We start from the raw sequence: 141075 nt of genomic DNA, 5'->3' as shown, positions 1-141075 counted from the left end.
TCACTGAAGTTAATTGGGTTAAACTGCACATTTAAAGATCAGTTTTCACCCCTTAGCACTTTATTAAGCCCACACTTATGAATATCCAGGATTTGGGAAGACAAACAGAATGGGAAAATTTTATCTGGGTGCAAGCAGTGAGTCTGACTTCTGATGGATCCCAGGCCATACGGGAGGGGTTAAGAGGCACTAAAACCCATTTTCCCCAGAAATACGTAGTCACAGCTGGCCCTGCACTCAGCATCAGTTCAAGCCCATGGAGTGTCATCCTTCAGGACTTGAACGTGGCTCAGTGTGGGTAAAGATGACAAGCAGAGATACAGAGAACTTCACTGAAGTTTTCTGATCATGAGAAAATGTCCTGGAAAAGGCCAGTGATTCCCTGGCACTGCATGCCCTCAGACTTGCTGAGATGGGGGGGTTAAAAAAATTTAATTGCCAAAATACAATGCTGTTGGTTAGGAGCATCCACAGGACAGGAGAGCACGGCAAGTGCAAGAGTCCTCTGGCTGGAAAAAGCAGGTGGAAAGTCTGACTTTTTATTCTGGATCTGGGACAACGAGGACTGCAGCACCTCTATCAGATGCTGGAAACGGTGTGATTAATCATGAGAAGTGCACATTTCATGGGCCAGAACGTGGCTGGCAATGCCTGCGTGGTCAGGAGAGGTGATGCAGAAAGATGCAGCTCGCTGCTTCTTGGGGGTCTTGTGGCTTGAGGTCATCAGTGTCCACCTTCATTTGTGTTGAGATTTCAGAAGGAAAATCTGGGCAAATGGATCTTCCAGCTGCCAGAGATGTGTCAGACGGGGAGGAAGACCCATCAGCATGGGGACTGCTCAGACATCAGGCTTGTGGGTCCTGCTGCACCCCAGTGCCCAGGTCCCTGCTCGCCAGCCCCAGCTGGATGCAGACCCCAGGGGGATGCCGGAGCCCTGGGTGCACACCGAGGTCCAGGGGAGGGCACCGCTGGGCTGCTTGGTTTGGGGAAAGTCCCGACCCCAGAGCACTCAGCCTCCCAAATCTCGCATTGCGTTACAGCACAGTGCCGGGATGTGTTAGAGGTAGCTGGCTGCTGAGCAGACCTTGCGATGGAGCGGGATGATTTTATATAACCCAGGTGTTTGGTATTCATCTGCATAACTTTCTGTGCTCGCCTGTGCACTGGCTGAAAAATATAATGAATGCCTTACATGTTAATCATGAGAGAGACAGAGCCGTCGGAGTGTGCTAGGTGATGAATTATGCATTTGCCCCACCTGGGAGTTAATATTTACCATATCTTGCTGAAATCCATTACGGAGAACAAACATTGTATTTATACGACAAGCTGCAAAGCCGTCCGCTCGCTGTGCTGCGAGCCGGCAGAAGGCAGGACGGGCTCGCTGGAAAACCAGAGGGCAGGGGCTCCCCATCGCCACCCCGCAGTGGGGACCAGACCCTCCTGCAGCCCCCAGCACACCCACACTTCTCTGTGTGCAGGGAGACGCCTGTTGGGAGGCTCTGGAGCCTGTAGGAGCACTTAAACAAACCTCTCCCTCTTTTCTTCCTATTTAAATGAATAAGAAAACAGAAAGAGGTGTCCTTTCCTTGATAACGTTTGTAAAGCAAACGCATTATTTTCTGCTAAGGGCAAGCTCCTGCAGCCCTCGGCATCCCCTCCTGCCCCCTGGGCTGCCCATCCTCACCCTTGGTGCTGCGCCCACGCGGGTTTCATCCCCTTTGGCATGAGTGCTTTGAAATCAAAATATTCATAAGGCAAACCCGCTAAGGAAAGTGGATGCAACTTCATGTCTGAGTCTTTAGGACTCCTGACGCTGCTATTTATCAATTTTTGCATGCATGCAAGTATAGCATCAGTGGGTAAAGGGGATGTGATGGCCTTTAATGGGGTCACCCCTGAGACAACAACTGCCCCGAGGGCTTGAGGAGAAGGAGGTGGTGCCCAGGCCCCGCACGGCAGCCCTAAATGGGGACATGTGCAAGGACACCACTGCTCTCCAACCCTTTATTTTCACACCTTCATTGCTCTGTGGGCCACGGAGCTTGTCTGCACCCTGAAAATATTTACAAAAAAGTGTCCGCAGTGGAAAAAACTTTGGCAACAAACAGCCCCAAAGCACCCAACAGCACCTCAGACTGCTGCCGTTTGGCAAAGGGAGCTGAAATCTCACGGGGATGCAGTGTGCATGTGTGGTGCCTGGCACAACAGCCGATGCCTTTTTCCTATAGACACAGACACCAATTTTCTGCCGGCACAGGCTGAAGCCCTGCAGTGTGGGACCTGCACCCCAGGGCCCACGGGACGGCACGGAGCTGCTCAGCGGCACGGCGCAGGCGGTGCACGTGGATTTAATTCAGTCCCGATTGATCCCGTAATTACAAAATTTGTTTAAAGCTGTTATATTATCTTCTTATTTGACACAATATGGCACAATTTTGTTATAGTATTGAAAACCAAATAAGACAACGGCAGTTGGTAGCATTTCAAAGCAACATTCCCTTTAAGATGAAATCAATCCTGTTTCAAGTTTATTCCCTTGCTTTATGATCGAGGCTCTAGGGGTGTATTTTGCTGAAAAATGTCTTTTTGATTTTTCAGAAATTCTTTAGATTAATATGCAGCTGTCATTGCAAGGCAAATCCAGCCCCGCTTTCATGTGCCTCCTCTCTCCCCAGGCTGCGCCGGGGCTGCCTCTGCCGGGGAGCAGCCGGGGCGGCTCCGTGCGAGCCAGGATGGGGCTCTGCCACCCCAAAACCCTCCGTGGCCAGCTCAGCCTCACTTGGCCCTCGCCACCATTTTTAAAGCAGGCATAAAATGTGCCTCAACATATATACCCGGCAGTATAAAGAGAGTTTGGCTCTTTTGTACCTTCCTCCGAGTGCCTTTTGAGAAGTTGTTTGGCTTGCAGATCATGTCGAGTAAACTTTCCAGGGGGATATTTTCGAGTAAATAGGCGCTGAAGGCCGTAAGCGAGGTTTAAGTATTTATATAAATATTTCAGCACTTCTGCCTTCCTCGGTGTCAATCAGCGCGGGGCTGAGGGGCTGCGGCACGGCAGGGACCAGACCCGGGGGCTGCACCCGATGGGGGTTGGACTGGGTGGGCTCCGGGGGTCCCTCCCAGCCCCTGTGCTTCTGTGCTTCTGGCCTCTCGCAGGCCTTGTCCAGCTGCTGCTGCCCTGCCTGCTCAGTGAGCGGCTGCCCAGCGGTGCCATGCCAGCTCCTGGTACTTAATTACTAATTAACGAGGTCATCAGGCAGAGGAGGCACCGAGCACCCCTTGCACCCATGCTCAGGGGCTGCACAGGGCAGTGGCAGCTCCTGGGAGGAGAGCAGAGAGAGGGGCCAAGCATCCCTGCGAGGGTTTCCGTGTGACTTCCCCAGAAATTCATAAAACCTATCACTCTGAAGACCTTTGCATATTTTATTTTCTTATCTAAATGGAGTCCTGCAAACCTGGCATTTCTCTTGTTTCAAAGAATGAAAAACGCTGTTAGGGAATAATACATTAAGAGCTGGAATGCTGCAAGCAGTTGTTTTACTAAGGCTGCTTCTGTGCTGGTTGAATAATTCTGTTGATTCCTCCACTTTAACATAAAATTTGTATTTGAGCTGCTTTCTCAGAAGCTTTCTGACGCAGCTGGAGATATCTGATGAGTCAAAATAAGAATATATGAATGCAGAGAACACAGCAGCTGGAGTTTCATGTGCTGAAGTGCTCATCTCTCCCAAAAATTTGGCTCTTTGTTTCTTTGTTCTCTGTTTGTTTTCCCTTTTTCCATATTTCTTTCATATTTCCATTTTCCTTCGGGGCAACTGGAAAGAGATGAGCTGGGACAGGGTTTTTATCATGTGTCGGGCGTCCAAGTTTAGTGCGGATGGGAAGCGCAGAACCATTTGGCTGTTTCTGAAAACAAACATCAGCAGCCTGCATAACAAAGTGCCGAGGCGTTTTGTAAAAAATGCTATCAACAAAATATCTGGACAAGCCTGAGCCCCCAGGCTCAGAAATATCCCTCCTCGTGCTGCAAACCCTGCAGCAGGCGGGGATGGGGGCTGCACGCCTGCCCCGGGTACCTTTGGTGTCCTGCAGGGACACCCGTGGAGCTGCTGGGGACGGGACGCATCCAGGAGCCCAGAGCTCCAGAGCTCTTTCGTCTCCGGGACAATGCTACAGAAAATTTCTCAGCAGAAGGTGCTGCGATGGCGTGGGGATGTGTAGGTTCACAGCCTGTGTCATTGCTCAGCTGCTCGCCAGCGCTCTGAGCCTTTCGGAGGGCGATGTTTCTGCGAGGAGCTGGAGCCTCTCCAAAGGAATTTCCCAAACTCCTCCCCTCCGTGTGTTTTATTAACTGTGGTTATTATTTGAAATGATTTATGGGGAATTTTGGCTGCTGCTCCTCTCTCGGTAACCCTTTCTCAAGATTTGATAATTATCCCCAAGCAAACCCTCAGTTTTGGCCATAATTTGTGCTGTGAAGTGCAGCAGACAGATGGGGCAGGGTGCTGCAGCCCTAACAAGCCTGGTTTGCTTTCCAGTAGCTCATTTGGGGGATGTGTATCAGTGGGGACCTGACACTAATCCTGGGCACTTCCATCGGCATCAGCACTGCTTTTATTTGCCATTTTGGGCTTGGGAGTGTGGGTGATTTCCACACATTTCGGATGAAGGGTAGTCGCGTGCATCTCGTGCTCGCAGCATCTCACACTGCTCGAGATTGTGCATCTGTCATGCAAGTTATTAAACCGCTGTGGATTACATCGCATTGCTGCTTAACGGGGAGATGTGTTACAGGGCCCGGGAATGGCTTGCCTGTTCCAGCACAGGACATTGTTTTCCCATATTTCTCTAGAAAGATCGTGCATTACAATCACTGCATAGAGCATTCCATGTAAAACGATCCCCATATATTTCGTACAATAGGTACTGTGTCATTTAATTAATTTAGCCTAAAGAGGAATGATCAGCATTCCCTAACAACTTTTCCTCCGGGACCGTGCATGAAAAACCCTCATTCTGTACAGCAGCCAGTGCAGGGAGGGGCTGCTGGAGATAAGGTTTGAGCAGAGGGGAAACGTGCCCCTACTCCCATATTTTCCCCCCAAATATTTAATGAATTCACAGAAATGACCTGAAGCAGCTGGTGGCAGTGCAACCCACAGCCCCATGCACAGAACCGGCCACAGGAGCAATGCCAGGGCAGAGGCAGTCGGGGAGAGGAGCGTGCACCACGGCCGATATTTGGGGCTTGGTGCCGGAGGATGGAGAGAGGAGAAGGCCAGCCCGAGGCACCACCGTCGCTGCTGGCTGTTCCTCACACTCCCACTTCTTTATTTTATTTCCTTCAAGGAGGTGTTACGGGGAAGTGTTGTGACTGGGGATGTTTGTGGTGTGTGCAGCCACACGCCGGTGACCGCCCGGAGCCGTAGCGCTGCGCGTTAGCATTCCTGTCCCCGCAGAACCCATTTTTATATTATGGAAATTTCTGCAGACCTTAGGCCATGAGTATTGAACAGTGCTCACCTCTCGCAGCTTCTCATTGACCCACGGTACAATACAGGCTTCTTTGAACATAAAAGCATCATTGACAACTGCTCTATTACGCCAGGAGATTGTTTACCCATGTGATGGAGGAGGCTTTAAACTTGCCGCTAATTAGCGGCGTGCGTCTGAGGACAGCCTTCAGTGCCGGAGCTACCACCGGGTTTGTTCATCGTGCCCGTTGCAGGTGAACCCTCACCCAGGTGTTTGCTGGTTTTGGCCAGCTCTGGGGCTGTTCTTGTTCTCCTTTCTGTTTTTTCCCATCCCTGCCCCGAGCAAGGGGCTGGGGCAGCTGGGAAGCTCCGTGCTTGGCAGGCACCGAGCCCGCGGTGCAAACCTTTGCCATATTTCATACCTCACCCTTCTTTTTTCCCCACAAATTTATAGCTCCCTGCATTTACTGTAAGCGCTATTTTCAGCATACATTAAGCGGGTTATTTTAATCACGAGTAGCAGAGCTTCTCCCCCCAAAACAATTTTTCTTCTCGGGAGAGCTAATGCGCACTGGAGGCACAGGTTAGCCCCGCGATGCTCCTCGGTGAATTAGCTGTGGAGAAGACTTTCACTGCAGCCTTCAGCAGTCGGAGTATTTAAATATAACCACACAGCTTTCATTTGATATAATAAAAGATTCTCATCTGTATTGCTGGGTTCGATATAAGTGGTTTGCCTCTCAGATGTATTATAGTTCATTTCATATTTAGTGATACGGTAATAGCTCAAATCGTGCACTGAGGTCAAGGACAGGCATTGATCTGTTTAAACAAACACCGCTATTAATTAGAGGTGGGGTTGCTCTGAAATACCCAGCCAGTTTGTGTCCCGTCAAACACCCCAAAGCCCCGGTGCTGTCAGGTTTTGTCCCGGTGGCTGTGCTGAAGAGGAGCCGACCGCCTCGGGGCAGCCCCAGGGACAACCCCAGGATGACACCTTCTGGGTGTCGGAGCCTTCGCCCCATTATCGGAGCCTTTGCTCCAGTACCTGTCGATCCTCTTCCCACGTCTTTTTCTTCTTTCCTTTCTGGAGTTGCTGCCTAGCCAATTCTTTCAAAGAGAGGAAGTTTTTACAAAGTCTCATGAGCCATGTCCCATGCCTATAACGGTTTTATTATTCGGGCAATACGGCCAAAGCTCTCACTTGTCCCCTCTCCAAGACTTCAAACACAAAAAAACCAACTCTCCTCCACCCTCACTCACACACACACACACATTTACATCCCAGCTTTCACCAGGTCATCTTCATGGGAACCACTGAACCAGAAACCCGTGAGTTTATACAAGTGCTGCTAAGCTGTCGAGAAAAGCCTTTCTGTATCACAGCAGTGGTTTTATTAAAACCTTTCAACCAAAACAAGAGAGCTTCGACGTATCGAGGAGAAGACAGTCACAGAGAAGAGGCGATGGAAAGCCCCATGGTGTTGGTCCCAGCGGCTGCAGAGGCGAGAGGCACAGCGGGTGCGTGCCTTGGGGCAGAGGCTCCTGCAAGGTTGCAGAGGCTGCTCACGGCCTCTCTTGCTCTGCTGCATACCCAGAGTTGGTCGGGAACAACTATTTTTGCCCAAAACCCACTTGTGGGTGCCTTCCTGCCTGCCAGGGCACAGGATACGGCCCCCAGGGGCTGGGGCTGCTCGCGGGGAGGGAGCGCAGCAGAGCCGGCGTTCAGAGGCTGAGCGTAGCCCCGAGTGAAAAACCTGCCACAAACACAAAGAGCAGGCAGGATAAACAAATCCCGCTATTGCGAAGTTGCGGGGCTATCCATCACTGTCAGCGCTCTCCTGACGGTACCAGCCGTCATCGCAATTCAGAGCACCGGCAGCCAGAGCTGTCCCTGTATCTTAAGGGTATCCTTTGCAGAAGACATCAATAACAGGGGAAAAAAAAAAAGAGAGAGAGAGAGAGAGAGAGAAACGCTCCTTTTCAAGGGTCTCATCGCACTGAAAACTTGCTTGGATTTGTGACAGCACTTTTACATAAAAATAAAAGAATTCACAGTTTCCCCGTGATGTGGTACCAAAAATCACATTAGCAGATAGTTGAGCAAGAAGATCAGCATTTAATACGTCCTCATCATACACCCATTTTTTAACTATGAAATGAAATACTGAATTTCAGGGGTTTAACATAAAACCCGTCTCTGGAGCTGTGCTTGGGGCACCTCCGTGTGGTGGGGTAGCCGCAGGGACCGGCTGCATTCGCTGCCCATCGGGCTCCAAAACACGGCCGAGGTCATTTATCTGGTGCAGGTGGGAAGACTGAACTGATCTGACCTGATCCATGGTGGCATGGGGAAGATTCAGAGGGAAGAGATGCTCTAAAGCTTAATGCATCTGGAATATAGATGGGAATCTATTCCGAGCTAAATGCTGTGTGTGCAGCAGTTGGCGTTGGCACCAAAGACCTGGGGTCCCCTTCCAAGCCCCTCTCACCCAAAGCAGCTCTCCAGTAGCCCGGACACGGGGCACAGCCGTAGCTTTTGGGGTTGTTTTGGGGGTCCTGGCATGCTCTGTAGCAGCAGCAGCTCAAAACCTGAGCATCTCATTGCAAACCTTTTGCAGATGTGGGGCTGCTGGCACAAGCCCTGGCTCCTGCCCCGCCGCCAGCCAGCTCAGCTGCCCCCAGTCACACTTTGCAGGAGTTATTGCAGTTTTATAGGCAGACCTGGGCAAAAGAAGGTGGCTTCCTGAGGCTTTGCCCCATTGAATCCCTCCAGCCCCCAACGCTGCTGCTCCCCCTGGTCCCCGCGGCCCCACCAGGAGAAGCGCGGAGGAAATGATCAGTCAGGGGAGAGGGAGAAGCATCCACATCTGTGCGGGGAGAGAAGGCAATAAATAACAAATGAGATTTGATTATATAACATAATATTACTTTCAATGTAAAAATGAATTACGCTGCACGCGGTAATAAATCATAACTTTACAATCCACCAGCACGGAGCCAGTTCTGAGCCACAACATCTGGAGCTCAGCCTGAGCTTCCCAGCTTTTGGGGACACCTTGACCCGAGCCTCATCTCCGGCAGACCAGATGAAGAACCTGAGCCTGATTATCACGGAAGGACCTACGTGGGGATGGAGGCACCGTCAGTCCGTGGCACGATGCAAAGCTTGCAAGGAAGCCAGATGGATTAGGAACTTTTTTTTTTTTAAAGCTACAGCAAAACAAAGCTGTAAGGTTGGCTGTCTGAACAGGTTGCCTGCTGTGCGATGGTGGCAGGAGATACACCTGGAGCCACGGCCAGGTCAGCTCTCACTAAACCTTGCACAGTTCTTGGTTTAAAACTTGGTTTAAAATGCACAACCTGCATTTTGGCTGCAGCAAGCAAGAAGAGCCCTGCTCGTCCCACGCTAAGCAGCATCCCCGGTCGCTTTATGGGAAGAAGCAGAGAGATGCTGGAAGGCCAGGGGAAGAAATACTCGCTTTATTGCTAAGCTTGGCACATCTGTATCTCAGTGAATTGGCTTAACTACAGCTCACAGTCCTCATTTTAAAATATGGGCATTTCTCTGCTGGAGATGCTGTCCTCTAATATTTCCTTGGGCTGAAAGCTGCGAGGGTCAATACATCAGCACTGAAGTCTGCTGAGTGTCTGGAAATAAGGCGGTATCATTTCCAAAAGTAAGTGACCACCAGGCTGCCGTTAGCTCTGACATTGCAGAGGAGGAGATGGCTTTTTGCAACGTTGATTTACTGACAATTGTTGGAAAAGAAGCAAGCAAGAAATGAAAACCCAATATTTCCATTACCGTTTGCTTAATAAAAAAATATTGTAGGAAAGTCAGGCATCATAAAACGCCCATCTCCTCTCTGCGTTTCCAGGATCGCACAATACCTTGAGCCAGGGCAGCGATCAATTAAAGCCCGGAGCGAGCCCGGGGGCTGCTCTCCCCCCAGCAGCACCCCCTGGCCCATTCCAGCTGGGGCTGGGGCATGGCACCGACCGATGGTAGCCCCACGACAGCTCTGGAGCATGCTGTGGCACGGTTCTTCCAAGAAACCATCTTGCACACTGAGCAGTTTCTCCTCCAAGGGGCCCAAGATCATCCTCATCATTTTGCTCCCTTGCACAAAATCTCTGCTGGTGCAGTGGGAGCGGCGCTGCTGGGACATCGGAGCCCGCCGGCTCCCTTATTCCTCAGCCAGTAGCTTAATCTATTCTAATGATCATCAGTCCCGATGTGTAGTATAATCACCTTGTCTGATACAATTGCTGGAATCTGAAAGTCAGCTAGATTTTAACGGTTTATCATTAGGAGCATTATTTAGCTGGATTAAGCTGGTCTTAATTCCTCTGCAGCCATCATCTCAAAGCTGCTGGGAGCCCATTAGGGCAACCCCTTGCCCCGCTATGAATCAGTGCCCTGGCTGCACGCTGGATGTTTTTATATTGCATTTAGCAAGCAGTGACACGGATGGACACTGAAGTACCACAGGCAATTCATACTCATGAACTGTCCCTGCCTCCATTCCTAGAGCCTTAGCAAGTGCAGCGGCAGTGGATGGATGTTCCTCTCCAGGTAGCACAGCAGACCCAGTTTGAAGACCTGGCTGGAAATGCTCATGAACTGGAGGCTGGAGAAGCCAGAGCAGCCCTTCCTGCAGGGTCCTGGGGCTGCAGGATGCCAGGGCACATCCCAGCACCCAGCACAAGGGCTCAGGCTCCAGAAAGAGCCACAGAGAGCAGCGAAATAAAGCAGGGACCTTGTACAGCTCTTGTCTGAGTGCTGACATGAGACGGAGACAGGCTCTGCTTTTTGTACCTGCAAAGAAGGTTGTTTTTCTTCTGTGTTCTTGTGTTTCTGGTGCAGCTGCAACCAAGCCCCTGCAAGGCATCGTACTAAGACCTCCAGGGACCATTTGCTGCTGCCACGAGATGCTGCAGAGCTTAAGAGCTGGTGAGGCAGAAGAGGAGGCAAGGAGATTGTGGAACAGCCAAACCATGTTTCCTTTACACTAATACAACATTTTTTTAATCAGCAGGAATACAAATGGGCATTTAGAAAAAATGCTGGCAAACTTACTTTTTCAAGAGCTAGTCAAAAGTGGTGAATTAAGCACATTTTTATCTAAACAAGCAATCAAGATCAGCGTGTAACGACCAGGAATAACTCTTCTGTGGACTGAAGAACCGTATTAGGTAAATTATTTGATTAATTTGTATAAAAATAAAGGACGAGGCATTTTAGATGTTTCCTTTAGTTAATGAGATTTCCATGATAGTTAAAAAATATCATTAGAAAACAATGCCATTAATCCTGGATTACACGCAACACAGTCAGAAGACTTAGTGGCATCAAGCAGGAAGATTAAGACACTTTGCTCTTCAACAAAATAGCAGTGGTAGAGGCTACGCACCGTGTTCTCCTGCCTGAGGTTAACAAAGAGGGAATCAGGAGCTGTCTTTTCGTCCCTAACTTGGTGCATTGGCACAGCTCAAACTTCTCCTTTTGACGTGGCAGAGCCTGCTTCTGAGAAAAAACAAATAGGGGCTGAGCAACGTGACGACAAAGAAACCTGGCATCAGGAAACAGCAATGAGAATTGTGTGATGTCAGGTTACCCGAGCAGGCACTGCTCATGTAAGCTGCTGCTGGAACAGAAGCTGCAATTAGCTCACATTTTCAGGTCCAACAGCAGGGACAACTATCCCCTGCCCCTCCAAATCACTCAACAGCAAATTCGTTGTTTTTTTTTCCCCCTCAAATATCCAGTTAACCCATATATGAAATATATGATAAATGAAGTATCAATAAATAAACTATCGTTGCTTTGCATTCAGAAAGTTATTTTCCCCTGAAATTCTTAAGTTAAATGCCAGTAACTTTATACACCCCCTATTCAGCTGTTTTAACAAACAGCAGTATGAAACAGGGATAAAAAGGCAACCCAAAATAGGATTACTTATAGCAATAAAAAGGGAAATAATCTTTGAAGAAATAATGCAAGACCGAATTCTAACTGCATTAAAAAGTAACAAGTCATGGTTCCAATCAGCAGCCAGGCAAGCGCCTGATAATCTCGTGTGTACAGCATATAAATCTGCAAGTGAGACAAATTGCATTTTAATTTATGTACTGAAAAGGTTAACTTCTAATACCCTCTGCTAGCTTAAGAAACCAGGAAAAGCATGTTCACTCAGAGTACACAATAAAGGCACCCTGCACGTGGGGAGCTCACCAGGAGCCCAGCCGTGCAGGGCTGTAACACATCTCAGGAGCGCACAGCTTTCCACGATACTGTTTGGAAATGAATTCGTAAAAGGGATTTGGCAAGATCACAGAATTTGGTCACTCATATATGTAAGTGACTATTGGGACACCGGGTGAGATCCGTTCACATTTCCCTATCCAACAGCAGGGATGATATCACCCCCCAAAACACCCAAGCCCTATTTTGCGGGGGGTTATTTTATTGTTGTTGTTTTAATCTGGAGTGCAGGACGTTCTAGAACATCCAGAGAGAAAAATGCTTCACTTTTAGCGTGCACTTTTGGCAGAGATTTAGATATGATCAATTGCACGCAGTTTATTTTTGTTATTATTAATCTCTTCTGATGTCCCTTCAACAAAGTTATCTGAAATCAGAGGGGATGAGTTCCATGATAAGCCCACAAATGCACTGACTCATACCAACTTAAAAAAAACAGCCCTTTTGTTCGCAAAGTTATTTATTGAAGTGAATCATTATACACATACATAATGAAATATTCACTGGAATTTTATTCTGAGATCTTATTAAAGTTTTCTTCAAACAGAACAGTTTTGAATAAAAATACCTAACACACCATAGACAAGGTACAATCTTGGCATTCCCCCCTCCGGTACTTACCTAGACCAGCAGCTTGGTGAGAAATGCAAGTCATAAAAAAACCCCTTCCATGCAGTGTATGATGGCACACAGTAAATATATCCCATGGAACACACAGGTATTGATGAATAAATGTTTTAATTAACTGAACAATATAAAGCACAATAATACTTTACAACGAGCTGTACATGAGGATCCCCCCAGCTTACAAGAGTGATGTAAAAGCGCAACAATGGATCCTGCATTTTTTTTTTAAACAGCCTTATCTAGATGTAGATTTTCATCTAAAAATAAGTCACCTCGTGATATGAATTGTATCACGACATCAAATAAATACTTCTAAAGCAGTCACTGCTGTGATTCCCTATCATGATAGGGAGAAACAGCCTAAAATGTAGGGGAGGGGAAAAAATGAGGAGAAAAGACTTGATATCATACTGAAATACAGTATTAAATGTTTATTTTCATATCCTTTTCAAATAAGTAATGACAAATCAATGACAAAATAAATAAAGTAACAAATGTGGTCCCTCAGCACATCCAATCTCAACTGTTTGTTGAAGTCAGCCAAGAGCAAAGTGCACGGGAGGCAGGAGCCGACCCCGACCCCGCACTAGGCAGTCTCCTCGCCCAGGAGCAGCGGTTCCACTTCCAGCGCCACCACGCTGGGCTGCCCTTCCTCGTGCTGACGATACAGAAGGAACTGCACAGTCACCTGTTATTTTGGGGTAAGGAAGTAATTAACTGGGACACGGAGGCAGCACTTGCAGTGCTGGCTTTCAGTGAACGGCAGAAAGCCGCACAGAATAAAAGCAGCCACCCATTTAGCTCTGGCTCGGGCTCTGAGCACCACAGTCCACAGAGGAAAACTTAAAACTTGTTTAATCTAATTCACACACTGAGGGGTATTATCCATTTTATTCAATCCTAACTGTGGAATTCTCTACATTATCATACAAGCTCTTCCAAACCTTACTTAATACTCATTTTCAGTATTTTTTTATGACAAGATGTTTAATCGCTTTATTTGCAATACTAAAAAAGAGAAGATACAGGAAAAAAATAACTTAAAACCTAGGCTTTATGGCTCAAATACAAACAAGAATATCCTTTGCTATCTCTTGCCTGCAAGGGTTGTAAGCATGAAATTCATCAGACACACAAGAGGAGCATCGTTCACCTGGGGAGCCCACGTGGGGCTGCTGGTAAGGAGGGGAGTTGGTAAAAACTTCTTCGAGGTGGATCAACTGGGCCTGATCAGGAAACAAAATTCTGATTTCCTGCAAAATTCTCCCTCATTTGGTACTGGAAGGCAATGACAGGCCAACAGCTCTGTGACTCACTATTTAATACTGTTTTCAACACAGAATTGTGCAATTAGACATAACTGCTTATTTCTATTGTAAACTAGACCACTGGAAATACTGCTAATCTAAAAAGAATTAGCAAGTATGTACTTGTCCTTTTTCTTGATGATTCCAGCTCTCAAACAAAATTACTGACTTTGAGCATATTTAGCTTTTAAAAAAATGGGGATGTGCACTTAGAAAGGATAAGAGGTGCCTTACTCCTCAGAACTTCTGATTGTTGAGTTTTATACTTGGAAGCAGGCTTAAAAGTACAGGGTGTGGAAACAAGAAGCCATCCGTACACCTGGGTACCCCTCTGCAAAGGGCAGTGGATGCTCATCTACGTTCAGCTTTGAGACTTGTTACCACTACTACTACACGTAAAACCCCACTTTAAACTGAAACTGCATTTCTCTGGGAGGAAATCTGGCATATAAAATTTTGCCAGGAACGCTTCAGCCCACTTAAAATAACTTGGCTGGTAGACAACGTTTTGAGAAGTCTGAGGCTAATGTACATGCTTATTTATAAAAATAAGAATTAAAAATAAAAAGCTTTCTGGGAGGCCTGGATAGAAGCAGAGGAAATTCTCTACAAATTTCTTAGGCAGCACCCCAAGAGTTGTCCCACGTTCCCAAAGCTCTCCTGCATCCCACCTCTAAGGCCTCCCAGCTGAAGACTAGACAGGATTTCCTTCAGAGACAGCAGATCAGCACTCATTTCAAGTCCTTCTGCAGTATTATGCAGGAAACTTTAAGAAGAAAGTTTAGCAAATTAGTGTTACAGCATATGTAGCTACCGCTTAAATTTCCTGCCTGTTTCTTTTTTCAAATAGGCCTTGTTGGACTTGCAGCCAAACACCTCCCCAGGCCTTAAAAGCTGCACTGGTAGAAAATGCTGCTGTGGGTTGGGGATCAAACCAGCTGAAATCACACCGTGGGCTGGGGACGGGACTGTGCTGCATTACCACTTAGCCACCAAGCTGGCAGCAGCAACAGAGCTCTTAATTTCTGTAACTTACCATCCTTCTGTGGAATTCACTGAAAAGTATTTCCAGAATGTTGGTGTGTTGATTTTTTTCTTTCTTTTTTTTAAGCGTATGTGCTCATCTGGTTGTATTTTTAAAATAAATGCTAGACTGCCAAGACTACTTAATATAGAAACACGCTTGCTGCTCAAGTCTGTGACTTTCTGGGGGAAACTCCAAGGCCTCTGTACGCAGAGAGCCCAGAGTGGAGGTGAGAACCAAGCTGAGTATTCAACACTGGTGTTTATGACAGCCAGTGAACACGTTCATCAAATCTGTTCCATTAAACCTATAAAGAATTTAATGACAAATCAAATAATGCAGGACTTTTGAGACAATTGCAGGTAGTTACAGGAGCACAGAAAAGTTTGGCTGGGAAAGTCTTGCTGCCTTGTCAGGTCAGACTTACATTCTCTGCACCGTGTAATTAAATTACAAAGCATGATGTTTTGTAGAAGTATATAATGGATTCCAAGTGGCTGCCCTGCAACTCACAAAAGGTGCAAGATAAAGAGTCCGTGTACAGCAGCTTGGCTCTTGCTGAATATCCTTTGGCTATTTAGTTATAACCTGGCTACACTTAATGAAAAGAAGTACCTGCAGAGGATTTGAACATCCCTCTCTGACAATAGGGTGATGTCAAACAAACAAACAAACAAAAAAGGCAAAAATCTTAGTAAAGGGCCTTACCTGAATCTAAATACAAAGCAGAGTTGTTTGCTTTTGCTGGGGGCAAGGAGGGGAAAGAAGCCAGGGTGAAAGAGGACACAGAGAAAAGGACAAAGTTTTCCAGGAAAGTTGTGCTAAAGTCAGTCTCTCAGACTTTTAGCAGCAGCCAACACTACGTTTGCAAGGGCAGAAGTGGCCAAAACCTCATTATTTTAATACTACATATTTTAAATCCTCGTGTACAAGCAAGCCATTAAATAATCACACACATAGAGCTCTAGTGAGGAGCACTGTGGAACCCTAAGATAGGCAAATACGGACTTAAGCATCTCTCCCAGATAAGGCACCCCACCCGGCACGTTTAAACCTTGTCTTTCACAGGCTCTTAGAATCAGAGTGGTTTGGGTCAAAAGGGACATTAAAGACCATTTAATCCCAAACCCTCTGCCCTATAGGCAGCGGCACTTTTCCCTAAAAACCCTTGGGAACCTCCAACCACCTTCCTCTGCAAAGCAGCAGTTGGAAGGAAACAATTACTGGAAGAGACAATCACGTCCAATTTATAATGAAAATGTGCAAAGTTATGAAACTCCTTAAAATGAAAAAGAGGACAACGCATACTTTAGAAACAACTGCACACTTCCATTATTTATCACAATAACTAGCTTATTGTGTGCTCAAATAACTAGCTTTAGACACCGAGGAAACAAGATGACCATGTTATCCCGTTAAAGCAAGCTGAAATGGGTCCGGTGTAATCCTGCACTACCTAACACTGGAGCTGCAGTTCCAGCTACGATCGGGAGTCCATTTGGTTCTAAAAATAGTCAACGCCAGCCACGGCAGGCGGAAGCACAAGAAAGAAAACTGCAGCAGACACAGAGTAAGTGAACCCTTAATCCTTCCTTGGACCTTGAGGAATGAGGGCTTATCTTCCACCTAATGAAACTCTGCACACTCTGAGGAATAAACCACGCTGGAATTAGACAATTTCTACAACTACTTCTCAAACCACAGACTGCTGCACAAATGCTTAATTACGAGACACCTCTCTTGTAGAAATTACAACGTTTTCATTTAAGTCCTCTGTTTTTCAAAACCTGAGTGGTCCTGTTCTGGTCTAGGTCTAACATGACATATCGGTTTGTTAGAATTTTGATTTTTCTTGCTTGGCAAGAGACAGTAATGAAGCTCTCTTTAAAAAAAAAATAGCGTTTACTTCCATACCTTCAGGGCTTCTCAAAGCTGGAGGTCTGCTTTTGTTTTCTCTTGATTACAAATACTTCATACATTTTCAACTAACACTATATACTTGACTAGATTTCTATAAGCTCCCCAACCTGATTTGGGAGCATCTGCTTCCAATATAATTTGAACTGGAAGACTATTAGCAAGATTGGATTCAGACTCCAATCAAGAGGGAGCAGAGAAATGAATGTCATGTGCACACTGGCACTGCAATTCTGGGGCTGGGCTCGCAGAGGGGAGAGGTTTGTGGCCAACGTAGAAGTTTTTGAGTACATCACAGAGAGACATCTGCTAATATGCACATAATGTACTGTAAGGGTCATCAAGATCAAATTCTAGGGTTTTTTTTTGGTAAATAAATACTGGCAGTTTTATGTTTCCAGCTGTGGAGAGGAAAAGAAAGTCACTACTTCATTTGTGGAACAAAAGGCCTGAGCACTCACACCAGCCACATGGGCTAGCAACCCTGAAGCCCTGCAGTCTGCTCAGGCAAAAGAAACTACATTGTCTCAAAAGATAAAAATTAAATTTAAAAATGCAAGAAGCACGGACACTATTCTGAGGGACAGTACCATTTAACAGCCCATCCAAGGCGAGGGTCAGCTGTCCTATCATCAGGCTAATTGGAGGGGCTTATGAAATTACTTTAATTAGAAAGACAAGACTGGTGCCTGGGAATCACAACTTCTTCGACTGTTCCAGGTAAATCTGGTAAAGAACTTTCTTCTAATATGGAACAGATTAATGCTTTTTTAGCATGCTCTTGAAATCCCTCTCTACTCTATTCCATTTCATACTTGGAGTTAATGGAGCTAAGTACCAAGATGTTTTAAGAAACAAAACTAAAATTCTTACTCCAGGAAAGATCTGAAAATCTCCAGTTTATGCTATTTTAAATGAAACTGCAAGCAAAAGTGTCCAGGCAGGTGGCTATAAACACACAATGAACAGAAGAACAGCAAATACCACATTATCATTCACTAGACTTTTAAAGAAAAAAGTAAAATATTTATGGTAATATTGTACTTTTAATTTCTTGATCACAGAATGCTAATGCTCAATCTAGAAACAGCATGACTAGCAATAACTAAAACACTGCAAACATCTTACTTATGTCCCCTGAATTAAGAATAAAAAAAATTAGTGTTTAAGTTTACTCAGGGCTTCAAGAAACAGACATACTAACCTATGTAACTGTGTAGTAGTAGGGCAGCTCTTAGCACGACTCAGTGAGCGTAGCTGATGGTTTGCAGAGGCACTCAGTGTTTCAATGCATCTGATTTTGCCCCAAATTATACAGTTAAGGGTAGCTGCAGCATTTTCTTTTTACATGCTATTTTCTTGAAACAAAGTTGGCCAAAATCTCACAGCCTGTCTCTCAAGTGAATGCACTCTTCCAATAGCATTTGCGAGTCAGCCAAATTCTCAAAGCTATAATTCTATATTTTCATTTAAAAACAAGCAGTTTTGGAGGTGTTTTTTGTTTTTACATTTATCAGACATCACACAGAACAGCACACTGCAAAATTCCACTTCCCAACTTTTAGTATACTATATATTGACTACAACATAGAAATTAACCTGTGCAATGTAGCTTCAATGTAGTTATTTTCTATAATGTTATAGAAACGTTGTTACAGAAAACATATCAATTATTGTTCTGAAAGAAGATTTTTTTTAATTAGTTTTAAATTCCACTTAATTTCTGATCTACTTATTAACAAGCCCATCCTGAAAAACTCCAGCTGTAACAGCAAAAGGATACAAAAATGTCTAGAAACAAAACTCCAAAGCTCCCAATGAGCCACGGAAGATGGTGTAAAAAGTAGAGAGCTTGGAAGGATGTGGTAGCAGGCATCTTTAAAACAAGGCTCAGTCCATACGTACAGTTTCCCAGCATGGCTAATGCAAACAGCAGGTAAGAGGTGCCTTCTGTTGATCTTCTCCGAAACTAAATACAAAGAATTTTTACAGAAAAAAAATGTTAAAACATTCACCGCAGTAGATTACATGTTGTAGTATTTTGGCTGGGATGGAAAAGGTAAGGGGGGAACAGGAATAAGCTTGGAAATGAATTAACCATTTACACACTCTGCTAGAATACCTGTATGCATTTGATTATGTACAACCCTGCGCAGTTTTTCCTCCCACAGACTCTTCACTATTGGTATATTAAAAAGTCAGTAATAGCATCTTCATGGAAAATAGCCTAAAGCTTTAAACTAATTTTCCTCTAATTTTAAATTTTGATCATGTAGTTGTTTACTTAAGGTAGAATAGTTTGGAGAAAGAAGAGGGGAGATACCACTTGCTCATGCAACCAATCATACAAAGCATGCTTCTGCTCATGCATCTGATTGAACTGTGTTAAAAAAAAAAAACAAAAAAAAACTTTCCTCTTTCTGGCAAATCAGTCCTCTTCTATCAATTAAAGACCATCATTTTTCTAATATTCTCACCACCCTCTTCCCTTTTGAATGGAAAAATAAAGCCCTTCTTTTTCTTTACAGAGTCACAAAAGCCCTGCAGGCTTTTGATGTTGATGGCTCACTGCTAGGAAGAATCCAAAATGTCAAGCAACAGAGAGTATTTTGTAAACTATACAAGTATACTTAGCCAAAAAACTACTTACATTTTTATAAAGCTGAGGAAATCTACTTCCCAAGTAAAACACACAAGATATATAGCCACAAATGAAGCCTGACATTTCAATCATATCAAGGGAAGTCTGAAAAATAAAGGTACATATGTTTTGGCAATAATGTTTTCAAGCATTTCAGAGGCTTAGAGAGGCCACAGGCTATCATTCTGGACAGAACTCCCTTCAAAGCGGTTCAGGACAGCTCTTCAAATGACCAAAAAGGGCTAGAAAAGGTTTAATCTTTATCTCACAACAATGCACAGTGCTGCGTCATAGCCATGACTAAGATCAAAACCAGTGCCAGGCTTTAGGCTGTAACACTAATGCCAATCCAATCCTTCTGCTCAAGATGCTTGGACACAATAATTCAAGCCAAAACTAAAAACTGTAGCTAGGGCTACTAAGGAAAAAAAAAATCATCCTGTCTGGAAAAAGCAAAATACTCATTTTTCAGTTTAAGAGAATTGTTAGTTTTCTCACCCTAGCTGTATTTTGAAAATAAGCTGCCTCCCTGCTGAGCAATGTTGCTGGATTACAATTATTTTACTGGCATTAGTACGAAGGCTGCAAAATTGCTAGAATAGCCTGTGAACTTTCCTGGTGAAGTGACAGCAGCAGCAGCAGGCACAATTGTAATTTTCCACTTTTATTGATTTCACTTTTCACTGCATAGTCTCTACATGGATGTCCATGTTATCTAACACAGGCAGAAAGACAACACGTGTACATGTTGTTTCACAAAGCAGCACATCCTAATAACCCATGGGACAGAATAAGCCCAAAACAGAGGAAGCTGCTAAAAGAAGCTCTTTTGTAACTTCTTTATTTTGGGATGTATGGTACATACTTAAAACGTCCAAATAGCGCCACATTTATGATTTCTAAGGCATTGTTAAAAACAGCATCCAAATTTCTTTAAACCTCAGAGCACATAATCCTTTCAAGACACTTACACTGTTTTTTTTTGCTTGTTTGTTTTGGAATGGAAGCAGGTTAAGAACTTACATTACTTCTTTCCAGTACTGAACTCTGGTCTTGGTTTCTTACTAGCAGCTGGCAGAGCAGAACGATGCACAGGGCTATACACACCAAGATCCAGGTTACACAGAAATTCTTCAGGTTTTTGCTGCCTAGAATGACATAGAAACAAATTAGCTGAAAAAGAAAAGGTAACTTTAAATTAACAGCAGATGTTATCTGCAACATAAAAATGCAAATCTAAAGGTACAATTCCAAGTTATCTTCTTCTCAGCAACAATTCGAGGCTAAGGAGTCCTCCTCTTCTCCCGGGCCATGTTTCCAGCCCTGCTCACTGTGCACTGTGTCTTAATGCACCACCTGAGGGCAGCAGTGCAGGAGCAGGAGGGAGCTCCTCACACAGGCATTGCTACTGAGACAATTTTCACACTCAGTTCATCTCTTAGATAGTTTCATTTCCTAGTGATTTACTTTTATGTAACAGCTGATAAACAGAAAGCAGCTAAGAATAGAATACAACAGTTTCTTTCAATACATTGCAATTTAAAAACACGAAAGCAACAATATTTGAAATTTAGATTACTTATTTATCTGAAAGATATTTTTGAATTCAAGTCTTCTGCTGGACCAGTGTCTATGTCCATGGTTAGCTAGATATGAAACCTTATCTTTACATGCAGAGGCTCACATATACAAAGATAAAGACTCCATCTAATAAGTTTCCATAAATATCTACGGGACAACCTGAAAATGATAAACAATCCTACTGATCTCTCGAGCTATGCTATCTTCTGTATTTAAAAGGTAGTGGTAAGCTCCTACAGTCACTGTTACCTGCGGAACAAATTTCTGTATAGCATCAGAAGGCCTGCCCTAAAGACCTGCAACCTATACAACAGGCACAGGAAGCAATACTGCTGTTTCAGAGGCTTGAAGATGCAAAATTGACCAACCTGCCTGCAGTAACAGCTCTAGAACTGGCTATTGAAAAGCTTTTATTCCTTTATTCCCCAAACCATTTCTTCCTCTCCAGCTATGCACAGAATTGAGCTGAAGCAGGCATGGACAGTTATAATGCACAAGAGCCTGCATTTGTTTTCAACAGCAGGCAGCAGGAAGGAAATATCTTCAGCACTGACCTATCTCCAGGCTTATTATCAGTTCCATATTGAATGAATCTGCTTTATCCCTATTTAGTTTGCTGGGCAGGCGTCTGTTTTGCTTCAGCTTTTTGTTACCTCCACTGCACCGTGGGTTTTAGGTTTTGTGTTTTTTTAGGTTGATGAAATAATGCTTTTAATTTGATACACAGTGAACATAGCTTTCTGTCTTCCATTGCTCTCAGAACAGTAGTACGTTTGGTAGGCTGAATGCTACAACTACTGTCAGGATTTTATGAAGCAACTCAAGCAATTTCATTCCCATTAATACTTCTTAATTGTGGGTATTGAAACAGAACGCATGAAGACGTCAAGGTATTTTATGCTATAAGCAAATAAAGTCCTGTTTTAATCAACATGAAGGAAATTGAGCCACAGAAAGCAATAATAAAAGCTTACTCTCAACTTACACATACAGTTAGATGGCTGAAAGTAGATAATAAAACCATGGAGCAAGTTAAAATATGGAACCAGATTCCACAAAACTATATTTTTATGTCTATATAAACTGAAAGCACTATATAGGAGATAGGTACAGGTATTTTGTGGGTAAAAGGAGGGCAGAAAGGCAGAGCAGAGAAAGAACAGGACTTTCACAAGACTGAGAAAACTGGAAGAAATACACCTAACAACTCCAGTTGGAATTTGTGCACCCTATTTTTAGGTAGCTTTTCTTTAAATGCTATAGGAAACATCACAGTGAAGAATGTGCTACTTAACGGATAATATTAAGTGCTTAAAAATCTTACATTTCGTCATCTTCTGATTCTTGAGCTTATAGTATACATATTGTGAAATCATGATTATATCCATATTAACATAAGAGATGGCAGTGATGGTCTGAAAGAGAAAAATACATTTGCATGTTCAGTACACAAAAAGTTAAAAATGTTCCCATCTTAACTGTGCTTCATAATAATAATGTGAACAACAACTACCACGTTAGACAGCAGCAGATGAATGCGATGTAAAGCTTGTGCAATGGTGACATGCTGACACCATCACAACAGTTTGTCATTTTCCACGATGTATGGCACAAATTCCTGCCTGGGCAGACTGAAAAATCCTTTCCTGCCCAGAAGCTTAAGCCCACTCTACCCAGCTGCCCAGCACTTTGGAATCTATCAGTCTTGCTTAGTGCCTCCTGCCTCAAGAAGACAGAGCTGACATTCTCTCTTCTCCCTTTTACAATGGGGGAGATGAAACTGTTAGACAACATTAAGTTGTAAACTAGATGACAACTCTATCCACTCTTGGGTCCATCTCCAGCTTGGGAAAACTTCCGTGACTGACAGATACATCTTTCTTTCATTACGAATTGAAAATAGAAACAGCAGACAACAAAGTTCCAGACACAATTAACAGATCACTAACAACTAAGGCTGGAACTGTATTTTCAAATTTTAACAGATTAACAAGAAAGGTCTAATTCAAAGAAGCTGTTAAAAGACAATTCTCAAAATATATATCATATATATGTGCAATATTAAGTTATCCTAGAGGTTAAAAAGACAGTCAAAAAGTATATAACAAAAAACAGAAGTATCAACAGATTACCTGAATTGGTAGTTGATTTGTTAAATAGCAGCCTATAAAATTTGTAAGATCTCCAGCTATCCAACACAGCAGAAAGCCCAGAGACAGCGCTTGATCCACTTTTCCATTCTGACAGGCAACGTAAATTTGACTGGCACAAATTCCAGAAGTAATTATAAAATATTGTAAGCCAAAAACGTTTGACAAGCTTGAAAATACATTTTTCAAAATCTGAATAAAGAAAAATTAAAACTCTTAACTACAAGAGACCCATCACAGCAATACCCCACTTACAGTCTGAATGAGAATTCAGATTCACTACAGCTCACCATTTCTTACTCTAATATAACAGAAGCTGAAATCACAACCCCATTACAGCTTGCGTTGAGTTTGTTTTTTTAAATGTGTGTGTCCTGCACTGAAGTATTATTTTCTGGACACCAGAACTATGCCAGCATCATTTCATATTCCTCTGCTGTTAAGTACTAGCCTTTAAGATACTGAAAGAAGAAAAACACTTAACATAGAAGTGCTAAGAATGAACAAAGCTCCTGTAAGAGCGGACAGCTACACTCACGCTTCCAAATTGGAGAGCTGTTACTCAGATTCATAACAGGGGCTATGAAGCAATCCCAAATTTAAGTCCATTAGACATGTCTTGATGAATTCCATACCCACTAACACAACACTTTTAATGTAAAGTTCCTTTTCAACTAATATTTCTGAAGCTCAACAGCTTGCTAAGAGTGTTCTTATTTTGCTTGATTTCCATCACATTTTTATTAGTTCAGTAAATTATATTTCCCTTATAGGGACAGACTTTGGAGTCAATCCCATTTTGTTTCAGGCATTCTCATCTACTAGCAGCATTTCTGCTTTTCTTTTGCCATCTCCTACCTACGTTTGAAACCTGAACCCAGCACCAGTCCACCAAACAGCAACTGATTTAGCACCACCAAAGTGCTAACTCATGTGCTGTTTCTGACCTTTTCTGAGTCCAAACTTCATTGGCAGGAGCCAGCACAAGAGTACTGGTGACATGGCATGTGGTTTAAATAAACACCCAGCCAGTTTTTGCAGCAAGTGTGCTGCGTGTGCACACATCTCAGGGTGGAGAAGATAAGAGAGAAGAGGTGATTTATTCTCATTTGCTCTAAGTGGCAGAGATTAGTGTCAAGTCAGTACAACAGAACAGTACATCAAGCTCATTTGTCAACCACCAAATATTGTTCTAAACACGAACAACATGCTTCTCTGGCATATTATATCTGTATTATGCAGATAGAGAAACATATCCAAGATAAACTAAAAAAAGGCAGCTTGTGAAAAAGGCTTCAGGCAAGATTACTCATGTCTCAATCTGAGGACTGCCTAAGACTTTAAACTTACGGTAGTGCAGCAAACAGAAAACAGACAATGGAAATCAGTCCTATGACAACGCTACAGTACTCCCACGCATTCTCAACACATTCTTCCAGAAGATGCCAAATCCATGGTGTTCCATTTATACACAGTCTCCTAGTCTCTATTGGGGAGATATTGAAAGCATGTGTATACAGCTGGGAAGCCATCATTTCTGGACTGAGATTCAATTTCAGAAGTTTATTTCTGCCTCCATTTTTACCCCATGCAAATCCGCAAATCCGTTTACCAATGCCGAATATCTGCTGTGAAAAGACCTCTGCATCCAGACGGATGCTTGATACCGCAGTTATTTCCAATCTCATAAATGAACCTGCCAAATTCAAAGAAATAAATATAGCCAGTGTGAATAAGACATTAACCATAAGATGCTTGATCATGTTTATTGCTTACAGAAAAGAAGTTAAGACTTCCAAGAAATAGAAATACTTTGGAGCCCATCGCATTCATTAACCCTTGCAACACTCCAGATGTTTATCACTGTAGCATTTTAGCCTGAGCCTGTGTTAGACAGAGAGGTGCCAGAAATCTGCTACAGGGTAAAGTAAACACAGCCATTTATTCACACTTAACACCAAAACTCTGATTTTCACATTCAGCATTACTGCAATGAAGCAACAGTGCCTTCTTTAACAGTATCCATCCTGCAAGCTCTATTTACACTTCAGGAGCATAAATTTAGTAATCATTTCTGTGCAATTAATTCCCAGCTAATATTATGAAAGAAGTTATTTCTTACACAGATTGCAGACAAGCTCTAAGGTCTACTTGAATATATGTAGCACAATCAGCCTAATTAGTGATTCAATACAGTGTCAGACAGTTTGTATTATTTAATACTTCAGAGGAAAGAGGGAAAGCATGAGAAATCTCGTAAGGTAGATGTAGGGTATTTCCACTCCCAAACCACACAGAATGAAGCACATGAAGTAAAACATAGCTTAAGTTTTGAAGCACAAGATCTTTTTGACCTTAAAAAATATCTTGTCATAGCTAATTATAATGATTCTGGATATTTATTGTTCTTCCTATTGAAATATTCATACTATTGGACATCATATTTTTTTTTTCCTAAAAGGCTAACCACTATAAAATTGAAGATTATTTTTTTAAAGCAAAAATACGGAATTATCTGTGACTATTCCTTGAGATTTACTGCTGACAAAAAAAAAAAAAGCTGCTTTCCCATTCACTGTGATGATACTTAGGTTCTCTAAGGGTTAATAATTTCCCATGCAGAGGAGTCTCAAATCTATGAAAAAAAGCCACAGCATATTTTAAGAAATTATTTTTAAAAATATCTATGTATTGTATTAATAGGTTTGCCTGTTTAGTACTTAAAGACAGATGTCAAATCAGTGACAAGACAGCGAGAATTTTTAAGACCATTTGGGAACAACTCAGAAGCACAGCAAGTTCAGAAACCAGGAAGAAGTAACCCTGAGGCATGAGGGCATCCTCCTGTAAGTGACTACCTATCTTGAGGACAAGAGTCCCCAAAGGCCTCATGTTTGTGGCAGGGATTTTGATGTTCGTAATACCCTGTGCCTGGGATGGGACAGGGCTTGGAAGGGCTCAACTTTCTACCCTTCCTACAACACGTGTTGGAGCCACTCTCATTATGCAAACTACATTCAAGCCTTAATGAAGGTTCACAGTATTTGTTTTCATAGAGCATCATTCACTGTGATGTTAGGACTCACTTTGCTAATCATCAGGAAATCTTTTTTCTTTCCAGACTTCAAGTATCTGCGGTGCTGAAACAAGTTTTCTGCGGAAACTGGCTGCCTCTCAAGAGAGCTGTCATCATGGGACCTAAACCACACAAACAATAAAAAAGAACATGTTTTCATACGCTGAGAATTCATCTTTGTCTATTAGATATATTTAGCTTATACTGGAGAAGTTATTAGACTTTGTAGTCATCTTTGAAAATATTTTTTTAAAGTTAAAAAATATATCTATGAGTAATGTTTAAACTAAGCTGCCCGTTCTGGTACTCTGCAGCTGAACAGGGTCTCACCATCCACTAAAAAGGAGAAACAAAGTACACATGCTACTTTAGGCCACAAACTTTCAACTATCTATAAACACTGTAACAATAAACACGCAAATCTTATTAGCTTTCAGAAAACACTGCACCTCAACTTCATCCCAAAATGCCCTTTTTGATATATGCAAAATATTAGACATTTTAAACCAAAGTTGACTATGGTATTTAAAACTCTGCCTGAACGTCATGACTGCAGTTTGACTCATGCATTAAGAGTTCTCTTAAAAAAAATAATCACAGACTACAGGGTGAAAAGTCTAAATGAGGCAATTCAGACTCAACCACCTGATCTCAGGCTATACCCTGCTCCAAAACCCCGCAGCTGCTACAGAAACCCAAACAGTTTAAGAAGTGGTGGGAGTCAGGCCACTTACGCTCCCCAGATGACTGCAGCCTTGTGCGCTGGCCTCCTGCCACGCGCTGCACTTAACACATTTAAAGCACGTGGATATTCTCGGGTTGCTGTTCCTTAACGTTTATACAGCAGGGTAACTTCTGTGCTGCCGGCCCTTGAGACTATGCTTTTAGTCTTAAAATAACTGTGTGCTTTTTTTGTTTTATAATCCCCAGCAAGATACCGTGCCCCTATACCAAAAGCAATTTGACTCGTGGGTAGAACAACTGGATGCTTTTAACTAAACATATCTGCCACAAAACCCTTCTTACTTCTCTTCTGTTGCATGAAATGCTTTGCACCTGAAAAGAGGATGAGATTGTCGTCACATTTCTTTTCTTCCTGTAATATTAGAATTGATGTGGAAATAAAAGGTGAGTTATGTCCCTATAGAAATTTCACACCTACAGACTCATTCTGATTACTGCCCAAACAGTATTTTCTAGCATTTGAAAAAGTTGCAGTAGAGCTATTATTTATTATTTTCAATGAAGTGTTAGCCTGGAAGCTTGACATCACATCTTTCTGAAAGGGCTTAGTGTTTGCCTAGCTGGAAGTAAAACCACTGTGGTTTCGGATATTTAGTTATAAGGAATCAGTAGCTTGAGACTTTGCTTTGGACAACTTTCTTACTTTAATCCCCTACTACGGAATAGAGATGCCCGAACAGAAATAAATAGTATTTTAAGAGTGAAGTCCTCTATGTTAAGAACAGCTCCACGGTGCGGAGGCAAAGCACGCTTCTCCTGTAAGTCTGGTAACAGCCTGAAACCCAAAGGGATGCTCAGTTGTACAGTGTTTGTAATTTATTACTGGGGGTAAAAGAGAAAATTAAAAAAAAAAAAAGAGTTAAGGAGTAACTCGGAGCTTCTTCACACGCTCCCAGCATGAACCCGTTCACCCTACCCCTGGCTCTTCCCTGAGAGCATCGTCCCCCAGCTGTGAACGCTGCCTCCTCAGCGCTGCTGATAAAGCACGGCCACATCGAGCCTACAAACCGCGTCCCGTTCCCCCAGAAAGCCCCCAGCTTATCAAAACGAGCAGAAAAACGAGAGATAAAGAAGCGCCGTCCCAAAGAAGCGCCCAGCCCCACACCGCCAGCCCCGGGTGCCGGCGCCCCCCACCCCGCGTAATGGCGGCCCCGCGGGGCGGCCGGGGCCGGGGCCATGAGGGAGGCGCTGCAAGGACGCGATGGGGGCGGACACCGACCTGGCCACGGCGGCTGCTGCTCCGCGGATCCAGCTCGGGCTCGGCCGGCCCAGCACCGAGGGTCCCGGCAGGCAGCGGAGGGAGGCAGGGAGGCGGCCGGGCGGCCCTGGCGGGGTGACGGGAGGGGAGGCAGGCGGCCCGCCCGCCCCGCACCGCCCCTCGCCGCCATCGGCAGCCGCGGGGCCCGGGCGCCCTCTGCGGGCGGCTGCCGGGGCTGCGGAGCTGCCTGAGGGGGGCAAAACTGCAAACCTCAGGGGGATTGGGGAAAATTGGGAGTTTTTGAAGGCCCGGGTGGTTGTTGTGAGGGTGCACCGCTCTCTTACACAGCACCACGGCTTTCAGGTCTGCCTCCGTGTTGTTGACCAGGGCAGTCGCTGTGAGGGCAAAGCAGAAATCTGTCGGGTGGTCCAAGCAGTCCATAATTCCATATTGCTCCATAATTCTATATTGCTCCATAATTTCATACTGCTCCATGGCTTGCCTTCAGCTGGAGCAGAGGTTCATCCACGAGGGTGCCCCCCCGACTCTTGACAAGCACAAGCTGAGGTGCCTGGAAGCAGAAGTTAAATCTTGGCAAGATTCACTTCACGTGTAAATGCTCTACGTGCACCTTGGTTTTCTGGAGGCTCCTCTTTCCCCCAGAGGCTCCAAAGTACAGACCCAGGCTGTCCCCGCAGAGCCAGCCATCTCCAAGGAGCTCCTGTGTGGGCTCCAGTCAGTTTTTGGGTCTCCCTCTGAAAACTGAGAAATCGGCGTCTCATCCCCAGTGCCTAAAAACCAGGTTCAGCCCAGAATGAAGAGCAACAAACGTTCATTTACTGCAGGGCTGAGCCCAAATTGCCCTTTGCAGGCCTGGCCTCGGTCTGGGATGCAGCCACAAGCTTTCTGCTGCCTCCAAACCTGCCCTTTTCACTGCTGAGTTAGTGCCCCTTGGACCTGCCGGCGGCTCTCAGGCGCTGCCTTTTAGTTTAATTGGTAATGGCAGGTAGTGATCCAAGAGACAAAGGAGCCTAATGAACAATCCTGGGATCTTCACAGGACGTGCACTTTTAAGCATGAATATTTTAAAATATTTTGATAGGAAGGAATATTGTATAATTTACTGAATTTTTAATAGAATTTTGCTTTTATTCTCATATAGGCTCATCATTTCTGTAGTTACTGCAGCCTAGCTAATTAACACAGGGTTGGGAGACTGATTAAAGGAAGGGTTTGGGTATCTGTATTGTTCTGGTTTAATTGCTGCTCAGGCGATGATTCAGTGTTGTGTTTGGCAGCTGAGCAGCAGTTGTCTGGCACTGTGAAATTCCCCGCTTATGTCCACGAGGCTCATCTGTTGCTGACTGGCAAAGGCATGCAGATTTATATACTTTTATAATGTTAATTGTACGGGAAAATGAGAAAACTAGCAATTTAGGTGTGGAAGAGCACTGTAGTGATACCTCTAAAATGCTTCTAGAGGCTAGAAAATGTTTCCAGAAAGAGAGCGTGAAATTCATAGGTTTATCCAGGCCAGTTGCTGCTTCTGTTTCTAGAACGTGTGTATCTTGTATGTCATGAGCTGCATCTCATGACACCCACTTTAAAAAGTGAATAAAGAGAGGGTAATGTGCTGAAAGACAGCCAATTATTTCATAAATGTAAACTACACTAAAAAGTGATGTACGGCATTATATATTTATGGACACAATTTTGTTCTACGGTCACATAACAAAATGAATAATACATTAGTCCAAGAACTTGTCATTAAGTGAACTTCTTTGTTGCCTTGCCATTAAAATAAAGTCCTTGGTCTGTGTATATGCATGACATTAACCCTTTTCTGGGAGTACAGTGTAATGTGAGTGAAGGTACTATGAGATTGTAAATTTGAAGTTGATTTTATAATTTTTAAGGTGAAAGGATTCTAATAAGATTCATCTAAGATTTGAAGACATTCAGGATGGTTCTACAGCTCTGTTAGTGAGATGTGATAAATTGAATCGGTACTGAATATTATTTAGACAATAAAATGCTGTTCTTTTTGACAGTCTCTGTTTTCTGAACATTTTTATAGTAACCAATTGGAAAGAGAGAGATCCTTTGCAAGAAATAATGAGAAGGTGGAATCAGGGAAGACTTATTTAAACATTAGAAAACTTCCAGGTAAGACTAAAAATTCTGCTTGATCACATTTAACTCTAGTATATCAAGCTATTGTGTATTTTAAGTCAAATTAAGTATTTTTTTTTTCCAATAAGACAGAGGAACATCTCTTTACGGTCTGATGAGGAAGACTAAAGGGGTAAACAGTCTTGGCGATTAGGAGAAAATTACCTTTATGTTTAAACGTGGTTGGACTGGATATGGGAATTTCAGGCCCCAGCTTAAATTCTTGTCTTGCCCCATGAGCCCAGCTGAGGGGCAGGGGTGGAGAAAACCCATATACAGTTTGGTAGTGTAGCTGTCATAATGTTGAGCCTCCCAGGTATTCTGCAGAATCCTCCATATAGATGTATATGATGAGTTTGCACCTTTCAAAAGTAAGATTAAACTTAGCTGAAATACCATTTATCTCAGGATGTGTTAATCTGATTTTTTTTTTTCCTATTTTCTTCTTTTTCCCCATAACATGGTTGACAGAAAAATTGGATCAGTTTACTACCGAGTTGGACGTGAAAGGTGAACACTGAATTTTCTATTACTTCATTTTAATGCAATGTGTACACCTCACTATTTGATAAATTCAGACCTTCTGGGGAAAAACTGAGAATCATATTTTGGACACAAAGGATCAGATGTTGACTTACATTGCAGAGACTATTGGTTTAATTTTCTAGTTTGAGGGGAAAAAATTGTTTCTCTGCAATATTTTGAAGTTTCAGGGAGTTGTTTTCATACTGGAACCCCTGTTGTTAGCTGTGTGCCACATCTGTGGGTAGGAGGTTCTTGGGCGAGTGGGGATGCTTAAAGAAAAGGACAACACGTATAGCAGTATAGAGGGAAAAAACAAAAAATAAAAAATAAAAAAACCTGAGGAATTTTTTGAGGTCATGAAAGCTTTGTGAAGCAAGTTTTGCTTAGGTCCTACCCTAAGGTTAAATTAACTTAACAGGACATGGAAAAGCACTGAGCAAAACATGAGGAATTGCCAAATGAGACAGATAATGGTGGAGAAGCTGACAGTGGTTACGTATATGAGGGAGGTGCTGCCAAGCTACAGCACAGTGATGAGTCAATAGCATGATGCTGTGGAGAAAAGCAGCTGTAGCTCTGAAATGTGCTCATTGGGAGATGGCTGCAAAACATGGGAGGCTGTAATCCTGTAATTACACTTGAAAAGGCCTGGGGTAGGCTGTGGTGTTCTGTTTTCAGTGCATCTCTTCCAGAAAAGAGAGACCAGAGATACAAGGGTGGGGTAGAAATTGACAAGAGGATGTGAAAGAGGCGAGAAACTGAATGAGATGTTTGCTCCACAAGAGGCATTTGAGAGAGCAATGAATCATTGAGAAAGTGAGGCCCTGTAACAAAACAGCGATCTGTTATTGACTGTTCCTAATGAAATTGGGAGAAGTGCTTGGCTACTGGGTAAATTCTTAATTGGGAAGTGTTGAAACATTTACCTCTGGGAAGCAGTAACAGCAGAAAAACATCAGGTGTGTCTATACCTGACAACTCTTGCCTCAGCACAAGGATGTAGGTTAGATCACATCTTGAGGATTTTCCAATCCTACGTTTCTATGGTTCCACACTCACTTTATACAGAGACTTTCTTCTGCAAACGTAGCAAACAAAATTAGGTCTAGGAAAGCAGTTTTCCTAGGCATACATACTACTGCTGATATTAATTCATTTAAATAATTTCTCCCATGTGGTGTTGTCTATTTATTTATTTTTTTTCCTGTTGCCTGGTTTCCTTAAGCCATGAAATAAGTGCTGCTGCTCAGCTCTGCCATTGTTGACTTTAGAGTTCCTGGTGGAAGCACTGTTCCTTATGTTTGTATCTTTCAAAGCATTGTGCTCATCTGTGAGCTATAGAATTAATGATGGTAAGCTTTTGAAGTATTATATCCTGAACAGATGTTTCAGTAGTTTTTAAATACTGACTCTTACTTTGGCATCTCTCCATAGCCAAGAGGAGAACCTGTTCACAGGAAAGGCATGAGCTCATTGTACCACTGTGCGCTGCGTTTCTTTCTCAAAAGGTAGCAGAAATGCTTGTATTAATTTTAAATGCGGAGCTATGGAACGGATTATCTGGTATCATTAGTAGCTTCAGAGGATAGGTGTTTAATATTAATAATCACTGTTAGCCTATAGCTTAATTAGGGTGAGAAGCGTCTGGATGCTGTGCAGCACCGGTCTTGGTTCTAGATGCTGTTCCTGTCTGCAGCAGGCACGTCCTGGCTGCTGAGCTTTTGTCTCCAGGCAGCTGAGAACAGCATGTCCTCACTGCTGCTTATCGATACTGCTTCTCCTCCCTGGTTCTGGGACTCTTTAAAAGGTTTCTGGCTCTTAACCAGAAATGAAGAGCGTGAGTGCCTATTGAAACAGTCCCTTGCAGTCAGGCAGTTTTTTCTTCTGTGTGGGAGTAGCTGCCTTTGCTCTCCTAAGGTAAGTTTTCTTGACTTCTGCTCTCAGGGACAGAATACAAGGGTTACTTGGGCTGTCAGCAGCAGTTTAATTCATTTGCCTGACTACCCTTAAAAAGACTTTGCTTAAGCCAAGTGCAGATTTCTGCCCATTCAGGGTTGAAAGGGTAGGAAAGTAGGAAAAACATACAGAAATTTAGCAGTGAAAAATACAACGGAATTGTTGAAGTGCTCCTCAACTTGCAGAGCTTGTAACTGCGGAGGTGCAAATCCACACTCAATATGCTGCTTGGTACAGTATATAAACACTCTGCAGTGGGGTTATGCAGCTCAATTACCACAGTTCATAAACTATGCAGCTCAATTAAGAAGGCCCTTTATGTGGGAAACAATGTGAATGGAAATAGATGCCTGAAGTAAAAAATGCAGCTCAGTTGGAAAATGATTCAGGTAGGTAATGAAAATATGCCATCTGATATGCAAAATGTGAATGTGAGAGGGTGTGTGTGTGCGTGTGAGTGTGTAAAAATAAGTTGGGTGTGTCTACAGTTTGTCCATCACAGCAAGGAAGGATGCTGAGCAGCTGAAGAACCGTCAGGTGGGCCTGAAGTGACATTTGTTTGTTGCCTATGAGTGTTTTGGAACTTCCTCCAAAACAGCACTGGCTATCAAGAAATAAGTATTCAAACTTTTCTGTTTCTGATATAGTTTATCAATGAGATGGCACTTGGATGCACAGCAGATGTTGTCTTTTGTGATGCAGATGAGCCTTTTGGAGCAGTGCAGCTGATAATGAGCTCTGTGTATTGTTACAAGATAGGGCTGCCAGGCAATAGCCACCTACGAACCCAACTAACGAACAGCTACAGTGCTGAGGCAGAGTCTGGTTCCTCTGAGACAACGGGTCAAATCCTATGGTTTTTAGTCTTCATTCAGGGAAAACCTATTTTAATTTCAACAGCAGCTTTGACTTTGGAACCACAGGGTTTGGCCTTTAGAAATAAACAGCTATTCTAAAAGTGTCAAACCAGATTGCTTTGTCAGTAATTGGAGTATAAACAATCCTTACTGTACAAATAATAAGTAGAATAGTTTAAAAAAATAGTGTTAATATCGAATTTGATGGAAATATTAGGTTGATAACTAACAGTTTGTTTGGCAGGAGAGTTTACTATCCTAAATACTCCAGTGTAGGAAATTATGCAAGTACATGAATTATTGGACTGCTGCCAGTCAAGTGCATGGCCCAGAAATACTTCTTGTAAACTGGTCCATATAGAAACCAAAGATTACTTCATAAATGTCTGTGTCATTATTCACTTCTTTATCTGGGGCAGCAAATAGGCATAAGGAAACTTGTGGAAATACCTACTGGGAGAACAAAAGTTGAAAACAGAACTTCTGAGAGTTGCTCAGTTGACTTCAGTGAGCTTTGGAGAGGTTCCTCAGAGGAATGGACACACCAGAATATGTTATCTGAAAGAAAAAAAAAAAAAAATCAAATTATATTTATCTCATTTTGGTAGAGGAAGCATTGAATCTGTTTCTAAAATTATTGGACAAAATTGCTAATATCTGTGTAAAAGGTGCAGCTGTGAACTAGTTAACTATGTGGCAAAGAATTTACTTACAAAGGAAATGTTTCCACGTTCCTCAAGGTATTTGTGTCCTCGCTGATTCCATCAGAATCAGAGGAATTTTGCCAGGTTTTAAAAATCTGAGTGGATTAAGCGAACAGTCACCAATGTCTTGCCTAGCAAGATTTTGAGGCATCAGTGCACAGACTTAAAGGACAGCAGTAGGCACTGCGCCATCTGGGCTAAATCTGCCTAATGCTACCAGGGGTGGCTGACCACCAGGCCCTACAACACAGAGCTAAACTTTGTTATCTGAGCTTGCTGATCATCTGAACACAGACTTTAGACTAATAATTGCCTGATTTTGAATTTAATGTAAACTATTTGGAGGCATGATCCATAACTTCTGTACTATTCTCATTGGTTTCTGTGGCAGATTTTGGGCATACAACAGATTTCTGGCATCTAGATGTATGCAGGGACATAAACCTGATTTTTTTTTTCCTATTAGCTTTTTACATTAGTAGGTTGTGGGTGTTTGTGGATTTTTATGAACACTCTAAATTAAAGAGGCTTCAGCTTGACTGTGAAATTAATAGAGCTATCAAAAAGCCCACTGTCATTCTACAACAATTGTTAATTATTTACAAGCAAACTTCTGCAAGAACAGTATTGTAGCTGTCAGCATTGTTGTTATTAAAATTAAACTGCTTTGTCTGAGTAGAAGATAACACGACTCATTTAGGCTAAATGCAATGAATACAGAATATTCTGTTTCTCTCCACCAATTAGTCAGAGAGAACAATAGCATCTTTCTTTCCTAACTAGATGTTTATTTAAACAAGTCTAACAAAATACATTATTTTCAGGACTTTAAGAAGGGCACAAATTCATTGCAGCTATTATGAAGGTTAAAACCAAGTTTTTTCTAGGGTGGGAAGCCTCTTCATAAAGCCAATTCTCCTCTTCCAGATAGTGAAATACAGACGTAAGTCTTTTTGCCTTATTGCAATACATTGTTTGTTGTGGGCATTATATGCTTCAGAGTCATGAGTTGCACAAGTGCTATTTATTGTCTTTAATTTCATTTGTCTTTCCAAGCATATCCTGGTCCAGTGGTATTCGGTGTTCTTTGTGTAGCTGATTACATTTTTTATAAACAGTAAGAGGGAAGCTGAAGAACATTCAAGAGGACTGCAGCGGGTGGCTTGACTCAGGCTTCCCATGACATTCTTTAATGTCCAATCCTGCATTAACTAACATTTCATTGTCTTAGTGACATCAGTGGTGTATAACAATGAATCCATCAACGAAAAAACAAACTAATTAAGCTATGAATATGTCAGGGTTGTAAAGGGTGATGCTAGCATGACAAAGCCCTGCAGCGAGTGTACAGCTTGGAAAAAGATTGGAAGGGACTGAAGCCCTAGCCAGGAAAGTGCCATGTTGCTGTGTCTTTCTTCAAGGTAATGCCATCAGTCTTCTTTTCTAAGCTTGTTTGGGTCTCTTGCGCCTGATCTTTGCTTTGCCTTACACTCCTTAGTCAGCTGTCTCTGTTGGTTTTCTCCCTGACTATACAGATGATTCTGGGAGCAGAGAACATTGACTGCAGGGTAAGATATATTCTGTGCAGGACCCCCTGCTGCTGTCCACCTCATGGTATTAAGGGAATGGGTTGTCTGAGAAGGCAGTCAACGTTCATCTTCTCCTTTTTTGTGTAGCTATCAGAAGAGCTTTTCCACGTAAATCTTCTCAGGATTGTGATTAGCTCTGACTGGAGCTGTGTTTGAGTAAGCACAAAACCAGCTTGTGGTTCTGCTTTTCCTTCTGTATAAAAAATTGAAAAGATTGTCAGACACCGAGGGGAAATGTTATTTCTGTTGCTTGCAGTGAGTGAAGGAATCAACCTGTTAATTCCCACTGTGCAGTAACCTAAATCAGATGCAGAAGTAGAATCCAAGATCCTCTTTATGCTCTCCTAAGACAATAGTTAGACCATGCTGCTTTTTAAAATGCTTTCTAACATCTCATGTTTAGAAAACAATTTTTAGAGTGAAGGTTTGTGTTCTGCTAACAACCTGTAAGTCTTGCTTAGCCTCACAGAGGAAGGAGGGAAGCAAACTGTGTGTTTCAATGCATGCTAAGTTAAAAGGAAGATACAGTGAACACAATCATAAAAAAAAAAAGTCTCTTAGCTTCATTAAAGTATGTGTTCACCCACTGTTAATTCTGTATTTGGTTGTAGAGGCCATGCTGCAATGATCTGGAGCCACAAAGCTATTCTGAGTGCTTACTGTTAAAATCAAGGACTCGTAACTTAATTGTATACTCTGTGGAGCAGATTTTTTTAAACCAGAACTTATGAACCCTTACTGTGTTGCAAAAAGGCAAAAGACTTAACAAAAATGGTACAAACGTGCCTCCTCATTATCTTTGGGCAAACAGTTTTTCTTTTCTTCTGGATAAGGAGCTGGCTGAGAGTGCTCGACGTTCCCCCTTGCTGTTCTGCGAGGCGGCCAAAGCCATATCCAAATAACCATTATTAGAAAAATGCCAGTGCTGGGACACTCACAGTGTGGGTTTGCTCCTATGCTCAGCAAGGAGAGGAAAATATAGCCCAATATAAATTCTGTCAAGCTCCCCGTGGGCCTGTGTGTAGGGTAGGGTTTAGTTACGGTTAATGCTTTGGAAATGTGGAATTTACTTATCAAAGGAAAGCTAAAGGGAGAAGTATACAGACATGCTTAATGTGGAAGGCAAGCACGTTCAGCTGGCATGAGAAATCTGCCAGGCAGATTTAGAAATGATTTCTCCACTGCAGCTGCCAAGCTTTGGAGGTGTTGAGGTAGGTCCTGAGCACAGGTTTCAGCCGGGTGGCAGCACTTTGTGAGGGCTGCCTGAAATTCTGTGGGTTGGCGAGACAGGACAGGGGTCACCTGAAAGGATGCACGTCCTGCCTGGCATCCTGCGCCTTCCCCAATTTTCCTTGGGCTGGTGTTCCTCCAAAGACACAGAGTCCAGCCTTCTCGCCGCCTTCTGACAAGAGGCCCCGTATTATATTATATTAACTGCTGCAATTTCCTCGTTGCTCTTAAGCAAGTTATTAATTAACTGAATGTAACCACTGGCTGTTGATAAATCCTTTTAACTAATTCAAATTCCATATCGAGCTCGGAGCATTTCCACTCCAGCTGCTGCCGACTTTAAGCTTTGGGAAGAATTAGTTCTGAGCTGTTTTTGAGTTCTGGAGTTGGGGAAAATGGAGAGAAGATATTTGTTTGCTTGATTCCACATGACAACTCCAGGGTAACTGAATAGACTGTACGGTTGGTTTGACAAGGCTGTGCACCGAGCCAGCAGCCTCACATACCAGAGACAGGGGGATGGAAGGGGAACTGACAGTTGTAATGGATTTTATCAGAATTTCTCTAAAGACCAACAATTTGCCTTCAATTATTAATGTTTTTCAGAGGTTTCTCTCCTGAGAGGTATGAATAACTAACTTAAATAAATATGCATTCATGTAACACTTTCAATAATGAATAAATTACTGCATGGAAAGAAGTTGAGTAGCACATCCAAATATTAAATAATGGAAGAGGTTTTTGAGAGCGTATAAAATGTTGTCTTTAATACTGGTTAAGTGACTGTTTTTTTTTTTCTGTGAACGCAGGAACTGTGGCTGTTACATGTATAAATGCATTACAATAATGTTTGTTAAAAACCTGTTGTAAATTAGCTCGTAGTTGACTAGAGAGAAAAAGCAGTGCCTGTGCATCAGGGTGTGTTACAGCACGGGCGTTAATCCTGCAGTGTTCTTGATTCATCCTGGGGCTCAAATGCATTTTGCTTTCCTCCCCGCTCTCTGAAGGTGCTCTGCACCCCGTGCTGTGGGATTATTGCCTTACGTTAGGGGAACTTGGAAAATACGGACTAGAGAAGGTGTTTGTACTAAAATCTGTACTGAAGAGAGGCTGGAGTGGATTGCCACATACCTGGGAGGAACCTTAGGATATTCAGGGATTGTTTGGTGACTGACGGTTCAGGAGGCATTGAGGGACAGGGACTTGATTTATTATTACTTTTTAATCTCTCTAGTCCCATTTTTACTTCCAGAGTGAAATTCTCGAAGACTTTATCCTGCTGTCATCTCCTGACGGTCTGTTCTGTTTAGTCTCTCGTGCTCTTTAGAGAGAAATGCACGTTTTAACACGTTTTAACACTGAGTAAAACTTTCTAACACGTCCTTTTCCTGTAATGTCACTATAGCGTTGAAAACCCGTCATGTATATGGATCCTCATTAAGAAATACTTGAAAATGGTGAACTTCTGACAGCATCACCATGACAATAAGTGCATTGGTATTTGTTACATGAAGCAATTTCGGATACGTAAGCAATGTTATTCTAGCATAATATTTTAACAAAGCTACTTACAAATTGACTTCTTGCACATCTGTCTTACTAATTTTTAAAAATGTTTTTTTGCTGTGTTACTTATGGCATTAGCGTGTTCTGAAACAACAGCCAAATGTAAGCCTTTGAGTTTAATATTTATATACTGAAAATTGTAGAAAACTCTCTTAATAGTACACAGGTTATCAAGCAGATATGTTAAATGATTATTTTTTTTTTTTTGGTCAAGTTACAAACCTTTCACAAGAGGCACACCTAACAGGTTTACAGGTACATTCTTTCCACTCCCTATCAGCTTTGTTCTGCATGGATTTTTTGCAGCCCAAATTGCAACAGATCTGTGAGATCTGGCTCACTTAAAGCATCATCTGAGCTGTAAAACCTACCAATTAAGCCAGCTAATCACAGGGGAGAATATTTACGTGGTGGTTTGCATGTCAAGGAGGAGTGCTGACCTTAAATTGGGAAAAGAGCTCCCTAAAAGCCCTGCAACCTGTTAGAAGAGATGGATCTTAAGAGGCTGTACGTTTCCTCTGATTGTTTTACAGTTGCTTCCAGTAAGAATACAATTTATTTTTGTATAAGGACCGGGCATTAGTCAGTTTGCAGCTCCCAGGACTGCAGCAAGGTGTTTTGTTAGCCCCCCCCCCCAAAAAAAATAATAAATCCTAATTAGTAGACTTAATGTTTCATTGTTTGATCATGTGGTCCAGCTCAGCATCCATGGGATCTCTAGACGACATGAAGTGTGGAAACCTGTCATGACAGAAAAAAAACAGAGGCTTGTAGCAAACAATGGTTGTTTTGTGGGAAGAGTTTAAATATATGCAGCTGATCCCATGGGAACTGCTGTAGTCTATTCACCCTGTGTGAAAATGATGCTCTTTCAAAATAATCTTTAATCCTTTTCTTTCACTGAAAAATGTGAGAACTTTATTTAAAAGTTTCGAAAGAGCGCTCTATTTTAGTAAGTAAATGTGTTTCAAATACAAAAATAAATCAAATTATTATTGTAACACGGAGGGGGGGCGGTTGTCCAAAATATCTTGCAATATTCTCTCCATAAATTACGTTTGTGAATGTTCTTGGGAAAGTTTCAGGCCCAAAATAATCAGGAAATGTATCCGTGCTTTCTTTTTTTCCTGCATGGATGCATGTGGGGAAGGAAGTATCCAACAGTCTTGGAGACATTAGGAACTGTTGTGACTGGGACATCCTTTTCCTAATTCCACAGAACAGATTTTTCCTGTGAGGTGGGGGTGAAGGATTTCAAGAGAAGGGAATCCTGCTGTATACACAGAGTGAAAGTTTACTTTGAAGGTGATTGTAATCTTCCTCCTATTCATAGAAAAGTAAAATAAAACTAAATGTGCAGTTATTGGAAATATTTGTCCCCACCCCCAGAGAGAATGGGAATCCAAACCTCTCTTTGTTCAATCCTTGCCTGTGTGAATAACATCAAACTCCCACAGGGGTTTGTAGAGCTGCTGTCCTATTTGTTTTCCTGTGGTTTTTTGTTTTTAATAGGACCATGTCCTAAATATTAAACCCAGTTCAGTGAAATACACAGTCTTCCTCCTGGTGGTATCATGCAGTATATGTTTTATAGTCTGCACACCCAGTGCTGAAAAGGCAGAGTTACTAACACAGTTGTGCTTTTGCTTTCCTATAGCATCTTTCATCCAAGGCATCCAAAGCACTTCATACAATCCAGTGTATTAAGCATGGCAACATGTCTGTGAGGTAAGGAAATTTATGTATTTATTTATTTATTCCTTTTTCTTGATAGAATAGTCAAAGTATTGGGCTGGGATTGCATGGGATTGCCATGGTACAGCAAGACCTCTGGCCTCCCAGTCCTTTAACACGACTCTCTTCACTTAAGGAGAATTCTCTCTTGTGTAATTTGCTTGACAATTACATCTAAAATAATTTTTGCACTGGGTGTTCAGTTTATACTGAAAAGGAAATTTGCCTTTTCTTTATCAAAGAGTTCTGGCTCTTAGGGCTGCTTGATCCATCAGTAAAAAATCAGAAACATCAGCTGGCAAGGCTCTAGTTTGAAGCTGTGCTGTGGTGTTTGAGGAGAACCATGCTCAGTGCCTGTGGCAAAATGGGTGTCATGGAAGAGAATGGGGTTTGGGAAGTGCTGAATGGATTAAGAATTTGGAGCCCTCGCTGTGCACTACCTTAGGAGTAGAGCCTGTCCTTGGTGGGGCTCCAGCAAGGTTCGTGCTCACAGCCTCAGAGTCAGAGGCTTTGAGAGTTTATCCCTCATGGCTGTGGGGTATGGATTTTACTGCAGAGATGAGTTAGCTCAGGACTCAGTAATGTTTAACTTTGTTCTGAAATGCAGTGTGATGTAAATTCCCTTCTAATTTGCTTGAGCAGTGCAGTAAGAGGTTAGGTGCCTCTTGCTTTCTAGTGAGAAAACTGGAAGATGCTGTAAGGTTCACTTAACGTTAACTGCAGGTAGCCTGTGTTTCCAAAAATTTCTTAAGTATAGTGAAGGGTTTTTCATATTTATGTTGTTTAGTGTACAGCTAGATTAACAACATTGCACAGTTCTTCAAAGGTTGCCCTTTTTCTTTTTTCTTTTAGTGGGATAGCACCATCTGGTAAAACTGAGCAACCATACTTTCATCCCAAGTCCTTTGCGAGTTATGGAAATGACTCTAACTTCTTGCAGCCTTTGCCCCACTAAAAATTCAACATATCTTATTCCTTTCCCTTCCTCTCTGATTCCAAAAATACTTTTTTTTTTTTTTTTTTGTCCTTCTAATGTCTTTCTGCAGAATCTGAGTTCCTGATAAAACTATGACTCTTTTTTTAGCTGAGTTCAATTGGCTCTTGGATGCCTTTAGGTCTGACCGCCCTTTTACGTGAATTTTTTATTGTTAATCTTCTTTCATTGGGGGAATTATTTTGCAAACAGACCAATTCAATTGCTTCAAGCTCTGAAACCTGTCAGGCTAGCTTTTGTTCTGATTGCTTCTGATAAGGAGCTTTGGTAAGAATGTTGTGCCTCCAGCAAGTTAAGAGACTCACCTTGGAGGGGAGCTGCTTCAAGGTCCCAGGGAACACGTGGCTCTTTAAGTTTGTCATGAAAAAGGAATCTAGGTGTAGCAAAAAAAAACAGAATAAAAAATTTGAATTAAATGTGGGAGAGCACCATGAACCTGTGGAAATGGGCTGTGGTATAAGCTGTCTCTTTTTATGCATAATGAAGGTGTAGATCCCAGCTGTTTGCCCCCATGGACACAGCACTGACAGGGAGGGAGAAACTTTGGCAAGTCCTTTTGCCTGTTTTCCATTAACTGTGTACGTGGGGCACAAATGTAAGTCTGATCCGTCTCAGATGCTGATCAGACAGTGATGTCTGTCCTGTTGAACAAGAAGATTCTGATGATGTGGAATTGAGCTGATGAGGCATCTCAGGAACCACACTCTGAAGCAATTTAATTGTCCAACCAGGTTCTGTTTTTTAAGAATAAATGACATTTATTATGTTTTATCTTTTCTTCAGTGGCAGCTACCTACAAGCAGTAAACTAAAATCTTGTAGTGAGTAAGGAGATGCTCAAAGAACAATTTTCTCCGTGTAAGACCTATGCAAGAAGAGTCTTTTGGGCACTTGTACATAATTTAAGTATTAAGATGACAATACAATTCCATTTCAAAGAGCTTATGGTTAAGTAAATGTTTTTCAATATTGTCTTTATTGTCTATAAACCACGTACAAATGGAACCATTCCATCAGAGAGAACAGGACCTTTCTGAGAAACTCTTCTGCAGAAGCTCATTGAGTAGAAGGAATCTCATTTGCAAAAGGCCAAGAAAAGGTAGCTGTGTTTCAGGGCATCTGATCAAAGGCAGGACTCAAATGGATCTTCATACCTGAAGCATTTTTCTGAATTCTCTGTCCAGATTTTGTTGTGCTACTTCTAAAAGTAATGTTGAAAGCCAAAAAACTTCAGACCCTCTTTTGTATTCATGTGAAGTGTTACAGAATGATAGCATTTATTCCTTTGGACAGAAAAATCTCCTCTATTGCAAGAACAAGAACAAGTGAACAAAACAGTGTGAGCTTACTGAGTTTTTCTTTTTACCCTTCTTCCCAGGAAAGGATAGCTTTCCACTAACACAGAGACTTCTGTTTTCTCTATTAAAAACAACCGCAGTCAAGTGGAATAGGCTTTGTATTTTGTCCTAGAAACAGAGCGTTTCATTCAAAGATAAGGCCTCTCTGCGTTTAGGTTCATTTAGTCACCTGACGGAGAGATTGGTAACTTTTAGGCTGCTTTAGTCTGCATTCCTGAAATGCTTTACTCCTGGCACTGCAATTAACAGCTTCGGGTTCACTGCTTACCACCAGATTCCCCAGCTTTCCACTCGTGCCCTTGGATGTTGCCTGTGGGAGCTGGAGAGCAGAGTAAACAGGCTTTGTTTCAAAGAGCACAAACTTTACACCCGTAAACATCATTGGGGATGTCACTGGGAAATCGTGAACAGGTAAAAAAAAAAAAGAAAAATCAGTTTGTCTACGGCTTTCTGAAGTTTTATTTGTAAATTTGAGAATTGCTGAATTGCTGTGTAGGAGTACGATGGGCCTGGTCTCCTCTGTTGGAGACAGAGCAGCATCACTTTACTTGGTGACTGCTGGTTTAGGGCTTCGAGCTTGTCAGGAGAATTGAGCCCCTTGGGCCTTGGGGTTTAGCATTTCATTAGCTTTTTTTCTGCTTTTGTCTTGCTGCAAATAAAAAAAACCCACCGTGTAATGATATTGATAGATTTTTTTAATTATCTATTAAATTAACTATTTAAATAATTTTAAATATTTAAATAGTTTAAATTATAAAACAGGCTTATGGGAGATCAAAGTCAGGGTTTTGTCTGTTCTGTTAAAATAGAGATTGTTTCAATGAACTATTTCTGGAAAGTTCTCAGTGTTTTGCATTGGTTTTGCCCTTACTTGATGTTTTGCATTTTTTTTCTGAAAAATAGTGTAAAATAGAGCACGGGAATTAAGGATACTCTATATATTTCAGTTAATAATTACATGATGAACTATGTTCATCAGCTCAGGAGAGGAGTTTGCCCGTGAATGCACCACGTGGGCAATCTGGAAGCGCGCTTGGTAGATCTCTTGCTATCCTCCAAATCAGTAAATATTTTTTATGATATGAATAAGTGAAGACAGAGGGAATTTTTTCCCCTGTGACGTAATGTTTGTGTTCTCAGGTTTCAGGCTGGGTAGGTGCATAGCCAGGGCTGCCTGCAGCCCGCGGTGCCAGCTGCTGTGCTCCTGCTGCAGCACCTGAGCTCTCGGCACGGCGTTGGGGCACGTGTGGCTGTGCACGCCTTCAGCTGACCCAAACCTGCATGAAAGCGAGGTGGTGCTTGATTCCCACACTTGTCATGCTCATCCAGCTCCTTCGTCACACTGTCCAGGTTATGAATTGCCTACTTGCCATAAGATTCCCTTTTCTTCTGTATTTTACTTCTGCTAATAAATGTCAAATCTCAGACTTTGTTACCGCTCTACGTAATATAGAGAAATTTTTCTCATTGGAAACACAGACCATGCTATTTCTGCAGTATGCATAGAAGCTCTATGAAGCTTGAATCCAGCTCTACCAACTGCTTTTCCAGTGCATAACACTTGAAACCAACTCAAATCCGTGCATTAAATGAGGACCATATCTAGCAGGTGTCTAATGTCATACCTTTAAGTTGACCACCTTTGACTCACAGTCGTGTTTCTTGCGCTCTGCAAAGCCAGCCATGAGTGGCAAAGCTGAAACTTTCTTGTTCAACTTCAACCTACAGTTCATGGTAGGTGTTTAAGGACACCCCTAGATCAGGAATTCTGCATACTGCTTACATGCACCATTTAAAACTCTTTGCTAAACTGGTTGATAGTGAATGCATTTGCTAATTTTTCCTTCTTTTTTTTTATTTTTTATTTTTTATTTTCCTTTTAGGTTCTGGCCAAAGAAGTCTTGAAATGTGCCACAGATTTATTCTTCATATTACAGTGATGGCCAGTCTGCAGGGTTGTTCCCATTCTGTCCTCATCTAACTCCTTCGTGCATATGCTGCATGCGGAGGCCTGGCTGAGTGGCAGCAAACACAGCCATGCATCATCTCTTCGGGCTGGTTTTGGCACAGAAGGACCTTTCACGTGCGGGGGATCTCTTCTCCTTAGATGATGCTGAAATTGAAGGAAGCCTCTCAGAAGCTCTTGAACAGATAAGAATAATTAGTTCATCTCCTGTAAGTGAAACAGTATCCTCTAATAATTTTTCATGTGATTAAATATATCATAGAAACAAAGCATTAAAAGTGGTGACATACACAATTCAAGGTTTTAAACTAAAGAACGCCATACAAAATATAAGATAAGTGTCCTCCTTTTGCTCCTGCATTTATTCATGGACAGCTCCAGGCTTGGGGCTTGTTGCAGTGAGCTGGTTACACAAACACTGCTGGCTCCTTTGAGGTGAAGTGTGTGTGGCTACAAAATGCTCAGTGAGCTTCTGAAAGGAGGCAGGATGATGCTGCCAGCACCAGAGTCCAGCCCCATGTCTCCTCAGACTACCTTTGTCACCTCTTTGTCCCCGTGTTTTGCCTTTAACTTGCCTGGTTACAGAGCAAGTTGTGCACAGTTTAATGATCAGCTCGTCCATTCCTTAATTATGTTTCACAGCAGACTTGAGCCGGAGCCTCAGAACCCCTCAAATGCATTTCTGGCTGGAGTGTGTGCCAGAAGGGAAGGGCAAGCTCTTAGGAGCTCTAGGATACTCAAGTAGCAACACAAATACCTGTTCCAACAGCTGTGCTTTCCTGGCGTGTTACTTCATGTGATTTCTAAAATCAGTTTTGGCAATGTGCAAACCTTACAAGACCCGACTCCATGATTCTCCCCAGCAGCCTTTTATGTTATCGCACAGTGCTGCTGCTTCATTGCCACGTGGCTTGTGTGTCAGTAATTACGGGGGATTACAGGGCTTTGCAATAAAGCCTGTTTAATTAATTTTTATTCGTGTTATGTTAATACTAATTGAAACTAACCGTGCTTACATCAGGGACCTGACATGATGGGAAATATTTGGGACCCTGCATTTGGCTGTATGTAGGTAACAATTTCAGTGTGAGTTTTGGGAGAAGAAGCCCACACGAGTGTTTATAAGGCATGCAGCTGCAGTCTGTGGTCAAGAAGGCCATGCTTTGAGACAGTCTGCTAAAAATCGTGTGATAACATAACCTGTATCTTAACAGTAATGAGAATTCAGACTAGGAACAGCGAGCGTATCATCTATGATGTGGCTGATTTGTTTTTACTCATGCTAAACACTAATTCTGAAGGTGGAAGTGAGCAAACAATAGGCAGCTACAAAAACCTCAAGCCTTCTGGTTAGTTTTATGGGGTCTGATAAAGGACGTGCATTCACTGGCTGATGTCTTTATTTGATCCAGGACTACCAAACCAACGACAACGACCAGGCTGTGGTGGAAATCTGCATCACTCGTATCACCACTGCCATCAGGGAGACCGAGTCCATCGAGAAGCACGGGAAAGCCCTCGTGGCTCTCTGGGAGTCGTGCCTGGAGCACAACCTGAAGCCTTCCGGAAAAGATGAGGACACGCCACACGCCAAAATAGCATCTGATATCATGAGCTGTATCTTGCAGGTAAGAATGAGCTGGAAAAAGCAAGGGACTGTCCTGCATTCCTCAGCTATCCAGCTTTATCTCTGAAAAAGCTGTTGTGCCTCATGTTTTCTAAGGGTGCATGAGAGTAGTTGCATTTGTTTAAAACCAAGAATATGACCCCAAATGTTAATGTACATTATCGCATATATGTGGTAATATTCTGACGAATCAAACGTTTTGGCAGATTACTTATCTTTAGAAATATTGTGACTATTTAGTGCCAGATTTTGTTATCTTAATGCTTGTCAATTCCAAGTATTTGCATTAATGTAAGAAAGTGGGAGACACAGGGCTACCATTTTCTGTGGTTACAGAAAGTTTCATTGGAAAGCACTTAAATTGGGAAAGAGGTTATTCTTTGGAACTGTTCTGGAAGGCAGAAAAATACTGAAGACATTTTAATAACATGGCATTTAGGTCACTGGATATCCTGTCAGCAAGGAGACTCTCCCTCTAAATTTGGATTGCAAAAGCTGAGTCCAGATACAATGCAGAAAAATGCCTTCTGACCTAAAACCTGATTGCTACTGCTCTAAGCAGAGGACTAGAAAGAGGTTATGCCCTGGTCAAGAGTGTTGAAATAATTTCTTAGAATATTTTACTAAATGCTGGAGGCAGCAACAATAATATGGAAAAAGTATTTAGGTCCCAAAAATGTTTGCTCGAAGAACAGCTGAAAATAGGTCCTGTTTGAACCCTGTTCAAGGGTAACAAGACTAAAAATAAGACCTCAAAGTATACAGCAGCCTTTTAGGGTAGGAGTAGGCTGCTCCAAGGCTTTCTAAGAAGGTAATCTGAGGGTGAAAAGCCATTTTTAAATCTTTAGATGGGGAGGAGGAAAAAAATCCTCCTAAGACCCAAGCTGATTTAATATGGGATTTATATATATATATATATATATATATATATAACTATATTATAAAATTAAAATATATTATATTAAATATAATATATAAATATATATATATATACAGAGACTCTTCTATGGGTACAATGTATGGGTCAGGCACAGCAGTTGTTTCTCCAAATGCCATGAGTGTGTTTTTGTGTGGACTGCTTTGGGGTGGTGTTTGCAGCATGTCTGCTGTCTCATAATTCCTTTCTGTACCTCTTAAAATCAGATGTGGATTTTCTAGTGCTTTCACTGTAAGAATTGCAGTGGTACTGGCACAAGTACGTCACTGTCCCATGAAAGCTGCTGCTTAGCCCCTTGTAGGATTGCTCAATAAACTTCCTGAGATTCCTCATCTAGTTTTGCTGAAGGTATTGAAAATCCAAAAGAAACCAGAAGTTTCAGGAAAAAAAAAAGTGGAATTAAAAATGAATTTTCTTCAATTAAATTTTAGTTTACAATGATTTGTGGTCAGTTGTTTATTCTCAGTCCATCACTCTGACGACACACAAAGAAGCATTACAACAAAATATTAAAAAAAAGGATGAAACTTCCTTGCCTGAAGCCAGCTTGTTGCCGATATTGGTTTGGGAAGAGAAGGAGTTTACTTTAGCCAAACATGAGGTCAAGTCTGTGGATGAGATTTAGCTGGATTTCTTCTGTGCTGCGCTGGCAGCTGGGAGCTGCGATTCGTAAGCTGCAGGAGCAGGGCCTGGTAAAGCATCCTTTGAAGGTCAGTGGTGTGCTGGGGGGGTCACATTGTGTCTGCCCTGCTCTGTGAACGGCTGGCTTTGCCAAGGGCCGTGCCCCCGATACGCAGGGCGTTCCCGGGGGTGTTGCTCGCTTCCCTTTCTGTCTCGAGTCCCTGGGGGTGAGGCAGGGACTGGATTTGGATGCTGGCAGCAGCACCACTTCAACTTTCCAGACCAAAGGCTGTAGACTGTAAAATCATATCGTACTTGATAGGAATGCCACAGTGCTCCACGGCTCGTCCAAGCCTTCAGTCTGCGCTGTTGGCAACTGCGTGCCGAAATCAAGCGAGCTCTTATCCAAATGTTTTCGGGATTGCACTGTGTTACAGATTGCTTTGGGAGAGGAGTTCACTGAAATGGGAATTATAAAAACACGTAAAAGCAGCTCTGAAACAGAGCTGCTTTGAGCAAGTTTCTTCGCATAAAAGAAGAATGAAAGGCATAAACTGGGTTTTTATGCAATATGCGAGGGTTAGTTGAAGTAGTAATGAATATCTGACAGCTGGGTTGAATCTCACAGCGTGTTTCTGTTGATATTAGCAGCAGGGAGGTCCCCTAGGTTTGCAAACAGCACTATATCATATTATTGAAATCTGGTTTTCATTGTCACCTACACATAAGTGTGCTGTCATGCCCTGATATTATTTATAAAGGTGCAAATGGAACCTTTCTCCTTCCATCTGAATTAAAACCGTTTCTTAACTATTTCACCTTTATCATAGGTCAAAAAAAAATAAAAATCCTATTCTTTGAATTTTCTTAGATCTTTTTAATACTAGTCAGAGGGCCAAGTCTTATCTTCCCCTTCTTTCTCCATGGAGCCCTGGAGTATAAAATGGAGGCAGAATTTGGCTCCCACTCAGTAGTGCCTCTCCTCCAAACGTAAGGAGGCATTATGTTGATTTAAATGTGCTGCTGCCTGAAGGTCTATTCACTTTAAGGGCTTTTGGGAAAATGCAGTATTTGGTCATGTGGCAGTTGCCCCAGTGAGCTGTGGCAGTGCCTAGGTGTTGCTGCAGCCCTCAGGGGCTGGTGCAAAGGGGCCATCCCAGAGCTGCAGCAGCACTCACTGCTTGGCAGGTCTCTGTTGCAGGCATGAGTCCTCACAGCCGGTTAACTTGGCTTTTTTGCATTGGTTGAGCAGCAAACTGCAGCCTTAATTAGGGTCAGCCCTGCTCTCCGTGAGGCTAATGGCCAAGGCAGTTACTACTCACAGAGGCAGAGCTGGCCTAGCAGGCAACGTAACTGGGTATATGGAACAATAGATTTGTGTTTTTTTCCTGTGTTTAAATTTATTTTTTTCAGTGTTGCTCCAGAATGAGCATGTGTTAAGTCTGGCCTGCCTTCCCTTGCACTACTTTGTTGCTTTCAGGAACATCTGGGTCCCAGTGGTTGCCTGTGATTTCAGATGCTAATTAAATCTAATCATATTGCAGGACTATTTTCAAAAACAACGACATACTCTGGTTTCAAAGAGATATTCAAAACTGAGTGAAGATGAGAGAAAAGCACTGATTAAGGAGGTTTCAGAGAGAATGTAGAGCCTCAATTGCACGTAAACAAATATGTCCTGCTCGTTTCAAGAGCAGTGAGGTAACTTACCTCGGGAACATAACAGGTAATAGATGTTTATAATCTGTGCACGCAATTTTGCACACACAAATAGTTGCAGAAAATCCTTACCCGAATCTCAAAACCTAAGGATGTGTGCAGGTAACCCTAAGATCACTGAAGCTCGATGCCATTTTGAGGACAGAAATCAGCTGTCTAGTCCCAAGTGTAGGAAAAAAATCATTTGACCCTGGTGCTCATAGGAATTGACTGGAATTTAAGAAAGGAAATCTTAATTATCAGAGGAAAATTGTTGGTTACCCTGTGAACAAGCCTTCCAGAACACGTCCTCACGTGTACTCTTTTCCTCGTTTGACAGGTGTGCCTTTGATTTCAGAGTTAATTACATCTACCCCCTGTCCTTCAAAAAGGGCTTCTTTGTTTTCACTTACTTGGAGCTGCAATTTGAAAAGAGCTCTCAATATTCCGTGAATTGTGCTGGAAGGTTTTGAGTTACAGCTTTGGGCTGTCATCACACATGGCTGCCATATTCATGCCTTGCTGTAAATTCCGAGGAACACAACTAAACAAACGAGGAACTCGGACAGAAACATCATAGTTATGCCAAATACAAGGGAGACCCTGTGCTGCAGAACCGTGTGGTTCTAGGGTTTTCTTCCTCATGTTTGTGCTGTGCTCTGATGCCGTTTCTGGCCTCTGGGGAGGGTAGGTGTTGCAGGGCAGGGGCAGCAGGGCACTGGAAGATGCAGGGCAGGGGAAGGAAGCAAACCTCACAGCAGCAGCAGCAGCAAAATGCTGCCTGGATGCTGTGCCCGCAGGTAGGGCTGCCCTGCTGGGGCGAAAGGCAGCGATGGATCTGCTAGGGTGGTGAGCAATATTTACTGGTCAACAGCAGGAGTGATGCTCTGAAGTATTTCCTGTGCTTTGGGGTGAAAATTACCTATTCTGTCTGGATAATGGATGCGGCTTCTGCTGTGTTCTCTGGTGGCACAAAACAGAATGTTAGATAGTTAGTAATAGTTAGAAATGTTACAGCGGTTAACGTTTAAGTAGTGCACTCAGTGTTGTGTTTTCTCCTCCTCTTGCAAAATACAAAAATGGATGTATTGTCATCATCTCCTGCTGCAGCAGTTTTAAGTTTCCTTATGCGCTCTTTCTTTGAAGTCTGTTTTCAGTGGAGTTACCAAAACATAACCTTTTTTGACCTGTTTTTTTCTTCCTCCAATTCTGATCAGCAGGAGACTTCATTTTAATAATTTTTTTCAGCTGCTTATTTTTCAGTGTTTCTTCATGTTGTTCCAGAACTACAATCGACCTCCAGTAATGGCCTTGGCTGTCCCAGTGGCGGTGAAATTTCTCCAGAGGGGCAATAAGGAGCTGTGCAGAAACATGTCGAGTTACCTATCCTTGGCCGCAATAGCCAAAGCGGACCTGCTGGCTGATCACACAGATGCCATTGTCAAAAGTGTCCTTCAAGGTATGAACACACTGAGATTCTGGGTTTAGTCCTGCAGTGTGCCCATAATTATTAATTAGTCTATAGTAGGTGTATATACAAACATACAAATAAACGTTTTATGCATAAAAACACTTACGAGACATGTATGTATAAAACATGCACGCAAGCATTCATAAGCATTTGATGAAATATATCAGATGCAATCTAAAATAACAGAGTGCATCAAGGAACACCTTCTAAGACTATGTGAATTTAATGAACCTTGTTGACTGTGGAAGATTCATTGCAGATTGGATGACCCGTGGGGCAGGAAATATATCTGTAGTTGTTATTGCACTGTACTAATGGACTTCAAATAATAAGCTGTGCTAGGAGACACTAGTTACGGGGCTCTTATCCTTTCTATTAGTGTCATTGGCAATCCTCCAAAATATAAATGAGGATGAAATGAATCCCGTTCTGTGGCAAAGTAGGCAGATGTAAGATATAAAAGCTTTATGGTGATGCTTTAGTCTTGCCTACATCAGTAGTTTTAGACAGTTTTGTTGCTAAACTCCGTAAATTTTGTGGTTTAAAAAGAAACCAAAAATATTCATACCTCTGCAAAAGTAAGTCCGTTTTGTCTGAGGTAGTAAAGTTCACAGTATTCGTTGCAATATAGTGCTACTGCAGCAGTAAAGTCACTGTTTTCTCAAGCACAGGTAATAGCAATGAGTACCAATAGCTGTCTAATTATGCCGTGAACGTTATGAAAATATTAAGCCCTTGAACTAAATTTGTGCATTATTTTAAAAATAAAAAATGGTGCTAGTTATTTTTTGGTATTATGTGGAGGGATACCCTGAGCTAGAAGGTAACTTGGCCCTTAAAACACTATACTAAGAGTTTGCTTATTTCTGTCTAACTTGTTTAAGGATAAATGTGATAAATGATAAAAAGAGAGAAGTATGTATGAGCTGTGTGATCATACTAAGACAGTAGATTATACTAATAGAGTAGTCCGAGAATAGGATTTTTTTAACAACTTACAAAGCCACGTGGATAATTCATTTAAGACTTGAGACATGGGTATGTATGTGCTTGCTGTATGTTGCTGGGGAAGCAGGGCGCTATGAACAGCAAGATGAAGTGACACAAGTTTTGGGGCACACTCATAAGTTTAGGAAAAGAGTGACAAACGCCCACAACTGAAGGATTTGACTGTGCCTGCTGGTTTTCATGCATTTATATTATTCCACCAGCAGATGTTGCTGTGGACATCAGAGATGGAAATTGCAGATTGGAGGAGAGTGCTCTGCATAGGCACAGTGCTCTGCTCCGCATACCGGCTGCACGGCACCGTACACAGTTTGTGGTTCAGGCATAAAAAGGTTGGCTAAGAACCACGGGTAGAAGCTGTTTGAGAAGGGAAGCAAGAGGGTGTTAAAGATGGCTTAACAAAGCAGTGCAGAGACAAAGGGCCTTGTTCTGGTGCTGCACAGACTGGGCGCAGCCTAGTGGCACCAGCGAGACTGATAGCAGGCTTTGGTCTGCTGCCTGCGAGTGTTTGAGAGCTGACTGGGTTTTTGGCTACTTGGGGCAACTGCTTGGCTGCACAATCAGTTTCTTATCGTCCTAGTTAAGAGAGCTCTTTAGAGTGAGCGTGTAACTACTCTGTTCTGTTCAGTGTGAACTCAGCCTCTAAGCACGTGTGTGTCTGTGCCGTGCGCGTGATGCTGACAGGCCGCGTGCTGGCACCTTCCATCAGGATAAGGGACCAGGCAGCCTTATTCCTGCTTCCAGGGGACGGCAGCAGAACCAGCGTATGGTTATCTGAGGGTCCCACTGCTGCTCTGTCTTCTGGGGGAGCTGGGGCAGCGTGCACGTGCTGCTGTGCTGGGCAGAGGCTGGCTACAGAGCAGGTCTAAACTCAGCACCACATGCCAGGTTATGGGACTCACTCTTTGAGTTTGTTCTCAGTGCAGGAGCAGGATCGCAGTGGCTCTTCTGTATTTGGAGACCAAACTCCCCCCAGATACCTCTTACTCCGTGTCTTTGAAACAGGCCAAGGAACTGTTAACAAAGAAAAATGTAGTTCAGCGCCGAAGGGAAGAGAAGCATGGTGGTGGAGGTGCCTCGTACCGGGCGGGAGGGGACTGGCCGTGGGAAAGCTCTGCTTGCTTGTGGAGGTTAGAAAGGGAAAGAAAAGCGGTTGGAAAGAGGAGGGTGTTCCAGCTGAGCCGATGAGAAGGCGAGGACTGGCTTTGCGTTTGGGAATCTGCCAGACCAGTGCGGAGATAGCAAAAGGATACTTGCAAGACAAAGCATTTCAGGTATGAGGAACAGTAAAGAAAAGCAGCCAGGAATGACTTTCGGTAATCTTTTTGAGGATTTCGCTTGTTCTGCTATATTTCACGGACATTTGTTTTCATTTAATGGATGGCAGTGTATGGAAAGAGGATTTGAGAGTATTTTTGCGCTTGCACAATGTTGGGAAGTAGAGTGCTTTTCTTAACTCTGAAGATGTGTTTTCTGGCTGACATCAGATGAACAGAGGTAACCTTTCGTTGTTCTGTACTTCAGGTTATTTGCAGTTATTATTTAGTAAGGGCTTTTTACATTTTTATTGCAAGTGGTAGGAGAAATTCCAGCCTTCTGAGAAGTTAGTTTTGCCTTAAATACACAGCGTTGCCAAAATGTTGAAGCAGATTGTGTAACTTCAGCTTCAATGCGCTACCTTGAATGTCAAACCCTTGAATGGCGTAGTCAAGTGGAAATTACCTTGTCATAGCTTTTTTCTTACTACTTCTGGTGTTGCGGAAGGAAGGATTTGGTAGCTGCGTTGTGTTTGGGAATGAACATAGCAGCAACTTTTCAGAGCGTGTCTGTAAGACATCTGTAGAGTGAGAAAGAAATGTGAGTAGAGCAGAAAGGTGTGCTGTTTCCAGTGGAAGCGAGAATTGCTTTGAATAAGACATTTGCCAAAATAACTTGTTCAGAGGCTTCAGCAAACAGTGAGGAATCCCCTCAGGTTGCTGTGCATTTATCAGTGTCAGCGTCCCTCCTGTACGAGCAGCCCTGGCCACGATGGAGAGCTGCTGGAGCAGCAGATCCCTCCACGTGCCAGTGTCCACGGGGGGCTTGTTACCATGACAGACCAGTAAAGCTGTCTTGGCCAAGTGCTTGGAGGTCATTCCTCTGAGGGGAAGGTCTCTCCATTTGTGTGAGATGTTAATATTTGTGTTTCTCTCTATTAGCAACTAAAACGGAGTGGTTACCAACATGGAAAAAATCCCATTTTCTATTTATTTCAAGAGATTCTCTATTTATTTCAAGAGTTCCAGTTGATGGAATGCCATGGAAAATCTTAGTTTAGTAAAGTATCTTTATTTACAGAACAACTTTACAAAAATAATTTCAATAAAATTATTACAAAGTCAATTTACAGTATAATACAGCTGCGTTTTCTCAAAATGTAACATCGGATTATGATGGTGAATATTACTTTTATACGTTAGGTCAATCCGTGGCATTAAATAAAGCTTTAAACAAGAAGCTAGTTTTATTGTAGTCTACAAATTACTAACAACACTTAATAAACAACACGCTTCTTGGCTTTTGTGGTTCCTCTGCACAATTGACATGAGCACTCTGCAAACCAACGACTGGAGAAGCCTGGAAGATGTGTGGCTTTGCATCTGTTCTGCGGAGACGTGCAGGAGCTTAGCAGGAACTGCAGGAGTCCGGTTCTGCTCAGGCCACAGTGGCACTCATTTTTATACGTAAGCTAGAGAGACAGCGGTCGTCTGACCTCATGAATAGCTTTTCCAATGTCAAGCCTTGATGTATTATTTTCAGTGTTTTGCCAAAACAGCAGGCAGAGATCAAATCCCATCTCCACAGTACCTCATTCTGTAAACTTGCAGTGCTAATCTTCCTTGGGAGGTTGGGAGGTGCAGGCTCTTTCAGCTCTGTGTATTGTATGCATTGGCATTCTGCTCTTAATGGAATACGTTCTCTGCTTCAGAAACTGCTTTACAAGAGTTTAAGAAACATACTGAGCTCCCCCGTATGGCAGCACTTCTGTGACTCCCCACCCGATGATGTTGCCCCTGATACTGCACGCATCTTCCCCACTCTGCGCTGCTATCTCTTCGGTGCTGAGCACTCTGTCCCACAGGTTAAAGCCTGTTAATTTTCCTGAGAAGGCTAAAGCTTCATCAAATCCACCTCCAACACAGCAGCCATTCTTCTCCTGACCGATCTGCAGAATTCCTCCGTCTGGAACAGTGTGAGCGTCAGCAACGCCCGCGGCAGTGCCCGCGAGCTCTCCGTTCACCCACAGGGACACAGTCCCGTTGTCTGAGCTCCAGGCGCCACAGAGATGGATCCACTTCCCAGGAACAATTACATTTTTGACCACTAACTTGTGCTGGTCACTACCTACAGCAAGCACTGCAGACTCACGGCTGAGATAAAGCTGAATTTCATACGGATTTTTCTTGGTTCCGTAGGAGAAGACAATAGTTTTGTCCAAAACCTCAGTCACTTTGATCCAGATGCAAGCAGTGAAGGAGCGGAGGGTCATCTCAGCGGTTGGATGAACGCTCCCAAAGATCTTTTTTGAACGCATTGGGAATAGAATTGCTGTTTCGCAGCCTGAAAAAGTAAATTAGAAAGATTATGTAAGTAAAGGTTTGTATGGGCACGGTTAGGACCCTTGGCGTATGCTCACCCCTGAACTTTTCAGAGGGAGCTGTGGGTTTTGCTCATCCTGTGGGATGTAGGGACCCGCTTACGGGGTGCTTTGAGGAAGGTAGCAGCTCTGATGAATGAATTTGCTTAGCCCTTGGTATGGCAATGAGCCATATTGAGGGGCTAATCGTGCTGCTTTAACAAGACCCAACCTTCCCTTCTCTGTAAAAGCACGTTGCTGGCCTGTAGCACACAAAATATCATTTAGTTTTAACACAACCTGCCTGTCCTGGCCATGTTACGGTAAAGGGATGGGTTTGCCAATCTACCAGCCTGGAAGTTTTACGTCCTGTGACTTTCCTGGGATAGCAGTGTGAAATGCTGCCGGGGCTGGTGGCACAGAGCCACCGGAGAGCTGCGTCACCAGCAGCTGCAGCGTGTCCTGCTGGGCTGGATACCTGATGACGGCCTTCCGAGTACCAGCAGGGCTCGGTATGTCCGTCCTGTGCAACGCAATACGCTGGAACAGTGCCCACCAGGAGCTGAGCATGGCCCTGGGGAAGCCCTGTCACTGCAGCCCTGCATCCAAACTGGGGCACCTCAGGCCCAGGGGACGAACGGATGCGCTGACGCGTTGCCTGTCGGATTTCTGATGGTGTTTCAGTGCCTATATTTAGGCTCACTTCAGAAGGCAAGGCTTGATCTCGTATGTCCTGTTGCTGGCTCAGGAAATGTCATCAGTTATCGGGGCTGTGATGTGACCCCAGGAGCCCTGCCAGCTCGCTGCGCTCGGAGCAGCACGGGCTGTTTGTTGGTGTTGCTGCCCCATAACAGCACCAGTTAAAAATGTGCCTTCCTGAGCCAGCCTGAACCCAGGGCTGCACAACTAGCACCTGGGGGGATTCATGCCGGATTAACTACAAATAGGATCTTGCACTAAGTAAGTTACTTGAGAGCAGTCTCAGATCCCGGCTGGTTCCCCTGTCCCTTGCCAACGCGTGCCTCTGTCCCCGCGATTTCCTGCAACTGGTCTCAGGCAGCATCCTCCAGCAGCCCAGTGGGACGGGCAGCTGGAAAGCACGAGCAGGGAGTGTCGGCAGAAGCATGCTGAGATGTATTTTTGAAATTTTTATCAATACCTTTTCTGACCCTCTCTTTAGAGCTGTTGGTAACTCATGCACTGGTTCGGTGTTTCTCATGTTCCCACTAGTTAGTATTTTTAAAGCAGTTCCCCTCCCCTCTCCAATTTATCAATACGTTGCAATAGAAACTAGGTTATTAAAGCTATTAACAGGAATTCGTGGCAATTAGAGAAGTATCTGACGATTACTAAACACAAGACATTCTTGGCATTCTAACGTGCTGTTCCCTGGTCCTTAGGTACAACTCAGTACTCCAAGCCAGAGGGGGAAAAGCAGCCCCCTTCTATAATTAAGCTGCTTCGTTTCCTGTTTAAACAAGCTAGAGGATCTAAAACGTCTAAAATGTGTGTGGAAACTTCAGCTTCAGTGCATGAAGGACTCTTTGTGTCCTTCTGGATAGTGCTGCTGTGTTATTTCATAGACTGCTTCCTTTAAACTTTGGGCGGATTTTACATTTCTTCGTGGGTTTTTTTTTGAGAGAGTTGAGGGGCAGCAAGCAACTGTTGGGGATGCTCCTTAAAATGCTACTTGTGAATGCTATTGTGAAATGGCTTTTAATGAGCAAGCTTTCTGGCTTTATTGTCAAGGAGTAAACAAAATTAAAAACAGCCTCGCTGAAGAACAAAAAGTGTGATTTGAAAATCCCTCAAGAGTGTCTGGCAGTAATTCAAGATGGGAGAAATTAAAGTCAGTTGCTAAAAATTCCCTTGAAAAAAAAAAATATCCAGGGAGGGAGACCCTGGAAGTACTTAAAATGTGTCTTTTAAATTAAGAAAGGAAAAAAAAATACAAAACGCTCTCTATAAAATCATGCAGGAACTAGTGGAAGTACTTTGAATTTCCAGTGCTGAGTCTGGGATCTTTAAAGCTGAGCGAGTTTTTTTTACTCTCACCCAGCGCACAGTAACTGACTGCAAGGCTGGCGGTGTTACAGGGAGATAAAGGGTGAGCTCATGCTTTTTGGAAGGCGAGATTCGTGTGTTGGGGGAGGGCGGGGAGGAGGAATATGCTGTAAGAGCTACTACCAGGACGTGCAGATTACCAAAATATTACAGTAAAGAAGTAAAAGCAAGTTACTTACAAAGCTGAATTAATGTTCTCCGATAAAGGATAGATTTGTTGGATTGCAAAATGCTTTGTTATAAAGCATTGCTATGTTGTGTTTGCAGCGTAATAGGCTCGTGTAAATTGGTGGTGGTTTTTGCAGCTGCCAGAAGCACACTTTGCTCACACCCTTTGCTCACACCCTTTGCTCACACCCTTTGCTCACCTGTGTAAGAGCTCACACTGGTGGCATTGCTCGGGGCTCCCTGCCAAGGCTGGTGAACCACCCAGCTCCCTATTCACACGTGTGGGATTCTGTGAGTGTAGGTTGCTTTGTGTTTTGGGTTCTCTATGCTACCATAATACTTTTGTTTGGAAAATGTGATCATTAAAGACATGCCAGCATTTAGAAAACGTGCAGCACCAGTTATCGAGTAGTTACATCCAACGTGGTTGTGCTGTGCATGCAGCAACTTTGCACCCACACCCTTTAGGTAAGGGTTTGCTCTGCTGTACCCAAGGTGCTCGAGCTGCTTCTGCTGGGTGACACGTTACAGTGCACAGAAAAACTGCAATGAGTTTTGAGATACGAACTCATCTTTCTATGGCTACCCCACTTGCACACCAATACCAACGTTTTAGAAAGAAAAACTCAGTGTGTCAGTCGTGCTGTGTTACCTGCAGGCTCTCGTGCTTGGGGAAGGCATTCAGTGCTGCCAGCTGGGTGCAGTGAACGTGCCCTCCCTGCTGCAGGAAGCCTGCGTGGCTGGGGCTGGTTGTCCCCAGCAGCACGTCCTCTGCCCTGGCTCTGCTCTTGGGCATCAGGGTTGGCGAGGAGGAGGCAGCGCTTAGCGCAGGAGGAAGGAGGAGTTGGGTACATGCAGCAGGACAGGAGCATTAGTGACTAGCGAGGATATGTGGGAGTTACCAGCTGGGAAGGTAAAAGGTAAGAGAATATATTCTGTGTATTTAAAATATGTTTGCTCTACGGCAGCTGCTTTGATCTAGGAGAGCCTCCAGGAGGTGGGATCCTAGCTGGGTGGCTGCTTTGCCCTGTGCAAGGACTTTGATTAAACCCTGCTTTGATCCCTCCTTTGAAAAGCTCAACGCCTCTTTTTTTCAAGAGCCCTTACTGGGTTTCCTCCCTCTATCTGCAGACTGCCCAGAGCTTCTGGGCTACCCATAAGATTGCTTTGGGGTCCTGTGTGGAGGTCAGTGTTTATAGCATGTCCGCGTTGACAGCCCAACCAAAGAGCTCGCCAGGAAAGAATAACGTGTGTGGACTTACCCGCTGGCAGCAAGTGCCGAGCTGCCCATTTCTGCGATGCCTTCAGTTCGGCTCTCATCTGCTGTAGCTCTTTCCACAGAGAGGTCAAAATGAGGTTGTCTTCTCTGGTGGGACTGAGTTTGTCCTGCTGAAAAGCTGTTTCTTGCGCCTCCGCCTCAGACCTTCTCAGGCAAGCGCTCTCCAGGCGGCTGAGCCTGTTGGACACGTTGTGGCTCAGGAGCAGAACGTGCTCAAGGACCTTTCCTTGCTGGGACTCGTGAAGCCCCTTGGCTTCTTCACCGTGGTCACTGCTCCTCACAAGCGCCTGCTCTACCTGGGAGATGACGTGGGACGTGACTTTCTCGACCGCAGCGCTGAAGGTGCCAGCGAGGCTGGCAGCGAGCTGGCTCAGCTCTGCTCTGAGCGTCTGCAGGTCCACCTTCAGGATGTCGTCCATGGTCTGCAGCATCATGTTCTCCTTCATCTGCGAGTTCTCGAGCATGATGAAGAGCTTGTCCCACTCGGTGTGCTCTCGCTGGCAGTCACACGAAGCTGGAATGCAAGATGCAGATGCACTTAGGGTTTTAAACAGAAGGGGTATTTAACAAAACCTGGCTCTGTACGGGGCTTTATGAGCTCCAGTCTGCCAGTTCATTTCCTTCTGGATCAAAATGGGAAGGTAAAGCAGTGTGTATCAGAGCAGTTCTGAAACTGTCAACCCCACTCTTCTGCAGGAAAACGGGAACAATAGTGTGAAGCAAACTTCCAAGGCACGCTAACCAAGCACTGTAGCGCTTGCTGTTCGCAATAATCTACTGGTATGAGCACACGCTTCTTCCTCTTACAATGAATAAATTTTTGTAACAATTGGTACAAGAGCAAGCAACAAAGAATGCAATACTGCACTTAAGAGAAATTTAGTTTAAATCTACTTAATCTACTTACTTTCCTCAGTCCCAAGAACCGGACCTTCGATTTCGTTATCCAGATTCACATACATGAGATCATAGTCGTCATCTTCATCCAGGACAGAGACAGAAGCCCTGAAAACACAGAACAGCGTGAGCAGAGAAAGCACTCCTTGAGGCAGCATTCTCCAGCTGCTTCCTGAAAATAGCTGAGCTGTCTGGAGCTAAAGTCCAAGTCAGACTTCAGCGGAGACGAGACTGCGAGTGAGCCGCGGCGAGCCCCTAATAAATGCTCCGAGTGTCTCAGCCTGAATGAATGAGCGATGCTAGTGCCAGTGTTGTAATAAGAGCACTTCTGGTTGTTGGTTTTGGCGGCGAGGCGAAGGGGGCGTGCAGCTTGCTCAATCTCAGCCTTCCAGGTTTGCGCTGGGGGGAGAAGGGCTGCCTCATGGAGGGGAAGGAACGGGGAAAGCTGCTCTTGCGAGCTGCCGCTTCCCCTCCGAGAGCAGGCTGCCGGAACGTGCAGCGAAGCGAGGCTGAGAGCGGGGGATGAAATCACTCAGATTGCTGCCTAAAAGCCCAGGCTGCATCGCTCGTGCCATTGTGTGTCCTTTGTGGGAAGGAAAATGTTCTCTGCAAACTCATTTGGCGGCTGGTGTGTGCCAGGGCTCTGGAGGGGACTGGTCGAGAAATAAATAGGTCTGCAACTGGTTTAGATGCACACGTACGGTTTCACCTAGATCTTGTAGCACTTTTTTAAAATATTTTTTTATTTAAAAGCTTCTATTATACTGGTAGTTTGCTGCCTTAAACAACAAAGGAGAACTTGTGAAAAAAAACTAAAGGCAGCTTGCTGGGGTTTTGCTTTTCTAGTCCTAATTACCAGTAACAGCTTTGTAACTGGTGATCAGGCATTGCTGCTAGGATCTTGTTTCAGGAGCCCGTAGGTTAGCAGCTGCAGGATGAGAGCTGTTGCTCTTCACTTGGAAACAACAAAACAAGGGGCTCGTGGGTTAGATGTTAATCCAGTGACAAGCGGTGGTGGTGGTGGTGGTGACTCACTTAAGCTCTGGAAAGTTTATCAGCTTAACAGGCCCTTGATTATTTCAGAATTGAGAGTAAGGGTAGCATACTGATGGCAGAAGTTACAAATATTTAGGAAACTGGGGGGAAAAACCCCAGATAACCACACTCAGCGTGCAGTCTGTTCCCTTTCTGCTTGGGACCCCCAGGCCCAGCCCCTCAGCGCTGCACACAGCGGTGGCAGGGAGGGCTCCACTCTCCCCTGCACAGCTTCCTCGCCCTGCTCCATCACCGGGGCTTCTGTTCAGGGGCAGGAGACACAGGGAGGTAGCACGGAGCTGTGCATGGCCTCAGCACACGTCTGGTACCGGCACTGCTGAGCATGATGCCGAGCTCCCCATGCTGCTGGCTGTGTTTTGCTGCTTTTCCTCTGCAGCACACGTCTGGCTGTTCCGCAGTGTGACAGTAGCTCTGTCCTGCAAAGGTTTGGCAAAGGAGAGGTGAACACTTGCAGAGTTCTCTGCCCAGCTTGGGACACCCAGGGAAAGCACTGCTCTTGGGGCACGCACTTTTCCCAGAGTATTCCTGGAGTGAAGACCAGAACAGGGCTGTACATCCACACAGCACCACCAGCCTCATTTCCACAGCGCTTCTGGGATCAGCCGTGGATGGGGCAGAGCTGGGACAGAGCACGTGGACACCTTTGCCACTCCTTGTGCACGCAGGGGATCGGCCAACGTGTGTGCAGCGTGGTCGTGGCATTGTGGCTGCTGCTGCTGGCCGTGCCTCTGCCCTGCCTGACTCGCGGCCAGCCCGGCTCAGCCATGGGATGTCCCCAACTGTACGTAGGCTTCTGCCTGAGTTGCATAATTCCCAGTGTGTGGTCTGCTTGGAACGGCTGAACAAGTCTAATCTGGAAAGCATTGGGGATAAGGGTGGTAAGGAAGGAAGAGGGAGAGAAGGTAATTAAGGAGCTGAGGATAATGTTTTTCCATCCTCGGACGGCAAATGTGCTTTTCAGGCTCTTGGTTTAGGCGGAGAGAGATGAAGCAGGATGGAGCAAAGTGAATTAGTTGGGAGTGGGCAGAGCATGGCCACAGCCAGGCTCTGAGAATGCAAAAGGTTGGTGAGCTGCACGAGGGGAAATTGCTTAGAAACTGGGAAGGCACGGCAAATGGTGCTCAGAGCTGGCTGGCAACATGCAAACAGGAGAAAGTAGTGAATTGGGGCATGCTTTATGACCCTTTCTATGTTATATGAAGAACAGACACAAACTGTGGTGCCTGCTTGGATGGTTTACAGGTTGGTGTACGGGGGTTGTTCAATTAAAAAGGAATCTGTGTCAGTGAGGTCACTTAAACATCGCTCCAAAGTGATGGGCTAGCTTCTAATTTGCCCCTTTTTTTTTTAATTTATCCTGGTTAGTGAATATAAAGGCAGTAATGTTTGCTGCATGGTGACTGGATGAGCTGCCCAAATTTACTTCTGTACAAAGTATTTCTGTTCAAAGTATTTCATAACTGCAGTCCATCATGTCATGGCAAATTACACCGCCTCCTCTAATGCGTCCGATGCTTAAAATGGTGGTTTTCTGATGGTGAATAATTGGTCCTACCTTCCAGATATCTTCCTGCCTGTGATATTCTGGCTTAGGCAATGGCGAATCTCAGGCTAGCTGCTGTCTTTCCTCATGTAGAGCTGCTACTTTTTGGTTTTTTCTGTTGAATCATTTCCCTCCACAATTTACAACCAAGAATTTTGCCTGTCCGGGAACAAGGAAATTTCATCTTTTACCACTGCTGAAAATTTGACTGGAGCTTAAGGGGTCTGTTCCGCATGGGCAGGAAGCTTCCAGTGGAAACTAAACATGCACAAGTACAAAGCAAGGGCTTAACTCAGGAAGCACAAAATTATCCAGAGAACAAGAAATTTTTCAGTACATTTGGTTACAAGATTGTTCAATTTCAAACTCAGATGGGAGTCTAGAAAACTTCAAGTAAATCGATCTCAACATTTTAGTTTTAGCAATGGGCAAATCGGTGCTTTTATGGCTGTGTTTAACTGCACTCCTCACAACCACTGCCTTCCCTGGTGCTCAGCTGCCGCTGCCATCCTGGTTAGTTTAAAAATTACGAAATAAAATTTATCAGCTGCTTGTGCAGGTCAAAGGCAGTTTCAAAAGAACCTCTGTGACTTAGGAGCATGAGTCCCCTGGTAAGTTAGTGGCTCTTGTGCCCCTCAATTCTTTTCCAGACTGGTAGCATCAGGAGGAGATGTGCACAAAGGTGTGGATAGAAAGAGGCCAGAGCTGAGCTGTTTGCTGATCTGTGTGGGGTAATCCATCAGCAAATATCCTTCGTCTGCAACTGGCCTTTGTGCTTTGTTTGTTGAACAGAACAAGACAAATTCTTCATATCCACGGGAATTGAGGTGGGGTCTGAACCTCGTTGTTAGCCCTGCCTTCGGGAAGAAGCCAACAACTCTTCAAGCAGAATAAATGCTTCAGGGGAGGATGCAGAAGTGAGGCTGGATAAACAGTGTGGAGGCACTCCTCCAAAGCATAAGGACCCCTTAAGGATCGTTACAGGCTGCTTTGCCTAAAAGTTTCGAGTCTGCAATGAGTTTCATTTTAGTTACTTGCCTCAGGGGCGATGTTGTAAGACCTAACAGTGTTGTGGGCTGCTCTTTCTGTATCTGGCAGGAGCACGATGCGATCAAGGCTGACCCGTGTATCCTCTTTCTACCATCCGTGAACTGACCTGCTTATCTTCCAAAATTATAAGGCTTGGATTTAAGTGGGAGAAAAAGCAGCAGGCCAGAGTGCTAGTTCCTCTTGGAAACCAAATCCGAAGAGACCTTAAGGACTTTCAAGGGTTTACAAAAAGAAGCCATACTGCACTGCAATAGGCAGATGTTTTCCATATGTTGTTCAAGTGAAACTTAAATATATTGAGGCAGGCATGTACAGCGATGTGAAGTTATATATTTTGGTATGAGCCTGGGCTTCAAATTGAATTATGCACAGACATCTTAAGAAAATGTGTGAGAGAGGGTTTTGCATATCTGTGTCTGTCTGCAGTTGACTCTCTCTGGCTTCTTTCTATTCCTGGAAATGGCATCCTTAACTATTTATGTTCAAATTTACTGTCATGCACATTTAGTTCCCTTAATAGCTAACTATTCTTTCCATATGCTGGTTACTTAATTTGAAAGCCTTAATCTCAACAAAGGAGAAATAGAGCTTTTATGTGCTTTCTAGCTTTTTTTAATTATTAATTTAAATCACACTTAGGCTGTGGAGCCCTAGACCAGTTTATCATCCAAATCTGAAAGCTCGTTAAGTGGCCTTCTCATGGTATTGTGCTTGAGAATGAAAATTATAATAGATAGGAAATCCTTTTTTTTACATGTACATTGTTATACCTGCAATAATTCATTCTATTCAGATAATTTATTGGGCTTCTTGGCACGGTACATGATTTCCTGCAGTGAATTTTACACCTCCCTGGTTCTGTGCTTATGATTCTTAAAAACTGATGTCTCCGGGTGTGTGCTGATTTTCTAGGGTGCTCCCTGCCTGTGGGGCACTGCCATACACTGAGTCACCGGCCTCTCCTTTGCTCTGTTCTCAGGGAACTCGATGCTGCTCCGTGTCCTGCCTTCCCTGTACGAGAAGCAGCCGCAGCCGATAAACCTCCATCTGAGGGAGCTGGTGGCCCTGCTGGCCCAGCTGCACCAAGCCGAACAGCACCACCTCCTCAGGCTCCTCCAGGTCGTGGCGAGGAAGAAAGAACTTGGGGTAAAACCGTATTTGGAATATCTCACTGCTAAACATTGCACCCCCTTTTGGGGGAGGTTATTTGGTTCAGATGGCTTGGCAAAGTCTGTCTGCTAGCTGCTCTCAGAACAGGAAGAGTCCCGTAACATGCATGGCAGTGCGTTCCTATGATTTTCCTATGAATTTCCCTGTGAATTTTTTAATTCCATTTCAAATTCTCCATCTGATCATAAAGAGGACGTAACAGTGACTCCGTTGGACCAAAAAGGTTGTGTTAAACCAGAACTGTTTTCTACTTCTTTGGCTCTTCCTCTATGAGCTGAGCATTAATTCCCATAACGACATTTCTGTTGGAATAAGTGAACTGTGTTAAGTAATATATCAAGGAAAACTAAAAATGAGTTAGGAAATGATTAAGAGTGAACTAGAGATTAACTGAGGCAAAGCATCCCGTGCTTCGAAAATTCTAGGACAGCGCCCAGCACATTCATACAAGACACAAAACTACCTGCTTTGTAAATTGATGGAATCTATAAAATCTTTGGAAAAGAGGAATCAGCAATAGTTAATATCTTCCTCCAGATAGCCAAGGAAACTTCATCATAATACCTTGTAACAGATGAAATAGGGATGCTCTTGCAAGTAGGAGAGTCGTCAGTGCACTGCTGGCCATGCTGAGGCTCCATGCTGGAGCTGACACATCTGAGGTTGCTTTGTGCAACTGGCAGGTGCTTGCTGTAAGTGTGTGGAGATGCTGCGCTGGTAAAAAGTAGGTGTATAAGCCAAAAAATGCCTGAGTGAGCACTTGGAGCATCCTCCCAAACCCTGGGAAGTTGGTGGAAAGCCTCCCTTTGGCTTCAGCAGGTGTGGGACCAGTCTGTCATAATAGCATGCAAATCATTAGTCGTGAGCCTTAATAGCTTTAAGGTATTTCATGTTTGTGCAGTGCTCTGCATCTGTGCCACACACTCCGTAAATCCAAAGAGGTGTCATTTACCACTGTTAACAATTTATTCGGTCATGTACCTGCAATATTTTGGCAGAGCCATTGGTAACAACTTGCTAAAACTGATCGTCCACTTGAGAAAAAAAAATCACTTTATGCCCTCATTCTGTGCTGTAATGTGTTTTCCATGCACGCAGCCGTTTCAGTCAGAAGTGTGTTAGTATACACGTAGACGTGCATTAGTATGCATGTAAAATAATAACTCAGTTGGTGGTTGATCACACTCCATCCTGTTTGTAAGGTGCTCTGAAGGACTGGACCCTCAACCTCTTGAAAAATGTGTTGTAAGAAATGACAACTTGCCTGCAGCACTTCTCTGCAGCTAGGATCTTGCCCCTTATTTTTAGTTTTGGACCAGCTATTAACCTTGTCAAGTTATTTGGTTGCTGGGGGAACTCAAAACTTTCTGCTAGCGCTTTAATTTACTGTATCACTGGGGAAGACTGAGAAGACCTATGTTGTTTTAATCCATGAAGTATAGAACTGGCCCAGAGCAAAGGAAATATTTGGTGAGGGTTTTTTTTTTCCGTTTTTTTTTAAACAATTGAGTATTTCCTTACTTAAATATGCATAACTGCAATATTTCAAGGCTACAGCATACCCTTGTTCCATATGTTGAGCTGAACTCCTGTTGACCTCAGCAATAGCTTTGTGCAAAGGTCAACAAAGGTGGAAAACTATTGTGCTAAATCAAAGTCTGGCGTTTCAGTTCTATCCCTCCAATGCACAACGCCTCTTTTGGTTATATGTATTCACAATTCGCAAATATATTCACAATCTTTGTCATTTTTATTTCAAATAGGTGCTGAAGGAGTGTATTCCGTGCCTACTGGGACACTTACGAGACCCTAGCCATAGCGATGTTATTCTGAACATACTTGTAGAAATAGCTGGCTATGACCCGGCAGCCTTAGCTGCTTTTCTTCCGAAGCTGAAAGAAATTGGTGAGAGTTTTCCAAGTTTGATTGGGCAAACGGCAAAGATCTTTGGAGCTGTTGGACATATTGATGAGGTAAGCTTGAAAACAGAAGTTGGTTGGTTCAGGGGATGGCTCTGTGTGTGTGTGTTTATGTGTGTGTGCTCGTTTGTTTCTCTTGTTAAAGGTTGTACAAAGTAATATGCATAAGTATTCCAAACTAGGTATTGCAAACCCTGGGTATGATACCGGATTTCAGATGCATATAGTCTTCAGGAACATTGCAATCATGCAGTGAAATATGAACTCCCCGATATATGCTGTAATCCAGCTATTTTGCATTTGTAGGGAAATATGAACTCCCTAGTCCAGTGTAATCCAACTCTTTTGCATGTGTAACCATGGTTAACTGAATACTTCTGACAAGTGTCTTTATAAGGAAAGTGCCCGGCAGTGATGCTGGACTCAAGCCTCATCACAGGAACATTTTCACGGTTAACTCGGTTTGGGACCTGACCCAGTGGGAACATTGTTCTTTAAAAGGATTTAAAGCCACAAACTCCTAAAATTGTTTCATTGGTTTCATCACAGAGTAGCAAACCTGCACGGAGTTTTTTTTTCTACCATAAAGTCTGGATGTGGAAGCCATGCTCACCTGCTCCGGGTGCTACGAACAGGCTCAGCGTGCTACAGACACCGCCGAGCAGCTCTCAGGTCCCAGCCCCTCGCCCTCCCCAAAACCCCAGCTCCCCATGGCCCCAGCAGTGAGGGGTGCTGCTTACCCTTGTCCCACTGGGACTGAGAAATGCCGTAGACCCCACTGCCATCCCCAGCTCCTAAAAATGCAGCCTGAGGGAGGGAGGCAACCACTGTGAAGCCTGCAAACTACCTGACTGCTCAAGACTTTGGGTGTCCTGAGGACACCAAGCTAGCTAGAGTCATTTATGATATACCATGAATTTTAATATGACTTTTGTTTTCATTCCTGGTTATAAGTTGATGTGTCTTTTGCCACTAATAATAAACATTTTCCCTCTGCCTCAAATCACGGTTCTGTGAAGGTAAAAATAATGGTCTGCTGAATTCATGGAGCTTCTGCTAAATAATTCAAAGTTTCGTGGCTGTGGTAAAACTTGATTATATAGCCAAAAAATGAACAGTATGTCATAAACCTGTTTGCTGAAGTTTGGTACTGATGCTGCCATACAGTAACTTGGGTTTTATTTTGGCAGAGGTGAATCCTTGTAGTTTCCCTGTCCTTTCAGTGATCCTTGCACCAAATCAACTGGTGTTTGTCTCCATAAAGGCTGGAGAAGTTGGTCCTGTGTATATGGATTGGGCTCAGGGGACTATCTTAAAGGTTTTAAAGCCTCCCCAGGAGGTGGGGTCCTGCCTGGGGGCACAAGGGCTCACAGGCAGGGGATGGAGCTGCTGGGGACACGTGGCACACCGCAGGGCAGTGTTGTGCTGTTCTGCACAGACTCTCTCATGTTTTGTGTGGTTGCAGCTTCCAGCATGAATGAAATTGGTTGTTCTCTCCTTGTTTACGTGTATCACCCCAGTAAAATTTACCTTGCTGAGAACTGCAGCAGGCAGTGTTTATTTCTGCGCGCACTACTGCAGAGTTAAGGACTCCTAAAAGCTTTACAGCTCACAACTGGTCCACCCTTGAAGGAGCACAGCTGGGATTAGGACTCGAGGATTTAATTCTGGGGCTGTGTTTTAGCATGATGAACCAGCTCTTCCATGCAAATATCTGAGGCAGCCTTTCTGCTGTGTTCCCCTTCTTAAAAGAGACAGAATTTATTTTGCATTTGTTTACTTATTCATTGATTTATACCAAGAACAAGCAAGCAGCCACCTGGACGTGTTGTGCTTTGTGTATTATTGGAAATGACAGACTACTGTAAAGTTTACAAAGAAACAATTTGCAGAACACTTTCTTCTTATATTTTTTTAATCCCCGGGTTTCTGCAAATACATGTAACGTCCAACTTTCACATGCACAGCCTGGGCCAAACCAGCACAGAATAATTAATCTCCAGTCTTGTAAGTGTCAGGTAACCTCCGTGCTGCCCCATGCCGTACGCCTGCTGTGTCCGAGGGGCTGCAGCTGCTGACAGCCACGTGCCCTGCTCCAGCCCAGCTCCACACCATGAGTGGTGCTTGCTTGGAGAGGTGGGCACGCGCTTGGCTTGGTTGTGTGGCTCTGCTTTAGCAGGACCCAGGAGACCTTTGACCAAAAACCATTTACAAAAGCGACATGCAAAGGGTGGCAGAGGTGAACTCTGCAGTGTGACAGCTGGCTCCTCTGCTCTCCTGGGTTTGCTTTCTAAAAAGATGTCCAAATGTTTTTTTTGTATGGTTTTTGCATCCTCTGACATGGGACATGGTCTTCTTCCCTGCATCACCTGCTTGGGTTCACCTGATGGCTTCACTTTTCCTTCAGCATTGCAGCTCGGGGTCTTTCTCACACCTTCTCCTTGCGGCTTTTGTCTTTTTATCCTATTTTTTAAATTTATTTTTTATATTTTAGGGAACTTGAGTGCTTTGTGTCGCACAATTTTCTGGGGGTATGAGGAGCTGTTTGGAGGGCCGTTCACTGGTCCAGGCCCATTGCCTGGGTTTGCAGGAGACCAGGCAGTGACCGAAGGGTCCCTGCCCCTCTCGCCAGTTCAGTAACACACAGATCTCATTTTCCCCATAAAGCTTTCTTTTCTTGCTTTACTCTGGCTGTTCCTTTGGCAGATTTTTGTCCCCACCCTACCATCAGCGAAGGGACGGGTGCTGGCTGTGGGTGCTCCCGTGCAGATTGGGCACCTCAAAAGAGGGGAGGAGAGAAGCCTTTGTGAGCACCCCATGAACTTCACTGATGTGTAAGGCAGCGCTCGCTGCAGCGTGGACACCCAGATAAAATAGCAGAAACACATCTGGCATCATAAAAGCCGGGCTGATCGTAAAGGTCCAGCAGATAAAAATGAGTCTACCCGAAATAAATTGTTCAAGCACCACTGATCTAAGAGGAGCTGCTGGGTTACAAGCGTTCCTGCAGCCGGCTAATTTATGTGGGCCAGGCAGAAGCGTGTGAGCAGCACAGCGGGCCCCGCACCCCTGGGCGTGCTGATGGGGTCCCTTATCTCATCCCTTATCTCGGCCGTGCCTTCCTCAACACGTCTGCGGCTGCTTCCTGCGCCGGGGCTGTGCTGCAGATGCACCGCGAGCTGCTGCCTGCAGACGGGACCCTGCACCAGCCACCCCTTGCTGGACGAGCAAAGCAAGTGGGAAACAAAATGATAACGGCGTGTTGGAACTTTATCTGTTGGTGTTTTATTTCACGGGGCGGTTTACTGGGTGAAAAGAGGTGGCAAGGGCTGAGGGCTGGCCCTTCGTAATGCAGATTGCAAACGTGAGCAGAAAATGTCTTCTGCTGGCTTCTGGAAGCGAGCTCTCGTGCTTTTCCTGAGCTGCTCTCTCCCCCTTGGCAGCTCAGGCAGACCCCTGGAGAGATGAGAGGTTTGGCTGGGAACGGCTCCCTTTATTTTAGAGGTCCCCTTGTTTATGCACGCCGCTTCCCCTGATGTCAGGGGGAGTCTCACGGGTGAAGCTGCAATCGGGATGTGTCCCTTGACCAGCAATTTGTGCAAAGCAAAGCATCATCTTGGGGCAAAAGTCAGCTGGATATGCAGTTATTGAAATACTCATATATTAAGATGTTTTGGACAAACTGGAAATTGCAGTTTCTTCTGAAATCATTCTGGTCTCTTCTGTAGTCTCCTGAGCCTGATTTTAAGAAAAAGCAAACTCTCTTGCCACACCTCGTTGCCTGTATTTCAGATCTTCACCTACTGGCAGAGGTAACGCCATAAAACACGAGATAAGCTTAGGAGAAAGCACATGAACACAGAAAACAAGCACGGTTGAAATAACAATGGCTTATGTACGTCCAAACAGGCTCTCTGAATATTTTTGGGTAAAATTTGCGGCGGAGATAATAACTGCTTTCATGTCGAGCTATTTTGCTGTAATTTTGTTTTGTGTAACAGTTCCATATTATATTACTCACTGGAGTTTATTGTTCTTTTACCTCACTCCAGGCGAGTAGCAGCGTTTCAGCGTGGCTGGAGACATTCCAGCTGGATCAAAGTGACATGAAAAGGGTCACAACTTCTCTTGGAGTTGCGTCTGCTGCACAGTTTGTTTAGGAAACAAAAATGTGTTTTAAATGTTAATTGAGCCTATGTTTATCTCTCGCAGGGAGGAATGTCTTCCAAATAAGCTAGTGAGTATTTACCAAAAAGTCAGCCCCCTCCAAACCATTGAGGAAAAGGCTCTGTCACAGCAGCCCAGCCCGCCTGCAGAAGTAGCCGGAGTTTTTCCACATACGGCCGAGGGGAAGCAATTTGTCCGATAAGCTGTGCTCATTTATCTCTGTCACGGCACGGCGCAGCCCATCTCCTTGTGTTTGAAAGAAGTTGACTTTTTCCTTCAAAAAGTGTCTCAGCCGTGATACTTGGGCAACGCTCTGCCAAAGTCTCCCGTGTATTTTTATGGCCCAGCTACACTTGGAATTAAACCTTCGGCAGTGTTTTTTCTCCTGTTACACAGTCCCAGAAGAATTTTGAGATTTTATTTCTGAAATCTGAGGCAATAACGCTGTGGCCCTGCAGTGCTGGGAGGATGTATATGGCATGCAGCTTCCCTTCCATTTCTGCTAATCCTTGGGAAGAAGAGATTTAGTTTTTCCCTGAAGTGCCTCTGCTTGCATTTCAGCACAGGTTCTAACAGCGAACCATCTCCTGGTTTCTGTAACAATCTGCTGAGCGTGGAGTGGGTCTCACTACGGGGAACCGTGCGCTGGCATCCCAGCGGAGGATCCGAGATGAGCTCCGAGTTAATTGCTGCTCTTTGCTGCTTTTACCACCTAGGCATTTTTAGGGTTGTGGAACCTTATACGCCTAGAACAATTATAAGAAAACAAAGAAACCCTCATGCGTTTCTTTACCTTCAGGGTCCGTGTTTTAGTGTGAGAACTTGCCCATGTGCAAGCAGAGATACTTGGAATTGGAACCGTGTGCACTTGCCAAGCAGAGATAACGTATTTGTTAGCAAATATTTGCTTTTTATTTGTTTATTTATTTACGTTAGGACCTGAAGCAGCCCCTTTAGTTGTAATTTGTGGGAGATATGATCTTGCTGATAAATCACCCAGCCAAACCTTGGCTGCAGAGGGCATATCAGACTTCAGCGTGTTGGCAGGGCTTGGCACAGCTGCCAGGCAGCAGCTTGGCGCGTGTGGCGAGGTCGTGAAACGAAATCTCATTTTAAACCCCTCGTTGTTGGTCATGGGTCTCACTGAGCGTTGCTCCTAGATGCAGTGCATGGAAGGAGCATGCCCCTGTGACTCCTGAGGCCCTGCAACCCCTCGCTGTTACCCCCGTCCCTGGCTCTCCTCTGCAGGACGCTGTCACAGGAGTCCTGCTTGGCTTGGGGAGTGCTGGTGAAGAGAGGGTCTGGGGTGACACTGCTAAATATAACAAATGGGCAACACCCGGCAGATCCAGAAAGGAAGTCGTGATTGGGAAACACTTTTGTGCTCTGGAAAAATGGGTATTTGCTCCCGGCTGTGTGCTTGTCACAGCTGGTGGCATGCGCAGAGCTCACTCGAACTGCCTGGTGGCTCTTGAATGGTTGCGGTTGTGGAGGATAACGTGGACAAGGCAATAAGCTGGAAATTAGCCCATAAATGCAATGGGTCTGTAACAAAGCCACACCAATGGAGTCAGCCACGGGCTGTGCAGTGCAGCCCTGAGCCACAGGGTCTGCTCCCTGCTGAGCTGAGTGCACGAGCACGAGGGTTTGCCTGCCAGAAACAGCCCGGGAGTTAGAAGGAAGGAAAAGAAAGAAAAAAAAGGATGGAAACTGGGTTATGGGCAGGTGAGCTAGCTTGGCCAGGCTCACAAGGCCCATCAAAGAAGAAATGGGAGCCAAGTCTGCTGCTGGTGCTCTGATCTGTGAACCAGGTTGATCTACTGCCCTGGGGCCATGCAGAGCCCTCCAAAGGCTTTGGGGACTCCGCTTCTGGGTTGAGGAGTACACAAAGGTGTATGGAGGCTAAGCCAGGTTGGGCAGCACCAAGGCCAATACGTGTGATGTTGACAGCACGCAAAAGGAAACTGTGCTTTTGGTGCAGCTGCCTTTTTGTTAGTCGTGGGGCAGCCACTATTCCCTAATTCCCCAATGGCAGTGTTTTAATCAGCAGCATGCACACAAACCAGCCTTGTGCAAGCAAACATTGAATTCATTTGCTTAAAATTTGTTTTTCTATCTCCTTATGTCGTCTAGGAGCGAGCCAGGATGTGCCTGATGTATTTGGTGAACCATCTGGCCAACATGGAGCACTCATTTCACCACATCCTTTTGCTGGAAATTAAGAGCCTCACTGACACCTTCTCCAGCATCTTGGGCACCCAGAGCAGAGATATCTACCGCATGAGCAACAGCTTCACTGCCATAGCCAAGCTCCTCGTCCGACAGCTGGAGAATGACAACGTGTCAGCAGCCAGGTAACGCTGGGTTTTGTGTGACGAGGGGCAGTCCCAGGGGCTGTGCGAGGCAGCGTGAATTTATATTAAATATACCCAAGTTGCATTGAATGAGAGCATCCAGCTGAAAACAAGCTGTACTGCAGTTCCTGTAAGTTACTGCAGTTCTATTTTCAAATTGATCTTGGTATCTCTCATGTATTGTTCCAGTGGACACTCACTCAGCTATTGGATTGCATTATTTATAGGGTCAGGTAAGCGTACAGACACCCCATGGAGAACATCCGTACTCGTAGAAGTAACTTGAGGCATGCATTTCAAACGCAGGAATAAGGACGATCGACACTAAAGCAGAAATCCATAGTTCCAGGATGTCAGTAAGAGCCTAGGTGCACTGCAGATGCCAGATGCATGCTACCAGGCAGAATGGCCTCTGAACATCACGCAGCAGCAGCTGTGTCATTTGGCAAGGGAGAAAAAAGAAGCTGCTAAAGTTTTAGCGCTTCCAAAAGAGCAGAAAGAAAGCTACATCCCAGATAAGCAGACTAAGGCAATCTGAAAAGCTTCAGTTAAAAATAAATCGGTGGAGTCAGGCTACGCAATTATCACCGAGTTTATTCTAGAAGATAACCACTGAAGCTAGGAGAACAATGACTGGCACGGCTCTGTGACAAAGGTTTGCTAAACAAGTCTGAAAAAATATTCTCAAGCGTCTACAAAAATGTTCTGAGCACTTAGCTTCCTTAAACTTGTATCCTGAGATTAAAGCATTGGGAGCACTGCTGCCTTTGTCACAGTAAGAACGTGTTATTTAAATATCTGATAGTAGTCGCTTTTAATTAGGGAGAGACTTATAATTAGCATTGCATATACTGAAATAGGTCAAGAGGGCACGAAGGAATAGCAATCCTGTGATATAAAATTTAACACAGATGTCAGAAAACTCATAACCATGAAGGATAGCTGTGGAGACAGACTTGTAGAGTTGGAGCCAAAACATTGAGGTCATTTGAGAAACAATTAATTGGTATCCTGGAGAGTTAAGAATGAGAAAGGAGAGGAACCCCGATATAGCCACTTATTTTACAAGGCTGTAATAAATGTGCACACATCACCTGGTGGCACAAATCTGCTGAAACACAGCCCTCAGAACTTTGTGAAGCCTTTGTGAAAAGCTTCACTGAAGACAGTGAAAAGTTGAAGTGGAAATAACCGAGTGAGCATGAAATGATGTACATGTTTTTCAAACCAGTCAAGTTCAACTACAAAAACGAGTAGGCAAGTCGTCGCAGCGAAGGGGGCCAGAAGAATGTCACATGTTGTGGGAACTGTAACGAAACAGGACAGGAATTGAGGTTTCAGTAACAAAGTGGAATAATTACTCTTGCAGCCCAGGACTGGTCACTTGATTTATGATTGAGAAAATATTTTATTTGCTAAAATGCTATGGTTTTCCTATTCCTTATTACCTTCTGTGCCTAACATTTATCACTAGAGTGGATCTCCTCCCCCAAAAAACAAACAAACAAACAACAACAACAAAAAAAAAAAACCAGGAAAAGTTTTTTGTTAGAACATTGTTGTTGTGTTTCTCTATTTCTCTGTAAAATTCCCCTTTAAGGACTTGCTTTGCTGAGGGGTAGAAGCTGCTTGAGCTGTGCATGTGCATGGTTTCAGAAGCAAAATCCAGTTTTGTGCGTGGAGCCTGGGGGAGGAGGAGAGGGCAGAGTTTGGCCTTCTATCTGCAGTGGAAGGAACTTAAAACACAAGTTCCTCCACAATTTGTTTTGCTGTTGCTATCAGTTTTTAATATTTCTGGTGATAAATTGCTGCTGTTAGGAGCTCGGACAGTTGATGCAATACAGGTGCTCTCACCACAAGGCAGGTGCAATTCGTGTTGCTTCACTAGAATAAAATACAAATAAAATCCTGTTCCCGATGCTGCTCTGGGTGATGAAGAGGGGTGTCTGCCTCTTTCCTGGACCAGTGGCTGTGCTGGAGCCTTTCAAACCAACCTTTCTGGAACTATTTCTTATTTTCCATTTTCCACTTGATTTCTCCTGCATCGTCTGCCTTATCCCTTGTGACCCTGGTCCTTGCAGGCTGGCAGCTGGGGTCCGTTGTGTTAATTCAGCGTGGCTGTGAGAGAGCAGAGAGAAAGGCAGACTTTTTGCACTTATAGATTTGGTATTTGCTTTTGCATTTCAAGCCTTTATCAAGCATAATATCAGCTGACTCAGACAAGAACAAGTAGAGAGCAGCGGTTAAGGGTGAAATGAGAGCTCTCCACTGATTTATGCCGCATTTCTTCTGACTCGTGTGAAGTGCACGAATGTTAAGTTGGGAGGATCCAGAGATCAACATGGAAATCCACTGCTGGCTGCAGAGCTGCTGCAGTTACTGAGCTGCAGTGGTTTTTAAAGAGCAGCAATCCAGAGTGTTTGTGCTGTGAAAGGAAAACAGGGTTTTAAAATGTGTGGCTGGATTATAACCATTCCTTCCAGAATCATGTGTTTACATAAGACGAAACTGATTTCTGCAGAGTGATGGCTGGCTTGGAGTTGTTTGACACTGGGAATTTTACATGCGTTTAGTAGAGAGTGTAATTAAAACCATGCGATGCTCTATTGCCCCTCTGTCACAAAATCGCAAGCTACTCGGTCTCGGAGGGGCTTTTTAAGAACACATGCGGAGTCTTAATGGACTGGTCTAACCTGCAAGTGTAGCATGGTTATTAAAAGAAGGCAAGAAAGGGCAGAAGGAAAATGTAATGGTGCTTCCAAGCCATCATTCTGGGTAAGAACTGAGCCCAGCAGACTATACCCGTGCTGCTCAGTTTGGTGGCTGGATTAAATTCTTTCTTCCTTCCAGGAGAGCATAGGTTTAGCCCATAGCATCATTTAACATTCATTTACCATTCATTTGCCTTTCATTTTCTACAGTGTTTGACCTTTAAATCAACACTCACAGTGGTGAAGAGAACTGGGATAACATCTAAGATTTCCGTGTGTTTTACTTCCCCCGCTACCACCCAGGAGTGCTGAGGCTGTGAGCTGCCGTGCGTCTGACCAGCCTGCAGCCCCATGGAGCACCTCAGCCTTGGACATTATCAGGCTGATGACGTTTCCATAATCGGCTCCTAGCAATATTTGGAAGCTCTTGATGGGCTTCCTGACGGTGAGCTGGAGATTCTGCTCACTTCTGCAAAGCTGCACCTCCGTCGTGTTTAAGGAGGTGCTGGAGGCTGTACGTTGATGAACCACGAGGACCTGCACTTGAGCCATTCACGTTACTTCCAAACAGAGTTGAATCCTGGAACCAGTCCCATCTCAGTGTATTTTTAGCAATTTCTATGTGTGTGCTCTTCTGCCCATTTTAAGCACCTGACTATGATGCTGATAATGCTGTTGGTGTTCTGGAGCAATACTCTTCACATTAATGCATCGCTCTTGACTTGCTGCCCTGTATATTTAGGTGTCTTTCTAAAATTTGCAAAAGAGCATTTAAAAGCAGCGCACCAGTGAGGAGCACAGCAACGTGGAGGTCTTTGCCAGCAAGGTCCTTATGATTCACGATAAGTTTGTGCATCCTTTTCCTCTTGAAACACTCCAAGCTTTGGTGTAAGCTGATCCTTCTGCAGCAACCTCAGCAATGTACTGGGTGCCTCTTGCCAAGATTTCAAACAATAGTTTATTTTACTGTTGCTGCAAGGGGAGGCCAGCAGGAAGGCCTGCCAGGCAGCCCGTTGGGCGTGGGGTGGAGGCTTCATTGAACATTTCTCTTGGGGCATGTGCTTTCGGCTTCCTGGGAACCGATGTGAGTGCGAGGCTGGTACACGTGAGAGCTGGTGGTGCCCCGAGGAGCCGTGCCGTGTGTCATCCCACAGCCAGCAGCACTCACATTTGCTCCAGATGCCAGGTATCAGCTGGGTCCCAACCAAGGTGGGGTGTAAGCACCAGTGATGAGCTCTATATTTACTAACTTGCTGCTGTGCACATGGCAGAGAGGATTCATTGATGCGTTTCTTTATCAGTAGCATTTTCTTGGGTTTCCTTCACAAAGGCACCAAGGTTCACCTGGAGAATGCTGGGGGGGGAAAGCGCAGTTAGGAAAGTCTGTTCTCATTTCCAAACATCTTCAAGGCTTGCTGGCTTGGGGCTGTCATTCAGAAACCCCATCAGTCTGTCCGTCCACCCCCGCTCTGCAGCCGGAGGGCTGTATGTGTGTGTATGTGTCAGATGTTTTCCTTGCTGCTTGCTTCCCACAACGAGAGCAGTGCTGGTAGAGCTGCTGGAGTGACAGTTTCCTAAGGAATTAAATCTCATCCTACATCTGCAAGAAGACTTGTTAGCAAAAGTCACACCATGATTCTTTATTAGAAAAAAATACTTTCTTCTGAAATGTTCTGTGGTGCTAATATATTATGAGGTATTGCCTAAATTTAAAAACAAAACAGGACAAAGCCTTGCCAACTCTCCTGAGAAATATCCTGAACTGCCTTTATCAAAACAAACAAAAAGGCACACTTCATGATGCACTCACTATTCACAGTTGTTCTTTTTTGGGTTTGTTTTTTTTGTTTTCTGTTTGTTTTTTTCCAAACATGCTTTGTTTCCACTATTAGTAATTTGCAGCATTTGGGACTTCTTAATAGGCTTCCCAACTGTGAGCGTGACTTGTTGAGACGCAGTTGCTTTGGAAGTGGTGCGTTAAAATTCTCATTTGTGGCTTTCAGTGTTCACATTTCACAGACTGAGCCATTCAGATGTTTGCTCCTAAGGGGGGCAGAAAGGAAGAACAAAATAAGTGGGGTGGGGTAAGAGGAAAATGAGCTTAATTTTGAACTGCAGAGCTAAGTAAATGTTGCCAAACATCCCTTCATTCTCTAGGAGGATTCTGGTTGTGGAGTTTCTGAGCATTGTACGGGTCAGGCTGCCTTCAGCTCCGAACACCTGTGGGATGTGGTTACTCATTCGAGCCTGGGTTACTTCGGAAAGTTGTGGCCCCGTGGCTGCACAAAGCTGGGATCTGGGAGGGACAGTGTGCTGTTTTCCATCCCAGGAACCAGCACGGTACCCTGAGATTTTAGTTTCCTGAGCCTGTTTCTTTCCATGCACAGAGTTATTTTAAAATATATTTTTCTTACTCTGAGTACATTAAAGCAGTACAAACTGCGTGTACTTTTGTCAAACATTTTAAACCACAGGATTCTATAAACTCTGCAATTAACTCTAGTTTTGGTTTATGAAAATAATGCAATAAGTCACTGTTTAGCAAGCTTGAAAGAATAGTTTAAGTTCAGCTGAAAACCTTTTCCCTGTGGGACTATCAGGAAAAGAGGTTTTTTGCTTATGCAGATACAGCACATGCAGTTTCTAATCCAGTGTTGTCAGAGATGTTCAGTGTTTCTGATCCATCTGACAGAGATGTTGATCTAGAAGATGTTTCTGAAAATGATTAATCAACCTCTATGAAAATCTCTGCTGAAACATAATTATTTTAGCAGACACATAACAGGGGTCAGGGGCGGAAATGCAGTGTCAGCATCCCTAGGAGCAAAGTGTGCCAGAGCTAAATCTCTGCTTTCTGCTTTCTTAGGACAGAAAATGATATTGAAATAGAATCGCCTGTACCACTGGATGATTTAAAATCTGTTATGAATGGAAATGAAGAAGAGGAAAAGCTTCAAGTTAAGATACAGGCTTTTGAAGAAAAAATAAACATCAACAACAGTACTCCTGGCTCAATAAGAAGATACAGTTTAGGCCAGGTTTCTAAAGAAGAGAGGAAGGATATGAGATTTAACAGGTATGGTTCTGTAACATGCGTGAGTGGTTTTTGTGAATATCAGTTTTGTAAGAAAATTTTGTTCAAACACTGAGAAATCGGTCCACTTGAATGATAGTCTAATTTTAACCAAGTCTCATGTCTGTGAATTTAAAGGCTAGGAAAATCTTTCCAAGTTACTTTTTTGATCAGTTCTGTGACTGATTAAATCCTGTGCCGGTGGGTCTGCCCATGCTCCATGCTGGGACGAGTGTAACTCTCCCAGGACCTGGGTGAGACGAGGCCCCCCATTCACCAGCACCCACAAAGTTCCTTGGCCGTGCGTGCTCCACAGGTACACAGCCGAGGCTGCTGCTTCCTGCTCCAATACTTCTGGCAGAGACCCTGCTGTAAACCTGACAGCAAAGGTAACCACAGCCCTGGTGAGACTGGGACACTGTCTCGTCCCCTGCAGCTCTGACAAGGGCATGGTCACTTGTGTGCCCTCAGTGTCCCTGCAAGCACCCATCACCTCTGCGTGTGTGCTTTCAGGCACTTCTCTTTTAGCCTTCTTGCTCTTACAGAGACTTGAGTTTCATGTTTGGTGTATAGATATGGGGCAGTGAAGAACTGGAGGCTGAATCTTGGTTCAGGTTCAGGTTTGGTGCAGTTAAATCTCTGCTGGATGGCATTTTTATGATGTGATCAATAAAGCATATGCTGCAGTGCTGGGGTTTTAAGTTCCTTGCAGATAGGTTGACTGGCTCCTTCCATGGCACACAGATGTTGTGATATATGGATATTATTTAGTTTCATTTGCTTATTAAAACTGGCTTGCATTTTGCTTTTGAAATGCATATTTACCAGAAGGTATTTGCCTCTGGCTAAGTTAGCCTTGCACTCTGCTCTCCAAACTGGCTGCATAGAGGTAACTCGGAAGAGCACATGTCCAAATGATTTCTGTCTCATTGCTCAGCGTGTTGTGTTCCACCTTACCTCTGTTCCAAAGCACTTTTCCTTCTTTACTTGCCTTCCAGGTCCAAAAGCCTTGCTTTGCATGCAGTCCGCATGAAGTCAGTAAACTTAGACAGTGGACAAGAGGAGGAGAACGGGGACATACCTGCTGGCATCTCCTTCACCGAGATCTACATTAGCCAGGAAAACGACAAGTTACCTTTTGGTGCTGATGCCGAAGAAATGCAACTGGGAAATTCTTTGGTTTCACACCAAAGTATTGACTACACAGAATCAGAAAATTTGCCAGAACCGGCTGGAGAAAAGGCCCATGAAGAAAGGGCAGAGGTGCTGAAGAGTCCCGCAGAGTACCAAGACAAGCTCTACTTGCACTTGAAGGAGAACTTGGGTAAAGTGAAAGCATACGTCATGGAGATGGGGAAGAAAATTCCTATCCCTGACCAGTGTGTTATTGAAGGTAAGAGGCCTGAGCCTCTCAGGCTACAACTTTAACACAACAATAAATGTCATCACCGCATTCAAGCAAATGGGCAGCAAAGATCTATAGCACAAAGGTTACGGATGGGGAGGAAGCTAAGTTTTATAAAATAACACCATTCACAAATTGTAGTATTTGGAAATCTTCCAAGAATTTGTTTTCCTTCAGGGATACAGGGCAGCTCTGACCTCTCCCAAACTCCCAGGAAAGCTAAAACCTGAGCCCTCCTGCGGGGCACAGAACGGGACTTGTAGCACATGCTGGTACTTAAACATCCTTCTTGGTCTGCTGGGTTGGTCCAGAGCAGACCTGGATATCCCTCATTAACGTGACATTATTAAATCAGGTGAGTTACAAGTTACACCAGTGATGAAGCAGGTCAGGAACCTCATGGCAGCATGTTCTATCCCTGAAAAGAAGCTACTTGAAAGCAATAAAATGAGATCCTGGTGCTCCAGGTTGGGTTGGATAATACCTCACCACCTCCCTGCACTTCTTAATGTTTTCTGCTTTCATCAAGGGCAGGCAGGTATCTGTTATTAAGTGCAAGAAAGCTGTTTTGTCTGCTTTTGTGAGGCTGCAGGGTGAGGGAGGGGTGCAACACGCTGCAAAATAGGTCCTCTATGCTCTTTGAAAGAAAGTTATTTAGGTTTGGTTGTATGTCTCTTGCCTGTACTGAGCAGAGCTCAGTTACCTTAACACAGCTCTGCGTGCAGCTAACCGCTTGTCATTGATCGTGGGCACTTCACAGTCCAGCCCTTCATGGGTCATGTTGCTGGTAAAGAGGGGCTGACTCTATAAATTAATTTGAAATCACTTAAAATGTCATCTTCTAATACTGTGCAAATTCCATCAAATCTCTTACCGTTTGTTTACCTTTTCAATAGTTAATATGTGAAAATCAGGCTCCACCCATAAAAGGGATATAACTACATCTATATATATTTTAAAATGTATTCTGCGGGAATTTCTAAATAATGACAAGTGTTAGGTCTACTATTTGAAATGGTTATTTGTTAGAATTACCGATAAAACTTTAGTTTCATAAAAATACGATAGAAAAGTAAGAGTGAACAATGCGGCCTGAAGCGCTGAATGCTGTGACCTTGCATCATTCACGTGCAATACTCTGAATATTTTTAAATGTATTGCTCCATTTCCTTTCTGAAGTACCTATTATGGTATGTTCTAAGCATGTGACTATTTCAAAATTCATTCAAACTATTGTAATTTCCTGGAAGTCCACAGCTAGCATTCTTAGGGAAATTCTTTGAGTAGGGACACATGTGCAGAACAGGAGATTTATGTGACTCACTCTAAATACGCTCAAAGAACTGCAGTCTGGCTCCTTACACAGGGGACAGCTTTGTTAATACTTCAGATATTACATAAAGCACTCCATCAAAAACCTGGCAGTTACTGGACTTCTACGATTCCCACACACTATAAAGGCTCGTTCAGATGTATCTGTTTTTACTTTTCAAATCAAATGCTTAGCAAATACTCAGAAAATGTTGGAAAATATTAACAGATTTCTAAATATTTTATGTTGGTTATGCAGGAATTTTTGAACTGGAAATTTAGTCCATAAAGGAGTTAAAATATAAAAAGTTAGGCACCTCAGAGCAATGTCTCACCATGAAAGAGAACTGGGAGGAAATACTGGCAAACGGTGTTGCAACAAGGTAGTGCTGCAGATTGCTAATGATGGAGGGTGCAAATTTCCCCAAATTCCACCACGTTGTCAGAGTCATGCCTTTCCTGGGCTGTCAAGTGGCAGCTCATATTCAGGTCAAAAGTGTCAACGTCAGTCACAGGAACTTCTCATTGGTGATGGGCCAAATTCTGTTTGGTGCACTTGAGCAGAATTCAGAACCATGCTGGTACTGCTGATGCTGGAGGTGTTTAACCTTCAGCCAGGCTGCCTGTGAGCATGGTAAATTCCTCACTGCTTAAAACTGAGCCTCGGTGCTGTCCCCAGAAGTAGTCTGGGAGCCACAGGGGTTAGGATAGAAGCAGCCTACATGTATGTGCTGGCCAGGCTTGGTGGACGCAGCGTGGTCAGGCCTGGGGGCAGCAGTGCTGAGTGTTAGCTCCCATACATGAGGAGGTCACAAAGGTTCCCCAGATACAGTGTGACTGCCCTGCAGAACGACAGAGGACATTCAGCTCGATTCTTGGCAGCAGGCAGAAAAGCAAATGGACCAGGGAAGAATTAAGACCAACAGATACTGCATGATGACGTCGTTATGTCGTTGTCTGCATTAATTGGGGCTTGAAGGACAAAGCAGACCTGTTGAGGGGAGTATGAGCTCAACTGGAGACCTTGAAACAAAGAAAAATGAACAGGACTGGGACTGTGGGTACTGCCCAAGCACTGAACAGAGCGGAGGGAAGTGAGGAGGGTGCCCATGGGTCAGGGAAGCATGGTTTGTGAGGAAAATTGGAAAAAAGTGCCCTTAACTGGAAAAGGAGAAGGCTGAAGTAGGACATGATAATGGTTCTCAGCTATGTGTAAAACTCAAAGGTACAGCCCATGCTGAACAAGGCAATGAGCTTTAATATCAACAAGAAAAATGCAGCTTAAACAGTAGGAAAAGCTCTCTAGAAGCACTACAAGCTCATGCTGCCAGAGGAGGTTGTGGAGGACTTCTGAAAGCACATTAAGGAAACCTGGAGAGGCTGGCCTCTGGGTTTGACACAGCTGAAGAATGGCTGGTGGCTCCTCAACCATTCCTGGTTCTTCCACGCACACCCGTTGGTTTAATAAAAGACATTACTGCTTCTCATCCCTGCCTTGCACTACCAGCCAGCCTGCGGCTACAACTCCAGCTCACAGGCACTGGAGACCGAGCGTGGGTCGGGAGGCAGATCTGCTGGCCGCTCCAGTTCCCCTGCGTGGCTTTGATTACATCTCTGCTCCGTTCTGCAAATTTCCTTTTTTTTGTTGATTCATGCATTTGGTATGTATTTCATAGCCGTGGCAAAATATTTTTCCTTTACAGGATGTATTTTTTCAGTCTCTTTGTTGATTTATAAGCTCATTCAATTTAAACTATAGTCAAAATTTATGTAATATTGACTGGAGTGATGGATTTTACAACTCTGAAGGGGATACTGGTTAAAAACCGTAAGAGGGGATCCATGGTCAGTCTGTGACGGTTAATTTGAAGATGCCTCCCATGTCCTCAGCTCTGTTATCCCATTTAGTATTTACAGTTTGGGGCTACATGTGTCAGGCAGAGGAGAGGCGTGAACTGGATGATGCTGCTACAGCACAAGCAGAACATCTTAGGCTAAAGAAATGGTCAAGTTGAGAAGGTTTTGAAGAACGGACAAGACCCAACAACCTACTGGATCCCTGTGTACGTGCATAAGTGAATCTTTTGGAACTCACACTGCAGTGTGAGAGGGGATTTAAAATGGTACAGAAAGAAGGCATCTGAAACCACAAAAATCCTTTTATTTTAGGTTGTTTCAGTTTGGGGCTGATGGTTTGGTTCGGTTCCCACTTAGTTTCAACCACCTTGCACGGATTCTCATCTCTGCTGTGCTTTAAGCAACTTGAGACATTCTTTTATATCATGTTCATCACTTAAATCCTCTTAATCCTGTGGACCTTTTCCTCAAAAAAAAAAAAAAAAAAGCCACTGTATTTGTCGAATGCTTTAGCTTCCATGGAGCTAAGCAGTTTTCATCAGCCCATATTTTTCCAGATGGTTTGTGATCTTCTGTCTTATCGGTACCTCCGGGATCTTGCTGATGGCAGCAGCCCAGAGCTGTGCCTCTCTAATTTCCTGAACGCTCCCCAGATTTGCTACTGCTTTTCAGCACACGCTGGGCAGGATTTCCATCACCTCGGTGCCACTGGAATTTCGGTGGCCGCGAACAAGAAACCGTGTTCTGTGTTGGTGGCTAACGGTGGTGTGACCTGCCAGAGCTGACCTCAGGAGAGCCACACCATCCAGCCAAGGCCTGAATCAATGTCTTACCTGGCTTAGTCCAACTTCTGCACGCAGCATGGAGCTGGTGGCTCCATCTGCTTTAGCCTTGCTGGGCCTCACCCTGACCCCTGCATGCTGGATAAGTCTGGATGTATTCTCCTTTCCCAGACATGAAGGGATAGCGGGTCAAATGCCTGGCTGCATGGCCTGCCCCTGGCCGGGAGTGGCTGGTGTCAAACAGTTCCCAGATGCAAGCCTGTGGAACTGCTCATTTTGGCTATAATTGGAGGGAAATCCTTGTTTTTCCTCTAGTTCTATGGGCTCTTCAGACAATTCGGATAAAAACACCACTGTGAATGCCCACAGCTCATTGCCAAGCAAGCAATCAGAAAGAAAACACGACGTGTGCACAGAGGGCAGGGGGGGATTTGTGCCTCTCTCCCTCAGAAGGTCTGAGGCCGGGGACATCAGAAACAGCACCCAATTCTGGGGCACTGAAGCCACGTTAAAAATTCAACGAATGATGTTATAGCTGCTATATAGAAGCGAGCCGCTCCTGGCTCCTTTTTGCCCTGCAGGAGGAAATATAAACAGCAAATATTTTGCGGGCTTAACGACAGAACTCTGATAAAGGAGGAGATGGCCGGGGAAACAGGTTGCAGTACGCTGGCCCGAAATCTGGTTGTTGTTATGTTTTATGCCGTACCGAGAGCTAATTGGTACCACATGAGGGAGTCGATGGAAAAGCTCGTTGGTCCCCCGCAGTGCTCGCCTCTGCACCGGGCCGATCGATTCCAGCATTCCTTCGGCCCGGCCTGATTGGGACCAGATGCACCTCCGCTCCCTCAGCGGCACCGCCTCGCCAGAAATCGGCTCCGTTTCTGCTGGGCCAAAGAAATATTAGTTGGTGTTTTATCCCGTGGAACTGGTATTAACCTTGAAATCCATCCCAAATGTCAGGCGAGGCGGTGAAAATGGAGGCATGAACTCGGCCTGGCCCTTGTGCTCGCGGCAATGCGGGCCGTGGGCTGTGTGGAGAGCCCCCGTGGTGCGGGGAGCGTAACGGGGGTGTGGAGGTGCTCGTAGCAGCTTGCCCTCGTGTCTGCGATGACAGCAGCTGCTGTGCTCGTCTGCAAGCCTCTGCTGGCACAGGCCCACCTCCAGATGCGATTTACCTGGTGGTAGCAGAGGGATTCCCGACGGGGATTTGTTAGCGCTCTCCAAAGGCAAACCAGAGGGCTTGGACTTGGGAGGGGTGTGGAGGACCGGGACAGACTCCACGCTTCCCTGAGGAACACTCTGACCAGGAGAACAACCCTGCCCTGCCCTGCCCTGCCCGCTGCACCTGGGCTCCAATTTTGGCAGGAGAGAAGAGCCCTGCATGGCTGGTACCCATGCCATGGGGTGAGCAGCAGCCCCCTGCCAGGCTGTGGGTGCCAAGTGGAGATGGCCGAGGGATGCGGGGATGGGGACATTTCCCCAGGACATGGCTGTCCTGCACGGGCATCATGGGCTGTTTGTGCTTCAGTCAGCGATTCAGGCAGAAAGAGAAGCACGCTCTTGCTGCTGAAGATGGGATGACGTGAGAGAGGTAGGCCTTCCCACATGGCACAGGCTTTTCGTTACCCTGACGGGGAAGAGAAGGAAGTCAGAAAATGTTAGGAAGTTAAGCAAATCTGTATGTTCTCATACTTGGCTTTTACCACTCAGATTTGCACTCTGCATACTGACTGCACTGTGGTGGGCTCCCCGAGCCTGTTGACATCGTACCTCTGCGTTGCAGTTTGGGTGACTTACTGGGGGAAGCACCCATTGAGCTGAGTTATGGCACGCATGTAAAGCTAGTAGTGCTCCAAAAAATAATAATTTCTTGAAGCTGACTGCTTTAAAATTTACTCTTTTCTCCTACAAACATATGTATTGTTTGCATCTTTATCTGTAATCTAAACTGAAGAGAAAAGGAAACTGAGGAAGCTGAAAAAGGTTTGACACTTAAGAAGTTGTATCCATTTCTTATTCTCCAGTTTCATGTTTGTGGGTGGGTTTGAGTCTATTTGGGAAGTTTATGAGCATACTTTTACTCCTATTAACAGACTTTATTTAATAGTAAAGGATTACCACTGTAAATCAAATAATGCGTGAATTGTTCCCAGAACCAGTGACTCTGTACCTACTTGACCACGTTACATCCCTCCTGGCTACCCCGCGTGGTAAGCTGGAGTAAACAACACGAAACATCTCTGACAAATTCTCGTGCTTATATTCTTTTTCCCCAGGCACAAGCACTTAGTAGTGAACTTTAAAATTGCAACATATATTCTCTTGTTTCTTGTAGAAAAAAAAAACAAGTTGGTTCTTATTCTCTTGCTAGGAGTTCGGGACTTGCCAGCAGACGTGGTGAGAAGTGCTTCCTGACCAGCAGTCGCGTTTCCAGGGGAGCCTGATCACCCTTTGGTGTCTTTTGACACATTGACAAGTGCAAGAGGTGTTTCTGGCCCAAGTAAAATAACTGTATTTGTTGTCCAGCTCCAAGGGCTAGCACTCTTAAGCTAGCCCTAAGACAGGTCTGTCTGCTGGGTTGTCTTCTTTTTCTGCAGTTAAAGCTCTTATGAGCCTGTGCAGTAGTCACAGCTCTGATGGCTGAAATGGTGTTTTGACGAATCCTAATTTAGGTCAGATGGGACAGGTCACTAAATGAAGCGTTTTTCTCAGTTGTGTGTGTTTTCCTGTTATGTGAATTCAGCACTTTTTTCTTCTCTGATTCAGGCCTGCAAATGATTTATTTTTGCTCATTTTAAGCAAAAATCTGTTTGCTCCCCTTTCCTAGCTAGCCTTGTGAACCTGGTCCCTGTTCAGCCATCACATTCCCCTTTGTCAGCCGCTCTGCACTGCCAAATGCAAATGCAGTGAGTTGTTTTCCCTAGAAATGGCTGCCTTAAAGTTTCACAGGTGCAAATAGGTCTTGCTATGCATTATTATCTCTGCTCTAATTCCTCTGGGATCAGCTGGGATTACACAAGGTTGAGATTTGGTTCATAGTGTTTCATAGATCATTGCAATGAGGGACTGGAAAAAGTACGAAACATACTTTACCTAAAGCTCAGCCAATTTATGGAGATGTGCTTTAGGAAAGCCCAAAAATGTATCTTCTTAATCTACATGTACTGAGCACGTAAGTACGTGTAATTTTTTAATTCTACACAGGTTTTGGAAGTACCTTTTCCATTCTCAGAGCGTGTCTCTGAACTTACCCAGAAGGTACAGCAAAAATACCCTACTGCAATGGGTGCTTTGAGCTTTAATTCATGGTTCCTTGAATAAGATGCTATAAAAGTGTAATGTTATACTGGTAGTGTCAAGAAACAGTTAATGTGACTACTCTGTGCTGCAGTGGGATATAGTGCGGAGACTCTGAACTGAAATCCCTACACGAGAGGGAAAATACTTGTAAAGAGTTGTATTGTCACTTCAGAAACAGTGCTGTGGTTTAGCTTCTTAAAAACGTAGCATACAAAAGTGTCTAACAACAGCTGGGTGGTAGGATAATACTATATAATACAAACATTTTGGGGGGTGTTTTGAACCAGACAGGCTCCAATAGCGTTTTGAATAATATTTACAGTATCTGCAATGTTTTTACATGGGATGGAGATGAAGAGAACTCTATTGACATGCTTGCATTTCAGTGGATGCTTTCAAATTTTGAAGGACCATGACTCACCCCGTGTGATTTAGGATTAGTTTTTTTTAGTTAGAGCTCTGTGTCTGAGGGTGTTGGTGGGGGATGTGATCCAACAGGCTGCTGGTTATCCTGCACTGCTCTTCTGCCCTGTCTGCAGATCCAGGGCATCAGTCTCATGTGTAGGTCTCTGATGATGCTGTTAATTAAAATCACCGTATATTTTTTCCATTTTAAATGTTTTGTGAAACGGCACAGCATAACTAGTTGTCTGAAACAGTGGCAGCTTCATGTGCCTGGACGATAAGAAATTCACGTAGCCTTGCCTAATTAAAGGCCTCCCACAACCAGAAGCATAAATGGCTGTGGTAGTGACATTGTGGTTGACAGCTGAGCCAAGTACAGTGAAACTCTGCTAGATAGGTATCAGGGTCATCTTAGTTTTCCCCAGAAATAGGTTTATTATTTTAATATCACTTCCCACTAACTGTGGGATAGCTGACATTAGCTGTTGTGTGTTGAAACCAGCAGTTCCGTGCCATCGGTTTAGAGCTGCATGTAGCAAACTTTGGCTTGTTAGCAGACATTGCCACATTCAGCATATCAAATGTGGTAGAAACAGCTATGAGTAATTGCTCATCTCGTACCAAAGGTTTGAAGACTGTCTGAGTTGAGTAGGAGGCTTTTTTTTCGCTTGGTATTGACAGATGAATGTTACTTTTTTTCCAGGAATTAGCTTTCTGCTCAGCCAGCACGGGCTCCAGTGCTGGAGCTGACGTTTATTTTGGCAGGCGTTATCAGCCTCAGCATTTTTTCCATGTCATCCAGTGTCTTGCTAAGCGTTTTCTTGGATTTTGGTGTCCCTCCATATATCCCATGCAGTTTTTTTGTTCTGTGGCCTGCAGGAACCTCCTTCGCGGTCCTATCGAGCACAGTCCCACCTAGCACCGAGTGCCCTTTCTCTGCTGCTCCCCGGGGCTCCGCCGCCTGCTGCAGTGACTTCTGTGGCAGACAGCACGGCCAGGGCTTCATCAGCTTTGTGTGGACGTGACGTGGGGGACAGGAGCTCCAGCTCTGGGCTCTGCTGCATTGCACAGTCGTTTAAGGCACTCCAGCGCTGGCCTGCAGCCTTCACATGCCTCCCAGGTTTCTTGTCAGTTCCTACGTTTGTAATGAAAAAAGAAGTGCCGAGCCCATTGGAGAGGAAGGCATCGACTGCCAGCTCCTCGTAGCAGTGGCAGGACGTGCTTTATGGTCACTTTTCACTAAGAGCAGTTTCCCATAATGAAGCATTAAACTTTTCACACACATGGAGCAAAGCCAAACCTCTACGTCTGGGGGAGTATATTGAAATTAAGGTTCTTTGTTAGCATCTGCGATGCATAAGCCAGGGATCTTTAGTTTGGACCATGCTGGTGGAGGAGCTTTCTGTCAACAGGCTCCTTGGAGACAGCGCTCAGTTCTGTGCTGTAATACATCCCAGGACTTAGGGTCGCTCTAATTAACCCCTTCAGCTTCCCAAACTCCTCTTGTATATTGAATGTGAGCACTGTCAGGTTAGTGGCTTGGGTAATTAGATTAGACTCAGGCCTCCCCCACAGCTGCTTGGCCAAGAGTAGTGGATTTTCTGCCCTATATTATTCCTGCTAAGGTGGGAGTGGTGCTCGCAGGCACGGTACGTTTGAGATCTGCAGCTAAGGTAATTTTCTTTCCAGGATTATCAGCTCAGTTTAGCAGCATTAACATCTTTGTTAGCTTAACTTTAAGCCCCAACTTTCTCGTGCTGAAGGCGTATGATCATATGCTTCCCCCCCTCCTGCAGATTTCTCCCTTCTTCGACCCAGGCAACGTTCCTGGCTGGTTTCATCTTTTCAGACCTGCCCAGGACCTTGCTGTGCGGGAGTGCCCAGCAAGTCAGCCTGGTCCCTGGTTTGTCCTGTGAAGCCAGGAGCAGTGGCCCCACTTCAATCCCAATTCCTATAACTGTCTTGCAGTGAAGAAAACTTTCTCTGAGTTCCTCCTCGCCTCCCAGCTCGTCCCTCTGACCCTCTAGCTCCTGCAGCTTTCCTTTCCATGCAGCATCACCCGTTCTGGCCCCACATCAGCTCGTGCACCTGCCTGTGGTTACGGACTGATGGGCAACCCGGTGGTGTCCAGGTAACCCAAGCTTCATCAGCTGTAATGCTGCCAATTACAACTTGTAAGCCCTACCCCGAGGAAGGAGCGCTGTTCTCGCCCCTTTCCCTGCAGCCTGTACACTCAGTTTTAGTTCTTGCCTTCACTTCCCAACATGATGCGTTGCCTCTGCCCGTGTTTCCCTCCCCGCAGCGTGTGTAGTGCCTCTGCTGTTCTTAATCTTCCTCTGCCTTTCCATCCCACACCTTTTCTCCTTGTGGCAGTGGAGCCTCAGCGAGCTCTGCAGTCCCCACTTGCTGCAGGTGACTTCCTTTCCTCGACAAATTCAAGCAGCCTTGTCAGAGGGTAGCAGAGCGGCTTCCACGTGCCAGCTTCTGAAGTTTCTCCCAGCCCCTGACAGCCACCTGCTCCCTCTGCAGCGTACTGGGCAGGTTCAGGCAGCCCAGGCTTTAATTTGCCACATTTCCAGTGACAACTCGACCCACTCTATAACAGCTCACCAGCCGTGCAGGACGGCTTGTCTGCTGTCTGTCTGTCCATCAGTTGTGCCTGTAGGTAGGAAGAGAGCCTGGCAGCAGCCCCTGGGACCGGTTGTTCTCCCCCCGTCAAGCCCAGCTCCCCAGCTGGGTGATGCGGGTGCAGCACCGAGGTCTTCACTTCAGGATCTCCACCTTCTCTTTCTTCTGTTGTTGTTCAAAGGGACTATAAAATGATATCATTATTTTAAGCTAGCAAAGCGGCCTGAGGAGGCTATGCCTAACATGCTGTTATCATTACGAGGCGTCATCCCAAGACAGAAAGTGAAGGCTCGAGGTCAATATTTTTCCAAAGCAGGATCACGTATCTCAGGGGCTGTGTTTCCAGTTAAAACCAGCATGGGAAGTTCAAGTCAGGTAACGGTACGTAGCTATAGCTTTTGTGCTGAGCAGCTGGTCCCAAAGGGCACTGTTGGATCCATGTAATCACTGCAGGATTTCGGTAATGTTTATGCACAGATCAGGTGTGCCCAGCAGACATGCCTGGGAAGAAGCAGGGTTTGCAGAGCCCATAGCCATTTCCTAACGTGTAGGATTTAAAGCACCTGAGACAAAATTTCTCCAGTATTGTCCCGTGGCTTGTCCTTAATCTGAGAGCACAGACACAGCAGTGCCCTTCTGGATGCTGTGGATGCCTGATGAGTAGAAATGTAACATGCAGGAGGTGCAGCAGCACTGGAAGTGCATCCCCACTCATCACAGGCACCTGGCTTCTGCCTTCTGTGCAGCTGATTTTCCTATTCTCTGTATTTGTTTCTAGATACCGTGAGAAGCTGCGTGGCAAAGTTGTTCTTCAGCTGTCCCCTGAAGGGCCACTACTGCCTGTACAGTAAATCCAGCTTCACCCTGGTCAGCCGGCAGCCCCCGCTGTGGATCCACATCATGTTTCTCTTCCAGCAGGTGCATGCGGTGCAGATGAGTGGCACCTCTGTATTTTTCGCGTTGTACCTGGAAAGATGTTGTAGTGGTTAATCTGTTGAAATGTGCTTCTAATCCACGGTGCTGTTAATGTGAGTTTTTGTGAGCCTGGTGATTTCTCAGGGAGCTGTCAGGTTTATTGTGGGTCTCACCACGGTGGGTACGTTACATCAGGTTGAAGTTATTTTGTAGTTGAAGGATTTCTATTGAATGTAACAAATTCAAACTGTCTGTAGAGATTCCAAAGCCTGAAGAGCACAATGTGGGGCCAAACCTTGTTGTCCTGATTCAGGCAAAGCTTGCAGCAAGTCCTAGGTGCCATCCTGCTGCTTTGCACATGAACAGGAGAAGCGCAGTTGGTTTGTTTGGAAGCAAAATCAACCCCAGAGACTTCAGGTGAGGTTCTAGGGGCAGCACCCTCTGGAATTATTTTTTCTTTGCTCTGGAAGTTTTGACTGAGCAGGAATTGCAAATCAGATCAGTGCTGTTCACCTCCCAGCCCTAAAAGTACTGTCCTACTCTTCATGCCACTTCCAAATGCGGCCCCTTACTTGGATGTGTATGGGATTTCCTAATGGGTTACAAATAGTGTGAAATTGTAAAAAAATACCTCACCTTCACAGTTCAAGATGAAACAAAAGGTTTCTATAATGAAATGATTAGGTTTGTTTTCTTAACCTTTGTAGAATTGGCCATTGCCATTCACCCCACCCTACTGCAAACTTGGAAATGCAGAGGATTTATCTGAAACTTAAAACATGCTTAGTGAGTTACTGTGAAGTTAACAGGCCGGGTCACTTTTCCCTGTGTTTGTTCCTAGAAATAAATACAGAAAATATTTTTTTAAAAAAACAATGTGGTTGTTACTCATGGGTAACAGACAACAAGAAGGAGAGGTCAGAGAAGAGAGAAAAGGAAGCAGAAAAGGGCAGCAGCAAAACCAAGAATGAGAAGATGATAGGGAAGGAGAAAATAAAGGGGGTGAGTGACTCCGTAAATGAAAGCCTGAAGGAGGAGGTTGAATTTAAACAGAGCCTAGAGAGATTAAATAAATTATGTTACGAATGTAACATTTTGTTCTCAATGAGAGCAAGGGAAACAGATGTTGAGAAATATGTGCACAGCACTGCAACACACAGAGCTGAAGGAGGAGAAGTGGACACGAGGAGGACAAACACCTCGCTCGCTGCCCCAACCCCACCACCGACCCTCGCCCCACTGGTGCTCCATGGGTTCACCCAGTGCACCAACGCTGCGCTCACTGCTCACACCCATGGTCCTCGCTGCCCCCTTCCCATCCCCACCTGCCCTGGCCAAACCCTGCTTCCTCAGGATGCTGCCCAAAAAGCTCTTAACCAACACTTCCCCAAAGCATCCCTGCAAACACAGCACTTCATGCTTTCTCTTATGAAAAAAGAACTCTGCACCCAAATCTGCAGTGCCTCATGTGAGCTATTTTGTACTTTTTTTTGTTTGTTTGAAATCCTAAAGCTTTTATGTCCGGGACACCTAACTATGATTAAATTACGCTGCTCTGAATTTGGCCCTGGAAACATATTCGTTAAATCTGTGAAATTGCACAAGAGATAAATTTGACATAAAATATATTTTATAGTGTGTTAATAATGAGTTAAATGAAAGACTGGTGATAAAAATGTAGCTTTCAGCAGACTTGTCATAGATTAACAGACAGCTCATACACAGTTTCTGCAGATTTCTGTACAAGTTACTGTATTTTTACTCTCTTCTTGCCAGTCACGCTATATTCTGCTGGACATTACATTCTGCAACTGTAGAAATAAGAAATATTTTTCTCGGAGGTCTCCAGAACATATCCTTAATTTCAAGACCCTGCTTTTTATTTAATTTCAAAAATTTTAACGAGTAGTTGTATCATGTTTCGAAACCCTCAGATGGAAGTTGTGAAACTGCAAATTATTCCTGTGTTCTCAGCTGAGCAGCTTTTGGCCAGGAAGATGAGCATATTTCAATGGAGAGCTGGGAGAGGAGTTGTCGTACAGGAAAACTATTATCGGTTAAAGGAAGAAAATCAGAATAAGGGTGAATAGAATAGAGCAGTTACTCAATAGACAAGGTGCTTGATTTCCCAGATTCATTCATTAAATCATCCCATACTGTGGTAGGATTCAGGGTTTGATTTGTCTCGTCAGGGTGCAGCATCACACTGGCAAGCGAGCCACTTGCCTGCCGTGGCCCCTTCCAGTGCCTTCCTGACAGCTGTTCCTAAATTCGCCAAAGCCAGGTTAATTGGACTGCAGTCTTCCCGTGCCGGGTGCTGCCTCACGCTGACTGTTTCTCAGCTTTAATTTGCACAAGGTGATCCAGCTGCTTCTGACAGCAGAGCTGGAAAAAAAATGCATTGCCCCGACCACAGAAAAAATGCCTGCTGACCACTTGCTCAATACCTCCGGTTACGTTACGTGCTCTGAAGCAGGAGCAGGCAGCTTGCTCAGGCAGAGCAGCTTGCAAGAGGGTTTGGCCATCCCCGTGCAGCACTGCCAGCTCCACTCAGAGCCTACAGAGCTCATGCAGAGGGGGCTCAGGGTCTGGGGATCCCCAGGCTGGCAGGGGGGTAAGCATTGGGTGTGCAGCCCAGGAGGTAGGGGGTAGGGCTAGGGTTAGGGCTTGGGCTGAGGAATTGGGATCGGCAGGCTTCAGTTCAGAAAGAGAACAAGGAACATCCATCCACGAAATCTACATTAACAGGACATAGCACACGTTGTGAAATCAAGTGTTCAAAATACGGAAAATCAGATTTGCTTGTGCACTGTTAACTTGGCTCCTGCGTGCAGATGCATTTTTTACTTACAAGATCATGTAGTAGATGTAGTGGAGGAATAATGCTAAGCCCTCCTAGCTGCAATGCTCTTCTTTTAACATTGACTTTGTCTGCAGTGGCGCTGATCATCTCTTTGCATCTCTAGTAAATGGCATCTTCATGTATTTCCACAAAGCAGCCCATCACTGAGGTGTACATCTGTAGAGTTCTACCTTGCTTGCATTGCCACAGAGCAGCATTTGCATACAAACATGGCATGCAAGCTGCTGTGTGTAGTAGTAGCTGATATATAACGAGCCAAGGACCATACATGGTCATACAGTGAGCTGAGGACCTTAGAGACGTGTAATGTACAATAAAAAAGCCCCAGGAGCAAATTAAATATGTGGGCATTTATCTAACTGTGTGCGTATCGATCCTTCATAATTCCTTATAGAGAAATGAACTTATTCCTGTTTTTTTTTTTTGCGTGGCTGTCCCACTATGAAATAAGAACAAGATGCTGTTTGTTAATGGCCAAGTAAAAAATGCTTGAAATGCTGTTTTCAACATTTTCTTCAGAGCTTGTTCGCAGAACCTTTGTCAATACAGAGTAATTCTGTGCAAGTCCTTAAGGCCTTGTGGGAGAAGACACAGCTGAAGGGGACACACAGTTTTGAAACTGCCATGATCCAGTCTACATTTCCACACCAAAAGGTAAGCATCTCTCAACCAAACTTACTAATGTGCCAAGTCCTCTTACGTGGGGTGACCATATGGCAATTTGCAGTGCATGCCTCTGGCTGCCCTTTTATAGGAAGCACTTGGCTTGTGGGGAGATTGGGAAATGTTTCCCCAGCCATTATATTTTCTGCAGAGGGTCCACGGTGTTATTTTGTATGGTGCTTTGAAAGATCTCCAGGCTTCTTCTCCAGCCACTCCTACACACTTCATGTGGATTGTTCCCAAGGTGATGAAAACTAGTGATGCTCCATATGGAGTTTTTCCTGCTCACAGTTTTAAACTCCAGATTCAGATTAGCTGCCATTATGGGCTGTTTGGCTGCCACTAGGAAATTCAACTAGTTAAACACAGCCTTGGATTTTATGGAAACGATCATTTGCACATGCACCATTAGTTACCCCCATCAGTTTAAAAGATTACTCTTTCAAAGCTGTTTACTGTCTCCAGGATTTCAGGGAACGCTATTTCAAAGCTATTAATCAGGTTCTTGGAAAAGAATGCTATAGGATTGTAAAACAAATATCTATTTACTCCCAAACATCTCCATCCAGTGAAATTGGATGAAATGAATTGTCAAACATGATTTTAAAATACTCTCTCTCAGGATATTTTGAGGCATAGAAACGTCTGACTGAATAAAATTAATTTACTAAGGTTATGGGTGATTTAAAAACAGGAGTTCTGTTAGAAACACCTTCTGAATCTCCAAGATAGCGTTGCATTGAAGTGGGAACTGCCACTGCGGCTTGTGAGGGGAGTGGGGTCCCCACATCTGACACCCAGCTTATGGGCCAGTTTGACTTAGACACAGTGCAGCTCACACTAAGTCTTTTAGCTGCTTCTGAAATCCTTGCCTGAGTCATCCAAAGGCATTAGAAATGTCTTTCTGCTCTGTAGTGTCTTAACTTGAGTCCGTGCCAAAAGCTAGTAGTCAAAAGTCAGAGCTGGTGGAGTGTAGAAGAGTTTGGGGTGAATAAAGAGCTTAGAAAAGAGCACGCTTTCATGGCTAGAATTAGATGTAGTGCCTCATGTGCACAAATTCTGCAAAATACGTCCAACACCCTAGAAACGTGATTAGTCTCCAGCGCATCAGTTGCATAATCCTACTACTGTTCAGATACTAGCATTTGGCCTATTTTGGGAACTTTCATCACTGCGTAACAGGATGAGTATCTCTGAGTTCCCAAAATAGTGGAGCTGGAAAATGAGATACCGATCTTCGCTGATTTCATGAATGAGGCAGAAAACAGAAGTTTGGAAACTCCAGAAGTTGCAGATTCATTTACTCAGTGATCTGAAATTTGACTTTGAGAAGTTCTTCCCGTAACTAACAGAACTTCAAATACAGCAAATGATTTGACAATATCGCTAATATTATTCCTCTTCCAGTCATGCAGAATGCAAAATTCCAGGTGTGGTTGTTTCAGCAAACAGAGCGCTTTCCCTTGGGTTTTGAAATCAAGAGATTTCAAAACAGGATGGTTGAAATCCACTGCAGTATCAACGTCCTGTGTTACATTCCAGCTTTACGCCTTGTGTTGCAGTGACATCTGAATACCTGCACTGGGTTTGAGGAACCCGGGTGCTGTGGGAGCATGTGGGGAAATCTCGGGGGCCAGCAGCCACCAGGAACCTCTGTGATGCTTTGCTGCAACCCCTGCTCTGCAATAAATGAATTCACAATTTTTTTTGATATGTATTGTGAAGAATGTTGTAAACCTGGAGAAAAATCTATTACATCACGGATTTATTCTGGAGTAAATTCTGAGAAATGCTTTCAGATTTATATCACTGACAGCTATCTGAATTTGGCTGAGCTGTGTGCGAGGCATTGCAGCGAATACCTAGCTTACAGAAAGAATGTCCTGTATCACCGGGCAGTGTGTTCATGCCACAAAAAATATTTATACAACACAGCTTAAAATGTGCCAGAAGTAAAGCATTTCCAGATGTACATCCTTACAGATTTCCGTTCGGTTGCTTCATAGTTCTTTATCAAAGTACACGCAGGCCACGTTATAAAAGCTCTGCTGGTGTGAGCCCTTTGCAGAAGTCTTTGTGTTGACTCATGCTGTGTCAGAGCAGTGACACAGTGACTACTTTACAAGCCCCGTGTGATTCTCTGAGAGAGCCTTTTGTTGAGCAGTGTTGCAAGAGAATAATTAACATTTTTAAGCCGTTGTTAGTTCTGTTCTTCCTTGCCCTTTGTTTGCTATCTCAGTTTACGCAGCAGAAAGAATTGCCACATTTTCACAATGGAGTCTCTGAAGCTTTCAGGATGATGTAGGGAGAGGATGAGATAAATCTCTCCTCTCCAATTAGGCTTTTTTGTTTCCCTGTGCTTCACCTCCTAAAATAAGTGGCTCATTTGAGGTGTCCTAGGAGTACAGAGTGGGAAAGGACGACTGCTGCGTTGATATTTCCCTGATTGCCTCTCTCACTGCCTCAGCTCACTGCAGCCACTAAAAGATTTGTCACAGGATGGCAAATGCCTGCTCTTTTTGTGCAGCTCCATCCACGTGTGCTTCTAATGACCCGCACAGACCCGCTGAGAGCAGTGCCACCAAGCATTTTGTCCATCCTGCATCCCCCCAGGGATAGCTCTGTGCTGCTGTCCCCTGCTGGGAGGCTTCACCCCTCCATCGGGGACCAAGGGGCTGCTCTGTCTGTCTGTCCTGCTCCCTGAGGAGCCAGCTCTCCTGCCCTGGGGGGCAATTCTGGATCCCACACTATGCGTGAAGCATCTGAAGGGAGGTGGTGGGCGCTCAGACCACCAGATCCACCACTGACGTACTGGGGGGAGAAATACGGAGAGAGGCTGCACAGCTCTCCTGTTACACAGCGCAGCAGCCAGCTGAATTCCTCGCATGCATAAAATTCCTCTTTGGAGGACAGTAAGAACTTCATCAATGCATAACGAGCAAATTAATCAAGTTGATGGGCACCCCCAGGCCTTCAGCAGGGCACCGAGCACTGGAGGGACGCTGCCAGAGGAGGGGACCAGCAGGAGCACCAAGGAGCTGGGCCACTCATCTCCTACACGAGGATGGAGAGAAGAGCTGAACCTGGGTCTGCTGCCCTGCGGCACCCTCTTGCAACCAAAGCCAACGTGTGTCCGAGCCCTTTGACATCTGGCTGTGGTTCTCCCCTGTGCTGTGAAGCCCATTTTCCCTACTGGAAAGAAAAGAAAGCCTTTGTTGTCTGGAGCTCAGGTGATGTTAGTCCTGCTCATGTGCTGCCTTGCCAGCCTGAAACCCACCGGGACCCTGGGCTAAGGCTCAGAGAGGGCACTGGGGGCAGCTGGTGCCAGGAACTGTGTGCCAAGGAACTGTGTTCAGGTTTTTTCCTGGGGTTAGAGGCTGGGGAGCAGAGCAGCCGTGCTGCTGGCTCTCACAGAACTCACAGGCTCCTGCTTTCTCATTCCCTAAAGCCTTTGAGATAGAAGCAAATGGAAAAGGCCTGAGTCAGACAGCTCTGCCCTCTGTACAGCCTTGTTCAGTGGGCGGGACTCGTGTCCCTGGCAGGAGAGGGTATTTGTCCCATTTACTGTGTAAATCCGTGTTTTCTTTGGGCTGCTGTGTGTGGTATTACAGATCTACGATGATGCCAGGTAAACAAATAGAAGTGTTTTCTGAGTGGTCTTGGCAATTCCTTCTGTGTAGTGAGAGACTCGGTGTTATTTAACATCAACATTTATCTACAGGCAAGATAACAGTATTTTTTGGAAATTATACAGTGTTTTAAGTGCCTCATGAGCATCTCCTGGCTTTTCCCATCCTTGAAGCTGCAGGTGTAGTCTCTGTAGGTTTTTCATCAAGTTGGACATGACAACTTGAGGCTGGAGGTGATGCAGGAGACAAACCGGGGCTGCTGGGGCACAAAGGATCGCAGCCCAGTCCCCTGCCTCCCTGACGTGTTGGGTTAGGTGCTGCTGGTGATGAGGGAGGTGCAGGGACACGTCAGTGCCTGCTGCGACGGGGGCTCCGAGGTGCTAACTGCAGCCGTTCGCCATCTGAGCGCCTTTGGTTTCTCTCCTTGTTGGCCCAGGACCTGGACCACGTGCAGATGCACCTGGAAGAAGTGAGGTTCTTCGATCTGTTCGGCTACAGCGAGGAAGCGGGGACGTGGCAGTGCTTCATGTGCAATAACCCCGAAAAGGCAACGGGTGAGTGCTCTGCGAGCCGTGGCTGGGCTGCGGCGGGTGGAGGGGTGCGGCGTGGCTCTGCTCTGTGCAGGAGTGGTGATGGTGGCAGAGGCTGTGCCAAAAGTACAGCAAAGTGCCCAGCGTAGCACTGACAGTGTCTGCTTTAACTGGAATTCTCCATTCAACTCCTTCTGTCTCAGCATTTCTGCCGAGAGAGAGAGTCAAACACAACCCTTATTTGGTGTACGCTCATAGGGACACCATCCAACATTAATGTAAACCCATAAATCTGCACAGCTGCTAATGCCTGGGGAGTGGGAGGGATCTGCACCCATCTTGCAGCGCCAGATGAAGGAGTTGCATCTGCTGGACCACGTCCCAGGTCCACTGGAGACTGCCCAGGTGCCACACATCAGGGGATGTTGGCATAGGTGCTGCAGCCAACTCATGTCCTCCTCAACTCACAGGGCATCCCGAGGAGCGGTGGCCAAGGTTTTCCACATAATTATTTATTTTAATATAATTGAGTCCATAGTGCACGTTTTCTTAAGAACAAGGCAACGCTTAAGAACGGCCATAATACTGAAGCTGTGTTAGAAAACAGGATGAGGGGACAATAAACTTTGTCCAAGGTAAAAGATTCTGGTGATTTATGGGTTTTGAAGCTCTCTGCTACCCATGTGTTTTAGATCAGTGCACTGAAATTCAGAGGATGGCCTTTTTCTTAGATTTTCTTGCCACACTGTGATAGCCTGCACAATTCTGGCCAAGAATTCTGAGTATTCTGGCCAAGCCTTTGAAGAATTTGCTTTTTCAGCTCTTTATTTCAACAGCTAACATCTCTTTATATTTCATCAACCTTGAATCTAGTAAGTCTTGTAAGCATGGTGGTGGCACAGCTGTCTATGCTCGTTTCATGGGGTTTTTGACCATTTTCCTCCTTCCACAGCTCCCAGGTGGAACTCACCTCCCACCAGAGGAGTCATGCTTTGAGCTGAGATTTCACCTCAGTACGGTGGCTGTGCTGTGGCTTGTCCCTCACATCAGTGTTAGATGTGTGTCAGGCCACAAGGAAAGAGTCTGTCTGAAAAATAACCTAACAAAACAGCTTTGTTTTGAACTTTCAGGAACAAAGTGTGCCCAAAAAGAGGAGTGTTTGTGGCAAGTTACTGATTGTGCTGGTGGGGTGGCTCTGTTAGTGCCAAGGGACTGCACAAAGGTGGCAAAGTCAGTCCTCGGAGTGATATGAGGCACTGTGTCCTTGTTGATGCCATGGGTTTGGCTGTTGGCACCAGTCTGGAGACACGAGAGGACCCCGTGAGAGTGGTGCTGGGGCTGGGATCCCGTACAGGCAGTGTGGGGCTGGTGTTTTCTAAGGGCTCTGAACACGGGGGAACGGCAACGAAAGACCCCGATGCCAGGCTGTGATTCCCAGTGAACTCCTTGCTCTTGGGTGAGTTCAGCAGGAGCGTGCAGATGTGGGGACGTCTCTGTGCCGCTGACAAGAGGCTCTCGAGTCTGTTCTCAGAGCACTTGAGCTGACATCTCGAGTAGCATAAACCGTGCGTGGTGCCGGGTGCTAACAGCCCCCGGGAAGTGGGAGCTGACACGTGCCCTGGAGCACCCGTGGCAGGGTTTGGCACACTGCTCCCCTGCTTACACATCATTGTGCTGGGCTGGGCTGGCACAAAAAGGGTTTGGGTTTGGCACAGAGGTGTGCCAGAGCAGCAGCTCTTGGCCAGATGGGTGCAAAGCGTCCATCTCCATCCAACAGGAAAATGTGCCTCCTCACAGCCTGTCCTTCCCAATCGCTTCCTTCCTTCCTGCTTCATGCAGGTATCTCCACGTGCCCAAACCCAGCAGTCATCTGCTCCACTGGTTTTATCGCCCTGTTCATATCCATGGGGGTACGGCCTCCCTCGGTGACCCTGCCACCTGTCTGTCCCCACTGCCGCAGCTGAGGAGGGGAGACCTTAATAAATATCAGCATCTACAAAATCATCATTTACTCCCAGATTTGGAGCCAGGGCTGTGAGTTATGGGGTGCCTTTGGGGATGGTTGGGAACAGGAGGAACTGAGCACACAACATTTTTGGGCTGTAACTGTCTGTTCTTTTTGTAAGCCATTTCTTTGTCTCAGTTTAAAAATAAAAAAATAAATCAATTGCACGGCACATTGTGAATATCACAGCTTGCCTCTCGAACCTCAAGGCCTTCAGAAGTCAAGGAAAATGAACTATTTAATGGGTCAAGGCACGTGAAGGGAATACAGAAGGCAGTGCTTCACGGGACAAAACCTGCAGGTGAATGGGCAGTTCCTAGCGCTGGAGATGCGGTTCTGGTTTAGCTGGGAGAGGTCGTGCCAGAGACACTTGGGGGTCTTCAGGGATTTATAAGATGTGAGAGAAAACAGAGGGCTCAGAGATCTCCTTGAGCGTGAAAGAAATGTAAAGCTGTGAGACATCTTTCATCCTCCTTCCACAGTCGGACGGACCCCGTTGAAACCCACCAGTACTTTTGAAAGACAAAAAAAAATAATTTCTCCCTCTCAGCAATGCTGTTTAGCAACCCAATTCTTCTTAAAGAAGGAATTCAGAGGGAAATTCTTTTTCCATTATTTTCTTTTGTTTTCTGTTAATGTCGGGTTTTGTTACATTTTTTGGATACCGTGTTGCAAGATGCCATTTATCCCCCAGACTTAGGGAGGGATTATGCCTTAAAGCCTGGCTCTTGCCTCGGGATGCCAGCTCCGTGATGGTTTTTGCAGATGCAGTGGGGAAGGTTTGCGGAGCCGCGCTCTGCTGGGAGGCTGAGTTAGCAAGGGAAGAGGCAGTGGCAATTAACGCAGAGAAAGTTCGCCTATTTCACATGCATTCTTCTGGCTTTAAAGCATTATTTAGGCAACCACACTCTTCCAGAAGTGCTGTTAAATCATCCGGATTTTTTTTTTCCTGCTACCCCTGAGCCAAGGAGGGAGAAAGCATTCCTGCAAACCCTACTCATCTGCCCACATACACGTACGTGCCCTAACTGTGCGGCTGGTCCCAGAGCTAGGGAAGCCAAGTTGCACTATTTTATTTTATATTTTATTTTATTTTAACAATAACCATTCAAGCAAGGACATAAGGCATCTGAAATTTTAGTAAATACAGTGTGCCTCTTGTTAGGAAAAGCTGGCTTTTAAGAGCTTCATTTCAACATAACCTTCTGTATTGACAGTTGGCTTCACAAGCTCTTGCACAAAAAAATTCAGTAAAACCACTTGATAGCCTGTGAGGGAATTGCAGTACATTCCAGATTCTGGAAGCTTACAAAGAAATTGCAGTAATCCCTGTGGGCTGCAGAAGAGACATTGTGCCCATGGGCAATGATTCGGGTAAAACTGAGGGGTTTTTATGAATTCCTCCTTAAAAAAGCAATTCACTCAGAATAGCCTACACCATATTAAGTTCTGAATACATTTATCTTTTGCTAGCAGTGGTGATTATCGAGTGAACTGGAATCTCCCAGCTATAATGCTTGCTTGAAAATTATAAAAAGTGGCATTCAGTAATGTGTCCTTTCCAGGTTTTCAACAAAACCAAATGTGATAATTAATGAAAGAGAGCGAATCCATATTCCCTTAGGTTAATTGCATTTATCTTCTTCTGCTTACCACCCACACGTTTCATTCTTTCAAGTTAAGAGCAGCTTATTATCATTGAGATCATTCATGATTGGGCTGAATTTTTGTGGATGGCTTTGTTTCATCAAATGGAAGATTGAATACTTTTTTTTTTTTTTTTCTTATTTGAGTTCATCTTGCAAGGGTTTGGTTTTGGTTTTGGTTTTTTGTTTATTTTCTATTTATTCACTACCCAAACTACTTCAAGATTGATGCAGTGCAGTTCTGCAAAGAAAGCAAGATACAATCAGGAGAAACTCATTCCAACTTACGTCATGGAGGACTCTTATATCTATGGGTACTATTCAGGGTTAAATTGATTTTGTAGCTGGTCTCTCTTTCCTGAAATGGTTTAAGAAGCAATGGGTATTATAGCAAGTAACTATTCATTTTCAGCTTGGGTAATAGTTTTAGCTTTATTGGGTGTTCTTCAAGAAAATAAAAATGTACTGAAAAATATATAGTAGATAGTTTGAATCCTTCAACTCCTTTTTTTTTCTAGCTAGAGATCTCATGATATGTCAGCACACCACTGCGATTTCAGACCCAGAGGAGATTGTGTGATCACCTGGTTTAACCTTCTCTAAAACAACAGCTAAAGAATCCAGTCCGATAATGCTTATGTCAAAGAATTTTCTCTTTGATCTGTATCACTTCAGTATATGTTTCTAAAGATGTCTAAACCTGTTTTTTAACAGTCGAGTGAAGGAGAACCCGTGAGTTGTTGCTCAGGTAAATTAACCTCCTGCTAAAACATGGGCTTATCTCTGGGCTGTCTCTCAGACCTGGATCACGTTAGGCCCTTCCCTGTTATGAGGAAAATCTCTGTGTAGATTTTATCGTGTCGCATCTTGATCTTTGCTTAGGAAATTAAAGAGAATGCACTTCATTAGTTTCCCATGATGCGAATAATCATATAAAAACTCTTGTATGACCATTCTGAAGTCTTCTTCGTTTGTCTAGATTCATGCGAGGTGAAGAAATCAGAACGAGACAGAGGCTTTCCAGCAATCGATGTGTGTGTGAGGAATGTGCACGTACCCATTGTCGGTTGTTTGCATTTTTTAAAATTATTCTAACTGTATTAAAAATGCAGGTATTTCCATGTGGTAAGCAACGGGGCCACCAGCGACTGCATTTGGTTTTGGCTAGAGTTCAGAGAGAAGAGGAACTGCATTTCTGAGGCAGGACGGGTTTGCTCGGGTGCCCCTTGCCAACAAAACTCTGCGCACTTACTCCCACTTTCTGCACACCGTGGGCTGAGCAGCCACAGTGGTGACCGAGTAAAATCCCAGTAAGGACCGGGACAGGCTGCACCAGGATGCCTGGGGATGTGGCAGTGGCCTCATGCCTGCGGGGAGGTGATCAGGAAGGTAGGGCCAAGCTCTTCCAAGGGTGCAAGGGCAGGAGATAAGAGGTATAAACTGGAACGAGAGATGTTCAGGCTGGCTATAAAGGAAAACTTTCCCACTGTGGGGATGATCGAGCATTGGAACAACTTGCCTGGAGAGGTTGCTGAGATTTTCAAGTCCCAGATCAATAAATCCGTGAGCAACCTAGCCTGACCCCAGCGCTGACCTCGCTTTGAGCAGGAGGTGGGATGAGGCACCCCGTGAGCTCCCTTCCAGCTGAATTATTCTGTCATTCTGTGAAGCTAACCGCAATCAAAATAAGCAAAAGGACTTAGAAAAATATTGGAAAAGAGCTTCATTCTTATCTTTTGTGAATCTTTTTCTTCTAATCAGCCCCTCAGACATACTGGCATCTGCTTCATTATGACAACTTTGGAAGCTGACAGCGGAATTCCCTGTGGACTTCTCTGTGGATGTACACAAGAAGCGCTCTGTTATCCCTGCTTCCACCCACCGAGTGCTTAAAGGCAGACCAGCATTTCTCTAGTAAATCCAGTTTTTGAAAGATTTTGGCCATAAATATCCAATCTGGGCCAAAATTGCACATCGACTTCCTTTCTCATGTTGCTTTCCTGACCACCAGCCATCTCAGTATCTTCCAGTGCAGAAAACTTTGTGCTTTAAAGCTTCTCAGTTTGCCTTAGAACATGTTCTGTGCTGGAATTGGTATCAAAGCTGTTCCCTGGCACCAGGAGCCAGGTAGGTGTACAAGACGTTGAGCAGTTGTCTTTTCATAGCAAAACTGTGTTTTGCTGTATCTAGATGTTTATACATCTGCCATCAAGGTCTGAGAGTTACTGTACACATTATGAATTCTTTGTAGTTCTCATTTAGAAGTAAAACTCCTACCCTGTCTTATCCTTTGCTCTCTGACTCACTGAGAGGGCTTTGTTGCAGCAGTTCTGACACTTTCTCTTGGGAGGCGATATGGAACCGTGCCGTTTTTATCTCCTACATGCTACTGAGATAGTATTTCCTGACGTCAAACTGCATATTCTAACAGTGGCAAAATATCCTCCACCAAGAGCCTGCACATGTGAATGGCAAATAATGGGAACGATGGAGGTATGAGCCTGGATGTCCTTCGGTTAATTCCCAGCCCCAGCTCCATCGTTCCCAGTGGTGTTTCTGTGCACATCCCCAGCAGCCAACTGGGCCGCTGTCAGCAAAGAGGTGTTACAGAGGCACCCCATCCCTGCATGCTGTAACATCCGTGTGGCCAAGGAAGGCTTTAAATCCCCTCACCTTTTGACAACAACATGTATTTTCTTGATCCGATCTCCAGGATTTTCACATCAGCTCAATATTGATCTCCAAACTGCCCTTGCCCCAACCATGCTTCTCTGGAAGGCCCAGGACAAAAGCTTGCCAGCTGAGGAAATTTATTGAACAAGGGAAAATGTGTATCTGTAGTAGTTTTGAAACCAATATTTAACGCAGTTGAAAAGTTCTTATTAAGGGGCACGCTGTGGGACGTGGCTCTGTCCCACTGGAAGGCATGTTGTGAAACTGGTGCAGCCCCAAACCAGCTTCCCCGTAAATTTGTGCAGTTTTGCAGTGACAAAAAATTGCTCGGGGAGAAAATAAGCCTCTGTTTTACTATGTCAGGTTGGGTGTTGTAATGCATCGGTGCTGGCAGGAAAATCTGCAGAGACGAGCTGCCACGTCGAGCTCGGGGTGCTGGGGGGAGAACGACCTCTTTATCACAGAAATCCGAGGCATGCTTCCCCATCACGGCTGCAACTTGGCCACCCCCGTCTTCATTCAGCATTCTCCTTCCAGAACATCGCTGTCTGCAGAGACAGAAATATTTGTCGTCTTTCGTGAGGAAATTGAAGTAGTACGCACTGAAGACCCCCGATGCCTGCAGCTCTGCCAACACAAACAGCGCTGGGGAAAGCATACATTCTTTATCTAAATCTAAATTCGTTATCTAAATTGCGTTTGCATTGTTTCCCACTACCAGAGCAGAGGTAGCAAAGAGAGCTACGTGTCCAGAAAGCCACAAAGCCTCTGAAGCCCCAGGTGAAGCCCAAGAGCAGCAGCAGCGCTGCCTGTGGTGGCTGCCCCTTGGCACCGCGCTCACCTCGTGTCCTCCCGAGGGCCTCAGTGTCACAGCGGTCCCTCGTGCTGCGGGCTCTGAAGGGCCATGCACAGATGACAGCAGAGGCTTTCGAGAAAAAGCTTTGCTGGCTAAAGCTGAACGCGAAGGTATGTGAGAACGGCCAGCCAGAGGATAACCAACTATCTGACAGATGCTGGGAAGGACTCCAAGCCAAACATCACATCAAAACACATCCGTTCTCAGGCTGCTTACGCCTTGGCCTGCTCCTCAGTCCATCTGATCCGTCCTGTCCTGTCTGACTAAAAATAGAAGAGAAAGCGGAAAAGAAGAACCAGCAGTGGCATTACAGAAGTTACAAGTTGCTCGCTCCGTGCACAAGGGCAGCAGCTCGAGGCTGCTCCGAGGGCAGCGTTTTGGAGCCCAGGGTGATCCTTGTGGTTGCTGGGCCTTCCTTGTGCTAGAAGCTTCCTTCTCGGGTGCAGGACTGGGGGACACTCCTCCAGCTTCCAAAATCCCATGGCCATGGGGCTGATGATGGAGGTGGCCCAGCCTTATAACCACACTGTGAGCGAAGCGCGGGGCTTCCCAACATCCATGCAGTGCTTTGAGTTCTCAAAGGAATTTAAAACATAGCGGTATTTTTGCAGTAACAATTATGTTTGGTCTTTGTAAGGGAATCAACGGAAGAAAAACCCGCGGTGACAAACCTGAGCTATTTTTCTAAGGCAGGCTGGAGTCACTTATCAGACCGCTGTGGGAGATGAATGGACTGGACGGCGCTGAGCCTGTGTGTCTGTGTCCTGCATCCCTGCGGTTACTGAGAGCTGCACGCTGCTTATTTGTAATCACATTTTAGATTATTCATGTACAACTTGCTGTAGTGCAGTTGGTCGGGGGGCAGAAGCTTTTGTTTCTCCCCTCTCCTCCTCCCTCATCGCTGACTCGGGCAGAGCTACCCCTTCGTTCACCTGATGTGTGCTCTGTACGGGTGGCGTTCACCTGCACGTGGGGCACCACTGCTGCTATAATTATTCCCACCCAGTTTGTTTGAAAGCGGTGTTAGTGGCTGATGACGCACTAATAGTTATCTGTAAGTAAATTTTGCCACAAAACAGTAAAAACTTGGCTGTCCCAAGCGGTGACAGCGGAGGGCCCTGACTGCTCCTGTGGGGGTGGCACTGACCCCTGTGTAGGCCGAGCTGTGAGGCCCTGGCCTTTGCGGGCCAGCACCAAAATAAATCGTGTTATTTTATACATGGAAAAGCGACAGAAAGCATCACACTCCCAGCGGGTCAGTGCTGTGAGATTTACAGGGCAGAAGCACCGCTTGGTTTGCTGTAAGGGCTGGTTTTTACAAAGTGGATCAGCAGCCTTAAACGACTTCTGAAATATCCCTGAAGAGAGAAGAGGGAGCCCGGTCCTGACGGAGGGGAGGGGAGGATGAGGAGGGAAGGCCGTGCTGGTGGGGGCTCCCATGGGACGGGCACCTGGCCTGCCAGCCCACACAGAAATCCTGGCCCTCCATGGGGCCACGGCTGCCACAGGGGAGCTCAGGGTCAGCCCCGAGCTGTTCCTGTCCCTCAGACCCCAGAGCAGGAGCACAACGGCACCGAGCTCTGCAGAGCTATAAATTATTATTGTGGGGCTGAGGAACAACTGGGAGGCGTTACGGTGGGGGAGGTACGTGGGGAATAAGGGAATAATAGAAAAAAAGTGACAGGCAGAGCAGGCCGAGCCATCGGCTCCATCTGCCAGGCCTCCCAGGCAAAACACGACCAAGGGCCTGAGGAGGGGAGGGATGCAGGCTGGCAGTGACACGGCCAAGCTGCAGAAACCTCCTCTGCATCGCGGCAAAGCCTGGCTTGCCGAGAGGAAAGAACTAACCCCTGGCTGTGTGTTCACCTCTGCAGTGGTAAATCAGGATGGCCAGCCTCTGATGGAAGGCAAGCTCAAAGAGAAGCAAGTCCGCTGGAAGTTTATCAAAAGGTGGAAAACTCGCTACTTCACCCTGGCTGGCAACCAGCTGCTCTTTCGGAAAGGAAAATCCGTAAGTCAGAAGAACGTCAGCTTGATCCCTTTGTTTCCCTCCTCCGCATCACCATTTCCCAGAGGTTTTCACCACTCAGCTTTTTCCATGGGCTCTGTACACCACACGGCTGACTCCAGCCAAGCGCTTGCTCGCGGGGTCTGTTTATGCTTTTCTTGCTGGATCAGGAGCGTGAGACTTTGGAGAGGGCTCAGCGTGAGGCTGGCAGTGCTGCTCTGCAGGCTAATGGCTGCTGCAGCCCTCACGTCTCGGTGTTTTACCCAAACCCTGCCCGAGCATCGTCCCTGCTGCCTCCAGGCACCCAGCACCAGCTCCCAGCTGATCCAAAGCTCCTGCTTCCCGAGTGCATCCCCTACTGATGGGACTCCAGTGGGATAAGCTCAGGGTGGGACGGTTGTGTTCAGCATGTCTAGGAAATCAGGCCCATCCAAGCATCTCGGGGCAGTCCCCTAAATGAAACAACAGTTCACTTTTTTTTAAAGCCTTGCCTGCTTTTGTACATTAATAGCAGTTCTTGAGGTGATGGCGTTACGACTGGTGTTACTCGTACAGGAGGTGCAGGTTTGCTTAAAGCGAGGTGATGCTGAAGTGCTCTTCTCCCAGAGGAACCAAGTTTGTTCTTTCACATCTACCCTCACCTAAATTCAGGGTAACTCTGCTGAAATTTCTGCAAAATTGTTCAAAATTTCCACCAAAACTCATGACAAGTTTGTTCTGGGCATAGAAGAGAAGGTAATTGAATCCAGTCCTCAATAGTTATTACTTGTCAGTCATTAGAAGCTAACTTTCTTCAGCTGTTCACAATGAAAATTATCAAACATTGTGCAAAATCGTCCTTTTAGTTTTGTCGCAATAGTTTTCTCTTAGATAAACCAAAAATAGCAGCATCTTCCAGTTAAACCAAGCCTCAATATTTCTGGTAAAGAACGTCTTTTATTACAGAACCCTAGCAAAGCTCTTTAAGCTTCTGAAATGGCTTCCTGAATCCCTTCTTCCAAGAAACACATCAGGGCATCCAGCCTAGGAGGAACAAGTGCCTTTCATGGGGCAGTACGACCCTCCTGAGAGCAAGTACTTCATAAAATGGCCTTTCCTTTACTTTCTAGCAACTTTTTCTGACGTTTGGTTGAGATCCTGAAGATGGTTCAACCCATACAAGCGTTCCAGCTTCAGTTCAGCATTGGCTGATGTTTCCTTCTTAAGGTGTCAGAATAATTGTCACTTTCCTAGCGACTTGATTGGCTTAAAGAAATGTATTTAATGGAATGGATTTAATTAGCTCTGCAAACAAGCCAAGCAAAAGTCACGTCAGAATACCTTGATTACTCCTGGGATGCCATTAGCATGTAGCAGTTGCCTCCTTGCATTTGCATTCTCGGTGTTCTTGTTAACGTGAGGAATGTTCAGCCTTTTGCTGGCAGGTTAGGTTGTCAAACAGCAGATTCTGCTTAATAGCAGAGTCTATATAGGTTAGCTGCCCTTTTTTTAGCTGGCAAACTCCAATTTTCTTTGCTTTTTCTAAAGTTGAACAAAAATACCTGGTTCCTCCGAGCAGCAGGCTGGCGTCCAGCCCCCGGGGACAGCAGCGGGGTGTTGTGCCTGGGCAATCAGTCTTTCAAGTTGCTGCGTTATATCCTGTTACTTCTATGGCTCTGTTTGTTTGTTCGCTTGTTATGTTTTTTAATTAGAGAGTTGAGTCCTGTTGTTAACCATTGCTTGGGCTACAGCCTGGGAACCCCCTGAGCCCTGCAGCTTGCGCTGTGTGCGTGCCCAGAGCTGACTGCTGCAGACACCAAGGGAAAGGCTTTGCCTTGCAGCAGGGCTGGAGCTAGGACACCGCACAGAAGTGCTTCAGACAATTAATGTGCAAAATAAGATTTTCAAACCCACTCTGCTGAGTGTGCCCTGACTGCAGGCGTAGGAGACAGCCAGGCTCCTGGTGCTCCTCCGCAGCTGCGAGGGAGCGCGTCCCAGGCTGGGCTTGGTGGTTTCTCACGCACAGATCCTGCATCTTTGCACCCTTGTGGGGTGAAGCAGTTTGCCTCTCGGTGCTGGGGAAGTCTGGTCAGTGTCAGACAGGGAGCAGGCAACAAAGTGCTGGTGCTGGGCCAGAGAGCGGCAGGAGGGAAGGTGCCACCAGCAGCAGGGAGGCAGCGGATGCACGGAAAGCGCTGCAGTCGCGAGCACTGATGTGCCCAGGCAGCTTGAGGTGTCGCCGGTGAATGGTTCTGTATTAAAAAGGAAAGGTTTCTGCCCGGCCACATCTGGTGCTGATTGCGGTGCCCGAAGCAGCACAGGCCCTGCCTGGCTGAGCGTGACAGCTCTGCCCCTTCATCTCTGGCGTCGCTGAGCAGGGACAGGCGCCGCGTGGGTGTTTGGACTTTTCACGCTGCTCGCTTGAAAACACAAACCAAACACAGAGGAAGTATTGTGAGATAGCCAGCTGGCTGTGCCTGCCTCTTCCCGGAGTCCCACTACAAACCTCCCCTTCGTAGAAGTAACCAGAAGGACAACATTTGCTCTGCGTAAGCGATCGTATGGCCAGTGGGTGAAGGGGCGGAATTAGAAAACCAAAATAGAAGAGGTCTGAAATGAGTCCAGACTCCTGGAAAACAGTGGTAAACTCCTTCCACAGAAATGTGCCTGGGGTACATTCTCAACTTTCTGTAGCAACTTGAGGTCAAGGGCTGTGTGTCCATGACATAACATGAAGGGAGCGGGTCGGTTTTGCTAGGCAGGCATCTGTGTCCGCAGGGCTGCTCACGGGGTGCACAGTTCTCTTGGTACGTGGGGAATTGATGCTGCTTGCCTGCATGGAAGGAGCAGAAAGGTTTTGGAAAACCTGCTGTACTCCTCTTGGTAAAAAGCACAGGGAGCTCAACAGGAGAAACCTGAGCAGTCTTGACAAATCGGAGCCTTGTGTTTAAACTTCTCATCTGGGAACCACAGTTGGTATCTGTCTGATGAGCTCTCAGATCTCCTGCAGGACACGTCTGTGACTTTGCATAATCACCTCTTACGCTCCCCGCATCACATTCCCACCCTTACCACGACGCCAAGATTTCACAGATGTACACTTTGTACATTTTCAAACCGCATTACAACTGAGCTGTGCCACGTTCCCCGCTCCCCGCTGAAAAATGCCCTGACTTCCCTCCTGTTCCCGGAACAGACACAAAGCATTTGCTCTGTTGTGACAACCAGGACAAGGAGTTGCTGCTTCCCTTGCTAGGGGAGAGCCAGAGAAGGGGCTTCAGAGGCAGAGCAGGCTCCTGTTTCTCAAGGAAACACTGCTGATCACCCATCAGGGTGGTGGAAGCTGTACCGCATGAACATGGTTTTCTTTGTCTCCTGTGTTTCAGAAAGACGACCCCGACGACTGCCCCATCGAGCTCAGCAAGGTGCAGAGCGTTAAAGTGGTGGCGAAGAAGCGCCGGGACCGCAGCCTGCCCAGGGCCTTCGAAATCTTCACCGACAGCAAGACCTACGTCTTCAAGGCCAAGGACGAGAAGAACGCTGAGGAGTGGCTCCAGTGCATCAACGTCGCCGTCGCGCAGGCAAAAGAAAGGGAGAGCAGAGAGGCCACCACCTACCTGTAGGGCTGTGGCACCTCCAGGACGGGGCAGCTGCCTGCAGGCTGCTCAAGGGGAATGTCCCCAGCCCCAGCTGCGGGGATGTGGGGAGCTGGGGGGAGGCTGTTGGCAGGGGCCAGGTTGGCCGTGGGGCAGCTTTAATGCCACCGGGGGACCCAGCACTGCGCCGTGTGCTGGTGTAGACGTAGCTTGCACATCCGCAAGCGAAATGCAGCTTTTTCTTCAGCCTAATTGCCTCAGGGCCAGGAGACGTGGTGAGAAACAACCCAGCCCTGACCCCCCAGCTCCTGAGAGATGAGGTCTCTGCGGCTTTGGACACTGCCGAGAGCATCTGAGGATGTAAGGGCTTGCTGCGTTCCTCACTCACTGTCTATCTGTGAAGAGATAATTTTCCCTCTTATTTAATCTCAATGTACCTTACCTTTTTACTGTTTATGTGCCCATGAAAAGAAAATCATAGTTGCTTCTTCTTTCAGATCTGAGATGGGGCAATTTTAAAGGTTTAATAGAGCTGAAAAATAAAATTCTATATTACATGTTTTGCTTTTCTCTTCTTTCTCCTGCTTTTTTTCCCCCTATTTGTAACTGAATGTAATTTTAAAAATATATATTCCCTTTTTTTTTTTTTTTTTTAGTCATTTGTCTTCACTGTTCCGTAAGTTTTTAAAATGTCTCCAAAACTGAAAAATGCCCAGGTATTTATTTTGCTGTTGTTGTTGTCACCCTCCAGTAATTCCAAAGCAGAGAAAGCACTGCAGAAAAGATGGAAAGCAAAAGAGGAAAGGAGGGGAAAAATGAGTGAGACGTCTGCAGGTGAAGAAATTAATTTGGAGATCAAGGCTGAGTAGATATAAAATCTTAAACTTCCCAATCTGCCTAAAATCTAGAAAAATGTATCTTTTGGAAAAAAGTTGTTTCCAAAAAAAATTGCCTGTGGTGATTTTACTGACAGATGGATCTTCCATTCAGCAGGAGAGCCCCCAGCATCTCAAAGAGCTCCTTGCAGAGCATTGCTGGGCAGCCGCTGTTTCTCCAGTGGGGTAGAACAGAAGTAACGCCTGCCTCTGAATTCACAGCCTGATCTCTGCACCGTCCCAAATATTCACAGCTCTCCTGGTTTCATGCGAGCCGTTGCTGCTGAGCCGTGATCCCCATCAGGAGCTCTGGTTTGGTTATTGGGACAGACGTGGGCCTGGTGCGGGGAGCAGAGGGTGGGAAACAAAAGCAAACCAGCTCAAAGCTGGCTGGGGCAGTGTGATCCGAGGAGACCAGGCTCCAGAAGGGGCTTTCTGGTGGCAGGGATGCTGGATCTGCCCAGTGCCACCACGCTGCCCACCCTTACTCCTGATGCTGCTGTTGAGCACCGGCTGCTCAGCCCAGGAGGCCCCCCCAGCACCCAGCTCCTTTCTTATCCAGCTCTCCACGTGTTCCCCAAACCCTCTGAGACTGAAACAAATCCAGCAAACCCTTCCAGATGCTCTCACGCTCCTTTATCATCTGCTGGGAGTTCGTGTAAGTTGATTTTGTGTTGCTGGAGAGTTCCCGGTCCTCCTGCCAGCCGGTTCCTCCCAGAGCTGAGGCTGGAGCTGCCTGCAGCCCTGCAGATGAGTGCTGGATCACGAAGTGCCGCAGAGTGATGTGAACAGCTCTGTTAAAGCCAGTCACCGAAAGTTCACCCATCAGGGGAAACCAGCTGATGGGTTTCGGTAAAGCTTTCAACACGGCTTCCCCTAGGATCCTACTGGACAAAATGTCCAGCCTACAGCTAAACAAAAACATCACGCGATGGGCGAGCAACTGACTGATGGGCAGGGCTCAAAGGGCTGTGGTTAATGGGGTCACATCGGGCTGCTGGCCGCTCAGCAGTGGGGTCCCCCAGGGCTCCGTTTTAGGGCCAGTCCTCTGCAATGCTTTTACAAGCGATCTGGATGTAGGACTAGAAGGTGTTTTGAGGAAATTTGTTGATGATACCAAACTGGGAGGAGTTGTTGACTCTGTTGAGGGTGGAAAGGCCTTGCCGAGAGATCTGGACAGACTGGAGAGCTGGGCGATCACCAATCACATGAAGTTTAATAAAGGCAAGTGCCGGGTCCTGCACCTGGGATGGGGCAACCCTGGCTGTACGTACAGACAGGGCGATGAGACGCTGGAGAGCAGCCCCACAGAGAGGGATCTGGGGGTTGGGGTTGGCAGCAGGCTGAATATGAGCCAGCAGCGTGCCCTGGCAGCCAGGAGGGCCAACCGTACCCTGGGGTGCATCCAGTCACTCCGAGCAAGCCTGGTGGCATCTGCGTAGGTCACAGCACTGGAGCTCAGGGGCATAACAGGCTGGCCAAGTAAAAAATCCATAGACAAGATGGGCTGCGTTTCCTCCTCATCATTTGCCACCTACGCATCAATTCAAGGCACCTGATCGCCTGTGCGTGCGCATGTAGGCAAGGAGAGCACGCTGCTTGCTGGCGGCTAGCTCCCAGCCCGCGGGGTGCTGCAGCTGAGAATCCAGGGCACTGCTGAGTGATTCCTCTATGAGCATGAAGCTGCGATATGGGATAAGGCTGTGGCTGCTTCACCTGCTGCCTCGGAGCTTTGTCATCAGCACCTCGCTGTCGTCCGTCCCTCACGTCCTTCCTCGCAATCCCAGCGTGATTGGAACAATATGGAATGCATAGCTGTGTTGTTAGAGACCCCGGGGTCTGTGCCAAGAAATAATTACATAAAATAAGAAGCTTAGCCACACTTCTCCTGTCTTAAATTAAAACTTGGAATGAAATAAAAGAGAAATTCAGCTGGCAACTTATTCTAGTCATCCTCCTAAAAGGAGAAACACAGAAATCATCAATCTAGTTATGATGAGAGCGAGGAGATTTAAAAATAATAAATAAAAATTAAAAAATAAAAATCCCACATTTGCAAGATTTCTTCTTGGACAAATGCATAAATAGCTTTTTTCTGGTTCTGTTCGCAATGCCATGTACTGAAACCTTCTAACTCTGCATGGCCGCTGCCCTCTGACCAGGGCACGCTCCGGCGGTTCCCACTGCGTCGCCCCGGTTTGTGGCTCCTCTCCGGAGCCATCGCTGCCCACAGGGGACGAGGGCAGTGTCCCAGTGCCCCGGCACCCAGTGTCCAGGCCCAGCACAGCATCGCTGCTCCTCTCTTCCAGGAAAGGAAGGAAAGTGGCTGCCTTGCGCAATGCTCAGCACAAAGGATGTCAGTCGCACTCTGCTCTTGGGTGAATTAACCTTTGCTGAAGGACACCATTATTTAGGAAGTGTTCGGTGAAGGAAAACAGCCTTCGTCTTGTGGAGAGGGGTGCAGCAAATCCTTTCCAAGCCCTGGCTGTAAGGGATGCTAAATCCGCCAGGCGCAGCCAGCGCCGCGCTCGCTCCTGACGCTCCGTGGGCAGGCTGGCGGCGGGGGCTGGTGGTGGGGCCTGGTGGTGGGGCCTGGTGGTGGCACTGCCCCCAGTATGGCCATGGGATGTCCCCAGGGGACGCAGCCACCGGCAGGGAGAGCTCCCAGCCCACACCAGTGTCCTGTAGCCCTTTGGTGGCCGGGAACTGATCCCAGCCCGGCATCCCTGAGGAAACCAGACCCGACGCTGGATCTGGATTCTCCTGAATACCAGCAGTTCCCAGGCTGGAGCCCAGTTTTACAAATGATCTTGGTTTCTCTTGGAAGCAAACACTGGCTCATTCAAGCATTTTTGTGTAAAAAAATAATCCACTTTTCTGTGGGAGACCTGGTGTCCCCCCAGGTGGCTCCGTGACGCAGGGTGTGCATGGCAATGAACGCTGTTTAACTTCACCCAGGTTTCTGTTGTTCATAATCAAACAGTGCTTCCTTTCAAGTGTATTTGTTCCGATATTGTCTGAAAAATCCTGCAGCTTCTTCCTGGGCAGTTTGCAGACGGCAGCTTTTGCCCACTTTCTGGTCCCGGCTCTGTCCCAGCAGCGTGAGCTCAGCACCCACAGCCAGCCGACGGCAGTGCTCCCCACAAACCCTGCGGTTAAATCCTTCTTTCCTCCCCAGGGCCGAACTGACTGAGCTTGAAAACGAACCGCAGAAGGCCGGGACATTTGCTGTGCTCCAGGAGGGCACAATCCCACACACGGCCTGCCCAAGCGGGTGCAGGCCGGGCCGGAGCCTCCGCAGGCCCCGCGCTCCAAGGCCCCGGTTCCTAGAAACGTGAGCCATAGGTTGTACTCCCAAGCTGCCTTCCAAGGGCTTGTTTATGAGAGCTGAGCCCGCTTCTGGGAAGTTTTCCAAGGAAAGTTTACCCTCCAAGTCCTCCCCTGCCTCCTCGAACAAAGAGTTCTCCATGGCGTTTGACAGGAACAGAATAAAACAGGCGATAAATGCTGAGGTATTGCACACAGGCACCGCAGGCGCTGTGGGTATAAGTGGAACAAGCTGGACTTTATTTTTCACTCCCGGATTTTCCAGGTTTTCTGATCCCACAGGAACAACCTTGCCTGCCTATTGTCGACAACTCATCTAGCTCATATTGATGCTGATGACTAATCCTGCGTGGCTGAAACCCTTGGCCCCAGCGAGGTCAGGCACAAAGCTCCTATTAACTCTAATAGGGCCACAGTTTCACCACGATCGCTGCCTGTCTTAGCCTTACCTTCGAAACCTCCCGCAAGCACTGCAATAATGGGACCTGTCCCCGCAGCACCAGCAGTGAAATAGAGACACTTCCCACCCCGCTGGGACGAGGGCTGGGCTGCCTCTCACCCCTGCCAGCCTCGAGCATTGCCGTGGCTCAGCGACCCGTGGTGCTGCTCTGCCGGGGACACATCCACCCCACAGCAGCACCGCTCGTGCTTGGGGCAACTGCGGTGCTCCAGGCAGCTTCCCCCAGCCGAGGGGTAGAGATAAGCAGGAGATAAGCAGGTTTTGTGGCTATTGCCCTAGCAGAAACACGCCTGCACCAGTTAGGGAGCATTTAGATTGCACCTGCAGAGGAAGTGGACGGTGATGAATTAGATGTCAAATTGCCGACACGTTGAGCTGGCTCAGCGATGCCACACATCTCCCCGTTGTCTAATTAGGTGAAGAAAGAGGCAAAACCAGACTTGGTGCTGAAATGATGTGGAGCTTTCCAAACTGCCCACGTTGGGTTGGTTGTGCCAGGATGCCCATGTCCTGGTGCTGGTCCTGGTCCCACCAGGGGATGTCCCCAGTCCTGGGGAGCCCCGATGGGTCTCATGCAGCCTCGGGGCACCTCAAGGGTCAGGTTTATTTGCTTCTGTAAGTGTGGATACTCTGGTATAAATTCTCTGTCTGTCTGCTGTGGATACAAAGCATTTGAAAGGTAATCCCGGAGTTTAATTAGCTGCAACTTTTAATACGTACTGAAATCACTTGACATTTTTAGGACAGAAGTACTGTTTTGTTCAAGCAATAGCTATTGTTCAGGGGCCAAGTTTTGCCTGCTGGTCTCTGCCCTCCACTTCTTCTGGCTCTTCCTCAGCAGGGAAATCAAACTAGACATACGAGTTCTGTATGTCCTGTAGACAAAGCATGAGGAAATTAGAATCTGAGGGGTCTTTACAAATCAAACAATGCCTTTTGTTGCCAATAACAAGCGTATCCAGCTTCTTTTCAAGAGAGTTAAAAAATTACCCTCTTGGGAACCATCCAAGGCTGACCTCGGTGTGGAAACCTCGCCCGTGCTGGCGATCGTGGTGACAGCCCCACAGGGCACCGTGGTGGCCGTGCCCCGTGCTGGGCTCACCGGGCTGAGCCCCCTGCCCTGGCAGCACCGCCGAGCCCCAGCACCCTCAGACCAGCACCCTCAGTGGTGGTCAAACCTTCTCTTGTTAGTTATGCATGGAAAATATGTGTGTCCATACGAGGGATCTTTGTTTTTACAGTGGCTTTTTTATTATTATTTTTATTTTTGTGATGGACAGCTTGACATACCCAGGTAACACTTGCCAGTGGGTACGGACACGTCCCTGCCGGGCCGGCTCTTTATTGCAGGAGGAGGCCGTGTGTCACACGGCACAGAACAGCCCTGCCACCAAACATCTTTGGTTGCGGTTTGGGACTTCAAGCCCATGTGCAAACACTCGTGGCAAGTGCTGTTGTTTTTCCTTTGAAGAATGTACGTGTGAAAACCCTTTGCTTCAGTGCAGGTGGTGTTTAGGCAACAGCAGAGTATGTTTTTCCAGCTGTCCGTGCCTGTGCCTGAGTTTTGACACCGAGAAGCCACCGCCAGCTTTCCGACGGCCGTGCCGAGCTCTGAGCCCTGGCTGCCTTGGCCCCGGTGCCAGCAGCGAGCGGCCGTGGGTTTGCTGTGCTCTGCGGCACCGTGTGCTGGCCGTGGAGCTGTCCCAGCCTGCGTGGCCGTGGTTCTGCCCTTCAGCCTCTCATCTTTGCTGGCCCTTACGCCGTCTCACCTCCCTGTTCTCACACTGCCCCTCAGCAATCCGCCACGGTTGCTCTTTGTTTGGAAGGGAAGTGACTCCAAAATGGAACAGAATTCAAGAAATAAACAAAACTCAGGGCCACTTACACCCTATCCGTGCTTCGCTGCCCCACCTGGCTCACCGGGACCCCTCTGTTCCCCCGCCCCGGCAGCAAGCCATCGGCACCAGCAGTGGGGTGGGGAGAGGAGGAAGCAGGTTGTCCGCTCACACCTACGAGGTACGGCTTTAAAACATCCACTAAAACCCACACCACAGGGAATCAAAGGCGCTTTCTAAACATATCCCATGTGTGCACGGGACTGTGACTGCTCTGCTGGCTCCCTGCCGGGGGCTGTGCAGTCTCTGTTTCATTGTGTTTTCGCCATGTGCCTGGCAGATTTGGATCCAGCACGATATGTCTCCGGGAAAATCGAGCCCAGCCGGTTCAGATTGCCATCAGTGGGGCTAACGGGGACATGGGGGAGCCCCACAGCACCCCTGGTTTGTGGCTGAGGGCACCAAACACCAGTCCTGGGGGCAAGTCCTCTCTCACAAGGGTACAGCCGTGATCTTTGGCAGTGGACCTGTGGCCATCCTGCCCACCACATCACCATGAATATTCCCAAAAAGCAGAGATGAGCCCTGAGCCCTCAGCAGAGCTCACTGAGCACCACCAAGGGGCACGGCTGGGTGGTTTATACCACGCTTTGAGCCCCAGGATCCTTTATTCTTCCTTTCTGCTACATGGAAGGAGGAAGGGGCCACGGGACCCTAGTTGCATCTCGCTCCATCAGCCAAAATCATCTGGAGGCTAGAAGCAAAGGTGTGCAGGAGAAACTGCCGGGAGACCACTGAACCACCTCGACCATGTCTCATAATCTCAGGGGATAGATTACCAGAAATGGTTCACTTTGCCTAATACACCATCGGCCCCTTGCTGTTGTTCCTGCTTCCTGACAGAATGGCTGGTTTGCAGGCAGGAAAAAAAAATTAAAAAAAAAAATAATTAAAAAAAAGAGTAAATGTTGGCTGGGGAGAAATGTTTGTCCTGTGCAAAGTTATTCCAGCCGGAGTTCATCAATAGCTTGGTAAACACCTTGCAGCCCTCCAGATACTTTTTTTGGCCAAACAAAAAGCAGCAAATCGAATAGAAGCTGAGTACCCAGAACTATTTTTGCAAACTGTTTCAGCTGTGTTGAGTGCATCACATCTGGCCGTATCCTGGTCCATTTAATCGCTAATGAGAACGCATGTGAAAAACAGTCGCCTCTTCAAAAAGCTGGGCTCTGCTTTCGGGCTTCCCTTCCTGCTCCCTGTTAGCTCTCCCCATTCACAGCAATTCACTTTCTCGCCGGCAGCCCCCCGCTGCTCGGATTGTCTTTGACAAGGGCACTGCAGCGGGGGTGGGGAAGGATGATGGAAAACATTATGATTTTATCAGCAGCCTGTTGTACATACTATTATGAAATGAGGAGTAAAACCCATGTGTAACGTATCAGGGCTGGTACTAAACTCGAAAGCCCACGAGCCTGTTAGCTGCAGGATCAATGGATCAGCGGGCTCAGCTGGGAGCCAGCTGCCCAGCATCCTGCCCCTGACAGCAACCAGGAGCAGATGGGGAGGAGGCAGAGCTGGGGTGGCCCCTCTCTGCACCATCCTCTGCCTCCTCCAGAGGTTTCAGGGCCCTCGGGCACTGGGTGCTTCTCCCAGCAGCAGGGTGTTGTGGCATTGTGGAGCCAGCCACCTCCTTGGCCCGGTGTGGCTGAATCCCACCGTTTAATTACGTGGTGTCTGGTGGGTTGGCAGCAGGAGGCACCTGAGAGCACGTCCGTACTTCGTCTGAGGTTCCTGCCTACCACGCTGAGCCCAGTGGGTACCGTGAAGGATTTTTGGGGCACGACACATGTGGGTCAGCACACGGCAGGGCTGAGGATCTTTAGGATGGATGTGAATATTTAGGAGGTGTCACCAAAAAAAAAACATTGCAGAGTGGTCAGCAGCACCTGGGAGCACTCAGCAGGGTGTACTGGGGAGCGTCTGCTGGTGCAGGAGCCGGGTGGTGGCTCGGGGCTCCACGTGGGCTCCACCACCAGCAAACAACAGGAAAAGTCCCCCAGAAGCACAAAGGCCTCGGGTCCCAGACACGAGTTTGCTGGGGGTGGATGCTGGCGTCAGGAAGCTGTCCCTGACCCAGGGCAGCCCTTCTGGCGGCACAGAGGCTTTCCCAAAACCCAGCACCGTGCTTGTGGGCGCCCCAGGCAGCAGCAGGAGCTGCCCTGGCTGTGCAGAGGAAGCAGGGGAGCGTGCAGCGGGGCTTTTTTGGCCGAGCCCTGCTCTGCGTGGAGCCTTGAATATGCAGCGAGTTACTTCAAAGGAGCCAGGGCCCTGGGGAGGCCTCGCTCGGCTCCGGTCCCTGCGGGGAAGGAGCAGAGACCTGGGGGAGTGGAGCCCGCGAGCCGGAGCCGACCTGCAGCTTTGAGTGATTTCTGTTAAGATCAAATGCATTAACGATGATAATTGTGGTAAACCGTGATTTTTTTATGTTTATTTTTGTAATGGTGTATGTCAGCAGCCTACGCTGATCACCTCTGTTGGTCCCATCACAGCTCCAGAGTGAAACTCTGGTGCTCTTCGAGGTAGCACGAGGGTTGTTCTGCTGCAAAATTAAGTCAGAAAGTCGTTCTTCCAGCTCGACTGATAATATTCTGTATTTGAACCTAAAAATAGGCAGGCTTAGCATCGTTTCTGCGACAGGCCATGGGATGTGTAAAACAGGGATGCTTCCTTGTCGTGATTTAAAATTAATAATTTCATTTTTTAATCTGATATAACCCACTCTGAGTGCGGTGATGTTTGCAACCAACGCAGGATAAATTCAGGGTTTCCTTCCCCAAGTTCTCTGCTCGGCTTCCTACCCCCAAAGCAGACGATTTAAGGCTGGAGGGCCGGCACTGCAAACCTGTGCTCACTGAGCAGCCCCTGTCCACAAAACTGCTGGAGGCAGGCATGGCACGATGCTGTGATTTTCTGTTCACTTTAATGTCTGGATTTTACCTGAGGTCCCGAGGTTTGGGTTCTTTTTTGCAGTAAAGTGCTGCCTCCTGCTGGGTGAGAGGCACCGCAGTGCAGCTTTTCCTCCGCAATAATAAAGCGGTTTTCACTTGAAGCTTAGGAGAGAGCATTGCAGAGGACACGAATGTTCAGGGTCTCCCTTGTTCCTACCCCACTGGTGCTGGGAATAGCGTGGGGTGTCGGTGTCTCAGCTTTCTCAGTGCTATGGGGCCAGGCAGCCTGTGCATGGTAGGCTCTTTGGGGTGTAAATGGCCTGCGGCCTGTCAGGGCTGAAATCTGTCTGTATTTAATGCCGCTGGTGGTTCCATCAGTAAAACAGGCTCTCGCCCAGGTACTGCAGGTTTAATTTCCTCTCCCTTTGGTGACGCAGCAGCAGCCACCTCCTGCTCTGCTGCAGCACGGCCTCAGCCCACTGGATGGCACACGGCCCCTGCCAAAAGCCCAGAAACGCAGAGCTTGTTATAGACAGCAAAGGGAAGGCAGCTCGTGCTCACAGCTAACATCACGGGAGGCACTGAAGGTTGTCTAATAACCATTAGCGAGCTGTGTTATTAAGGTCTCGTTCATGTGCTGAGACCATGAGCTACAGCACGCGCTCTCCCATAGCTCAGACCATGAACCACCATGACCAGCAAGCAGCATATTTAATGTTTTCACATTCAAGGTGTCTTTCTGATGAAGTTGGCGCTTTACCCAGCGTTTTCTTTTGGTAACACCCCATATATATTCTCGGCAGCAGTGCTGTTCTGCCTAAAGCAGAATCCACGGGATTTCACCCACTGCTGCCATCAGTGCGCAATGTGCCAGGGGCCCAGAGCTTCCCTGAAATGCTGGAAGGGAAATAAAGATCCCTGGTGAAGGAGCAGAGGTGAGGAGGCAAGGACCTGATGAACCTGCTTGTTCAAATCTTTTTCTAAAGGAAGAGGGAAAAAAAAAAAAGTGTAAACCACTTCATTTAAGGTTAATTGGATGCTCCAAAATGCTCCGAAGGCAGACAGAGCTGAATACAGTTTGCTGAATGCACACATGCAAATGGGCACGGCGGTGAAAGATTTGCCTGCTATTTACATGAGACGAGGCCTTTCGGTACCGACTTTATTTGCCTGTAGGGGAAACACCTGCCTAAACCGATGGCGAGGGGGCATTTTCTCGATGGCACAGCTGCTGCTAGCGGGTGGCGCTTCAGGAGATGGCCAGCCCGGCGCAGGATGTGGTTCTGTGCGTCTCCGGAGCTGCAGCACGGAGCTCTGCGGGCTGAACGTGCTCGGCCTTGGCCTCCCCTGCCCCAGGAGCCCGGCTGCGGGGTTCTGGTACTGGTGGTGATGTTTGGGGTGTGTGGGAACACCGCCCGTCCCGCTGGGCTCAGCCTGCCCGGGGTAAGGGCAGCACACGAGATTTAAGGTTTTGCAGGCTGCCGGTGTCCCAGCCAGAAGGAACAGCAGCTGAGGTTGGGCTTGGAGCAGCACACGGTGTCTCCACGTGCTGGCACAATCCTCAGTGTCCCAGGCTGTGTGCGCATCGCCCCTGCTCTGAGAGAACAGGATAAGCCCTCCCCGGGCACGCTGCTCTTCCCTTCGCTGTCCTTTAAAGCTGCAGACTCATGATGCAACCCCTAAAAATAATTTAGGCCTGTCCCTCTAGTGACAAATCTCCTCCTGGATGAACCAGAGCTAAATCTGTCCTGCTGATGTCTGCCTGCCCGGACACAGCCTGTTCCTTTCCACCCCTCCGGCTGCCTGCTTCTGCTGGCTCTGTGCTAGTGACCCCAGTGGGATTTTTTCCAGGCTAACGCCCTGACCCTTCGCCATCAGCTCAAAAAATGAGTGAGAGACACGTGCTAAAATTAGTACCCCGATGCTGCACTGCCTGATGACAGAATCTATGAAGCACTTTTACACAAACGCAGCATTAGGGAGAGAACAGAAGGCAGGAAATATTATAGCTGGAGTGTAAAGCTTGAAGACTTTGGCATTTTAGATGATAAGAGTTGAGGAAAATAAAAATAAAAATAAATAAATAAATAAATAAATACAAAGGTTTATTTTTACACAGGGGTGATATCTGAATCTCTTCTTGATAAAGACTTTAAGCCAGTCACCGGCAGTAGCTCCACTGGCAAGAAATGAGTAATGCCAGGAGGAATGCCACTGAAACCAACTGAATGAGAGTTTTAGGGAGTGGAAGGTAATGAATCAGTTAACGTGAAACAGAGAAACCCTGAAATAAGAGGCGGTGTTCATAATGACGCTTCCGCTTTCACACCACGTTATTCACAGTAAGATCTGCAGGCTGTAACTTATGCTCCTGAATTCCTCTTTTCTCTTTCAAAACGAGTGAGTAAGGGTTTAAAGAAATCACCCCCTAGGAAGCATTTCAAATAATCTTTAATTTCTCTGGGCTGTTAATTTGGAGTCCAGGTGTACTGTATAAGTACCTAGCATTCTTCTTGAAGTCGTGATTTGGCAGAGTGAAGTGTTGTTTCTCCAGCACTGCCAGGTTTTGTGGTGCCAAGCTCTTTCACATTTAATCCACAATGGAAGTGTACGCACACTCAGAAGTCCTATTAGAGATGACATGAAGAACAGAAGCCAGTCTCCTAAAATATTTTGTTAAAAAAAAAAAAAAGACTTCCCAAGATCTCCGAAGTAAAGATCTCTACAGCCAGCAGCAGGGAAGAGGGAAGGAGCACTGTGGGGTGAAGCACAAGGGGGCAAAGGGGAGCGGGATGGACACCATGGACTGGGAGACGCGATGCCCTGCCGCATCAAGCCCCACGTAGCCACCACTCAGACGAGCCGGGGACTGGTCCCTCTGTCACAATTGTGTTGGCTGGAGGCACAACGGCACTGATGCCAGATCTGTTTGGGCACCAGCGTTGCCAATGCTGTGCGTGATTGTAGCCGGTGACGTGTGAACATCTGAAACCAAAGGCTGGCCTTTTGGTGTCCTCTTTGTGCCAGTAGCTGTCTGCACGCAGAGGGTTTAAAGAAAGAGCTTACGAGTACAGCTCCGGGCCAAAGGGCACAGAATTCGGTTCGCTAACGTGCTGACTTCCATGATTCAACCAGCAATTATTCATCGCCATCACTTTCCGGCAGTGTATTGGTTCCTGGCAACGAGACACAAAGTTATTAAAATGGCTTTGTTAACAGGCTCAGGCTGCCTACAGTGCGCATGTAGGTGTGGTGCTACAGCACGGAGGCCACAGGGACTCCACCTCCTGTGTTACGAAACACAGCCTTAATGCAACCCCACCTTACCGGCCAAAGACATCGAGTACCGGCTCACCAGCTCCTGCGGACTGTTCCTTTTTTTATTTTTTTATTTTTTTTTTTAAACTTGCTACAGCAAAACTTCCTGGCATTGCTAAAACTTCCAATTGCACAACGGCTGTGCGGACAACACATTGCTCAACTCTACTGACTTAAAAAAAAATATTTGCACAAAAAAAAAAAAAAAAAGGACAAGAATTGTTAAGAATGGTACAAGCAAAATGAGCCTGTGAAAGAAAGAAAATGAAAGAAAATACGTGCTGGTTTTTCAACCACCGAAGCGCAACTGGAAAACTGGAGCAGATAAAAACCAATACACCATGGGTGTGTGCATGAGCAGGGGAAAGGAACAAAAAAAAAAAAAAAAAAAAAAGCAGGCAAATTCCACTGCAATGAGTGACACCTGCTGCTTGCATGACTCTTGTTTTTCCTTCTTTCCAGACTTTTTGGCACGTATCTCTAACTGCTTTGAAAACGGAAAGAGCCGCTCACCTCCTGCAAACACCCATCAACCTGGGTATTCTCACCTTCAGAACCTGAGGGCTAGAGAACTGAAACAACTGTGGTAATTTTTCCCCAGCTCTGTTTTTTATTATTCCTTTGATCTTTAGCACTTTCAATGTTGTGTAAATTGTTTTTGCCATTGCAGAGACACTTAGCACTAGCATTGTGTGTGCACTGCACAGCCAAGGGAAGTCCAGTGCACCACAGAGGGAGGGTTCTAAAAGACCAGTGATCTTCCAGAAGTGGTGGTGGGCTTTTCGATTCTCTGTATTTGTGTTTTTTATTTCTTAGTGATTGTATGAGCACACGGCTACAGGGAGGGAAGTTGTGAAAGGCACAGGAAGCTTGGGTGGGCACGCCAACCCTCCCAGCTCCTACAACCCCTGCTGAGCCACAAAGCCCAGCACCTCCCAGGACTGGAGAAAAACAGAAAAGCAATTGAAAGTTTGTGAAGAGGCACTGTTTTGGTAATAGCTACAGACTGGCCTTCGCAGCCCAAACTAGGAAGGGAAAGGAAGGTTTACAGACAAACGTTGGACTGTGGACTTGGTGATCTCCACGGGGCTTGTCATGCTTGGTGTTTGCCCGGCCGCCCTGCCCCACCCGCACACTCAGCACCCGCTGCCCCTCGGCCATGGGGCCGGGCACAGCACCCACGGCTCCTTCCTCCCAGGACAGGCCCAGCAGCCATCTCTTGTCACCGACCAAAACCTGGGATCTGTGTTTCTCCACAAATTCCTTCCTATCTCAGGTTTTGTCAGCGTAACAGACCCCAGCAGCAGAGAACTGCTCTGGCTCTGCGCAGTTAGGGGCTATACGGTAACCTGGCCCTACTTTTTGGGATTTGGGCAAACTTGTGCTTCCCCAAGCCCTCTGCTCCTGTCAGGTTTGCTCTTCCTCAATAACCAGTGAGGAAAAACCATCTTTGCAGAGCACTCTGCCTCTCCCACAAGGTCACAGCGGTGCTGGTGAGCACACCTGACAGACACAGCCCACAGAGAGGCACCAAATTACTGTGGGTAGCTGTTAGGCGGTGCATTTTGGGGACCTGGGGCTTGTTGTGTGGGGATATCCCCGCTGGGGCACCGCTGGGGCCCCTTGTCCCGCTCCACAACCCACAGGAGGTCGGTGAGGAGCTGTGGGGGGACGGGTGGGGTGAGCTGGTGAACCGGCAGCGGGGCTGTGGGAGGGGGCTGCGGTGTGATGTGGTGCTTTGTGTGAAATACATGACATGGCCGTGCTGTGCTGTGCTGTACCGGGCCGTGCCTGCCCTCAGAGCCGGGCGGGGACCCCGGGGCCAGCCGAGGACACGGCCCCACAGCGGCCGCTCCCTGCCCCGCACACAACATGGCGGCCGGCTGCCGGCACAGGGAGCTGCCAATCACCCGCAGGGAGCCAATCAGGTTGCGAAGCTGCCCGCTGAGGGGCGGGGCCTCCCTGGCCGTTGGCGTCTCCTTGCGGGCGGGTAGTCCCGGCCGGGCGCGCGGCCGCGGAAGGATACGGGCGGGCAGGCGGGCGCGGCGCTGCCGTTCCGAGAAGTGACGCGAACAACGGGAAGTGTCCCTCCGCCGCCCCCGCGGCGGCCCGGCCGGGAGGGGGCTGCTGAGGGGCTGCGGCCCCCGGGAGGAGCCGGGGCCCGGCTGTGCCGCGCTCTGGGGGCTTCTCTGCCGAAACGGGGCTGGGCTCTGCAAAACCCCCTCCCCTCAGGCTGTGTCAGGGCGCTGAGGCAGGACGGACTCTTTTTTCCCGGCGTGCCCCGCGCGGCGCGGCGGGGCGCTGCGTCACGGCGCGGGGCTGCGCCAGTCTCTGCGTGGCCGGCCGCGGGTGCGGACGCGCGGCGCCATCATGGCCTCCGCCGCCGCGCTCCCGGCCCCCCCCGCCGCCTCCTCCTCCTCCTCTTCCTCCTCCTCAGCCGCCCCCAATGCTGCCACAGCCGCCGCCCCGCCGGCTCCTGCTTCATCCTCCTCATCAGCTGCCGCCGCTCCGGGCATCCTGATCGGCGACCGGCTGTACTCGGAGGTGTCGCTGACCATCGACCACTCGCTGATCCCCGAGGAGCGCCTGTCGCCGACGCCGTCCATGCAGGACGGGCTGGACCTGCAGTGCGAGACCGACCTGCGCATCCTGGGCTGCGAGCTCATCCAGGCGGCCGGCATCCTCCTCCGCCTGCCGCAGGTCTGGGGGGGGGCTGAGCCGGGCCGGGCTGTGGGGGGGGGGGGGCGGCCGCCATTGTGGTGAGGCGGGGCGGGGCGGGGGGGGGGCGGCGGGAGCACGGCACAAAATGGCGGCCGGGCGGGCTGAGGCGGCGCTGCCTCAGGGCCTGCTGCCCTCACCCCCCGCCTGCTGCCCTCACCCACCGCCGCTCCCTCTCCGCAGGTGGCCATGGCGACGGGGCAGGTGCTGTTCCACCGCTTCTTCTACTCCAAGTCCTTCGTCAAGCACAGCTTCGAGGTGAGCGCGGCGCCGCGCCGCTCCCCGCGGGCCTCCGGGCCGCGCTTCTCCTTCATTATACGCTATTAATCCTTACCTAGCCTTAATTCTTTCGTCACCACCTAAGTAACCCGGTGGAAATGGGCTTCCTTTCAGATTGTTGCCATGGCCTGTATCAATCTTGCGTCCAAAATCGAGGAGGCGCCCCGGCGGATAAGGGATGTGATCAATGTGTTCCACCACTTGCGTCAGCTCAGAGCAAAAAGGTAAGGGTGGTTTCCTTCTCGGCACCAGCACCTTCTGTCACTAACGTGAAGCTGCAGTTCTCGATTCACAGTATTTTTCCAGGCTAAGTTCAACGACCTAAAATTGAGAAAGGAGCGCGCGTTGCCTGCTATGTAGGCAGTACAGCTCAGTGCTGACCTCTTCGAATGTTACTTTTGACTGTTTGGTAGACTCTTTCATTATTTATTTAGCTACAATTCTTTTGAGTCTTGGTTGTAGTTTTAGGTCCGTGATTTGTAGTTTTAGGTACACCACTAATTGATTTTTTTGGTGCCTTGCAGTTCTTGAAAGGTAGTGCTAGATATGATGAGCTAATTTGCTGCGTGTTCTCTAGGCTTTTAACAATGTTCAGCAGTCCTAATGCTTTTATGATAGCATGTGCCCACCCAAATGGGGTTATAGTGGCAATAAAGCACCAGTTTACAAAAGATGAAAGCTGAACCTCTGCCAGCAATAGCAGTATTGCTTTTTAGAAGTAGCGGTTTTAGAATCTGAAGAAAGTCTGGTCTGGCCTACAGTGTTTACAGCTTTAATGACACGACTTCAACAAGGAATGTGTAATTGAGCCTTGGAAGCTGAATGAAGGCATCTTTAATTGTGAAAAGTGAGACTTCTGTTTCTTATGGCACTGTGTGTTTGTGTCAGTCAGTGAAGTGGGAATGTGAGCTCACCTGATCTGTGTGCAGATCCGGGTAATGTGTGTGCTCTAGTTGTAGAGCTGTTCTCAGCTGCAAGTGCCTGATGCTGCTTTTTTGCGTGTGAAGTGATGGATGTTCTCATGTGGAAAGCAAATTAACACGGTGTGTTGGAGGGAGTGAGGAATGGCTGAAAGGAAGGAGTTACTGTTAAACATCAGATTTCTTTAAGTCTGTGGTGCAGCAGTGTTATAGACGGGTTGGAGACTTCAGCTGTGGTGAAACAGCTTTACTTTCAGTATCTGATTGCTTAGAACTTGGGGTAATCTATAGTTCTAGAGAAGTGGTTGTTTTCAACTAGATCTTTAAATTCCCGCTTTCTTGCTTGCTCAGTATCGTTAACAGGAGCTCAAACTGAGTTGTGTTAACTTTTCAAAGTAGAGTAGAAATCCCGTAGGGAAGCCAGCTGTTCCTCAGCACGTTTATTCTGGTTGTGCTTCTGTGGCATCTAAAATGTCGGCTTTTACTGTCTCATGCTAAGTTCTGCTAGTTAGCTTCAGATAAAAGAAGAATGGGCTAGTGTTACACAATGAAAGGAACTTAGTTTTTTTGGGTTGTTTTTCTTTGCTTTTCCTTTGAAGCTGTTGGCCCTGAGAGAGGGTTTTTTTGAAGTTACACTGAAGGTGACTTCTGTAGTATTGCTTCTTAACCACAGTTGGGAGAAAGGAGTCTGGTTATTGGATTATTGAAGCTGGTTCAGAGATTCGTAATGTTTTGGCTTTGATCCAGACGTTGAAGGTTAATTAATCATATGCAATGCTTTTCTTTGCAAGGAGAACACAAATTAGTCGTTTCTTTGTGCCATGCAAAGGATCAGAGAAACTGAACTTAACCTGTGAACTTAAATCTTTCCAGCTAGCCTGTTCCAAATCAGAATGTCACTTATGCATGTTACATGGTGTCTAAAACGCATCATGTCGAGAGAAATCGTGCACTTCTACCCATTATTTTCTGGAGAAATGGGTATTGTTGCTCTGAGATTCTGAGTGAATCTGCATGAAATTAATCTAAAGATGTGGAAGCCTGACATTCAGGCTTGCTTTTCTTTTTTTTACAAGCAGGATGTAAACGTTTTTCTGTACTTTTTACAAGATTACAATCACATAATCTGTACACGTTATTAACTTCAACTCTTTTTTCCCTTGCAACCGACTATACAGCGACCAGCTACATTTACCAAAGCCTGGGTGATGTGGAGTGGTACATAAAGATGAAGCTGTCGTCATGGCAACAGTGAGTGAAGTATCGAAAATCCCCAAGGAGAAGCCAGTGCTCTGAGAATAGGTCACTGGAATCGGGGGACAAACAGGTTGGCCGCTGGTGAACCATTTGGAAGAACTCCTGTATCTTGTTATAAGCTTTTTTCTTTGCTGTCCAGGTTTTTAGAATACTAGCTTAATCCTCTTTTATCTGAAGCTAACACTTAGGCCGTAGTTAGTTTCTCACACACAACCCAGACCTGAAATGAAGTTAGGCTGCTGTACTTTTTTTTTTTTTTTTTTGCTTCTAGTCTAGTATTTCTGTTAACTGAAGCTCTTAACCCCACACGTGAAGGTTGAGTAGTCTGAGTGGGCTTGCTTTCTTAAACAATTTTGGTTTCTTGGTTCCACTTTCTGGATCTGTATAATTGTAGCTTGAATCCGTAGTAAAACTTGCCTTCACAAAGGTACAGAAGTCTTACATTTGTAAAGTTTTTTTATATAAATGATGATGTAAGTGCTCCCTTACATGTGTGTGTTTGCAGAATGGGAATTGCATTGGAATTTCCTTTTTGTAAGTCTTGTAGTCAACGGAGTTGCTATTAGGTGGTATTTCTAATACTGAGAAATAAGAAAAAGCTTTAAAAGAAGTGTTTTGGACAAGCACGTTTTCTTTGGAATCTTTCACAAGCATATGTCATGTAGTATTGCATGTGAAATGTTTGTGTGCATGAAGAAAAGCTCGTATTATGAAAACACTGCTTTTACAAATGTGTGCTGAAACGTCTGTTCTGAGCCAAGTACAACTGATGTTTAACATGCAGAATGTAGTTTGAAGTTGATTTTATTTATCTTAAATGTGCCTGGAAGCTGCAGAAAGGCCTCGCGAGGCTTCAACCAAATGTGACTCCTGTCATCTGTGACCTTCCAAGCATTGGTCTGAGGCTTACTCAGCCCTTCTGCACCTCTGCTGCAGCGGTCAGGTTTATACACTTACGTTGAAGTGGCCTGCATTAATTCACAAAATTTAGTGTTCTTAACTGGTCTATAAATGCACAGTGCTTGTATTTATGGTGTTGGAGACAAACGTAGAACCTTACTTCTTTTCACATTGAGTGGCATAAGAGCTCTGTCTGGTCATTGAAGCGAGATGCTGACGTTACGCTGCGCTTACCAGAAGTACGTGTTGCACTTTAAACAAAACCACACGCAGGGTACTTTTCCTCCGACACATTAGATGTTCCAAAGACGTGCAATTTTAATATTGCATCTAACGAAGCTGTGGTTGTGTCAAGAGCACAGATCTTGTTTGTCAGAGGGATTAAAAAAAGGATATTTATAATTCTGTTGCAAACACGTTATGGTCTGTTTACCTTCTGGGTTGTTGTGCTGTCTCTAAATGCAGATGAAGTTTTGTGACTGGAGGGGCTCATCAGAACGGGCGATGTGCTCTCTATAAGGTCTCATCTGGAGCACTAGTGCTCGTTTATAAGAAAATGTAGGCATTTGTAATAATTTGTAATAGTGCCTTGCTATGTAGGGGGCTTGAAGCTTATATTTCATATATAAGCTTATAAAGTAATGTTCCCTGCCTTGTTACCTGGACCTAAAAACAATTCCTGCTTGGACTGAGACCTAAGTGCAGCAAATACAGCAGCAAAGTTCCTCCTACTGCCCTTCTGAGTAGGAAGGCTCAGGAGATTTTCTCTTAGAAACGTCTGAATACTTGTGATCTGAACCTGAAACTTGTGAATAACTGCACATCCCAGCACGTGGGAGTTGATGGCAGCAGTGCCGAACTGACCAACCTGTTTCAGGGGGGAACTTCCCGTGTGCTAATAACAAGGTGCAGTGAAGTCTAACATTTGTAAATTTGCTGAAGTAGATAAAAGGCCACAACTGTCTTCCTGTTTCTGGAAGTACCGTCAGATAAACTGATGTTACCTTCATGGCTTCTGTGGTAGGTTTCTAGAACTTGTGTGTCATAGGTGGCCAAGGTAACTCAAGACAACAGAGTGAAGCACACTTCCAAGTGTCTGTTAATTGTGAGTTTCCCTCATTTAGCTGTTGAGCATGTGTGAGCAGTTTGTAGTGATCCTCTTGCCATGTAGGATTGTGAAAACTTCAGGTGAAGTAAGGCTTACAGCCTTTCCTGTTGTACTTCTAGCTGGCTTGTTGTTTTCATGGTAATGACTTCCTTAAAGAGCTGTCAGAGCATGGAAAGCCCTGTGAAGGGTCGTGAGCCTGCTGCAGGTGGTTGAGTGATCCCACCTGGTCATGCTGTCTCACTTGTGACCTTAAATCCTAGCTGCTCTGGCTGTTTGATGTGAGGTGGATGCCTCTGAAGTGTGGTGCTAACGAGCTAAGATGAGCCTGGATGCCTAAACTTAGGTTCCTGCTCTCACTTATGACTCGCAGACCCTGTTATGCTGGTGATGGCTAGATAAAATTGTGTGAAGAAATGCTATTTAAAACTTGGTGTTGTTAGGTGAAAGCAGTTGGAAGTGAATCAGTTTCACTGTTTTGAAGAACTTAAGGTGGTTCTCTGAAGCAGCCTCCTACCCCAGAGCTTTAAGTTCAGACTACTCTGATGAGTAAAATAATACCGTAACTTCTCTGGAGAAGTAGCCACGTTCAACTTCAAGTCTATTCTCCAGTTACTTTCTGAGAAACTACGTGTTTTGACTGGGTCATGTTTAAAATAGCTGTAATCACAAGCCATGTAAACTTGCTGTGATGAAAGTCGCACTGAATGAATGAGAGAAGTGACTTCTGTGTAACAGAGAGCCCTGAGACAAGTGGTGTGGCTCCTGTTGAGCTGCGGGCCCTTCCTGGCACCATGAAGCTGCAGGAGTTGATTTCAGATGTCCTGGGAGTTGTTCCTCTTCCCCTTTGGGGAGAGCTGGGGGGAGCTCCTGCTTCCTTTAACCAGTGGTGATCAGCATCCCTCCAGGTGACTGCAGAAACCTTGCCTAGTGTAAATTGTGGGTTACTGCAGCCAGGGAGTCCTTCAGTCAGCCTTGTGATTCAGCTGACCATTTCTTCCTGGGATGGGAACATGGAAGGGTTTTTGAGCATTCCTTGTGCTCTGACCTGTCAGGGAGAAGAAATGTGACCAAGGTGTGGTACGTGCATTGGGTCCAAAAAGACAACTTAGCAGTGAAACACTTTGTCTGATAAAATAGGCACTATATTTGACACCCACTTTGTGTTACTGTTTTCTGTTCAAGATCATGTAAAATAAATTTGTCACCAGTGTTTGGAATGAACGAGGCTTATGGTGTAAACAGGTTGGGGTTTATTAGAGCGTAACTAGTTGCACAAATACTGTTCTGCACTGGAAAGCACAGAGAATCTGTAAGGTGTAGTAAGACGGGGCAATGGTTGAGCTTTCTTTGAGGAGTTGGGAAGGTGAACCCTCAGCACAGACTAAGGAAAGAAAACAAGTTGAGATATGGTGCTTGTGCATAAACCATACGGCAAGTTACTTCAGCTGCAGTTAAAAAAATGCCTTGTTCAGTTTTTGGATTTGGGAGGAATGAGGAGTTTACTTGCTAGTGCTAGACTTAGGAGTTTTTGTCAAATGAGTGATTGGTTTACAGATGCACATACTGATCAGTGGATGCAGTATGCAGAGCCACAGGCACACCTTAGAGTTTAAATTCATTGTTTTACAGGCTTTTTGTACGTTGCAGTAGCAGGGCTGTCTCCTCTCAAGATCTGAATAATTCTGACTTGTGGTGCATAGGAAACTGCAGTTTGAACAGCACAAGCCTGCCACTTTAATGTCAGTAAAACTGTTCAGAAAGCTCTTCTAGCTTGTTTTGCTTTGAAGTCCTGCCTAGCTAAGGTAGTTGCCTCACGCTCCTTCCCCCATCGCTATCAAGAAGTAAAAAGGCTCCCTGAGATCCTCACCGTAAAGGTCGCTTCCGTCCCAGCACCTGGACCGACGTAGTTTGCATACACAGTAGGACAAGTTGGTTTTTATTTTAGCCATCTAATCAGAAGCAGTCAATTGCAGAAACTAAACTAGTTTATCTAAACTTGGACAGCACAAGATTAATGCTTAAACTTGCTTGCAGGAGTTGAAAACCGGATTCTGTTGCCATTAGTTGGTTGGAAGGGAAAACAGAGATGCACTATTTTTGGATATGCAAAACAGTTTTGATTTTATTTCTTGCAAACTATAGGACTCCAAGCCCCCTGATACTTGATCAGAACTACATAAACACCAAAAATCAAGTAATCAAAGCAGAAAGGAGGGTACTGAAGGAGTTGGGATTTTGTGTTCATGTCAAGCATCCGCATAAGGTGAGTCATCAAAAATAATGCAATTGTAAATGTTATTCTACCTTGAAGGCAGCCCTGTGAGCTGTGTGTGGGACAAAATCACGGGTGTAAAAATGATCTGATTTCATTTATTTATTCCATAGTAGCCATCACGAATGTATTTGCAGGAGTGTTTGGGCTAATAGTCACATTGACTGTGGTAGAAATCGCTTCCTTGGAAAGCGTTAAAGGTGACTGTTTTTCAAAATTACAGAAAAGGAGCAAAATAGAGCATTGTCTGAACACAATGGGATGGTGTGTGGGCTTAGAGTACAGAATCGGCAAAGGAGGAGACACCATTGTTTTGGAATGCCGTTTGGTTAGCATAGTTATTTCCTTTCTGTTGCCTTATATGTTAGAACTGAGTCTCTTTTTTTCCCCCCTTTTCCCTCAGATCATTGTTATGTATTTACAAGTCTTAGAATGTGAACGTAATCAAACCCTGGTACAGACGGCCTGGTAAGTTGTTTTCCGTTCTCTTCCTAGCCAGGAAAATAGTAGCAGAAATAATAAGCCTGATGATCCATATGCAAAGCAATGAGATGTAAGTTTCTACGTTAATACGTACTTTTAAAATACTCTGGAGCTTGTTTCTGCTTACTATTTTCATGGCTTGATTTCATTCTGTAATGGAGAACTCAATTTAACTTTGTTCTTTTTTCTACTCTTTAATTAAAGGGTAGTCCATGATGGTAAGTCATAGAGCTCTGCCCTCTGCACCTCAGCCCATGACCTGGGGATGGCCTGTTTGGCTGCCCTTCTCTCCAGCCTACCCAGTGCAAGCTCTCATCCGAGATTCACTGAAGTGGTCCATATCCATCGGGCAGCATCTTCTAGTTCTGTCGGGGTGTCAAAAGGATTTGTATATTTGCTTTTAGAAGTACCTGTTAAAAATGTCTCTAAATGTGTTTATTGCCTAGCTACTGTATACTGTAGTGCATTTAAAGGGCCCGTGGACGCATTGGGTAGATTTTCTGCCAAGATAAATTCAGCTAATTTAACACTTGGCTAGACTCAAGGTTTTTGTTTTGATTTGTTTTGTTTTTTTAAAAAAATACAGTGCATGCAGCATGTTCACTTAGTATCCATGTGGGGCACTGTTCCATAGAGCCAATAATTCCTGACTGCTGTTTGTTTCTTCCCCATAGCTCAGAAATTTAGAAATTGCTGGAGGTCTCTGCTGTTTAAACATCTCTCTTGGCATTATTTCTTGGCGGTGCCACCATGCTGGAAGAAAAGTAGCGTAGTGGAGTAGTTCCAGTACTAACCTATAGGTCTTTTTCTAATGTGAAGACTTTGAGTGCAGTGAGCAAATCAGATTCTTCCCTTTCTGGATGAAGTTAATGTTAATCAAGGTACACGTAGGATTTAAATGTGATGTTCTGTGAACTTCATAGGTTGCATCTAGCCTCTGGAAAATGGTAGGTTGAAAATATCCTGTATTTTCCTGCTTGCATTTGAATTTGAAACATACTGACTTTGAAATATGAAAACATTGGTGTTTAAAGCAAATGGACAGATGAAAAGTACTTGCTAGACTGTTAACTATGGACACTTCATGGTGCAACTTGACGTAACTGGGGAGAAGGTATTAACTTGCATTGGTGTTTAGAAACAATGGCAATGGAGCAAACTTCTTTTACAGAAGGAACAAATGTAAACATCAAATGCAATAATTCTAAAGAAACTGTGTTTAATATTATAAGAGAAAAAATAATAAAGTCAATTGAGTCTCCAGAACTGTTACTCTCTAAACAAAAGGATGTAAACCTAAGATCCAACCTTGCCTACATTCCTTTTTTTAGGAATTACATGAATGACAGCCTTCGAACAAATGTGTTTGTTCGCTTTCAGCCAGAGACCATAGCATGTGCTTGCATTTATCTCGCTGCTAGAGCCCTGCAGGTACGTATTAATTTCTCTTCAGTTTGCTATGGCTTTTACCACTAGTAACTTGTTTTCAAGAAAATAGTAGTGGAAATGCTTAAAGTGTAGTCCGTAATCTCTAATTAAGGCCTTTTTAATTTGTTTTCAGATCCCACTGCCTACCCGCCCTCACTGGTTCTTGCTCTTCGGCAGTACAGAAGAGGATATCCAGGAGATCTGCTTAACTACTCTTAAGCTCTATACCAGAAAGAAGGTAACTTCATTAAATCTTCGTTTTTTTTTTTCCGGTTCAGTGTCTGTGGCTGCTTGAGTTGTCCCATAGTTGTCTGGGAGTGTTTGAGGACATGGATGTACAAACCTGCTAATCAGAACAGCTCTGCTGTGTGGCTGCTCCTCTCTGAGGCAGCGGTGAGAGCACACAACAGAAGGCAGTCACATGTCTGGGCAGATAGTTAAAAGATGTATCTTGGGGAAATGGGACAAAAACACAAATTGTGCAAGTCTCTTACCACTTTGTTATTTTAACAGCCGAATTATGAATTTCTGGATAAAGAAGTAGAAAAGAGGAAAATGGCACTACAGGAAGCTAAACTGAAGGCAAAAGGCTTAAATCCAGATGGAACTCCAGCACTCTCAACACTGGGTGGCTTTTCGCCTGCATCCAAACCATGTAAGCTTGTTCTCTGAACAGAAACTTGGGTAGTACTATTTGAGACCAGTAGTACACATGGTGTTTGGTTGTGTTTAAAAAAAAAAAGTAGGTTTGCCCTGTGTGAGCTCTTGGACAGTTAAGACTGTCACAGAAGTAAGAAGCTGGAAATTTTCTTTTTTAAAAGCAGTTATTAATAATATGAAATAGAAAATTAGGAAAAAAAAAAAAGAGGGTTTGTTCTTCCAATCCCCTGCAGTTCCACAGATGGGGCAGGGATATATTAACAACATGTTCCTTAAGGTAATCATGAAAATGCCTAGACCCAGGTTCGCTGCACATCACTGTGTTAGGAAGAGATTCTCTGGATTTAATCTGTTGCAAGGCTGTACTAGCCTTCATGATTTCTTTCATAGCAGATATTTCTGAAAAATACCTCCTTGATGTACTTCTCAACTGTTGAGTGCAGTGAAGGAGGACAACTTGTGGTCAGGAAACTGAAGGGAAATTTACATAACAGTGCTATTCCTGGCACTGCAGTGAAAAACTTCTTGTAGTGTGTATCTTGAATCAGTCAATGAATAATGCTGTCTGAACGTTATTGATACAAAGAATAGAGAACACAATGTCACAATGACAACTGGAGATGGGTATTTGTGGGCCATAAAGGCAGGCTTTATTTTGTACCATTTGAGCCCTGGTGGATCAAGTCCCAGGTGAGCCTGTTGCTTGGCTTGCAGGTCAGTGGTGTCCCTCGTGTGGGGTGTCTCACCCCGTTCAGTCAGTTGCCTTCAAACTGCCATGTGTATACCCACTGGCATCTTCCTGCTCTGTCCTCAGAGGGGAATGAAGCAGTAGCTCTGGAGTTTGTACCTTTTTGTACCCTTTCAATTTCTTGCAAATACAATGTGGTCATGACAAAGTCTCAGTAAAACACCTAATCTTGAATTTAAATTTGTAGCTTCCCCAAGAGAAGTAAAAACTGAAGAGAAGAGCCCAGTACCCTTGAATACCAAAACCATTAAAAAAGAGCCAGAAGAAAGGCAGCAGGCTTCGAAGAGCCCTTACAATGGGTAGGTGAAACATTTTTTCCTGGTTATGGAGTCTTCTGTAAAAAGGGTTTCTTCAACTGAAGTACAGTGAACTACTTTTCAGTTACTTGATGGAAATAATGAATATCTCAGAAGTGTAACCCTACTTCTCTCTTCTCTCCACCCCCACCCAAAGCATGAGGAAAGAAAGCAAGAGGAGCAGAAGCAGCAGAAGTGCCAGTCGATCCAGGTCAAGAACAAAGTCACGGTCTCGATCCCATACTCCTAGGCGGCAGTAAGTAGTGGGTTGGTTGGTTGGGGTGAGTTTTGGGGGGATGGGGTGGTTTGTTTGTTTTTTTTTAGGGGGATATTTTTGTCTAAACAAACAACAACAAAAAAACACAAGCATATTCCTCACTTCTCCCTCCCTGCTATGTGAATGAAATGTTATGTGAATGAAATGTTTTAACTTGTTACTGTTTTTCTGTAAGCTACAATAACAGGCGGAGTCTGTCTGGGACCTACAGCTCAAGATCGAGAAGCAGGTCCCGCAGCCACAGTGGCAGCCCTCGCAGACACCACAACCACGGCTCACCACATCTGAAAGCCAAGCATGGCAGGGAGGAGCTGAAGAGCACCAACAGACACGGTCACAAAAGGAAAAAATCCCGTTCGCGTTCACAGAGCAAATCCAGGGATCATTCTGACGTCGCCAAGAAACACAGGCACGAGCGGGGCCACCACAGAGACAGGCGCGAGAGGTCCCGCTCCTTTGAGAGATCCCACAAAGGCAAGCACCACAGCAGCAGTCGCTCAGGACACAGCAGGCACAGACGCTGAGGCTTGAGCCTGCGCTAGGTCCTAGCTAAGCCTGTATATATAACCCAGTAAATGGACTTGAGAACAAAGGAATCGATTAGGAATTGTTTAATTTAAGCCCGATATCTGATTTTCTAAAACACGTAGAACATTTTTTTCTTTTGGGAAAGGAACTGTTACCAACTTTTGCACATAATACCTTAGCAGTATCAAATTGATAGAAAACAATGATCAGGTGAAATTGTATGTACTAGAGTTGTGTATTGTTTATCACTATGAGAACTGGAGAGTGGATTTCTGTACAAAAGCAAAATGTACCTTATTTTTATACAAGTCAATTGCAGACACTTATATTTAAGTATAGTTATTTGTTTAAACGATGGTGGATACTTTCTTACACTGGTTTTAGTCTGCATGTGTTAAAAGATTTTTACAAGAAATAAAATATAAGGCTTTTTTTACTGCCTGTTGGGTATCAAATGTATTGAGACCACTAAAAGGAATTTTCTGAAATCTTGTACTTTGCCTGTTGGCCATCAAAGCGACACTTAAAATATTGGCGTGCTTCTGGTACAGACAAAACACCTGGATCAATTTAGAGGGAACCGGGGAGGCTCTAGGAATTCCTGTACCTCTCAGCACAGGCAGCCAGGGAGACGAATGTGCTTCTGCTGCATGCAGTAGGAACATTGAGCAGGTGTTGTCTGCTCCTTGCTTCCCCAGGGCTGGCCTGTCAGGGCTACACGTACAACACAGGACAAGAAGTCAAGGTGTTTGTGTCCCTGTCCCCTGCACTTCACTGTTCTTCCCTCATGGCTTCCTATTACCCAGCTGCTGTGCCTGTGCCACTGAGAGCCCAGGTGGCTGGCACGTGGCGCTTTGCTGGCACTACTCTGTGGCTGTAGTTGCAGATGGAAATGGAAGGGGGAGAAAAGGTGAGGAAATTTTGGTTCTCTCAGCTGCTCAGATAATAAAATTTTAAGCTTAAAGGTAGGAGGCATCTGCTGTCATCACAAACTTCAGACGCTGACCTGCAGACCTGTGGGTACAGAAACAACACAGCATAAAAACACCTTTACTGTCCCGAAAAGCTGCTCCCAGCTCTGGCTGGGGGTGACGTGGCGTTCAGAGGCAGCACGGGACAGGGCAAAGCCCAAGGCCGGGTGAGCTGGGAGCTGGGTAGGGTCCGGCACGCTGTGCGGTGTCAGCAGCAGCACCAGGCACTGGGCAAAAAGTCTGCAGCCCTCAGAAGCCGTGGGGAAAAGTGATTGAGCAAAAGCTGCTCTGCAACTGGTGTGCTCTGTAAGCAGCTGCCCAACATCCTGCCTGACCCTGTTTGTATCTGTTCTCTAGAAATTCAGAAAGGGATTTTTTTTTTTAAAGTTGGGGAAGATAAATGTGTTTCTCTTGTTTCTTGGTTACCTCTGTTTTGTGTTGTTTTTTCATCTGCAAAAACTTGGCCCATCTTTCACGTTGTTTGTTGCTTTCAGAAAGTTGTGTTACTATGGAAATGAACATTTTTCCATAGATACAGGTATTTAGACGGTTTGGGGCAGTGGTAACAGTTCTACAGTAGCACAGATAGCTTGAGCTCTGAGTGTCAGAGTTCAGTTACTGGAGAGAAACTCGGAGTGGGCTCAGCCTGCGTGTGTGTGAGCACTGATTGCCCTCCTGTACTCCTTGTGCCCGGCGCTCCAGAGCTGAAGAGCAGAAGTTGTGTCTCATACAAAGCTGGAACATCTGGTGATGTGAAACGTCTAGACACCATCTGCTGCAGGCTGCTTACACAGTGAGCTTGCAGCCCGTTAGCAGAAGTTCAGTGTTTGTCTAATCTTTCCTGGGGGGAAAAAAAAAGATGTGTTCAGTCAGCTTTATTGATGGCAGCCGTAACCGTGTAACACCTTTGAAAAAAACAGGCCACGAAATAAATGGTTTTGGTTACTGCAACAGGAGCACACCTGCCTCAAAGCCCACCTGAAGCGGGGTGGGTGCTGTGAGAGGAGAGGCGCTGGGCAGGCAGGTGCCCAGGGGCAGCACCGCGGAGCCCTGGGGTCTGTCTGGGCTTTGCCTTGTCCAGGTTGTGGGTTCCTCAGCCTCTTCGGCTCGTTTAAAGGGGAGAGAGCTGCCCCAGAACAAGCTGTGCCATCGGTTAAAGGGCTGGGGGACAAAAGCAGTGGCAAAACAAATCCACCAGCTGCCGGCAGCGTGACAGACAGCGAGGTGCCAGCCGGGGACTTTGACCAGGGCCTTGCTGTGTTGTACTGCACTCACCTGCTGGCTGCACGGCACTAACAATCAAATTAAAAAGAAAATAAGTCAA

General features: G+C 45.7%; 4 protein-coding genes and 1 long non-coding RNA gene across 20 annotated transcripts; 3 read left to right on the top strand and 2 right to left on the bottom strand.

The window, feature by feature from the left end:
* Positions 1-12777: 12777 nt before the first annotated feature.
* On the bottom strand, positions 12778-28505 carry SLC66A1L (solute carrier family 66 member 1 like). Its single transcript, XM_072042526.1, has 8 exons — positions 28355-28505; positions 28032-28257; positions 26079-26190; positions 22167-22257; positions 20285-20409; positions 19271-19366; positions 18404-18589; positions 12778-13060 (listed from the first exon to the last, which is right to left on the bottom strand). Exons 1-8 carry the CDS (start codon positions 28503-28505, stop codon positions 12959-12961), a joined length of 1089 nt encoding a protein of 362 aa, XP_071898627.1. The 3' UTR covers positions 12778-12958.
* Positions 28506-29722: 1217 nt separating this feature from the next.
* LOC140003170 (uncharacterized) lies at positions 29723-32212 on the top strand. The gene is made up of 3 exons (XR_011811271.1): positions 29723-30176; positions 30654-30692; positions 32142-32212. It is a non-coding gene; the product is annotated as an uncharacterized lncRNA (long non-coding RNA).
* A 331-nt stretch (positions 32213-32543) lies between these two features.
* On the top strand, positions 32544-112700 carry VEPH1 (ventricular zone expressed PH domain containing 1). 14 transcript variants are annotated; one of them, XM_038183648.2, is made up of 17 exons: positions 37341-37667; positions 40267-40337; positions 42969-43105; positions 43835-44044; positions 44578-44869; positions 46073-46288; positions 50828-51002; positions 64675-64841; positions 66629-66838; positions 73085-73305; positions 78883-79092; positions 80088-80482; positions 91559-91698; positions 95078-95212; positions 99287-99404; positions 108435-108571; positions 111934-112700. In XM_038183648.2, the coding sequence occupies exons 5-17, from the start codon at positions 44732-44734 to the stop codon at positions 112168-112170; spliced, it is 2499 nt and encodes an 832-aa protein (XP_038039576.2). In that variant the 5' UTR covers positions 37341-37667; positions 40267-40337; positions 42969-43105; positions 43835-44044; positions 44578-44731; the 3' UTR covers positions 112171-112700. The 14 variants fall into 14 exon arrangements, with proteins under 14 accessions (XP_027320166.3, XP_071898392.1, XP_071898391.1 ...); XM_038183649.2 differs by lacking the exon at positions 43835-44044 and adding an exon at positions 39829-39914; XM_038183647.2 differs by lacking the exon at positions 43835-44044.
* Positions 54331-60204, bottom strand: PTX3 (pentraxin 3). Its single transcript, XM_005027559.6, has 3 exons — positions 60057-60204; positions 59133-59663; positions 54331-55622 (listed from the first exon to the last, which is right to left on the bottom strand). Exons 1-3 carry the CDS (start codon positions 60202-60204, stop codon positions 55009-55011), a joined length of 1293 nt encoding a protein of 430 aa, XP_005027616.2. The 3' UTR covers positions 54331-55008.
* Positions 112701-126931: 14231 nt separating the features above from the next.
* Positions 126932-139221, top strand: CCNL1 (cyclin L1). Of its 3 annotated transcripts, XM_027464006.3 has the most exons (11): positions 127031-127606; positions 127808-127882; positions 128018-128127; positions 134231-134351; positions 134764-134828; positions 136175-136274; positions 136405-136509; positions 136785-136926; positions 137867-137978; positions 138133-138231; positions 138428-139221. In XM_027464006.3, the coding sequence occupies exons 1-11, from the start codon at positions 127277-127279 to the stop codon at positions 138774-138776; spliced, it is 1608 nt and encodes a 535-aa protein (XP_027319807.1). In that variant the 5' UTR covers positions 127031-127276; the 3' UTR covers positions 138777-139221. The 3 variants fall into 3 exon arrangements, with proteins under 3 accessions (XP_071898384.1, XP_071898383.1, XP_027319807.1); XM_072042283.1 differs by lacking the exons at positions 136405-136509; positions 136785-136926; positions 137867-137978; positions 138133-138231; positions 138428-139221 and adding an exon at positions 135048-135061 and having other exon boundaries at positions 126932-127606; XM_072042282.1 differs by lacking the exons at positions 136175-136274; positions 136405-136509; positions 136785-136926; ... (1 more) ...; positions 138133-138231; positions 138428-139221 and adding an exon at positions 135048-136052 and having other exon boundaries at positions 126945-127606.
* The last annotated feature ends 1854 nt before the right edge of the window (positions 139222-141075 follow it).

Source organism: Anas platyrhynchos, chromosome 9 (assembly GCF_047663525.1).
Source record: "Anas platyrhynchos isolate ZD024472 breed Pekin duck chromosome 9, IASCAAS_PekinDuck_T2T, whole genome shotgun sequence".
In the NCBI taxonomy this organism is placed as follows: Eukaryota; Metazoa; Chordata; class Aves; order Anseriformes; family Anatidae; genus Anas; species Anas platyrhynchos.
Note: the sequence above shows the minus strand (reverse complement) of the source record. Positions and strands in the feature narration are given on the sequence as shown.

Coding starts and splice junctions, on each gene's coding strand:
- SLC66A1L (XM_072042526.1), bottom strand. CDS start 28,505: ATGGAGCAGTATGAAATTATGGAGCAATATAGAATTATGGAGCAATAT. Junction 18,590..19,270: donor TTCCTCAGCTTTATAAAAAT/GTAAGTAGTTTT, acceptor CTTTGTATTTAG/TTTCGGAGAAGATCAACAGA. Junction 13,061..18,403: donor TTTTGTTTCTAGACATTTTT/GTATCCTTTTGC, acceptor CCAAAATAACAG/GTGACTGTGCAGTTCCTTCT.
- VEPH1 (XM_027464365.3), top strand. CDS start 44,732: ATGCATCATCTCTTCGGGCTGGTTTTGGCACAGAAGGACCTTTCACGT. Junction 73,306..78,882: donor GACAACGTGTCAGCAGCCAG/GTAACGCTGGGT, acceptor CTGCTTTCTTAG/GACAGAAAATGATATTGAAA. Junction 91,699..95,077: donor TCATGTTTCTCTTCCAGCAG/GTGCATGCGGTG, acceptor CATTTTCTTCAG/AGCTTGTTCGCAGAACCTTT.
- PTX3 (XM_005027559.6), bottom strand. CDS start 60,204: ATGCTGCCTCAAGGAGTGCTTTCTCTGCTCACGCTGTTCTGTGTTTTC. Junction 59,664..60,056: donor GGTTCTTGGGACTGAGGAAA/GTAAGTAGATTA, acceptor CTTGCATTCCAG/CTTCGTGTGACTGCCAGCGA. Junction 55,623..59,132: donor TCGGCACTTGCTGCCAGCGG/GTAAGTCCACAC, acceptor TTACTTTTTCAG/GCTGCGAAACAGCAATTCTA.
- CCNL1 (XM_027464006.3), top strand. CDS start 127,277: ATGGCCTCCGCCGCCGCGCTCCCGGCCCCCCCCGCCGCCTCCTCCTCC. Junction 136,510..136,784: donor AGCTCTATACCAGAAAGAAG/GTAACTTCATTA, acceptor TTATTTTAACAG/CCGAATTATGAATTTCTGGA. Junction 136,927..137,866: donor TTCGCCTGCATCCAAACCAT/GTAAGCTTGTTC, acceptor TTAAATTTGTAG/CTTCCCCAAGAGAAGTAAAA.